The sequence below is a fragment of the Juglans regia genome, chromosome 15, assembly GCF_001411555.2.
Source record: "Juglans regia cultivar Chandler chromosome 15, Walnut 2.0, whole genome shotgun sequence".
NCBI lineage: Eukaryota > Viridiplantae > Streptophyta > Magnoliopsida > Fagales > Juglandaceae > Juglans > Juglans regia.
The window spans coordinates 5,260,874-5,405,052 of NC_049915.1; the positions used below are offsets into that span (position 1 = coordinate 5,260,874).

The 144,179-nt window shown below is 35.8% G+C and overlaps 11 protein-coding genes, 1 long non-coding RNA gene and 1 pseudogene across 21 annotated transcripts in view; 7 read left to right on the plus strand and 6 right to left on the minus strand.

The window, feature by feature from the left end:
- The first annotated feature begins 7,608 nt into the window (after positions 1-7,608).
- On the plus strand, positions 7,609-10,683 carry LOC109018741 (triacylglycerol lipase OBL1-like). Its single transcript, XM_019000919.2, has 5 exons — positions 7,609-8,010; positions 8,133-8,329; positions 8,438-8,471; positions 9,167-9,783; positions 10,210-10,683. The coding sequence occupies exons 1-5, from the start codon at positions 7,665-7,667 to the stop codon at positions 10,507-10,509; spliced, it is 1,494 nt and encodes a 497-aa protein (XP_018856464.1). The 5' UTR covers positions 7,609-7,664; the 3' UTR covers positions 10,510-10,683.
- A 9,636-nt stretch (positions 10,684-20,319) lies between these two features.
- LOC118344740 lies at positions 20,320-21,187 on the minus strand. The gene is made up of 2 exons (XR_004798491.1): positions 21,148-21,187; positions 20,320-20,653 (listed from the first exon to the last, which is right to left on the minus strand). It is a non-coding gene; the product is annotated as an uncharacterized LOC118344740 (long non-coding RNA).
- A 12,869-nt stretch (positions 21,188-34,056) lies between these two features.
- Positions 34,057-36,874, plus strand: LOC108979546 (triacylglycerol lipase OBL1-like). Its single transcript, XM_018950240.2, has 5 exons — positions 34,057-34,366; positions 34,489-34,685; positions 34,797-34,830; positions 35,532-36,148; positions 36,575-36,874. Exons 1-5 carry the CDS (start codon positions 34,057-34,059, stop codon positions 36,872-36,874), a joined length of 1,458 nt encoding a protein of 485 aa, XP_018805785.2.
- A 2,956-nt stretch (positions 36,875-39,830) lies between these two features.
- LOC108979549 lies at positions 39,831-47,958 on the plus strand (annotated as a pseudogene).
- Positions 47,959-51,956: 3,998 nt separating this feature from the next.
- LOC108979560 lies at positions 51,957-57,229 on the minus strand. The gene is made up of 8 exons (XM_018950263.2): positions 56,814-57,229; positions 56,526-56,646; positions 56,358-56,444; positions 55,587-56,249; positions 54,859-55,210; positions 53,621-53,702; positions 52,780-53,031; positions 51,957-52,288 (listed from the first exon to the last, which is right to left on the minus strand). The coding sequence occupies exons 1-7, from the start codon at positions 57,012-57,014 to the stop codon at positions 52,825-52,827; spliced, it is 1,713 nt and encodes a 570-aa protein (XP_018805808.1). The 5' UTR covers positions 57,015-57,229; the 3' UTR covers positions 51,957-52,288; positions 52,780-52,824.
- Positions 57,230-63,173: 5,944 nt separating this feature from the next.
- LOC108979557 lies at positions 63,174-74,110 on the minus strand. Of its 7 annotated transcripts, none has more exons than XM_035686106.1 (12): positions 73,828-74,110; positions 73,683-73,734; positions 73,475-73,532; positions 73,269-73,354; positions 69,714-70,801; positions 69,398-69,586; positions 69,111-69,280; positions 67,837-68,068; positions 66,164-66,299; positions 64,306-64,400; positions 64,096-64,219; positions 63,174-63,450 (listed from the first exon to the last, which is right to left on the minus strand). In XM_035686106.1, the coding sequence occupies exons 1-12, from the start codon at positions 73,908-73,910 to the stop codon at positions 63,367-63,369; spliced, it is 2,397 nt and encodes a 798-aa protein (XP_035541999.1). In that variant the 5' UTR covers positions 73,911-74,110; the 3' UTR covers positions 63,174-63,366. The 7 variants fall into 7 exon arrangements, with proteins under 7 accessions (XP_035541999.1, XP_018805804.1, XP_035541997.1 ...); XM_018950259.2 differs by having other exon boundaries at positions 69,111-69,319; XM_035686104.1 differs by having other exon boundaries at positions 69,714-70,804.
- A 2,246-nt stretch (positions 74,111-76,356) lies between these two features.
- LOC108979555 (THO complex subunit 5B) lies at positions 76,357-85,138 on the plus strand. Its single transcript, XM_018950256.2, has 5 exons — positions 76,357-76,589; positions 79,498-79,788; positions 81,075-81,411; positions 84,255-84,592; positions 84,688-85,138. Exons 1-5 carry the CDS (start codon positions 76,371-76,373, stop codon positions 84,949-84,951), a joined length of 1,449 nt encoding a protein of 482 aa, XP_018805801.1. The 5' UTR covers positions 76,357-76,370; the 3' UTR covers positions 84,952-85,138.
- Positions 85,139-86,844: 1,706 nt separating this feature from the next.
- On the minus strand, positions 86,845-92,788 carry LOC118343674 (ABSCISIC ACID-INSENSITIVE 5-like protein 5). The gene is made up of 4 exons (XM_018950246.2): positions 91,237-92,788; positions 90,975-91,046; positions 90,822-90,851; positions 86,845-87,543 (listed from the first exon to the last, which is right to left on the minus strand). Exons 1-4 carry the CDS (start codon positions 92,332-92,334, stop codon positions 87,469-87,471), a joined length of 1,275 nt encoding a protein of 424 aa, XP_018805791.1. The 5' UTR covers positions 92,335-92,788; the 3' UTR covers positions 86,845-87,468.
- A 5,495-nt stretch (positions 92,789-98,283) lies between these two features.
- LOC108979552 (ABSCISIC ACID-INSENSITIVE 5-like protein 5) lies at positions 98,284-102,253 on the minus strand. 3 transcript variants are annotated; one of them, XM_018950247.2, is made up of 4 exons: positions 100,721-102,253; positions 100,166-100,237; positions 100,005-100,034; positions 98,284-98,558 (listed from the first exon to the last, which is right to left on the minus strand). In XM_018950247.2, the coding sequence occupies exons 1-4, from the start codon at positions 101,807-101,809 to the stop codon at positions 98,484-98,486; spliced, it is 1,266 nt and encodes a 421-aa protein (XP_018805792.1). In that variant the 5' UTR covers positions 101,810-102,253; the 3' UTR covers positions 98,284-98,483. The 3 variants fall into 3 exon arrangements, with proteins under 3 accessions (XP_018805792.1, XP_035541774.1, XP_018805795.1); XM_035685881.1 differs by lacking the exon at positions 98,284-98,558 and adding an exon at positions 98,565-99,595 and having other exon boundaries at positions 100,721-102,251; XM_018950250.2 differs by lacking the exon at positions 98,284-98,558 and adding an exon at positions 98,565-99,609 and having other exon boundaries at positions 100,721-102,250.
- A 6,613-nt stretch (positions 102,254-108,866) lies between these two features.
- Positions 108,867-109,433, minus strand: LOC108979548 (uncharacterized mitochondrial protein AtMg00810-like). Its single transcript, XM_018950243.1, has one exon. The coding sequence runs from the start codon at positions 109,431-109,433 to the stop codon at positions 108,867-108,869; it is 567 nt and encodes a 188-aa protein (XP_018805788.1).
- Positions 109,434-116,996: 7,563 nt separating this feature from the next.
- Positions 116,997-121,174, plus strand: LOC108979550 (glutamate receptor 2.5-like). Its single transcript, XM_018950244.2, has 5 exons — positions 116,997-117,240; positions 118,151-119,472; positions 119,705-120,002; positions 120,293-120,690; positions 120,809-121,174. Exons 1-5 carry the CDS (start codon positions 116,997-116,999, stop codon positions 121,172-121,174), a joined length of 2,628 nt encoding a protein of 875 aa, XP_018805789.2.
- A 13,029-nt stretch (positions 121,175-134,203) lies between these two features.
- Positions 134,204-141,778, plus strand: LOC108979556 (serine/threonine-protein kinase tricorner-like). The gene is made up of 12 exons (XM_018950257.2): positions 134,204-134,689; positions 134,946-135,120; positions 135,542-135,625; positions 136,161-136,402; positions 137,339-137,570; positions 137,748-137,912; positions 137,991-138,122; positions 138,459-138,572; positions 139,824-139,871; positions 140,584-140,662; positions 141,002-141,058; positions 141,354-141,778. The coding sequence occupies exons 1-12, from the start codon at positions 134,502-134,504 to the stop codon at positions 141,413-141,415; spliced, it is 1,578 nt and encodes a 525-aa protein (XP_018805802.1). The 5' UTR covers positions 134,204-134,501; the 3' UTR covers positions 141,416-141,778.
- Positions 141,779-143,748: 1,970 nt separating this feature from the next.
- The window catches only part of LOC108979561 (cold-regulated protein 27), a 5,044-nt gene continuing 4,613 nt past the window's right edge, over positions 143,749-144,179 (plus strand). Inside the window, exon 1 of one of the 2 annotated variants that reach the window (XM_018950265.2) lies at positions 143,749-143,962. In XM_018950265.2, the coding sequence (XP_018805810.1) occupies positions 143,876-143,962 (87 nt within the window). In that variant the 5' untranslated portion in view covers positions 143,749-143,875. The remainder of the gene's footprint in view (positions 143,963-144,179) is intronic. The other variant, XM_018950264.2, reaches the window with a different exon arrangement.

The following is a 144,179-nucleotide window of genomic DNA, read 5'->3' on the forward strand; positions in this document are numbered from 1 at the left end:
CCTCCTTATCACCTAAGATTAATATATAACATGTTAATCACCTGCTTGTGTAAACAAGCTCCATATTCCGATACCAACATTCTCTTAACCCAGCTAGCATGACTCTTCATGCTATCCATCCCTCTTGACAGTTCATCCCAACACTTAACACGACATGACACAATTCATAACTACACTTTATGTCACGTCACATAGCTCGAGACTACTCCCAAGCTACACCATGACCTTGTCACATCACTTGGCATCCCAAAACGTCACTTCTACGCCAACTCCTCACTCATCACAAGTACGGTTCCTAGCGTGCCCTTACCACATCCTGGCATCCTGTCACATTCTCGCTACATCACTCTTACACCATTCTGTCACTTTATCTGTACAACAGCCATAACATTGCTTCACTGGGACTACATGTCACATCACAATTATTCCGGGACACTGTTCCACAGTTCCTAATACTATTCATCACGCTCTACGCTCCTCAACTATGCAACCATCCTTATCTTCGCGACACACCACAAGGCGTATCACTACACCACATGGAGTACACTCCACGTGTACTCCCTTCACATTACACTACGCCACATTACCACAACGGCACACACGCCATACGGTGCATTGCCTCACCACATGGAGTAAACGAAGTCGGAGGCGAACAAACATTGGCTTGAGAATGCTATGTCCAAGAATTGAAGACAAGGACACCAACAGCATGTATAACAGGCAATCCAAAGGGGCGCCCACCACTCGTAAGTGAAGAACCAGACATAGAAGCTAGGAATGAGAAAGATTTGATGCAAGCTAATGCGAATGAGCCTTTAGAGATAGTGTAGTTGCACCCAAACTCCCCAACCGCCACAACAAGGGTCAGTACGAACCTCCCAGCAGAGTATCGAGAAACCAGAAGCTATGAGATGCTATGAGAAGTCTAATCAACTTTCACCAACCAATTAACTAAAACATCAAGTAAAAGGAACTGACATCCAGTCTTTGACTCAATCGGTCCTTCACGCTGACAATTACATTCAAGAATGATGTTAAACTAACGAAGTTTAAATGACAAGTAAATCCTAATTCTAGATAAATGTTAAAATTTGAATATTACAAATCAGATATGGTCATTTAAATGATATTATTGTAGATGGTGTGTTCTATATATATATTGCTTGAGAATAGAATAACTCAATTAATTTAACATCAAGAGAGGTCGGAGGTTTCGAATTAACTTTCCAAAATTACTTTTAGCTAACAGTACCGAGGGTTCAGATTATTAACCAATTTTGATACTATAGACTATATTATATAAACCATGTTATAATAGGAATCCCATGATTTTAAATCATTTGATCAATATTACACTTTTAGTTTTATTATGGGATTATCAGCTTTCTTCTATACTTTTGACCCTATATTAGATGCTAATCATGTGAACAATATGTTAAAAGTTTGGAATTTTTAGGAGAAAATTTCGTAGATATGAAGCATTTGATCTTTACGCAAAGAAACAGGGCTAAACGAGTCATGTGGAGTGTTTTCATGGTAGGTGTGGGCGGCATGCATTCATGATGTACTCACTCGATCTCCTAAAAACACAAATTAAAACAAACTCTATAAATGTCAATGAACAATAAGACCCTATCTATCAAGTTTGGAAAATAAGAGTCGAGAGTAAGGGTTTTTTTGGACATACACAGAATTCTCAAAACTTCTCGTAATTTCATTCCCAAATATTACTAATACACAAAACACATTTCAATTTTAATTTTTCAACTTTTTCATCTAATTATTGCCTAATCATTACTTAATCATTATTCAAACACAAAAATCAATATAATTTTTACAAACTTCAAAACAAAACATAAAAAGCAATACAACTTTTAGAAACTTTAAAACAAAAATATTAATATTCAAACAATTTTTTAATTTTATAGCATTTTTATTCAATTTTTTTTCTCTTATTTCCTAAAATCAAATAAAATATTTTCACTCAAACTATTTCACTGCTATTCATAAAATATGTAAAGAGATGTACAAAATTACTCTAAGAGTTTTATTTGTAATTTTGTTCCCTTTCTTGCTCATGCTTTATTCGTTGATGTGCTTTGGCGTCATTGTGTAGACAACTTGAACATAAGACACATTTATACTTGAATTCATTTGTTATCATCAAAATTTATATGTAGATATATAATTAATTGAAGCTTTAAACCCTGGGTTCAACAATATTATTTGTGTATATATATATATATATATGCGCGTTTAAGTTTTTCATACATATGAAGCACGTTTTTAAATCTCCATGCATGTACCTAACAATTTAAGGTTGATCAGTTCATTTCAGTTGAATTATTGGATTGTTACTTTCTTGACAACGTGCTGATCTGCTTTTAGAAAGTCAAAACCAACGTGCGTACGCAATAAAAAACGAGTACTTCTGGTAACTTTCTTGTTTGATCATCTCAGACCTTCAAAGTCAGTCAATTCTCTAATCCTAGGTGATTATAGGATATGATGAAGGAGAAATATAAGATTGAAATTTATGGAATTTAGTTGAATTGAAAAATGTTTAGTACGTAACAGTTTTAATATAATAATTAAGAAAATATATCCTTAAAATTAATTTATGTTTTAACATATAAAAAAATCGAAGTTCTAGCAATTTTTTTTTCTCAAATTTTTTGTGGCTTGATCGAGCTTCTTGATTGGATTTGTTTTAATTAAGGATTTTGGATTTTAATTTGTTAGAATTATAAAATAGGTGTCACGACAATTAAGTTTTGAAAGACTTGGAGGATAATTAATTTAAAAAATTCTATTTTCAATTCTTTGTGTAGATCTATACACCAAATAAAATACTTACCTGATATAATTTGATTTTGAAGATCATAAATATTAAAATTTATATATTACAAATGATCAGATCCGGTCATTTAAATGATATTGTAGATATGTGTTCTACATATATATATACTACTTGGAAATAGAATAATTCAAATAATTTAAGATCAAGAGAGGTTGGAAGTTCCCACCTTTCCATTTACTTTTAGCTAACAGTGCTCGCGAGGGTTCAAATTATTAATCAATTTTGATATTAGTATAGACTATATTATATAAACCATGTTATAATTGGAAAATATCCCATGATTTTAAATCATTTAATCGATATTACACTATTTTAGTTTTATTAATTATCGGGTTTTCAGCTTTCTTCTAAATATACTTTTGACCCTATATTAGATGCTAATGTGATCAATATGTTAAAAGTTTGGAATTTTAACAAGAAAATTTCGTAGATGAAGCATTTCTCTACGGAATGAAATTAGGCTGAACGTGCCACGTGGGCGGCATCATGCATGATGTACTCACTCGATCCCCTGAAAACACAAAACTCATGATTTTCTTGAAAAGTTAGAAAAACGTGATGTTCTCCTGCAGGGACGGAACTAGAATTTGGCATGTAATAGATATTTAAAATAGTAAATTGTGTCACCGATATTTAACATTAACTATATAAGGTTGTTCTCTAAAGACAAATTAAATTATTAAAACCACCCATTAAACCTCTCATTTGAGCTCCATCGGACTCAAGTGAACGATAAAAATTAAGATAAAAATAGTCATGTAAGATTTTTTGAACAAATGATAAAAATTAAGTAAACAAAGATAAACTTTTTTGTTGAATCTAAGATTGAATATTGTAAAATCTCTACAATATAGATAGAAATAGCTATGTGAGATTTGTTGCATTCAATTGTTGTTGTTAACTCGATTGTAGTATATAGCAGAGTGTGCACATGTTATATAATTTTTTGAAAAAATTGACTAAATATGAAATTTTCATAAAAAATAATAATTTAATAATGGATACCGCCCTCTTTCAAAATGATTGTATGGTACTTACAGATTCTACGATTGTATCTAATATTACTCTTTTCTCAAATTAATGTATAAACTTCCCATTGGGTGAACTCCTCTTCCGTTCAGATGCTTTGAGAATTCTAATCAACTTTCACCAACCAATTAACTAAAACATCAAGTAAAAGGAACTGGCATCCAGTCTTTGACTCAATCGGTCCTTCATGCAGACATTTACATTCATGAATGATGTTAAAGTAACGAAGTTTAAATGACATGCAAATCCTAATTCTAGATAAATGTTAAAATTTGAATATTACAAATCAAATCTAGTCATTTAAATGATATTATTGTAGATGATATATTCTACATATATGTCGCTTGAGAATAGACTAATCAATTAATTTAGGATCAAGAGAGGTCGGAGGTTTCCAATTAACTTTCCAATATTACTTTTAGCTAACAATACCGAGGGTTCAAATTATTAATCAATTTTGATACTATAGACTATATTGTATAAATCATGTTATAATTGGAATCCCATGATTTTAAATCATTTGATTGATATTACACTTTTTGTTTTATTACCGGATTATCAGCTTTCTTCTATGCTTTTGACCCTATATTAGATGCTAATCATGTGATCAATATGTTAAAAGTTTGGAATTTTAAGGAGAAAATTTTATAGATATGAAACATTTCTTTACGCAAGGAAACTGGGCTGAACGAGTCATGTGGAGGGTTTTCATGGTAGGTGTGGGCGGCATGCATGCATGATGTACTCACTCGATCTCCTAAAAACACAAAACACATTTTGTTGGACCAAAAACTCTATAAACGTGAATGAACAATAAGACCCTATCTATAAACTTTGGAAAATAAGAGTCGAGAGTAAGAGTTTCTTTGGACATACACAGAATTCTCAAAACTTCTCGTAATTCCATTCCCAAATATTATTAACATAGAAAACACATTTCAATTTTAATTTTTTAACTTTTTCATCTAATCATTACATAATCATTATTCAAATCCAAAAATCAATATAATTTTTACAAACTTCAAAACAAAATTATTAATATTCAAACAATTTTTTAACTTTATAGTATTCTTATTGAATTTTTTCTCTTATTTCCTAAAATTAAAAAAAATATTTTCACTCAAACTATTTCACTACTATTCATAAAATTTTAAAGCACTAAGAGTTTTGTTTATTGATTAATATGGAATTGCCTTAAACAAATCAGATGTACAAAATTACTCTAAGAGTTTTATTTGTAAGCTTGTTCCCTTTCTTGCTCTTGCTTTATTCGTTGATGAGCTTTGGCGTTATTGTGTAGACAACTTGAACTTGAGACTCATTTATGCTTAAATTCATTTGTTATCATTAAAATATATAATTATATGAAGCTTGAAAACTTGGGTTCAACAATATTATATGTATATATGTGCGTTTAAGTTTCTCATACATATGAAGAACGTTTTTAAAGCACCATGCATGTACCTAACAATTTAAGGTTGATCAGTTCATTTCAGTTGAATTATTGGATTGTAACTTTCTTGACAACGTTTTGATCTGCTTTTAGAAAGTCAAAACCAACGTGCGTACGCAATGAATTAAAAATTGTGTACTTGATCTGATACCTTTCTTGTTTGATCATCTCAGACCTTCAATGTCAGTCAATTCTCTAATCCTAGGTGATTATAGGATATGTTGAAGGAGAAATATAAGATTGAAATTTATGGAATTTAGTTGAATTGAAAAATGTTTAGTAACAGTTTTAACATAATAATTAAAAAAATATCCTTAAAATTTCTGTTTTTACATATAAAAAAATCAACTGATATGAAGTTCTTGCAATTTTTTTTCTCAAATTTTTTGTGGCTTGATCGAGATTCTTGATTGGATTTGTTTTAATTAAGGATTTGGGATTTGAATTTGTGAGAATTATAAAATAGGTTTCACGACATTTAAATTTTGAAAGACTCGGAGGATAATTAATTTAAAAAATTTTATTTTCATATCTTTGTGTAGATCTGTATACCAAATAAAATACTTACCTAACATAATTTGATTTTGAAGATCATAAAAATTAAAATTTAAATATTAGAAATTAGATCCGGTCATTTAAATGATATTGTAGATTATGTGTTCTACGTATATACTGTCTGGGAATAGAATAATTCAATTAATTTAAGATCAATAGAGGTTGGAAGTTTTCATCTATCCATTACTTTTAGCTAATAGTACTCGTGAGGGTTCAAATTATTAATCAATTTTGATATTAGTATAGACTATATTATATAAACCATGTTATACTTTGAATATATCCCATGATTTTAAATCATTTAATCGATATTACACTATTTTAGTTTTATTATGGGGTTATCAGCTTTCTTCTATTTATACTTTTGACCCTATATTAGATGCAGCTAATGTGATCAATATGGTAAAAGTTCAGAATTTTAACGAGAGAATCTCGTAGATGAAGCATTTCCTTGCGGAAAGAAACTGGGCTGAACGAGCCACGTGGGCGGCATCATGCACGATGTACTCACTCGATCTCCTAAAAACACAGAACACGTGATTTTCTTGAAAAGTCAGAAAAAAGTGATGTTATCCTGCAAGGGCGGAACTAGGATATAGCATGTAACCGATATTAAAGTAGTAAAGTGTATCGTCAATATTTAATATTAATTAGTTATTTAAGAATAAATTAAATTATTAAAGTCACTCATTTAAATCTCTTACTTGAGTTACATCAAACTCAAATGAACGGTAAGATTTAAAATAGAATAACCATGTAAGATCTTTTGAAACAAATGATAAAAATTAAATAAATAAAGATAAATTTTTTTATTGAATCTAAGATTGAATATTGTAAAGTCTTTACAATATAAATAGAAATAATTATATGCAGAGATTTGTTGCATTCACTCCTAATTATTAACTCGAGGTAGTATATATGTACTTATTAACAAAATTAATCCAAACAAACTATTTAGTGGAAAACTTGAAAGGAAATTAAGTGTAAATAAATAGGAAAAATAAAATTGTAAATTTACTAAATAGCTTATAAGAAGTGACCAATGCCTCCTATGCGATGTAAAAAAAAAAAAAAAAGTGAGATTTTATTAATAACAAAAAATAGGTATAAGTATGAAAAAATTATTAAAAAATTAAAAGAAACCAAGGCAACTAAGTACAAAATGAAATTTTTAAAAATTTTTGTGGAGTTATCTTTGTATTAGGATATTTCTTAAAAAACCATATATTAAAATATCTTTTTGGAAAATTTTGGAGACACGGTGGTTTTTGAAAAAAAACCACCGCCCCAGTTCCCATGGTTTCTCTTGAGAGAAATATATTTATAGTAGTAGAATGTGCACGTGTTATATAAATTTTTTTAAAAAATTAAATAAATATAGAATTTACATACAAATGATAATAATTTAATAATAAATATCGTACTTTTTCAAAATAATAATACAGTACTTAGGGATTTTATGACTATATTTAATATTATTCTTTTAGCAAATTAATGTATAACTGAGATGGCAACTTCCCATTGGGTGTACTCGTGTAAAGCTAGCTACGCCTAGCCCTTACATCACGGCAACGACGGACACTTTCTTTTTCTCAATCTTCGTATGTTCACGCGGCTGAAGCGATCCTCCATTTTAGGAACCATTAGAAAAAAATCAACAAGTAAGACACGGTCGCCAAAGTGGGTCCCCGCGCGTGCCGTCGTCTCTTTCTTCTTGCCATCGTCGGAGACAAAGTCTCCCCAATAAATTCTTATATATATATATGTATGTATGTATATCATCTTCTTCATTGCTTCGGAGTCATGGCGCCAAACGAGAGACAATTCTGTGACCATTTTCTGCTGCTTAAGCCAGAAGAGGCGAGCTTCTATGATCTTGTTCGCTTTCTCCTTTTCTCCGACTACTCAGAAACAAGTGGATTCCTCGACTTCACGGAATCTCTAGAGGCAGATTTTTGGCGCCGATGGTACATCTTCAACTCCCTTCTCGTGCAGAAACTACTCCTTCTCTATGGAAAACCTCTGGTTCTGATAGGGAATATGCTGGAGCTGTGGCTGAATCTTCTCTTAAGAAACGGAGGATTTCTCAAGCTGTTTTTTAAGTTCTTTACAGGTTTTAATTTTACATTATTCTTTTCCTATTTTATATAGTTCTATGAATCATTAATGGATTAAACAGTACTACTGATTTGCTAAATTCCTGAAACTGATCATGGGTTGGATTAATTTATGCAGGAGAGGTGGTGCTGCCTGATCCATCATCGGCAACGTTCACATCTGTGGTGGGATGTCTTGATGGAAGAGTGGAGTTAGACAAAAGCATTAGACAAGATGATCACATAAAATATAATGCTTCGCTTGCAATGATGGCTTCCAAATTGTCATACGAAAATGCAGAATTTGTTCATACCATAATCAGAGATCACTGGAACGTACGTATAATATTATATTAATATGAAAAAATATACATATGTTTAAGTTAATTTCTCCTTATATGATGATGATGATTCTCTCTCTCTCTCTCTCCAATTTTTGCTCAGATGGAATACTTAGGGTTCTACAACTTCTGGAATGGTACGTATCTGGTACACTATGCCTTCTCATTCTGTTTCACTCTAAATTCCTGCCCGTTTCAGCCCGTTTCATCCATTCCGGCCATTTTTCAAGCCCTATTCCGTTTCAGACTGTTTTAATGGCTGTTTTGTAAACCTTATGCTTGGATGTCAATTTTGTAAATTTTAAATCTAAAAAGTATTTAATTAACTCAAGAATATAAAATGCATTTATATAATTTTAATTTTTTTTATTTTAAATATGTCCTCTCATTCTCTTTTTTTTTTTAAATATCATTATTTTTAAAAAATTCTCTGTTCTTTTTTTTTTCATTTTTTTTTTGTCTCAATTAAAGTTTATGACTTTTTCAACATATATCGATTTTATAAATCGTCAATTCTTCCACATATATACACACATGCGTGATATACACTTACATATACATGTATTTATTTTATTAGTTGATAGTTTATGTATACATATAAATATTCTGTTCCAATACTTAAACCGTAATGATCATTGAAACGAAATTTAAAATATTGCAGTTGCACACCCTAGGACTGTATCTAGCATTACTCATTTTCGCCCTATGATTGTATCTAGCATTACTAATTTAAACCGGAATACATTAGTTTTGATGCAATAATACAATAGTATTTCTCTTCTTTTTGGGGAATTTAGAAAACGTACAGGTCTAAAAATAAAATGGTTGACAGATTTTCGAGGACAACCTTCAACTCAAACTATCATGTTCCAAGATACAAAGAATAACCCTAACCTAATCGTGGTTGGGTTTAGTGGCACCCATCCATTCGATCCAATTGCAATTGGGATAGATGTGGACTTGTCATGGATTGAGCTTGAAGGCGTGGGAAAGGCCCATAGTGGCTTTATGAAAGCTCTAGGCTTGCAGAAGGACAAAGGCTGGCCAAAAGAAATAGAGAAAAGAAGTGATCCCCAACAACAATTTGCTTACTATGAAATAAGAAGCAAGCTAAGAGAAATATTGCAGAAGAACGAGAGCGCTAAATTCATAATAACAGGACACAGCTTGGGTGGGGCATTGGCAATTCTGTTTGTGACCATTCTAGCCATGCATGAGGAGGCATGGTTGTTAGAAAAGTTGGAGGGAGTGTATACATTTGGGCAACCAAGGGTTGGCAACAAGCAGTTCGGGGATTACATGAATCAAAAGTTGAATGAGAATAATGTGAGGTATCTGAGATATGTTTACTGCAATGACTTGGTGCCTAGGGTCCCTTATGACGATGACAGTATATTCTTTGAGCACTTCTCTCCTGTCCTCTACTACAATGTGTACTACAACGAAAAGGTCAGTATTAGTACTATCACTTTCTTAATCATATTTAACTCTTTGAAATAGTCACATTATCCTTTGCCACTAGTAACCGAAAAAGTTTATATTCAAAATTACTATAGAATCAATTGTGCATCGTGCAGGTGCACAACTAATCATATATATAATATTTAACCATTTTTTTCTATTAAATAGTTGAGACTTTCACACATATCGTTTACCGAAATATGAAAAGTTAGTAAAAGTGAATGTGCTAAAGTGATAACATCTTAAACATTTAGTATGAAAGTAATTGGGAATGTAATTACAAAATAAGGTAGCATACTTAGGAATTCTAGGAGATCATTATCTCTTTCACTCTCTTTCAAGCATATAAAAAAGTAAAATTTTAGATGTGGAACAATAGAACTAACAAACTGCATCCTTAATTTTGGAATCCAGGTTTTATGGGAGGAGCCAAATAAGAACTACTTCTCACTATTATGGGTAATACCTAAGTACCTAAATGCAGTTTTGGAGCTGATCCGAAGTTTCATAATCCCATATATCAAAGGTTCAGACTACAAAGAAAGTTGGTTGATGAAAATGTTTAGAGTGTTCGGATTGATAATTCCCGGATTAGCAGCACATAGTCCTCAAGATTATGTTAACGTCACTCGATTGGGATCCTTACCTTTAGACCTCCAGAACTCACATGGGCATAGAAATTCTAAAGTTGGTTTACCAAAGAAATCCCAATAGCTTATATAAAGGCTTTCGAGTTTCTTTGAGGGCAACCAGCAACTCTTTTCACGATTTAAATTGTAATGTCATTTTCTTTTTTCCACTTTGTTTAGAGAGACAAGAAATACATCTATCAAAATAATTGACTTGTGAACTATATATTTTCCTTTAGGAGCATTTCATGAATCAAGATCAAGCATTATATATAGTCACCATGTCTATAACTTGCAAGAATTGTATTATAGATCACAGACGAATCATTGTACTTATAACTCAAGAAATATAAGGCCAAGCAGTGGGTGTAACGCCCCGATCCTGAAGGTCCGGAGTGTTAATTCTTAATACCTAAAATTAGGTTAAATAATACTACTATAAAATCCAGAAAAATCCCATAAAATATTAATCCATTTAATCAATCCAAATATCTAAGTTCTTCCACGGGGACAATAAAGAAAATCTCAATAACATAAATTAAAAACTCTCCAAAATTCGAAATTATCCTTCACTCATCAAATCAAAATACCCAAAAAATAAAATATGTTTACTAACTACGACTCTCAAATAAGAACTTGTACCCTCAGACACTTATTCCACTTCGATCATCACACCTTGCTAAAACTTCCTACTCTTGTTCTCCAGCTGAACCATCAAAATTATCTGAAAAATATATGGAGATAAGATGTGAGTTATCAACAACTCAATAAGCAGAGAACATATATCAGTGTGTAAACATGAGCATTTACAGAAATCAGAATGCAGAACAAAACATTTTCATTTTCAGAGTGCGGAAGCAAAACATGTTATCAAAATATTTGAGTGGAGATTTAGGAATAATTTCATTCAAAAATATTCTTTGGCATAGCATAAATGATCATCATCATCATCAGAACATCATATCAGAACAGAGGCCATGTATAACCCCGTGGTAGGGTTGTGCATCTGCAGATAGCCAAGCAGAACATAAATCACTCTGTCACCAAGGAGTGCACTCAAAACAGAGACCACAACTATAACCCGTGGCAGGGCCATATCCACTATTATTACCCGTGGTTGGGCCGTAACCACTATTATTACACATGGTTGGTCGTATCCACAATTATAACTCATGGTTGGGTCGTATCCACTATTGTAACCCGTGGTAGGTCGTATGCCACTATTATCACCCGTGGCAAGGCCGTAACTGAATAGAGCGGAAACAGAATCAAATTCAGAATCAGAAAGTCATGCCAAAGATTTTCAGAAATCACGTTTTATCCAAACAGAGTACAGAACAAAATCTTCAAAACAGAACAAAATCATATCACAACATAATTTATGCACAAATTTCATATTCGCTCTCTTTTTCAAAATTCAGAAACAGAATGTCAAAAATAAGCTCATGTCTACACCAGTCATGATAGAAAATACTTTCTTCTTAAACAGAATCTTATGGGTAATGCAGAACAAATAACTGAGGTAGTTCAAATGTCTTTTCAAAATCAAATATGTATATTTTTCAGAAATAACATCAACTCATTTTATTTTAATGCAAAGTCTAGCATAGGAACCCAGCTTACATGGACTTAGCTTTTTCGAAATTTCCTTCAAAATGTCGAACAATAATTAATCGTCATCTATAAAATAATCACATAATTCTCGTAAATTTCCAATTAATCTTATATTTCGATATTTAATCCTAAGCTTCTAAAATAACCTATTTAATTCTTCAAAACCTAAAATTCTCATCAGTCCCAAACTATCCTCATTCTCTAAATTTCCTTAATATCAATCAACATTTAAGATAAGCACTAGTAAAAATTTCATAAAAAAATAGCTTTAATCATAATTTAAATGTTCAAAATAAAATTACACACTTACTATAAAAATAATTTGCTACAAATAGTACAAAATAAACATCCTATTTATTATTGAAAACAATTTATAAAGTTTAATACTAGGTAATATAATTATCCCAGAATATTTTAGAATAAACCATAACTATTTTTAAATAGACTAAATCATATCTAAAGTGTAAAAAAAACAACATTACACCAATATTATTTGCTCTTAAAAATAAATCTTTACTTAAATAATATGTTAAAATACTTAAGTGATTTTCTGTAATCCTAATTATATAAGAGTATACTAATACGTAATAAAAGTTTAAAAGCCCATTAATATAACATGTAGTAAAGGTTATTACGGTAATTTCATTTAATTCTTTGAAAACTAACAAAAAAACCTACGTAAATCAACATAACATGCACAGCAGGGCTTACTCACGAAGGAAATCAAGCGGCAGCGTAAGACGTAGGCGAGGGGCTAGGCAGACGACGGTGATCTCGGCGGAGCACTGGATGTGAGAGAGAGAGAGAGAGAGAGAGAGAGAGAGAGAGAGAGAGAGAGAGAGAGAGACCAACGAATGAGGAAAAAAAATGAAAGACATAGAGTAAGCCGAGAGAGTGACACAAAGGTGCTGTCGAAGGTTTACCAAAAGGGACGCAGCGGAAAAAGGAGTAGCGTGGAGTGACCGTCGGAGTTCTCTGTACCGGTGGTAACGACGTGGATACGCTGGCACCGTGTGTGGTGGCTTTGAATGACAAGTGCACCGGGTTGGGTTGCTCTGTTTTTGGTGGCTAAAACAAGGGAGTTTTCGGTTCACTATGTAGGTGGTCGTCCTCGACAATAAGGTGGAGCTGCGATCCGCGGAGTTGCAGTGTGCCCGGGTTGCGTCGATTTCGTATGGGAGCAGCGTGTATTCTGGACGGTGCAATGGCTAGGTTGAAGAAGCTAGCAGTGGCTGAAACTTGGTGGAGGGTTGACGGAGGCTGAGTCGGAGTGTGTCAATAGTGGCGGTCTGGTTTATGGGTGCAAAGTTGACGAGCGTTGAGCCGAGAACGTGGAGAGGCAGTGAACGAAAGGGAGTTATGCTTGGGTTGTGCCGCAGTGCACGGCTGTTGATGGGCGTTTCCTGGACGTGGAGGCAGTGGCTGTTCCACGGTGGTCCCGTGGTTGACAATAGGAAAACTAGCTGCTATGCTTCATGCGGTGGTGATAACGGCACTGAAGTTGGATGGTGGAAGGGGCATACAACGCACTGACGTGGTTACTATCCCCATGGCAGTGCATGTACTTTGTGGTTTAGTGTTGTTCTGCCGTGGGGTTCATGGTTTGCCAAAGGCTGGGTGGTGAGGCTACCACATGGTGGTTTAAGTTGTGCAAAGAGGAGCCGTGGTTGCTGTTTGTGTGGGGTGGAGAGGCTAGCGGCTTGAGCAGAAATATTTCTATTACTTGAAGCAAGTGATGTCGAGAGGTGGTATGGGAGAGATGCAGAGCGGCAATCCTAGATTTGATGGGTGAGCTTCTATGTGAGATTTTTATAAGGAAAAGCTAGTAAACCCTAGAGAAGAAAATGTGCATGACGTGAAGACGTGATTTTCATGGGTTCAGATCTTTGATCTCACGGCTTGGTGTTTGGGCATGCAAAAATTTGGGCTTTCTCTAAGAATTTTAGGCCCGAAGTCTATTTTAAAAAAAAAAACAAATAGGCTTTTCGTACATAAAAATCCATAATTTTTTAAAATAACTTCGCACTGGGCCCTGGTGTTACAGTGGGTCACCCAAACTTCCATACCTTACCTGCCCAATACTCCAAGTGAATTAATTATTAATTTAACTTTTCAAAAAGCAGGTGGGTGGCTGGGGGTATCCTACCAGCCCGCCCGCCCTACAAGAATATAAACAAAAAAATCTACATGTTTTTTCCCTTACCCTCATTTTCCCCTTCTAGTTACATCCTTCATTTCCTCCCTTTTATTCTTCATGCCTCTCTCTCCTTTTCTAAATCTCTTCTTCTTCATCTCATCCTTCTCATCATCTTCTACTTAATCTTCATGCATAGACCCAAGTCATGACGACATGAGTGTACATTGAGATCCATGGCATGACCATGAGCTTTACAAAGACCTACTACACAGCATGATGTTTAGCCTCAATAGAGTGCTAGAGACCCTTGCCCACCACTGTGGGTATCCCCATGCAGATCTAGGCTCATGATCGAGATTGTGAATTTAATATTTTATCTATGAGCAAGTGGGTTTTAATGATTAATATATTATGGCTTTTTTAATTATGTAATGGCCTAGAAGCTTAGAAGGGTTTCAATATTTGCAAGAGAGGTTTTAGATTGGTTTCATTAATAGAAATTGGATGGTGGGATGGGAAGTACATCCACTCAATCAATGGGGGCAAGTAGGCATGAGGTCAAGCTAGGATTTGCTTCATTGTCCAAATTACGTTTTTAGCAAAGATAGATACAATATTAGTCAAGTGTACTAACACTTATCACATTAAATTATATTGAGAGCGATATATTATTCCAAAGGAACAAGTTTTTCCCTCGTATCTTTTTTCTTTTGTTATAAGCAATATCAAATTAACTAACATTAAATGTACAATAGGAATGGGCAAGAGACATTAACAAATGCCTCAAAACAAACGTTATAGTGCATGAAGTCGAAAAACGAGGGGAAATGGAACTAAATGGTCAATTCGCAATTGTGGAAAAGGCTGGCTTGCTATTTTTAGTAATTTCTTTAAATATTTTTGGGTTGGATGGAAAATCTTTTTTTATGGGCCGAGAAAATTTGTGGAACAATTATAAGTGTGTATATATATATATATATATATATATTAATGGATGAGTCGAGGCCCAAAACTCAGGGAAGAGCCCATTTATTATTTTCTTTTTGTTCACTACGAAACATGGGCCAAATATTTGAAATGGGCCAAAAGCCCAAGCCCATGAGATCTTGTATTGGCCCCCAACGGCATGCATGTCCGTTCCTTCTACATGCATGTTTCTTCCTCACTTTTCTTTTTCTCTAGGGTTTCCAATCATCTATATATATACATGTATAACCTCTCTTGCATGTAGAAATTCCCCCAAGCCGCATCTTCTCCATAAATTTACCATCAAGCACTCCACAACTACACCACCCTCGGCCTCCACATTCCCTCTCCACGTTTCTACGTCCATGAAGAGCCCATCAAACACAGCAACAACTAGCAACCATTGCCCCTACACCCTCGTCTTCTTCCTCTAGAGCCTCGGGCTACCACCACACACTTTTTTTTTTCCACACAAGATTTCCTCCCCAAGCCACTTAGCCTACACGATTTCGTTCCCCAGGCCACGACCAAAACACGAGCAGGAACACTGGAAACCGCTCCCACTCCCTATGTCATGAACCACCCTGGAAACTGAACCCATGCACCCAAACCAACCTTCCCGCACCACCTTAAGGGACGTCCACTTCCAAGAACCACTACGCCGCAGCAACCCACACACCCATTTCACCAACAGCCCACTCAGTTGCACCTCTATAGCCCACCTCTCCTCCACATCGTGAGCCCTCCCTCCACTCAGAACCACAATGGAAACAACCGAGTTGCAGCCTTGGATCACGTCATTAGCATCGCTGCACCAGACCACCGTGAACCACCCGTCTCCATTCACTACCCAACCACTAGTTAGCCACCATGCTACTCCTTCCACTGAGACAAGATATACCTTGTTCTCATGCACCCAAAATAGAGCATCGTGCCTTTCTGTCTAACATAGCTCCTCCGCAAGCTACTCAGCCCCTCCGTCCATGGTTGCACCACCATGCAAGACCTTCATCCCTCTCGGTAAGCCCACTCTAAACCCACCCACTGTCACTTTTCATCCCTCTCCTTCACACATTGCTCTCTCTCTCTCTCTCTCTCTCTCTCTCCACCACGATCACCACTGCCCACCGCACCCCAGCGCCGTCGTGCCTCCTTCCCTTAAAGGTACATTACAACCTAAAAGCTCTTTTGGGATGAAAAGTTTAATCCAAAAAGACTAGATTTTTGTCCCAAAATATATTTTGAGACAAAAATAAAGCGTCTCAAGATCGCTCAATATCACTATCCCAAAAGGTATTTTGGGACAAAAATCACGACTTCATCCCAAAAATCATCTTTTGGGATGAAATTTTGTTGGAATATTTTATCACGTTCGAACAAAATTTTTATTCTAGGACGATTGAATTTCGTCTCAGGAAGTCATTCGAAAGTCCAAAAAACAGTTTGAACAATATGTCTGTTCGAAGGGGTACTTAAACCATAATGATCACCGAAACGAAATATAAAATATTGCAGTTGCACACCCTAGAACTATATCTAGCATTACTCATTCTCAATTTTACACGGGCGCGCTTCATTTGAGTTGAGAACAAGGTTGTTAAGTATGTTATTACATAAATCCTTATTCATCTAATTTTAAATTGGATCTAAGATTTCTGCCCATTTCTAAAAACGAAGAAATACTATTTTCTAAAATAATCAATGATGGATCATTTCACCAATCTTGCACCATTAAGGAGTCCATTCGTTTTATTTATCCTATTCTTTTAAATTTCATTTAAGGCTTTTCAGGTTGATCATAATGACACTCAAGATTCTCATTACATGCTAAGAAAACATGAGAAGATTCTTTAAGATTATGCAGTCAAGGAATCACTTGCCCTTTCTCCCTCGAAGTAAGTTTATGAGTTGCATGAGCCAATTGGTAAAATTAGTTGGAAAACAAGTTTTGGGAAATTAGAAAATACTTTGTACTAAGTGAATAGAAATCCTCTCCAATTATAGAGAGAATTAGATACATCATGTGAGTTTTACAACATTTAATGTTATTCATATATGATTTTTGGACAACATGGACCCCACATAGGCATTTAATATTGTGTCTATTTCCTTATCCGATGGACTCTCTAATTCGATCAAACAATTGAAAAATATCTCAACTAGTATTATAAGTATGCTTTCTATTGCCTCCCCATGTGAAACGTAGAGCTCAAACTTGAAATTTTGTACTTAAATTATGTGTTTTGGGACAATCAAATAACAACTATGACAAACTTATTGCCTAATTTAAACCGAAAAACATTAGTTTTGATGCAATAATACAATAGTATTTCTCTTCTTTTTGGGAAATTTAGAAAACATATAGGTCTAAAAATAAAATGGTTGATAGATTTTCGAGGACGACCTTCAACTCAAGCTATCATGTTCCAAGATACAAAGAATAACCCTAACCTAATTGTGGTTGGGTTTAGGGGCACTGATCCATTTGATCCAATTGCAATTGGGATAGATGTGGACTTATCATGGATTGAGCTTGAAGGCGTGGGAAACGCCCATAGTGGCTTTATGACTGCTCTAGGCTTGCAGATGGACAAAGGCTGGCCAAAAGAAATAGAGAAAGGAAGTGATCCTATAACGCTCGATCCTATATTTTTAGAGATAAATTACGGATAATTTTATTAGGCTCAATAAATGAGCAAAAGCTCATAAAAGAGTTTATTGAATAGTTATCGTTTATTTAAACCTTGACTTAAGGCTCCTTTTTTTTATTTTATTTTTAAAAAAAAAACTCCAAACGCCTTAGTGTTAGACTCCAAACACTATTAACATTCTAGATTCATCTTCATAATAAAACCCCTAACTGATTTTCCTCCCTGAATTTCAAGCCATGCACGTCTCTCTCCGTTAGTCACACATGCATGTCACTACATCTATTTAGAGACTTCATGCACAGCCTTGCACATACTGCCTTTCATGCATCCTAGGGTTTTCAGAATCGAAACCAGCCCCTCTCGTCCTGAGACCATCACGTCCACCATGAATACCAAAAATAGCCATGTTTTCTACTCAATCCTCCACCGACCACTACAAGAGTCAGATCACCTCACTGCAGCCACAGAACCTGCCGACAAGGCTATCTGTTTCGGTTTAAATCGGTTTTCAAAATATGAAAATTAGTACAAAACTGGCTTATGACCGATTTCAATTCTTAAGAACCGGTACCAGACTGAACCCACTAGTTCAAATCAGTCCAATTCAACCAGTTTTCCATTTTTTTTTACACCCCGAGTCTCGACTTATTAGCCATTTTCGTTGTGTTGTGTACTATAAATTTTACCCTATAATCTTTACAAATTCATGTCTTATTTTGTTTTACCTAGACAATCTTTTTAGGAGATATCAGGTCTAGCAGTTGGAAGTTTGAACCCCTAACCATGGATAGTATCGGGAACCATTGATTTTGTCATTCGGAAAGGCCATTGATTACAAACCCATAAGTCACAAGAAAAAGAGAAGGTTTGACTTCTCTCTAGAAAAAAACTCATCCTTATCTCCATGATAGCCTTCGCCGGAGAGGAGGGTGAAAGTCAGGACTCTACCCTCCTTTCCATTTCCTTGTGTTGTTCCTTTCCATTTCCGCTACCTAGGTGTGAATATGCTTTCATGGTGGTTTTTTTTTCCTCTTCCTTCTACCATTTCAGTTTTTCTCAGATCTATCACACTCCGACCACCATCAGTCAACATGTGCCCCACCACACCACTCCTTAGTCGCCAATCTACCAAGACAACCCGGAATCGCACCAAAAAGGTCGATGCGTGGCCCCCACGCAAGGCTTGTTTCCATGCGTGAGCTCCACAAACCGCCTCATCCCGACACCTCGACAGACAACACGCACGGTACCAGTGGATCCCCCACCTCTCGATCTTTCAGATCGGACCCACCTCACCTCCAAACCACTGATGTGTGGCCCACACGCGGCAATACAGAGGCACGAGAAGACTGTTGTTTTGCCGCAGATCTATCATCCTGATATCGATTTTCCTACTATATTATCACTTTTCCTAAACGATTATCTTGAAAAATGGACTAAGGGTCTCTCTAAAAACTATCTCAAGACAACAGACTGCAGTGCACCCGTTTACACTGCCTCCAGCGGTAGCTTACCAATAGACTGTCTTTTACGACAAAGAGTAAGGATAGGGACCAAGAAATTAGTACCAGAACCCTTTTTTTCACCACATTTGCATTGTGGTTATTGTAATGAGGTATTTGTTGGAGATCCCCACCCCCTCATCATCTATCATTTTTCTAATATTAATGAAGTTCACTTGCTTGCTTAGGACAAAAAAAAAAAAAAGTAACTAATAAAACGTGAAGGAAAAAACTACTTTACCTCCCAATTTGACCGCTCAAGTTAACCACTTGAAAAAAATTTTATTATTATTATTTTTTTTCACTTAGTGATTAAGGAAGTAATTTTAAATATATTGGTGTATTTTTTTAAAAAAAAATTATTTAAATATATTAAAAAAATGTGAATAGAAAAATGAATTTAAAAAAAATGTAAAAGTAAGTAGCAGTCAAAGTGAGCGAGCTACTTTTGGACGACAGAGTAGCCCAACTCAAACGTTAAAACCAAAAAGCTAGTCAAAAGTAATTTTTAAGACATTAGTGATATATCAATCTCTCTAATTGAAAGCACCAAATAATGGGGATGAGAACCACCCAAATGGGGTGGCTTGAGTGGCCCAGCAACTCAAGGAGTGAACGGATCACAAAATGGGGTTAAATGGGCAATCACTTCTTTCCTTTTTGGTTTTTTTTTTTTTTTTCCTGCATTATAATCACATCAGCATAGTTGGGACCAAATTACATAATCTCAAATCGAAGAAAAGTAAGAAAGTACACAAAGGCAACATTGCCCTTTTTTTATACAAAAATAAAAGGTCCATTAATGACTCATTCGTTTTTACAAATAAGATGAATTAAGATAATGATTAAAATTTAAATAAAATATTATTAAAATATATTTTTTTAATATTATTTTTATTTTAAATTTTAAAAAAGTAAAATTATTTATTTAATTTGTATGAAAATTTAAAAAAATTATAATGATGAGATGAGTGACTTGAAATGAATTGTAAAAACAAACAATACCTAAATCTTAGCATTTGGAGGAACTTCGAAAACTAATGTATAGATCTTAATAATGCAACATCTCCATTTGTCCCACAAGCTATCAAGGTGAAAGGGGAACCCCCAAAAGGAATAATCTAAGGTTGATTTATTTACATACATTACATATATGTGTTCCTAACCATTGAATCCACAAGAATACTGCAATTGGAATCTCAAATCTTATCAGGAACCTTGGTGGAAGAACTGGTGCTTTAGTGCACAACAAATACTAAGCTGACACCAAATCAGTGTCAAAATAATACTGTTTTTTTGCTCTGCTGTACAGCATCAATCATGTACTTGCCCCCCCCTCATTTCCCATTCAACTCTAATCTGATAAAAAATAGAACATAAGTTGGAGAGCATAGGACAATCAATGTACAGGAACAATTTTCCATTCATATAAAATAGTGTAACATCAAATAGCAGTCTTTTCTGCAAGATTATTCCCAATGAGTTATAACTCAAGACACATTCCATACTGTTGAACCCATTATTGGTGAATTTGGAGAATGAAGTTGTGCATTCAAATGCTCCTACTTTCAATTGCAATGTTCAGATGCATTTCAAATAACAAAGCTACAGAAAAGTAATAAGGGATGTAATAAGCACCCTCCACTAACTATTGAATCTGTGGTTATCAGTTTTACACTGATGAATAAAAGTAAAGCTAAGTAATCATCTAGCTCATTTTCAGCTTTTTTGGTAGTATAGATATGTCTTTGAAGAGTATTCCATGGAAGAAACTCCAGCAGAAAGGACGTCTCTGACATGAGAAATTTAATAGGGATCAAAATATGAACCAGTGAGTTCTACAGAGAAGGTACCTGCTATTATTGGTCAATCGTAATAATAGATGGTTGGATGAGGCCTTAGAAAGAATGGCAGGTGAAACAACCACTCAAGGAGCCTATCTGACGGGTTCTGCGGAATGACAGAGCCTTATGGGAAGTCCTAGTAACTTGATTGGCCAACACTGAGCTCCTCATAAGGATTTAACAAGTCCTAGTTCCTTTTTTTATTTCACTATACTTGGATAAATTAATAAAAAGTATTCAACATACTATGGTACAAGTTTAACAAGAAGGGCTACATAAGGATTTCTTGTTAGAGGATCTCATAATATTCCATGACCCCATTAAGGTGTCATCATATTGTAGTTAAATGTCCCAACAGAATGAAGGAAATTTAAATAATAAAGTAATCAAATATTCATACCTGGAAATGCTCTTTATATCCAAAATGGAAGGTTGAGTACCCACACCTTTCTTTTTCCAATCATCAACGTTAGCTGAGCTCTTCCCTGGGAGCCGAGCTCTATGTTTCTTAGACCACCTAGTCACAATGACACGTTCATCTACCACAACATCCCTAACTTCCATTTTAGATGATGGTTGGCTATGCAGCTGCACAATAGGTGGGGAGGAGGGAGTGGAAGCAGAGAAAGAAAGCCTCCTACGTGGAGATGAGTGACTGCTACCATCATCTGGGTTGCCATGTCCCTTCTGGAAACACCCAAGGATATGTCGGTGCCTGCATCCTTGAGCCTATTGAGCTTTTCATATGTGTTTTTGAAATAGGGGAAACAAGTCAAGATCAGATATGTGAAAATACATCATGCCCCGTGGAGGAGACATTTAGACCCCAGGGCTTTGAGCCCATCTCTAAGGCCAAGCACATCCATAAGTTCAAGAAGACTTATTGATGGCTTTAGGCTAAAAGCCCCGTAGACAAATGGCTCACAACCACAATTACGAGATAAGATAACTCTGAAGAACTAGGGAAGAGGCCTAGGACTGAATATAAAAATCTTGAGTGAGATAACTCCTACAAAACAGCAGACATCTTCTATAGTTAAACAATGGATCACAAAAGATAAGCACACGGGACTAGTAACAAGAGTTAATCGCCATCATGCCACATCCTTCTATAAATAATTCGATAAAGGTAAGAAACAGATTCATTCTATTTACACTTATTCTTACACTATTACTTAAATATCGGAATTTAAATAGGGCAACCAGGGCCATTCCATCATCGTCACAGGGTTATCCATACGGTTGGCAGTGTGAAACACGTCATTTACAGTGGCACCATCTGTGGGATTTTTGCAGACTTCAACGTGATTTTTACATGCCAATCGTCACGCGATCACAAGTTGACCGAGATCCAGGACCAAGCATAGAGGCAGAAGGAAGGTTAGCAGAAGTGGAGGAAAGGTTGAAACAAGTGATGACGGTTGTTGAACAATAGCAAAAGGAAAACGAGGAATTAAAACAACAGAGGGACAATCCTCATGTCTAGAACGGGCAACCTGAAGGAGATGCATACAGTGCAGGCGGGGGGAGGGGGTTAATAGTGAAGAAATAGAGAAGAAAAAGATGCACGACAAATTACACAGTTTGGTGGACAAGTACGAGGAGATGGCAAAGAGGATGGCGAATAGGTCTAATGATCTCATTGATCACCTCGAGAATTTAAAAGCACACATGACTCTCCACGGCTTCCCAGGGGAGGTGGCTTGCTGCGCCTTCCCATTGACACTAAAGAGAATAGTGCGGGGATGGTTCGGAACCCTTCGTCCCGGATCAATTGGTAGCTTTGAGGAGCTTACTAAGCAGTTCTTATGCAGTTTATGGCAAGCAAGAGACGTCGCAAACCGGCGGCCTACCTATTAACCATAAAGCAGAAGGAATGAGAGAACCTGAAGACCTACCTGACACGCTTCAATAAAGAAAGGCTCACCACGAATGAACAAGATGAAAAAATTATATTAGCTGCACTGTTGGGAGGAATTATGCCCCGAAGCCCGTTCATGGCTGAGTTGGCCAGATGGACTCCGTCTACATTAAGAAAGTTCATGGACAAAGCGAACGACTTCATCATTGCAAAGGATACCTTGCAAGCCTTACTTGAACCGCAAAAGCAAGAGGCAAAATCGGAGAGCAAAAACCAAAACGGTGCTAAAGACAAAGACAGAAATACGAACGAATGAAGCAACCATGATGGCACGCTAGACTAATACACCAGCCACCAAGACAAGGGCGCCGATTGGTACACAACAACCATAACGTACAGGAAAATCGTAAAGACTCAAGGAAGGAAGAATTCTAGCCTAGAAAAGACCAACGTTATTTCACTTACCACTAAAGCTACTCCCGTTCGACTGAGGATTGCATCACTCTAAAGAGACAGATCGAGGAAATGACTATAAGCAAGGAACTGGAAAAAATGACGACCGACTACATCAAACCACATAGGGAGGAAAATCTTGAGAGACGAGGCAAAAGCCCCAAGCGCAAAAATTGGAAGAGTAGAGAAGGAATAATTCCCCATGACCCAGGAAGAACCAAGAACAAGCCCCTAGGAGAAATCCGCACCATAGCAGACAGATTCACTAGGGGCAGTGCCACAACGTCTAGCAAAAAAGCCCGCGCCCACAAGGCAAGATATCACGAGATATATATGTCAGATAGGCCATACAAGTATCAAAGGCCAGAAACAACGCCGACCATCTCATTTGGAGACGAAGATTGTGAGGGGGTCATGTACCCTTATGACAACGCCATAGTCGTAACATTGATGGTAGCCAACTACACAACTAGACGTATCCTAGTCGATAATGGGTGCTCTGCTAACATCCTCTTCTGGGACTCATTTACTAGAATGGGAGTCAGCACCGACAGGTTGTGACCATCTCCTTCACCATTGAAGGGATTTTCGGGAGAAGCCGTCCAACCAATCGACGCCATCGCACTCCCAGTAACAGCAGGGCCAAGCACCCACTCGGTCACCACCATGATGGATTTCATGGTGGTAAAACCCCGTCGTCCTACAAAGCTATAATAAGGCGCCCGACCCTCAATAAACTCAAGGCGGTTACTTCTACATATCACTTCAAAGTGAAATTCCCAATAGAAGCAGGTGTCAGTGATTGAGCTACATTATTGCATATTTTATACATTTAAAATCAATACATTTTTAATTGTTTTATTATTTTATTATTCGTTTTAGATTAAAAAAATGATTAAAATGCATAAATCCAAGTTGTGATTTAAATTGATTAATAGCATATTTATGCTTGATTTTAATACTTGTGATTTAATAATGTTTCATCATATGCACAACACACTTTTAATATGTTAAACAACTTTTCTTTTTATCTTTAATTATTTATTTATTTTATTTTCTTTGTCTAGTTTTATTTTTTTATTTAATTAATTAATTATTTTGTTTGTCTAGTTTTATGTTTTATTTATTTATTTATTTATTTTGTTTTTTTTTTTTTGGGTTTTACAGCCCCTTAAAACGACATGTCGTTTATCTATACTGAATGCAATCTGGCCTCCTAAACAACTTGTCATTTTTCTAAAACAAAAAAACGACCTATCGTTTATCTCTACCGAATGAATTCTCTTCTCCTAAATGACATGTTGTTTTGGCCATAGACGAAAACGACATGTGGCCAAAACAACATGTCGTTTTGAACAACATGTCGTTTTGGTCGTCTTCAACCTTCAGCACCGTGAACCACTCCTTCACACATCCTTTCGCCACCAGCTGCACTTCTACCCATGCACCACATCTTCCACGTTGCACCTCTGCATGCACCACTCACTGCTGCTACTACCTACCACCCTTCACTACAGCCATCAAGTACCACCTCTGAAGCTCCATGCATGCACCTCTTCAGTAACACCCTATTCTTGTGGTGAAACTTTTTAGAAAATGAGAAGAGAATTACAAATCCTTTTAAAACTTTTTACTTCCATACCCAAGGTGCAAGACTCTACGTTATAAAATAAAACATGCTTTGATAATAAAAGTGGTTTATTGTGGAAAACATCAAACTTAAAACAAAAATGCCTCTCATACATTTAAAACTCTTATGCCTAGACTTTCGTGCTCTTTCCCTTGAGCCATGTCTGTCCTGACGCGTTCTGCTCATTTAGTTCCTATGGGAGAGGGGCATACATAAAAACTAAAATGAATCAAATATTCAGTAAGCATTACTTCATACAGCAAGAATATACTAACATAGGTTTTCAGTAATGCATTCATCACTCCATACGTACTTTACGTACATAAGACATACATTCTTTTCAAAACATCATTGGGGTGTTTTTCTTAAAAAGGAGTTTTCTTTTCGTAAAACATTTCTCCTGTCAATGCCTTCATTTCTTAAAGAATTTGAGCATATATACATTCTCTTATCACTTTCTTTTGGCCTGTACACACTGTTACACCCGTTTGTGAGGTTGGTACACACTATTACGCCCCTTGTGTGAGGGTTAGCGGTCTTCTTTTGGACTTGAATTACTTCCATTGCCACAGGTTGGGAATCCCTTTCAGTTAGGAGACAGCATTGGGTGCACTACCAATACTATTTACCCGGCATTGCAATCTGCCTAGTCCTTTGGTACTTCATTCTTTCAGTCATGGCTGTTACGTATTTTCATACATTAAAACATTCATTCATTTCAGTCTTTTCCTTTTCATTCATTTCTTTCAGTCATTTCTTTTCAATCCTTTCAGTTAACAGTTCATTCATGGAAAAACTTCATTTAAAGGCATGAGTTTAAACATCATCTTTCAATGCATCATTTAAAGCATCAGTTCATAGGGACGTTTAAAATACTTTCTTCGCATTATTTAAAGCCTAGCTTAAAGCAAAAGGCATAAGCCTCACTTCTCATTTCATGAAAATACATACAATACATACTACATATAGTCATCCATTTACATGCATACACTTAATACTTGGATTGCATAAAAAGGGGCTGCCAAGAAGGGTCATTATATACATATACCTTTGAATACTAAGCTTAATTTCATAAAACGTCATTCATGTCATTTCGTAAAGCATCGTAAAGGAAAAGCATTTCATTTTCATTTCATATCATTTTAGAAAACTCTAGAAGAGTATGAACATAATACTTACCTAAATTCCATGCTAGTCTCATATCATGCAGTCCATTCATGTGCGTGTCAGATGGCAACCTACATGCTTACACATAACCTTAGTGTCATTCTTTATCTAGTGCATAAGCAACTAAACTTAGAAGACATAAACTACACTTCACTTGGACTTTCCTCACTGAGACACACTCTCCTTCTATCCCTGTCTTCTATATTTTCCTTTATCACGTTTCCTCTTTCTAGGACCTTCTTTAAGTCACATTTTCCAAACTCAACGTTCTACTTCGAGTGCTTAACCACTAGAGTGAATCTCATGATTCACCTTAGGGTTAAGATACTACGCCCTTCATCTTATTCTTCTTATTAACCTCATCCTGATGCATGACTCAGGCCGACTAGGTCACGCATCTCAATCCTAGATAATACATACATCACTTCCTATATTTGAACCTACGCTTCCTCATCGTAATCATTATCCTCATCCATGCATATCACATTACTATAAGCCAACTCTGAGGCTTAAACATCATGTATCTATGCTTAGGACAGATTACCCATTACATATGGTAAAACATTCGGCACATATGACTCACCAGATTATACATGTACCATACCTCCTTATCACCTAAGATCAACATATAACATGTTAATCACCTTCTTGTGTAAATAAGCTCCATATTCCGATACAAACATTCTCTTAACCCGGCTAGCATGACTCTTCATGCTACCCGTCCCTCTTGACAGTTCATCCCAACACTTAACATGACATGACACAATTCACAACTACATTTTATGTCACGTCACATAGCTCGAGACTACTCCCAAGCAACACCATGACCTTGTCACGTCACCTGGCATCCCGAAACGTCACTTCTACGCCAACTCCTCACTCATCACAAGTACAGTTCCTCACGTGCTCTTGCCACATCCTAGCATCCTGTCACATTCTCATTACATCACTCTTACACCATTCTGTCACTTTTTACGTACAACAGCCATAACACTGCTTCACAATGACACCCGTCACTTGGACTACTGGTCACATCACAACTATTTCGAGACACTGTTCCACAGTTCCTGACACTATTTATTACAATCTACGCTCCTCAACTATGCAACCATCCTTATCTTCATGACACACCACACGGCGTATCACTACACCACATGGAGTACACTCCATATGTACTCCCTTCACATTACACTACACCACATTACCACTATGGCACACACGCCATACGGTGCATTGCCTCACCACATGGAGTGAATTTCACATATACTCCCTTCACATCACATTAGACCACGAGAGTACACTCTACGTGTACTCTTCCCATTCCACACAACGACATGAGAGTACACTTCATGTGTACTCCTCACATCCACACTACGTCACTCAGAGTACACTCTACGTGTACTCTTCCCAATCCACACCACGCCACATCACCATTACAGCATATACTTCCCAACTACACCCAACACTTCACGTACACAGTACATCACATCACCACACTACACAGCAAACTCCATAAATACTACGTCACTCAGGGGCCTGGGTTTTAATCCTAATCCTTTAATTCAGGGGTCTTCAAAACGATCTAACGGTGGGCTTTAAATACTGATTTGAAAACGTTCAAATATTAACATAATTGAAAACACTGAGAGGAATTAAGATAGAATATTATATCATAAACTTAAACTCAACTTTAGTTTATAAAATAATATTCTTTTATCATTAAATAAATGATGAAGTTTTGTTTAATATCTTTAAGAGAATAATATCATCTAATTAATTAGAGTTCTCAACATAATTTAAGTCTCATAATATTTTAAATAACTAAAATCATGTTGATAAAATGATTTTTATACAATTATAATATTTTTGGAGCTCCTCAAAAATATTATAATTGTCTTACTTAAAATCAGGCTTGGTTAAATAACACTGGAAATACCCCATATAAATATTTTCAGGGCATTTAAAATATTCGAGAGCTTTAAAACATTGAGCTTGCTTTAAAAATCACCTGCAAAATTTAAAACACAACTTCAATATTTAAAACGGGTAGATGAGACTTGTGGCCAATTGAGTGGGAAATGAGCTGGTTGTTACATCTTCTTCCTAATTTATTCTTCATTTTCACTCTTCAGTCAACGAAGTCGGAGGCGAACAAACATTGGCTCGAGAATGCTATGTCCAAGAATTGAAGACAGGGATGTCAACAGCATGCATAACAGGCAATCCAAAGGGGCGCCCACCACTCGTAAGTGAAGAACCAGACATAGAAGCTAGGAATGAGAAAGATTTGATGCAAGCTAATGCGAATGAGCCTTTAGAGATAGTGCAGTTGCACCCAAACCCCCCAACCGCCACAACAAGGGTCGGTACGAACCTCCCAGCAGAGTATCGAGAAGCCAGAAGCTATGAGATGTTATGAGAATTCTAATCGACTTTCACCAACCAATTAACTAAAACATCAAGTAAAAGGAACTGACATCCAGTCTTTGACTCAATCGGTCCTTCACGCTGACAATTACATTCATGAATGATGTTAAACTAACGAAGTTTAAATGACATGCAAATCCTAATTCTAGATAAATGTTAAAATTTGAATATTACAAATCAGATCTGGTCATTTAAATGATATTATTGGAGATGGTGTGTTCTACATATATACTACTTGAGAATAGAATAATTCAATTAATTTAAGATCAAGAGAGGTCGGAGGTTTCGAATTAACTTTCCAAAATTACTTTTAGCTAACAGTACCGAGGGTTCAGATTATTAATCAATTTTGATACTATAGACTATATTATATAAACCATGTTATAATAGGAATCCCATGATTTTAAATCATTTGATCGATATTACACTTTGAGTTTTATTATGGGATTATCAGCTTTCTTCTATACTTTTGACCCAATATTAGATGCTAATCATGTGAACAATATGTTAAAAGTTTGGAATTTTCAGGAGAAAATTTCGTAGATATGAAGCATTTCTTTACGCAAAGAAACAGGGCTAAACGAGTCATGTCGAGTGTTTTCATGGTAGGTGTGGGCGGCATCCATGCATGATGTACTCACTCGATCTCCTAAAAACACAAATTAAAACACATTTTCTTGAACTAAAAACTCTATAAATGTCAATGAACAATAAGACCCTATCTATAAAGTTTGGAAAATAAGAGTCGAGAGTAAGGGTTTTTTTGGACATACACAGAATTCTCAAAACTTCTCGTAATTTCATTCCCAAATATTACTAATACACAAAACACATTTCAATTTTAATTTTTCAACTTTTTCATTTAATTATTACCTAATCATTACTTAATCATTATTCAAACACAAAAATCAATATAATTTTTACAAACTTCAAAACAAAACATAAAAAGCAATACAACTTTTACAAACTTCAAAACAAAAATATTAATATTCAAACAATTTTTTAATTTTATAGCATTTTTATTCAATTTTTTCTCTCTTATTTCCTAAAATCAAATAAAATAATTTCACTCAAACTATTTCACTACTATTCATAAAATATGTAAAGAGATGTACAAAATTACTCTAAGAGTTTTATTTGTAAGCTTGTTCCCTTTCTTGGCGCTCATGCTTTATTCGTTGATGTGCTTTGGCGTCATTGTGTAGACTCATTTATGCTTGAATTCATTTGTTATCATCAAAATTCATATGTAGATATATAATTATATGAATCTTTAAACCTTGGGTTCAACAATATTATTTGTATATATATATGCGCGTTTAAGTTTTTCATACATATGAAGCACGTTTTTAAATCTCCATGCATGTACCTAACAATTTAAGGTTGATCAGTTCATTTCAGTTGAATTATTGGATTGTTACTTTCTTGACAACGTGCTGATCTGCTTTTAGAAAGTCAAAACCAACGTGCGTACGCAATAAAAAACGAGTACTTCTGGTAACTTTCTTGTTTGATCATCTCAGACCTTCAATGTCAGTCAATTCTCTAATCCTAGGTGATTATAGGATATGTTGAAGGAGAAATATAAGATTGAAATTTATGGAATTTAGTTGAATTGAAAAATGTTTAGTACGTAACAGTTTTAATATAATAATTAAGAAAATATATCCTTAAAATTTATGTTTTAACAAATAAAAAAATCGAAGTTCTAGCAATTTTTTTTTTCTCAAATTTTTTGTGGCTTGATCGAGCTTCTTGATTGGATTTGTTTTAATTAAGGATTTGGGATTTTAATTTGTTAGAATTATAAAATAGGTGTCACGACAATTAAGTTTTGAAAGACTTGGAGGATAATTAATTTAAAAAATTCTATTTTCAATTCTTTGTGTAGATCTATGCACCAAATAAAATACTTACCTAACATAATTTGATTTTGAAGATAATAAATATTAAAATTTAAATATTACAAATGATCAGATCTGGTCATTTAAATGATATTGTAGATATGTGTTCTACATATTTATATATATATATATATATATATATATATATATTTATATACTGCTTGGAAATAGAATAATTCAAATAATTTAAGATCAAAAGAGGTTGGAAGTTCCCACCTTTCCATTACTTTTAGCTATCAGTGCTCGCGAGGGTTTAAATTATTAATCAATTTTGATATTAGTATAGACTATATTATATAAACTATGTTATAATTGGAATATATCCCATGATTTTAAATCATTTAATCAATATTACACTATTTTAGTTTTACTAATTATTGGGTTATCAGCTGAACGAGTCATGTGGAGGGTTTTCATCGTAGGTGTGGGCGGCATGCATGCATGACGTACTCAGTCGATCTCCTAAAAACTCAAAACACATTTTCTTGGACCAAAAACTCTATAAACGTGAATGAACAATAAGACCCTATCTATAAACTTTGGAAAATAAGAGTAGAGAGTAAGGGTTTCTTTGGACATACATAGAATTCTCAAAATTTCTCGTAATTTCATTCCCAAATATTACTAACACAGAAAACACATTTCAATTTTAATTTTTTAATTTTTTCATCTAATTATTACTTAATCATTATTCAAACCCAAAAAATCAATATAATTTTTACAAACTTCAAAACAAAACATAAAAAGCAATACAACTTTTACAAACTTCAAAACAAAATTACTAATATTCAAACAATTTTTTAACTTTATAGTATTCTTATTCAATTTTTTCTCTCTTATTTCCTAAAATCAAAAAAAGAATTTCACTCAAACTATTTCACCACTATTCATAAAATTTTGAAGCACTAAGAGTTTTGTTTATTAATTAATATGGAATTGCCTTAAACAAATCAGATGTACAAAATTACTCTAAGAGCTTTATTTGTAAGCTTGTTCTCTTTTTTGCTCTTGCTTTATTCGTTGATGTGCTTAGGCGTCATTGTGTAGACAACTTAAACTTGAGATTCATTTATACTTGAATTCTTTGTTATCATCAAAATTCATATGTAAATATATAATTATATGAAGTTTGAAAACTTGGGTTAAACAGTATTATATGTATATATGTGCGTTTAAGTTTTTCATACATATGAAGCACGTTTTTAAAGCACCATGCATGTACCCAACAATTAATTAAGGTTGATCCGTTCATTTCAGTTGAATTATTGGATTGTTACTTTCTTGACAACGTTTTGATCTGCTTTTAGAAAGTCAAAACCAACTTGCGTACGCAATTAAAAATGAGTACTTCTGATACCTTTCTTGTTTGATCATCTCAGACCTTCAATGTCAGTCAATTCTCTAATCCTAGGTGATTATAGGATATGTTGAAGGAGAAATATAAGATTGAAATTTATGGAATTTAGTTGAATTGAAAAATGTTTAGTAACATTTTAACATAATAATTAAAAAAAAAATATCCTTAAAATTTATGTTTTTGCATTTAAAAAAATCGAAGTACTTGAAAAAAAAATTTTTTCTCAAATTTTTTGTGGCTTGATCGAGCTTCTTGATTGGATTTGTTTTAATTGAGGATTTGGGATTTGAATTTGTTAGAATTATAAAATAGGTGTCACGACAATTAAGTTTTAAAAGACACGGAGGATAATTAATTTAAGAAATTCTATTTTCAATTCTTTGTGTAGATTTGTATACCAAATAAAATACTTACCTAACATAATTTGCAACTAAAAATCATAAATATTAAAATTTAAATATTACAAATTAGATCCGGTCATTTAAATGATATTGTAGATTATGTGTTCTACGTATATACTGTTTGAGAATAGAATAATTCAATTAATTTAAGATCAAGAGAGGTTGAAAGTTTTCACCTATCTATTACTTTTAGCTTATACTACTCGTGAGGGTTCAAATTATTAATCAATTTTGATATTAGTATAGACTATATTATATAAACCATGTTATAATTGGAATATATCCCATGATTTTAAATCATTTAATCGATATTACACTATTTTAGTTTTATTAATTATCGGGTTATCAGCTTTCTTCTATTTATACTTTTGACCCTATATTAGATGCTAAAAGTTTGGAATTTTAACGAGAAAATTTCGTACATGAAGCATTTCTTCACGGAATGAAACAGGGCTGAACGAGCCACGTGGGCGGCATCCTGCATGATGTACTCGGTCTCCTAAAAACACAAAACACATGATTTTCTTGAAAAGTCATAAAAACGTGATGTTCTTCTGCAGGGACGAAATTAAGATAAAGTAAATATGTCATTGATATTTAACATTAATTATATAAGATTGTTATTAAAAGATAAATTAAATTATTAAAGCCACTCATTAAATCTCTCACTTGAGTTTCATCGGACTCAAGTGAACGATAAAAATTAAGATAAAATAGTTATTTAAGATTTTTTGAAACAAATGATAAAAATTAAGTAAATAAAAATAAACTTTTTTGTTGAATGTAAGGATCAATTGAATATTGTAAAGTCTCTACAATATAAATAGAAATAGTTATATGAGATTTGATGCATTCACTCTTAGTTATTAACTTGATTGTAGTATATATTTACTTACTGATCGCAAAATTAATCCAAACAAGCTAGCTAGCATGGAAGACTTGAAAGGAAATTAAGTGTAAATAAATAAGTAAAATGAGGTTGTAAATTTGCCAAATAGCTTATAATTAAAAAGAAACCAATGCCTCTTATGAGATGTAAAAACAAAATGTGAGATTTTATTAATGACAAAAATAGGTGTATGTATGAAAAAATTATTAAAAAACTAAAAGAAACCTAGACAACTAAATACTAAATAGAGATTTTTGAAAATGTTTTTTTCTTTTTTTTTGGGGAGGGATTATCTTTATAATAGAATATCTTTAAGAAAACTATATATTAAAGCATATTTTTGAATTTCTTTTATTTTTGGGGGGTTCCCATCAAACTAGGTCCATCCCAGTTCTCATGGTTTTTCTAGAGAAAAATATATTTACAGTAGTAGAATGTATATGTACTGTTATATAACTTTTTAAAAAAATTTAGTAAATATGGAATCAACATAAACAATAATAATTTAATAATAGATACCATTTTTATTTAAAATGATTATACGATATTTACAAATTCTACGACTATAACTAATATTGCTTTTTTCTCAAACTAATGTATTACTACGTCACGGCGACGACGGATACTTTTCTTTTTCTCAATCTTCGTATGTTCAAGCTGCTGGAGCGATCCTCCATTTTTGGAACCCATTAGAAAAAAAATCAAGAAGTGGGTCCCCCCGCGTGCCGTCGTCTCATTCTTCTTGTCATCGTAGGAGACAAAGTCTCCCCAATAAATTCTTATATATATATGTATGTATGTATATCATCTTCTTCATTGCTTCGGAGTCATGGCGCCAAACGAGAGACAATTCAGTAACCATTTTCTGCTGCTTAAGCCAGAAGAGGCGAGCTTCTATGATCTTGTTCGCTTTCTCCTTTTCTCCGACTACTCAGAAACAAGTGGATTCCTCGACTTCACGGAATCTCTAGAGGCAGATTTTTGGCGCCGATGGTACATCTTCAACTCCCTTCTCGTGCAGAAACTACTCCTTCTCTATGGAAAACCTCTGGTTCTGATAGGGAATATGCTGGAGCTGTGGCTGAATCTTCTCTTAAGAAACGGAGGATTTCTCAAGCTGTTTTTTAAGTTCTTTACAGGTTTTAATTTTACATTATTCTTTTCCCATTTTTTATAGTTATATGAATCATTAATGGATTAAACAGTACTACTGATTTGCTAAATTCCTGAAACTGATCATGGGTTGGATTAATTTATGCAGGAAAGGTGGTGCTGCCTGATCCATCATCGGCAACGTTCACATCTGTGGTGGGATGTCTTGATGGAAGAGTGGAGTTAGACAAAAGCATTAGACAAGATGATCACATAAAATATAATGCTTCGCTTGCAATGATGGCTTCCAAATTGTCATACGAAAATGCAGAATTTGTTCATACCATAATCAGAGATCACTGGAACGTACGTATAATATTATATTAATATGAAAAAATATACATCTGTTTAAGTTAATTTCTCCTTATATGATGACGACTCTCTCTCTCTCTCTCTATCTCTCCAATTTTTGCTCAGATGGAATACTTAGGGTTCTACAACTTCTGGAACGGTACGTATCTGGTACACTATGCCTTCTCATTCTGTTTCACTCTAAATTCCTGCCCGTTTTAGTCCGTTTCATCCATTCCGGCCATTTTTCGGGCCCTATTCCGTTTCAGACTATTTTAATGGCAATTTTGTAAATCTTATGCTTGGATGTCAGTTTTGTAAATTTTAAATCTAAAAGGTATTTAATTAACTCTAGAATATAAAATGCATTTATATAATTTTAATCTTTTTTACTTTAAATATGTCCTCTCATTCTCTTTTTTTTTTTTTAATATCATTATTTTAAAAAAATTCTCTATTCTTTTTTTTTTCATTGTTTTTTCTGTCTCAACTAAAGTTTATGATTTTTTCAACATATATCGACTTTATAAATCATCAATTCTTCCACATATATACACACATGCGTGATATACACTTACATATACATGTATTTATTTTATTAGTTGATAGTTTATGTATACATATAAATATTATGTGCCAATACTTAAACCGTAATGATCATCGAAACGAAATTTAAAATATTGTAATTGCACACCTTAGGACTGTATCTAGCATTACTCATTTTCACCCTATGACTGTCTGTATCTAGCATTACTAATTTAAACCGGAATACATTAGTTTTGATGCAATAATACAATAGTATTTCTCTTCTTTTTGGGAAATTTAGAAAACATACAGGTCTAAAAATAAAATGGTTGACAGATTTTCGAGGACAACCTTCAACTCAAACTATCATGTTCCAAGATACAAAGAATAACCCTAACCTAATCGTGGTTGGGTTTAGTGGCACCCATCCATTCGATCCAATTGCAATTGGGATAGATGTGGACTTGTCGTGGATTGAGCTTGAAGGCGTGGGAAACGCCCATAGTGGCTTTATGAAAGCTCTAGGCTTGCAGAAGGACAAAGGCTGGCCAAAAGAAATAGAGAAAAGAAGTGATCCCCAGCAACAATTTGCTTACTATGAAATAAGAAGCAAGCTAAGAGAAATATTGCAGAAGAACGAGAGTGCTAAATTCATAATAACAGGACACAGCTTGGGTGGGGCATTGGCGATTCTGTTTGTGACCACTCTAGCCATGCATGAGGAGGCATGGTTGTTAGAAAAGTTGGAGGGAGTGTATACATTCGGGCAACCAAGGGTTGGCAACAAGCAGTTTGGGGATTACATGAAGGAAAAGTTGAACGAGAATGATGTGAGGTATCTGAGATATGTTTACTGCAATGACTTGGTGCCTAGGGTCCCTTATGACGATGACAGTATATTCTTTGAGCACTTCTCTCCCGTCCTCTACTACAATGTGTACTACAACGAAAAGGTCAGTATTAGTACTATCTCTTTCTTGATCATATTTAACTCTTTGAAATAGTCACATTATCCTTTGCAACTAGTAACCGAAAAAGTTTATATTCAAAATTACTATAGAATCAATTGTGCATCGTGCAGGTGCACAACTAATCATATATATAATATTTAACCATTTTTTTCAATTAAATAGTTTAGACTTTCACACATATCGTTTACCGAAATATGAAAAGTTAGTAAAAGTATATGTGCTAATGTGATAACATCTTAAACATTTAGTTTGAAAGTAATTGGGAATGTAATTACAAAATAAGGTAGCATACTTAGGAATTCTAGGAGATCATTATCTCTTTCACTCTCTTTCAAGCATATAAAAAAATAAAATTTTAGATGTGGAACAATAGCACTAACAAATTGCATCCTTAATTTTGGAATCCAGGTTTTATGGGAGGAGCCAAATAAGAACTACTTCTCACTATTATGGGTAATACCTAAGTACCTAAATGCAGTTTTGGAGCTGATCCGAAGTTTCATAATCCCATATATCAAAGGTTCAGACTACAAAGAAAATTGGTTGATGAAAATGTTTAGAGTGTTCGGATTGATAATTCCCGGATTAGCAGCACATTGTCCTCAAGATTATGTTAACGTCACTCGATTGGGATCCTTACCTTTAGACCTCCAGAACTCACTTGGGCATAGAAATTCTAAAGTTGGTTTACCAAAGAAATCACAATAGCTTATATAAAGGCTTTAGGATTTCTTTAAGGGCAACCAACAACTCTTTTTACGATTTAAATTGTAATGTCATTTTCTTTTTTCCACTTTGTTTAGAGAGACAAGAAATACATCTATCAAAATAATTGACTTGTGAACTATATATTTTCCTTTAGGAGCATTTCATGAATCAAGATCAAGCATTATATATAGTCACCATGTCTATAACTTGCAAGAATTGTATTATAGATCACAGACGAATCATTGTACTTATAACTCAAGCAATATAAGGCCAAGCAGTGGGTGTAACACCCCGATCCCGAAGGTCCGGAGAGTTAACTCTTAATACCTAAAATTAACTTAAATAATACTACAATAAAATCCAGAAAAATCCCATAAAATATTAATCAATTTAATCAATCTAAATATCTAAGTTCCTCCATGGGGACAATAAAGAAAATCTCAATAACATAAATTAAAAACTCTCCAAAACTTTAAATTATCCTTCACTCATCAAATCAAAATACCCGAAAAATAAAATCTGTTTACTAACTACGACTCTCAAATAAGCACTTGTACCATCAGGCACTTATTCCACTTCGATCATAACACCTTACTAAAACTTCCTACTCTTGTTCTCCAGCTGAACCATCAAAATTATCTGAAAAATATATGAAGATAAGGGGTGAGTTATCAACAAATCAGTAAGCAGAGAACATATATCAGTGTGTAAACATGAGCATTTACAAAAATCAGAATGCAGAACAAAACATTTTCATTTTCAAAGTGCGGAAGCAAAACATGTTATCAAAATATCAGAGCGAAGATTTTGAAATAATTTCATCCAAAAATATTCTTTGGCATAGCATAAATGGTCATCATCATCATCAGAACATCATATCAGAACAGAGGCCATGTATAACCCCAGTGGTAGGGTTGTGCATCTACGGATAGTCAAGCAGAACATAAATCACTCTGTCACCAAGGTGTGCACTCAAAACAGAGACCACTACTATAACCCGTGGCAGGGTCATATCCACTATTATTACCCATGGTTGGGCCGTATCCACTATTATTACCCATGGTTGGGTCATATCCACTATTATAACCCGTGATTGAGTTGTATCCATTATTATAACCCGTGGTTGAGCCGTATGTCACTATTATCACCCGTGGCAGCACCGTAACTGAACAGAGCGGAAACAGAATCAAATTCAGAATCAAAGAGTCATGCCAAAGATTTTCAGAAATCACGTCTTATCCAAACAAAGTACTGAACAAAATCTTCAGAACAGAACAAAATCATATCACAACATAATTTATGCACAAATTTCATATTCGCTCTCTTTTTCAAAGTTCAGAAACAGAATGTTAAAAATAAGCTCATGTCTACACCAGTCATGATAGAAAATACTTTCTTCTTAAACAGAATCTCATGGGTAATGCGGAACAAATAACTGAGGTACTTCAAATTTCTTTTCAAAATCAAATATGTATATTTTCTAAAAATAACCTCAACTCATTTTATTTTAATGTGAAGTCTAGCATAGGAATCCCGCTTACCTGGACTTAGCTTTTTCAAAATTTCCTTCAAAATTTCGAACAATAATTAATCGTCACCTATAAAATAATCACGTAATTCTCGTAAATTTCCAATTAATCTCATGTTTCGATATTTAATCCTAAGCTTCTAAAATAACATATTTAATTCTTCAAAACCTAAAATTCTCATCATTCCCAAACTATCCTCATTCTCTAAATTTCCTTAATATCAATCAACATTTAAGATAAGCACTAGTAAAAATTTCATAAAAAAATAGCTTTAATCATAATTTAAATGTTCAAAATAGAATTACACACTTACTATAAAAATAATTTGCTACAAATAGTAGAAAATAAACATCCTATTTATTATTGAAAACAATTTATAAAGTTTAATACTAGAGAATATAATTATCCCAGAATATTTTAGAATAAACCATAACTATTTTTAAATAGACTAAATCATATCTAAAGTGTAAAAAAAATAACATTACACCAATATTATTTGCTCTTAAAAAGAAATCTTTACTTAAATAATATGTTAAAATACTTAAGTGATTTTCTGTAATCCTAATTATATAAGAGTGTACTAATACATAATAAAAGTTTAAAAGCTCATTAATATAACATGTAGTAAAGGGTATTACGGTAATTTCATTTAATTCTTTGAAAACTAACAAAAAAACCTACGTAAATCAACATAACATGCATGACAGGGCTTACTCATGGAGGAAATCAAGCAGCAGCGTAAGACGTAGGCGGGGCTAGGAAGACGACGGTGATCTCGGCGGAGCACTGGACGAGAGAGAGAGAGAGACCAATGAATGAGGAAAAAAAATGAAAGACATAGAGTAAGCCGAGAGAGTGACACAAAGGTGTTGTCGGTGGTTTACCGAAAGGGACGCAGCGGAAAAAGGAGTGGCGTGGAGTGACCGTCGGAGTTTTCTGTGCATGTGGTAACGACGTGGAAGCGCTGGCACCGTGTGTGGTGGCTTCGAACGACAAGTGCACTGGGTTGGGTTGCTCTGTTTTTGGTGGCTAAAACAGGGGAGTTTTCGGTTCACTATGTAGGTGGTCGTCCTCGACAATAAGGTGATGGTGCAGTGATATACGGCAGAGGAGCGGGAGCTCCAGTGATGGCCAAGTGGAGATGGCGCACGGCGAAGTGGAGCTACAATCCGTGGAGTTGCAGTGTGCCCGGGGTTGCGTCGATTTCGTATAGGAGCAGCGTGTATTCTGGACGATGCAACGGCTGGGTTAAAGAGGCTAGCAGTGGCTGAAACTTGGTGGAGGGTTGACGGAGGCTGAGCCGGAGTGTGTCAAAAGTGGTGTTCTAGTTTATAGGTGCAAAGTTGACGAGCGTTGAGCCGAGAACGTGGAGAGGCAGTGAACGAAAGGGCGTTATGCTTGGGTTATGCTGCGGTGCACTGCTGTTGATGGGCGTTTCCTGGACGTGGAGGCAGTGGCTGTTCCATGGTGGTCTCGTGGTTGACAATAGGAACACTGGCTGCTGGGCTTCACGCAGTGGTGATGATGGCACTGAAGTTGGACGGTGGGAGGGGCATGCAACGCACCGATGTGGTTACTATCCCCATGGCAGTGCACGTACTTTGTGGTTTAGTGTTGTTCTGCCGTGGGATTCATGGTTTGCCAAAGGTTGGGTGGTGGGGCTAGGTGGTTTATGTTGTGCAAAGAGGAGCCGTGGTTGCTGTTTGTGTGGGGAGGAGAGGCTAGCGGCTTGGGTAGAAATATTTCTGTTACTTGAAGCAAGTGATGTCGAGAGGTGGTATGGGAGAGATGCAGAGCGGCAATCCTAGATTTGATGGGTGAGCTTCTATGTGAAAAGGTAGTAAACCCTAGAGAAGAAAATGTGCATGACGTGAAGATGTGAATGTCATGGGGTTCTGATCTTTGATCTCACGGCATGGTGTTTGGGCATGCAAAAATTTGGGCTTTCTCTAAGTGTTTTAGGCCCGAACTCTATTTAAAAAAAAATCAAATAGGCTTTTCGTACATAAAAATCATAATTTTTTAAAACAACTTCACACTGGGCCCCGGTGTTACAGTAGGTCACCCAAACTTCCATCCCTTACCTGCCCAATAGGCTAAGTGAATGAATTATTAATTTAACTTTTCAAAAAGCAGGTGGGTGGCTGGGGGTATCCTACCTGCCCGCCAGCCCTACAAGAATATAAACAAAAAAATCTACATGTTTTTTCCCTTACCCTCATTTTCCCCTTCTAGTTACATCCTTCATTTCCTCCCTTTTATTCTTCATGCCTCTCTCTCCTTTTCTAAATCTCTTCTTTTTCATCTCATCCTTCTCATCATCTTCTACTTATTCTTCATGCATAGACCCAATTCATGACGACATGAGTGTACATTGAGATCCATGGCATGACCATGAGCTTTACAAAGACCTACTACACAGCATGATGTTTAGCCTCAACAAAGTGATAGAGACCCTTGGCCACCACTGTGGGTATCCCCATGTAGAGGCTCATGATCGAGATTGTGAATTTAATCTTTAATCTATGAGCAAGTGGGTTTTAATGATTAATATATTATGGCTTTTTTAATTATGTAATGGCCTGGAAGCTTAGAAGGGTTTGAATGTTTGCAAGAGAGGTTTTAGATTGGTTTCATTAATAGAAATTGGATGGTGGGATGGGAAGTACATCCGCTCAATCAATGGGGGCAAGTAGGCATGAGGTCAAGCTAGGATTTGCTTCATTGTCCAAATTGTGTTTTTAGCAAAGATAGATACAATATTAGTCAAGTGTACTAACACTTATCACATTAAATTATATTGAGAGCGATATATTATTCCAAAGGAACAAATTTTTCCCTCGTATCTTTTTTCTTTTGTTATAAGCAATATCAAATTAACTAACATTAAATGTACAATAGGAATGGGCAAGAGACATTAACAAATGCCTCAAAACAAACGTTATAGTGCATGAAATCGAAAAACAAGGGGAAATGGAACTAAATGGTTAATTCGCAATCGTGGAAAAGGCTGGCTTGCTATTTTTAGTAATTTCTTTAAATATTTTTGGGTTGGATGGAAAATATTTTTTTATGGGCCGAGAAAATTTGTGGAACAATTATAAGTATATATATATATTTATGGATGAGTCGAGGCCCAAAACTCAAGGCAGAGCCCATTTATTATTTTCTTTTTGTTCACTACGAAACATGGGCCAAAAGCCCAAACCCATGAGATCTTGTATTGGCCCCCAACGGCATGCATGTCCATTCCTTCTGCATGCATGTTTCTTCCTCACTTTTTTTTCTCTAGGGTTTCCAGTCATCTATATATATACATGTATAACCTCTCTTGCACGTAGAAATTCCCCCAAGCCGCATCTTCTCCATAAATTTACCATCAAGCACCCCACAACTACACCACCCTCGGCCTCCACATTCCCTCTCCACTTTTCTACGTCCATGAAGAGCCCATCAAACACGGCAACAATTAGCAACCGTTGCCCCTACACCCTTGTCTTCTTCCTCTAGAGCCTAGGGCTATCGCCACACTTTTTTTTTTCCACACAAGATTTCCTCCCCAAGCCACTTAGCCTACACGATTTAGCTCCCCAGGCCACGAACAAAACACAAGCAGAAACACTGGAAACCACTCCCATTCCCTCTGTCGTGAACCACCCTGGAAACTGAACCCATGCACCCAGACCAACCTTCCTGCACCACCTTAAGGAACCTCCACTACCAAGAACCACCACGCTGCAGCAACCCACACACCCACATCACCAACAGCCCACTCAGTTGCACCTCTGTAGCCCACCTCCACATCGTGAGTCCTCCCTCCACTCAGAACCACCATGGAAACAACCGAGTTGCAGCCTTGGATCACGTCATTAGCATCGCTGCACCAGACCACCGTGAACCACACGTCTCCGTTCACTACCCAACCACTAGTTAGCCACCATGCTACTCCTTCCACTGAGACAAGATATACCTTGTTCTCATACACCCAAAACAGAGCATCGTGCCTTTTTGTCTAACATAGCTCCTCCGCAAGCTACTCAGCCCCTCTGTCCATGGTTGCACCACCATGCAAGACCTCCATCCCTCTCTGTAAGCCCATGCTAAACCCCCCCACCGTCACTTTTCATCCCTCTCCCTCACACATTGCTCTCTCTCTCTCTCATCACTCACTCACTCACTCACTCACTCACTCTCTCTCTCTCTCTCTCTCTCTCTCTCTCTCTCTCTCTCTCTCTCTCTCTCTCCCCACCGCAATCACCACTGCCCACCGCACCCCAGCGCCGTCGCGCCTCCTTCCCTTAAAGGTACATTACAACAGATAAGCTCTTTTGGGATGAAAAGTTTAATCCAAAAAGATTGGGGTTTTGTCCCAAAATATATTTTGAGACGAAAATAAAGCGTCTCAAGGTCGTCCCAATATCACTATCCCAAAAGGTATTTTGGGACAAAAATCATGACTTCATCCCAAAAATCATCTTTTGGGACGAAATTTTGCTGGACCATTTGATCACGTTCGAACAAAATTTTTATTCTAGGATGATTGAATTTCGTCTCAGGAAGTCATTCGTAAGTCCAAAAAATCGTTTGAACAATATGTCTGTTCGAATGGGTACTTAAACCAAAATGATCACCGAAACGAAATATAAAATATTGCAATTACACACCCTAGAACTGTATCTAGCATTACTCATTTTAAATTTTATACGGGCGCGCTTCATTTGAGTTGTGAACAAGGTTGTTAAGTATATTATTACATAAATCCTTATTCATCTAATTTTAAATTGGATCTAAGAGTTCTGCCCATTTCTAAAAACGAAGAAATACTATTTTCTAAAATAATCAATGATGGATCATTTCACCAATCTTGCACCATTAAGGAGTCCATTCGTTTTATTTATCCTATTCTTTTAAATTTCATTTAAGGCCTTTCAGGTTGATCATAATGACATTCAAGATTCTCATTACATGCTAAGAAAACATGAGAAGATTCTTTAAGATTATGCAGCCAAGGAATCACTTGCACTTTCTCCCTCGAAGTAAGTTTATGAGTTGCATGAGCCAATTGGTAAAATTAGTTGGAAAACAAGTTTTGGGAAATTAGAAAATACTTTGTACTAAGTGAATAGAAATCCTTTCCAATTATAGAGAGAATTAGATACATCATGTGAGTTTTACAACATTTAATGTTATTCATATATGATTTTTGGACAACATGGACCCCACATAGGCATTTAATATTGTGTCTATTTCCTTATGCGATGGACTCTCTAATTCGATCAAACAATTGAAAAATATCTCAACTAGTATTATAAGTATGCTTTCTATTGCCTCCCCATGTGAAACGTAGAGCTCAAACTTGAAATTTTGTGCTTAAATTATGTGTTTTGAGACAATCAAATAACAACTGTGACAAACTTATTGCCTAATTTAAACCGGAAAACATTAGTTTTGATGCAATAATACAATAGTATTTCTCTTCTTTTTGGGAAATTTAGAAAACATATAGGTCTAAAAATAAAATGGTTGATAGATTTTTGAGGACGACCTTCAACTCAAGCTATCATGTTCCAAGATACAAAGAATAACCCTAACCTAAATGTGGTTGGGTTTAGGGGCACTGATCCATTTGATCCAATTGCAAATGGGATAGATGTGGACTTGTCGTGGATTGAGCTTGAAGGCATGGGAAAGGCCCGTAGTGGCTTTATGAATGCTCTAGGCTTGCAGATGGACAAAGGCTGGCCAAAAGAAATAGAGAAAGGAAGTGATCCTGTAACGACTCGATCCTATATTTTTAGGGATAAATTACGAATAATTTTATTAGGCTCAATAAATGAGCTAAAGCTCATAAAAGAGTTTATTGAATAGTTATTGTTTATTTAAACCTAGACTTAAGGCTCCTTTTTTATTTTTTATTTAAAAAAAAAAAACTCCAAACGCCTTATTGTTAGACTCCAAACACTATTAACATTCTAGATTCATCTTCATAATAAAACCCCTAACTGATTTTCCTCCCTGAATTTCAAGCCATGCACGTCTCTCTCCGTTAGTCACACATGCATGTCACTACATCTATTTATAGACTTCATGCACAGCCTTGCACATACTGCCTTTCATGCATCCTAGGGTTTTCAGAATCGAAACCAACCCCTCTCGTCCCGAGACCATCACGTCCACCATGAATACCAAAAATAGCCATGTTTTCTACTCAATCCTCCACCGACCACTACAAGAGTTAGATCACCTCACTGCAGCCATAGAACCTGCCGACCAGGCACCTCCCTCCGCCTCGTACAATTTTGGTAAGCCCACGACCGTCGTCCACTCCTCTCTATTTGATTGTTTTGGCTTGATAGAAAACTCTTTCTCGCTCCCTGTGTCACACCACCGTATTTTAGAGGATCCTCTATCTGCCCCACCGTGACTACCAACCAACCACCCAGACCTCACCATCAAAGTCAGCCGCGAACCCATGTCAAAAAACAACACAGAAATGCAGCCTCACCAAAGCTGAAGGACCTCTATTTTGCTCCATTAAAACAGAGCAATTTCGGAGCCCACCGTAGAGCCAAGTCTCCACCTTGTCAACCGTCACTCCTTGCTGAAAACGACCACACCACATGGCCACAAATCTGTTACTCTACGCCCCCAACCACCACACGTAAGTCCATCTCCCTCACGCCGTGATTCTCACTCTCTGTTCTCCCTCTATCACTCACGGCATGTAGTTTCTCTTGTAATCTCTCTCTCACTCTCTGTCTCTCTCTCTCCCATAACTCTCTCACACTCTCAATTGCATAGTCGCCCACTCACCGGAGTTGCCACCGTGCCCAACCACGAGCTGCTGCTAGTTGTTGATCATGGTAAGCCACTGCCACTACCTCTCGAGTAAGGCCATTCCGTAAGATTTTATCACTAATATTAGGAAGTGTGTTATGGTAAATTACAAGAGTACCCCTGCTCAATTAGTGTTGATAGAAGGGTCTATTTATTAGTGTGATGGGTTCCTAAAGTAAAAACCAAGAGAAAATAGATGTTGGACGCCAAGAAGTTTTTTAGTATTATTTCTCAGTGAAATGTCAATGGTAGAAATCGGGATAAATATGATACTTGGGCTTGATAGTATTTTTTTAAAGTTAATCATCTGATAAATTGTGAAATTATGCGAAAGGTCAAATAATTAGAGAGTGGCGATATTTTAGAGTTTTTAAGGATTTTAGGTTTAGAAATATAGATTATTTTAGTAGTTTAGATTTTAAATAAAATCACATGTTTAACTCGAAATTTATGCAAATTATGTATTTATTTTATAGGCAACCGATTACGTGCCGAAAATAGTGGATTAGTGTTGCAAGGTAAGTAGTATGATCATACTTTACATGTATGTACGGTAAACATGTCTTTCATAAAAAAAATTTGCATGTATACGCTTCATTGGAAGTCCCTTTTTACGTACCCAGTCATGATATATTTATGAAAATCTATGATTTTATATGAAGATTTATGCATTAAATGATTTATGAAAATCCACGATTTTATGTGAAGATTGATGCATTAAATTCATGATTTTATAAAAGAAGTTATGCATTAAAAGATTTATGAAAAGTCATGATTTTATTTGAGGAAACATGTATCACGATATTTATGAAAAAAATACGATTTCGTTTGAAATCTATAATATGATATGACAAGATATGATAAAGTATGCATGCGATTTCTTTTGAAATCTATGATATGACAAGTATGCAAGTATGATTATGATGAATTATGAATGATAAGATATGTAACGGCGTATGTTATGATACGTAGACGGTACCTATGTTATGGGCATATTGCATTGTCAGGTCATATATGCTGGTAGTGCACCCAGTATGGATTCCTTATATATGGATTCCACAACCCGTGGCCACTGGTGGAATCAGAATCAACTTAGATTCACTAACCCTATCTCATGGGAGTCAACAGTGGGTAACGGCCTATGATAAGTGAAAGATAAGTTCATGTTAATGTTATTTACGTATGTATTCATGAGTATGCACATTTTTTTAAGAAACTTTATGTTTATTATGTTTACTATATGATGTGTCGCTTATTAAGTATTCGACTCATTTTTTTCGTATATTTTTATGTTTTTAAATCATTCAGGTGATGACATTTATGGGGATGAGACTGCAGAACAGAACTTGACCTAGGGAGCGAGGTAGAGGCCTAGAAAATTTATGCTTTGATTAGTTTTATGATTTAAGGTTTAAATAAATTATTTTGATAAGCACATGAGACTTCTGTATTTATTAAAATAAGTGCTTCCACAGATTCTATTTTGGATTTTAAGTATTTATTAAAGTTTGTTTTATTTATGAAAATCTTTCGTATCTGGTGTGTTGTTAAAACGAAAAGTTTTTAGTCAAGTTTAGTAGCACACTGGCTCCCCAAAAATTTTAAAATGTCTTTATTGGGAAGTGGGGTGTTACAGATCCCCAACAACAATTTGCTTACTATGAAGTAAGAAGCAAGCTAAAAGAAATGCTGTAGAAGAACGAGAGAGCTAAATTCATATTAACAGGACACAACTTGGGTGGGGCATTGGCAATTCTGTTTGTGACCATTCTAGCCATGCATGAGGAGGCATGGTTGTTAGATAAGTTGGAGGGAGTGTATACATTTGGACAACCAAGGGTTGGCAACAAGCAATTTGGGGAATACATGAAAGAAAAGTTGACTGAGAATGACGTGAGGAATCTGAGATATGTTTACTGCAATGACGTGGTGCCTAGGGTCCCTTACGAAGATGACAGTATATTCTTTGAGCACTTCTCTCCCATCCTCTACTAGAGTGTGTACTACAATGGGAAGGTCAATATTAGTACTCTCTCTTTCTTGATCATATATAACTCTTTGAAATAGTCACATTATCCTTTGCAACTAGTAACTGAAAAAAGATTATATTCAAAATTACTATAGAATCAATTGTGCATCGTGCAGGTGCACAATTAATCATATATATAATATTTAACCATTTTTTCAATTAAATAGTTGAGACTTTCTCACATATCGTTTACCGAAATATGAAAAGTTAGTTAAAGTAAATGTGCTAATGTGATAACATCTTAAACATTTAGTTTGAAAGTAATTGGGATTGTAATTACAAAATAAGGTAGCATACTTAGGAATTCTAGTAGTCATTGTCTCTTTCACTCTCTTTCAAGCATATAAAACAATAAAATTTTAGATATAGAACAATAGCACTAACACACTATATCCTTAATGTTGGAATCCAGGTTTCATGGGAGGAGCCAAATAAGAACTACTTCTCACTATTATGGGTAATACCTAAGTACCTAAATGCAGTTTTGGAGCTGATCTGAAGTTTCAGACTACAAAGAAAGTCGGTTGATGAAAATGTATAGAGTGTTCGGATTGATAATTCCCGGATTAGTAGCACATAGTTCTCAAGATTATGTTAACGTCACCCGATTGGGATCCTTACCTATAGACCTCCAGAACTCACTTGGGCATAGAAATTCTAAAGTTGGTTTACCAAAGAAATCACATTAACTTATATAAAGGCTTTGAGGTTTCTTTGAGGACAACTAATAACTGTTTTTAAGGATTTAAATTGCAATGTCATTTTTTTTTTTCCATTCGGCTTAGAGAGACAATAAATGCATTTATTGGGATAATTGACTTGTAAACTAAATATTTTCCTTTAGGAGCATTTCATGAATCAAGATCGGGCATTATATATATATATAGTCACCATGTTAACTTTTCAAAAAGTAGTTGGTTGAGTAGGATACTCACCCGCCCACCCTACAATAATATAAACAGAAAACTCCACATGTTTTTTCTCTTACCCTCATTTTTCCCACCTAGTTACATCCTTCTTTTCTTCTTTATGCCTCTCTCACCATTTCTAAATCTCTTCTTCTTCATCTCGTCCTTCTCATCATCTTTTACTTATTCTTCATGCATAGACCCAAGGCATGACAACATGAGTCTACATTGAGATCCATGGCGTGGCCATAAGCTCTACAACGACCTATTGCACAGCATGATGTTGAGCCTCAATAGAGTGCTAGCGACCCATGGACATAACTGTGGGAATCCCCATGCAGAGGCTAATCATGATCAAGATTGTGAATTTAATCTTTTATCTATGAGAAAGTGGGTTTAATGATTTGGTTATTATGACTTTTTGAATTATGTAATGGCCTGGAAGCTTGGAAGGGTTTGAATGTTTGCAAGCGAGACTTTAGATTGGTTTTATTGATAGAAATCGGATGGTGGGATGGGAAGTACATCCGCCCGATCAATGGGGGCAAGTAGGCATGAGGTTAGGCGAGGATTTGCTTCATTGTCCAAATTGTGTTTTAGCAAAGATAGATACAATATTAGTCAAGTGTACTAACACTTATCATATTAGATTATATTGAGAAAGATATATTATTCCAAAGGAACAAATTCTTCCCTTGTATTTTTTTTCTTTTGTTATGAGCAATATCAAATTAACTAACATTAAATATACATTAGGAACAGGCAAGAGACCTTAACAAATACCTCAAAACAAACATTATACTGCATGAAATTGAAAAACAAAGGGGAAATGGAACTAAATGGTCAATTTGCAATTGAGGAAAAGGCTGGCTTGAAGGTGATAATGAGTTGGGGTGTAACCAGTCCAGTTTGGTCTAGGTTTGGACAGGTTTTGGAACCGAAATAGTATACACCAGTTTTGAAAATTTAAGAACCAATGCGGATCGATTCATCATCAAAATTGGAACTTTCGATTTTTCAGACATTGTGTGAGGTGAGAATGTTTGGAGGGATAAATGGAAGTGGGTGGTTGTTTAAGGGGAAAGAAGCTGACAACATTTGGTGGACACACGTGTTTGAGCCAGCGCATGTGGCTGTGTGTGCATAAGCATCGATAGATGACATTAGAAGGGAGGTGGAGCGTGAGATCCACATGCATCGGAAGCGAGATGTGTAGATGACGTGACTCGCACATTATTTGGATGCACAGTCACCATATGCGTGGTGGCTTATGGTGCAGTAGATCACAAACTAAAGCTAAATGCATAAGAACAAAACAACTAATGTCACTAGTTGTTAATTTCTCCCTTGTATTGAGCGCCTATTTCCACCCTATATCTCGACTAGGGGTATAACTAGTCCAGTTTTAAACAAATTTTAAAACCAAATCAGTATTCACCAATTTTGAACCGATACGAACTAGCTCTTTATCAAAGTCAAGACTTTTGATTTTTCTCAATTTCGGTCTAGTCCGATTTTTCCGGTTTACCTTTTACACGTTTGGTACTACATAAGTTTAATATTATAATTTTTTCAACACTAAACTTATTGCTAGAATTTAGTTTTTATCATTAACAATTACTAATTCATTAATGTCTAATTATACTAGTATAGTATAAGTAGTGTCTAACTTAAATAAAATATTATATTAATTTTATGTTATAAGATTAATAGACTTGAATAATAAGATTAAATTTTTATATTATATTAATTAGAAATTTAGCTTATAGTATAATATAAAAATTTTAATATATATATATCGATCTGGTTCGGTTTAAATCGGTTTTCAAAATATGAAAATTAGTACAAAACTGGCTTATGACCGATTTCAATTCTTAAGAACTGGTACCAGACCGAACCCACTAGTTCAGTTCAGTCCAATTCAACCAGTTTTCCATTTTTTTTTACACCCCTAATCTCGACTTATTAGCCATTTTCGTTGTGTTGCGTACTATAAATTTTACCCTATAATCTTTACAAATTCATGTCTTATTTTGTTTTACCTAGACAATCTTTTTAAGGGATATCAGGTCTAGCAGTTGGAAGTTTGAACCCCTAACCATGGATAGTATCAGGAACCATTGATTTTGTCATTCGGAAAGGCCATTGATTACAAACCCATAAGTCACTAGAAAAAGAGAAGGTTTGACTTCTCTCTAGAAAAAACTCATCCTTATCTCCATGATAGCCTTCACCGGAGAGGAGGGTGAAAGCCACGACTCTACCCTCCTCTCCATTTCCTTCTGTTGTTCCTTTCCATTTCCGCTACCTAGGTGTGAATATGCTTTCATGGTGGTTTTTTTTTCCTCTTCCTTCTACCATTTCAGTTTTTCTCAGATCTATCACACTCCGACCACCATCAATCAACACGCACCCCACCACACCACTCCTTAGTCGCCAATCTACCAAGACAACTCGGAATCGCGCCACATAGGTCAATGCGTGGACTCCACACACCGCCTCATCCCGACACCTCCACCGATGACACGCACGATACCAATGGATCCCCCACCTCTCAATCTTTCAGATCGGACCCACCTCACCTCCAAACCACTTACGCGTGGCCCACACGCACCAATACAGAGGCACGGGAAGATTTTTGTTCTACCGCAGATCTATCATTCTGATATCAATTTTCCTATTATATTATCACTTTTCCTAAACGATTATATTGAAAAATGGACTAAGGGTCTCTCTAAAAAATATCTCAAGACAATAGACTGCAGTGCACCCGCTTACACTACCTCCAGCAATAGCTTACCAACAGACTGTCTTTTACGACAGAGTAAGGATAGGGACCAAGAAATTAGTACCATAACCCTTTTTTTTTTTCCTTTTTTTCACCAACTTTGCATTGTGGTTATTGTAATGAGGTATTTGTTGGAGATCCCCACCCCCTCATCATGTATCATTTTTCTAATATTAATGATGTTCACTTGCTTGCTTAAAACAAAAAAAAAAAGTAACTAATAAAACGTTAAGGAAAAAACTACTTTACCTCCCAATTTGACCGCTCAAGTTAACCGCTTGACAAAAATTTTATTATTATTATTTTTTTTCACTTAGTGATTAAGAAAGTAATTTTAAATATATTGGTGTATTTTTTAAAAAAAATTATTTAAATATATTAAAAAAATGTGAATAGAAAAATGAATTTAAAAAAAATGTAAAAGTAAGTAGCGGTCAAAGTGAGCGGGCTATTTTAGACGACAGAGTAGCCCAACTCAAACGTTAAAACCAAAAAGCTAGTCAAAAGTAATTTTTAAGACATTAGTGATATATCAATCTCTCTAATTGAAAGCACCAAATAATGGGGATGAGAACCACCCAAATGGGGTGGCTTGAGTGGCCCAGCAACTCAAGGAGTGAACGGATCACAAAATGGGGTTAAATGGGCAATCACTTCTTTCCTTTTTGGTTTTTTTTTTTTTTTTCCTGCATTATAATCACATCAGCATAGTTGGGACCAAATTACATAATCTCAAATCGAAGAAAAGTAAGAAAGTACACAAAGGCAACATTGCCCTTTTTTTACAAATAAGATGAATTAAGATAATGATTAAAATTTAAATAAAATATTATTAAAATATATTTTTTTAATATTATTTTTATTTTAAAATTTTAAAAAATAAAAGTATTTATTTAATTTGTATGAAAATTTAAAAAAATTATAATGATGAGATGAGATGACTTGAAATGAATTGTAAAAACAAACAATACCTAAATCTTAGCATTTGGAGGAACTTCGAAAACTAATGTATAGATCTTAATAATGCAACATCTCCATTTGTCCCACAAGCTATCAAGGTGAAAGGGGAAGCCCCAAAAGGAATAATCTAAGGTTGATTGATTTACATACATTACATATGTGTTCCTAACCATGGAATCCACAAGAATACAGTAATTGGAATCTCAAATCTTATCAGGAACCTTGGTGGAAGAACTGGTGCTTTAGTGCACAACAAATACTAAGCTGACACCAAATCAGTGTCAAAATAATACTGTTTTTTTGCTCTGCTGTACAGCATCAATCATGTACTTGCCCCCCCCTCATTTCCCATTCAACTCTAATCTGATAAAAAATAGAACATAAGTTGGAGAGCATAGGACAATCAATGTACAGGAACAATTTTCCATTCATATAAAATAGTGTAACATCAAATAGCAGTCTTTTCTGCAAGATTATTCCCAATGAGTTATAACTCAAGACACATTCCATACTGTTGAACCCATTATTGGTGAATTTGGAGAATGAAGTTGTGCATTCAAATGCTCCTACTTTCAATTGCAATGTTCAGATGCATTTCAAATAACAAAGCTACAGAAAAGTAATAAGGGATGTAATAAGCACCCTCCACTAACTAGTGAATCTGTGGTGATCAGTTTTACACTGATGAATAAAAGTAAAGTAATCATGTAGCTCAATTTGCAGCTTTTATGGTAGTATAGATATGTCTTCTGAAAAGTATTCCATGGAAGAAACTCCATCAGAAAGGACGTGTCTGATATGAGAAATTTAATAGGGATCAAAATATGAACCAGATAATTCTACAGAGAAGGTACCTGCTATTATTGGTCAATTGTAATAATAGATGATTGGATGAGGCCTTAGAAAGCATGGCAGGTGAAACAACCACTCAAGGAGCCTATCTGACGGTTTCTGCAGAATGAGAGAGCCTTATGGGAAGTCCTAGTAACTTGATTGGCCTGACTGGCCAACACTGAGCTCCTCATAACTTGAGCTCTCTTCTGAGCTGATCTCAGCTTGTTCATTATCTTATCCATGGATGACGATCTCTTCTTTTCCAGCTTCATCTGAAAGAAATGTCTATGTAAGGGCCATAGAACCAAATTTCCCTTTTGCAGAACATAAACACATAGTGCATGCTTGACAAGATTGCTGGAGAGAGAGAGAGAGAGATTCTTAACTACCACTACCACTTTTCCTTTGGCCCATACATCCATTGGGGCCATGGGCTCAAATTCTCGTGAAAAAATAACTTACTCATGTTTAGGAAAATGCACTTTCTATAATCCTATTTCCTGTAATTTACAGTCCAAAGGCTGGGCAGAATACTTCCTGTAATGACCCAATCTCCAGCTAATGGCCCCAAAATACTCTTGCACAATTTCACATTTCAACTAAGTTGTTAAAAAACCAAAAAGAGAACAGTAAACCAAAACGAAAGATAATAATTTGGCTAACCTAAAGCTCACACTTTTGATATCTTGGGACTAACACCAACCATGCTAGATTAGACCAGAGTGACAAATAAATATAGAATCTAGTCACATTGGAGAAAAAAAAAAAGGAAACATATCTCACCACAGAGGGCTGGTTATTAAGTGAATGTTTCAAAAAATATAAAACGATGCATTAAGACACATATCATTAGGAAATAACCTCCAGCTTTCGTATTGCTGCCTCAGCTTTTGCCTTCTGCAGGTTCTCCCATGCCGTGATTTTGGCTTCCTCTCTTTTTGACCTGGAAAAAGTCAAAAGATGTAGGCTCATTGACATAGAATAGATATGTTTCTGCATTCATTTCATGGCTGGCACAAAGTGGGATTTATCTTCTGATCTCATAATACGGCCAAGCACTAATAACTAAGAATTATAAATACTGGAATTTGTAGCCTAAATATCTTCGGGCAGTAAAAGCGCTTTCTTTTATATATTTATTCTACATTGGATGCTGGTATCATAGTCAAACAGGAAAATGGGGTGTTCAACTCGGAAAAAAAAAAAAAAAAAGAGTCTAGCACCAGACAAAAAGTGGCATGAATTCCTTGATATTCACTAAACTAACCAACCAACAGCCATTGAACTGACTTACATTTGGAAAACTTGTTTGAGTTCAAAGGTAACAATTCAACTCATTAAGATAATAAAATCACCAATATGAATCCGTGCTCCACTTAATTTATGCAGTTAACAGCTGAAGCTCAGATGATTAAGAAAAATGCTATTCACAAGCTTTTTAATCAATGTCCTTTCATTATCCTATGATATAACATCGAAATGACTTGAAAACTGTGTCACTTTCTAACTTATCGGCCAATTATTTGATGCCACATCACATTAAGGGATGGTGAAAGGATGATGGTTAAAAGGCTAATGAATATCATTTCTCGGATGATTATCAACTATTGTCTTCCCAACTGTTTCCTTAGTAAGATCTATCCAAAAGTTTACAATACCACAGGGTTGCAACATCAAACACCCACCATTTTACTCCACCACACACCGATTAACAATGAACTATGGTGTACAATATTAACAAGAAGGGCAACTTAAGGATTTCTTTTTAAAGAATCTCATCATGTTTGAAAAACCATTTTGACGTCTCCGAAATCTTTTCTTAAGGCTCTCTAAATGTGCATTTGCTCCCATCAAATGCAAAGAGGTGGATTCTGAACCACATTTTGCTCCCCCACCTTTTTTTTATCTCACTATACATGGATAAACAGAAAGTATTCAATGTACTATGGCACAAGTTTAACAAGAAGGGCAACATAAGGAATTCTTGTTAGAGGATCTCATAATATTCCATGACCCCATTAAGGTGTCATCATATTGTAGTTAAATGTCCCAACAGAAATGAAGGAAATTTAAATAATAAAGTAGTCAAATATTCATACCTGGAAATGCTCTTTATATCCAAAATGGAAGGTTGAGTACCCACACCTTTCTTTTTCCAGTCATCAACATTAGATGAGCTCTTCCCAGGGAGCCGAGCTCTATCTTTTTTGGACCACCTAGTCACAGTGACACGTTCATCTACCACGACATCCCTAACTTCCATTTTAGATGATGGTTGGCTATGCAACTGCACAATAGGTGGGGAGGAGAGAGTGGAGGCAGAGAAAGAAAGCCTCCTGTGTGGAGATGAGTGACTGCTACTCTGCGGACTCATCTGGGTTGCCATATCCCTTCTTGAAACACCCAAGGATATGTCAGTGCCTGCATCCTTGAGCCTATCGAGCTTTTCATCTGTGTTTGAAACAGGGGAAACAGGTCAAGATCAGATATGTGAAAATACATCATGCCTCGCATTTTCATAGAAGATGGGTCTTACCAGATAAGGAGAGGTTTAAGCTTAACAATTTAAAATCCAGTACTATTACCCACATTTAACTCCTCTTCTATTCAGATGCCATGAGAATTCTAATCAACTTTCACCAACCAATTAATTAAAACATCAAGTAAAAGGAACTGACATCCAGTCTTTGACTCGATCAGTCCTTCAAGCTGACAATTACATTCATGAATGATGTTAAACTAACTAAGTTTAAATGACATGCAAATCCTAATTCTAATCGATACTAATCAAAGAAAGTGAAGCTTAAAGGAGCTAATTTAGTAGTACCTTGTAATCCAGGCAATGATGACTGGCTCAACATCTCAGAGTAGCCGTGCACACTAACGGAACGTGCAATGCAAGGCTCTGTTACCCCAGGAAACACTCCAGCATTACCATTAGAGTGTATCGCCAATCCGTCCGCTGCTATCACACTGGCCGAAAACGGAGAAGCCGCAACATTACCCCCATAGAACATCGGCGTAGCCGGAGAATACATCGAGTAATACGCAATCCCAGGCGGGCCGAGTGGACCACTCTTAGACTTGGGCCGCCTCTGCGGTGGCTGAAACGAAGGCCTTGCAACACCGTCTCCCGAAACCGGACTGAAAATCCACCTTTCTGCGTCCTCCCATTTCGAAGGTAACGTCGACCTTCCATTGTTGTAAGGCAGCAATGCCGCATGCCTCCGGTTAGCACTTGTATGTGAAGGAACTCGCTCCGAGCTCCAACCCTTTTGCATTCCGATGCTCGCCTGCCGATAATTCGGTGTCCCGGGACTCGGAAACGTACCACACTTGCGAGACGCAACCACCGAGCTTTTCTTCAAGGTTGCCAGCCGCGGCGAGGAGGAGTAAGCGGCGGTAACATTGTTCAGATCCAACGAAGCGGGTCTTCGTCTATCTAGCTTCTCGGCTAGAGATTCAGATCTAGATCTCCGATCCTGGCATTCTTTATAGAGCCAAAAAACCAAAAGGAAGTCAAATAAATCAAATGCTTTCTCATAAACTAAGCAAAAGCACAAGCTTCTAGTTCGGTTTGTGAAGGTAAGGGGGGTACCTTTGAGAGCTAGAGAGAAGGAGCTTCTTGCAGAATCAAGAGGCGGACTTTCGTCTTCAAAATCTGCGTCGCTGTCTTCCTTTTCGACTGCGTATAAATCCAAGGAAACAGTGAGTGTGCGTCTCGGTCACTGAAATTTGAAACTTACGTAAGGGAATTAAATACTACCTTTGGCTTTTTCTCCTTTTCTAAAGAAACGACTGTGCTTCTTGTTGTGTCCTGTGCGTTTGTTTGGATCTGGATCACTCGAGCTCTCGTGGCGATCGCCATGGTCGGGTCCTACCAAATGCTGCATCAAATCAAGGATTTTAAACCGTACTGACACGAATTTATCCACTTGAATTAGGAGAGTTCATGCAGAAAACAAAAAAAAGAGTAGTATTGGATAAAAAACGCGCAATGCAAGTCAACCAAATGAATTGCAGAACCAAGCTCATAGAGGGGACTGGGATTTACAAGGGAGATTTCAGAAGGGACGGAGTCGTGGTCGTGGGCGTCGGAAGCAAAAGAGCAGCGGTCGACGCTGGCTGAAGCAGAGGAGAAGAGGCTGCAGAAGTTGGATTCGAGGGTGAAGATGACGGAATCAGGGCTAGCTTCGCGGCCTCTCAAGCCGGCACCTGTCGACGATGTCCGCTCCTGAAACCCCACCTCCGGCATGGTCAAGTGAATGGCTTCTTCGCATCACTTTCACACGGACATGCGACCTGCATACACAGAGAGAGATAGAGAGAGAGAGAATCCGAGTGTCTGTGAGAGAGGGAATTCAATAGAACTGTCACATGTATGTCAGAGTCATAAACGTTCTAAATTTAAAATTCTGCTTAGAATACAAAAGTTGTTTGTGTGGCGAGAAACAAAAAGAAAATGCTGTCCATGACTTTATAAATTTATGAAGAAAACTTTGTAAGTCCTGCCTTTGAATTCATAATTTTGATTTTGATTACAGTTAAAAGTTAGGTTGAAATTCGAGTAAAAGAATAAGAATGTAATACTCCTACCTGATTGATAGTGAATAAAATGTATTTAATGATATTTTATTTTGAAGTAATGCTAAATATAATTTTAGAAAATATAAATTTTATAAACTTTTTTTGAAAAAAAAAAAATTAAGTTTATTATTAAAAAACATAATTTTTTTCACAATGTAGATATCAAATTTATCTAATTTTTTAAAGGAAATATACGAAATTTGTACAGTTTAAAATTACAAATATCATTTCTCTTTTAGATAAGTATTTGTATGATTTGGACATTCATTAAATCTGGACATTGAGGAAATCATGATGATCATTTATTTTTAGAAATTATTTTAACTCATTTCATTTCATTTAAGGGTGTGTTTGGATGTTAGAGTGAGTTGAGTTGAGATGATAAAATATTGTTAGAATATTATTTTTTAATATTATTATTATTTTGAGATTTGAAAAAGTTGAATTGTTTATTATATTTTATGTTGAGATTTGAAAAAATTGTAATGATGAGTTGAGATGAGTTTGTGATATTCTAATAATTATAATTTTATCAAATTTCTAAATAAAATATAATAAATAATTTAACTTTTTCAAATTTTAAAATACAAATATTATTTATAAATTATATTCTAATAAGATTTTTATTAAATTTTTATTTTAATTTATTTTATCTCAACTCACTATTTAAATTAAATCATAAAATAATTCAAATAGGGAATTATAAAGACTTTTTATCTATAGTAAGATGGGTGAGATTCTTTAAATTTTGCAAAAGCTTCTTGATTGAATTTTGAAGAAACATTTTTTCAAAGATCTCAATCCCAATGAATACCTCTTTCGGCTTTCCCATCATGAATTCCGGGTTTTGTGTTGGCATAAAGTCTCTTTTCATCTGTTCAAAGTTGAGGAAGGAAGAAGGCTTAGTGGACGAAAGAAAAGACAACGTTTTTGGCAAGTTTTAATAATGAAAGCTGTGTCTTTTAATCGAAGTGTTGAGGTTAGTGGGCGGTTTGTTTCTTTTAATTATCAGTGGGCGGTTTGTTTCTTTTGACGATTGACGATGAAAGCTCTGCTTGGTTTGTTTTTACTGATAAGATAAGATGAAATAAGATGAGTTGAGATAAAAATTAAAAATTAAATAAAATATTATTAAAATATATTTTTTTAATATTATTATTATCTTAAGATTTAAAAATATTGAATTGTTCATTTAATTTTATGTGAGATTTTAAAAAAATTATAATAATTAAATGATATGAGATGAGATATTTTGTGAAAATAAACAACGCTTAGAAAGTTATAATAATAATTCATGTTTATTCCTCATTTTCTTTTTGTTTTATTAGTAACATTATAAGTGATCGTTACGCAGTTCAGATAAGATGAGATATTTTGAATAGTAATGAGATTTTTGAATTAAAATTAGATGTGATGGTTGTAAAAAAATGTATATTTGGATAATGAAATGAAATGAGATAAGATGAGATATTTTATAAAAATAAGTGTGTTTGTATAGTAAGATGAGATAATATGATTTTAACTTTTTAGAGATTTGATAAAATAGTGGGTCCCACCAATTATTGAAAAATATTTTTAATTATTGGGTGAAAAGTATTATGAATATATTAAAAATAAGTAATATCTATTGTTAATTTAAAAACTCAAAAATATTTGAACTTTCTCAAAATATACTTTTTGTAGTTGAACATGATTATTTCAATATTCCAAAATATGAACACATTTTTTTGTTAAACGAAATTAGTCTAACTATGACCTATTTATTATACTATATTTTATAAAATTTGAAATATATTTCTTTAATATATGGTAGTTAGCGGTATTGTAGATGTAGATTAAACTTTGTAGCAGATCAACTATAGCGTTATTGTAGCGATGGTTAAAAAATCAGAGATAAGATAAAATTTTGTATTCTGCCGTTTGGATAGACAGATGAAAGATGAAGTACAACTCAAATGAGATAGTTTGTATCTCATATGGGCATCCAAACCGGGCCTAGTTATAAAATCTCACAAATTAGTGTTCTTTACTCCTTATTTATATCATTTCTTGTTGGATGGCTCTTCGGTTGGGGCTTAGAAAGTAATACAACAAATGTTTATACTTATTTTATAACACATTTTTATTAATTAACTAAAATTTCATATCATTTTATTAAAAATAATCTTAATATTATATAGTTATTCTCTATTTGAAATAGAGTTGTAAAGTAATTATAAAAGAGTTATAAATTATATTATGAGTTTTAAAATGAGATTGACGCGAAAGATTCGCACAAGTTCTCTCTAAGTCTATACAAATTTCGAAAAACTAAACAAAATATCTAACAAAATCATTGTATATGCAACTTACATATCTTTGAAATGTATTTCTGTCCTTAAGACATTTACTAATTCGGCAATAATAATTTTTATTTTATATTTTCTTATCATCACACTTATTAATGTAACAATTTTAAATAGTTGTCTATATAAGTGGTCGTAATATATAAAATTATTAATAAATATAATTAAAATGATAAAATTTAAGACAAAAAATAGAAACCAATATCTTAACTAATACCAATTATGCCATGGGCCAACAACCCTCACTCATTGTACCTTCATTGACAAACTGATTTCTACCCATAAATAATGTTCAACTAGTTTGGATGGTCAAATTATTTCATCTCGTCTCATCATTATAATTTTTTAAAAAATTTCACATAAAATATAATGAACAATTCAACTTTTTCAAATCTCAAAATAATAATAATATTAAAAAATTATATTCTAATTATATTTTATTTAATTTTCAACTTTCATATAATATTGTCTCATTTCATTTCTCTATCTAAACGAGACTAAGTTAAAAGAACCTTAGGGAACTCTTTGTTTTTTGTTTTTTTTTTTATATTTTTGGCACATTGTTTATGTCCGAATTGTGACCATATCTTTCTTTTTTCTCTTCCTGTCAATTATAAGACCAATTATTAGGTAATCTACCATAGACAAAATCCCATATAATCAAAATTATTTATTTATTTATTTTTATTAATTTTGAAATATAAATATTAGGGATGTGCAGAAAAGGTTCAGACTCGGTCCGTCTGCGAGACCCAACTCAACCCGACCCGAGAAAACGGGTTGAAGTAACTTGCGGGTCGAATCTGCTGAAACCGTCTACACCGTTCTCACTCCGCTGAAATGAAGAGCTTCTCTCTGCTTTCTTCTTCTTTGAATATGGGGTTTGTGGGTGGTTCTGAATGCATATGAGGGACCAAAATCTTTCGCTGATGAAGATTTGTTCACTCTTTGGCAGACCTCTTCGTCTTCGTCTCTCTTCATGGTAGTGGTTGACACACTCTCGCTCTCACTGTAAACCTTGGAAACCTCAAAGATCTCGTTGTCGGTAGTGGTATTTACCGGCGAGGGAAACTTGTCGATCTTGTTCTTGTTGTCTTCGTCGTCTCTGTCTCCATCATTATCTTCGACTCTAGAATGGCAGACATGATATTGGTTAGCCTTTGGCCAATCATAGCTGCAGGCTTGGGCTCACAGTCGTTTACTGATGCTCAAAAATTGAAGCATCTTGGAATAAAGGGTTCGTGCTCAGGGAAACGATAAAAATGGTTCCCATCTTCAAAATCATTTTCCCTACATAAATAAGTATCGATAATGAAAACAATGCCAGAAAAAAACGTAAACTATAATACTTGTTTTTACTCAATGCAAATATTCTTACCCAAACATGTGATTGATGAAATGTTTTTTGGCCAGCTGCTTTCCAATGTCAACAGCCTGCATTTGGGTCATATATAGAGGCTTAGTAGCAGTAGATTGGAAACCTAGAGGTTGAGGAGGCTTGGGCTTTGGGGTTTCGGAGAGTACCTCCTTGTGTTAGAAGGCTCAAGCCATGAGAAGGGTGCACGGTAGAAGAAAAAGGAACAAGCTTTAGACTATCCATCCTCTTCTTCCTTAATTTCACAGTCCATTTACAGTCATCCATATGTACAAAGCATCAGATCTCGGTCTTGGTGGTTGAGTTCCCACCAAAGAATGTTGATGCTTTAGTGAATCATCAACCCATTGAAGATTTTTTGACAAAAACCTGTTCGGAACAGCACCAACCTAAGCCATTACTAGTTTGAGCTCAACAATAGGACATAAAAAATTAACCCAGAAGTTGCAGATACAGAGGATGACATTGTCTGCCTGATTCGTCATCATCGAGGGCAAGGGCGTTTTGTTCTGCAGCTGATTTGCAATTTTGCCTCCGTATGCTTCCAATCTTGGGTCAAGTTGGTCCAGACCGATTTGGTTTGTTCTTGAACCGGGTCGGGTCAGTTCGGACCCAAATACAAGCCGGGTTGCAGCAACATTAAATATTGTAATAGAAAAGAGTAGCAAATAATTTATATTTCAAAAGTACCTGATAATTACTCATCCTATATAGCGATCATAATCTGTAATTCCATTTCAACCTAATTTGTTCTTGAAAAAACTTGATTTTTAGAAGAAAATATAATTTACAAAAAAAAAATCAAAATTAATTTACCAAGAGAGTGATGAGAGAGATTCCAAGATAACCCCCAAATTGCATCAATATGAAAAATAATTTCTCCATGTATATTTTGACTTGAAACAAATAGCCAAATTTTTTAAGACCGGAACAGAACGCTCCTCGAAAAAGCTTAGATGTTTTTTCTTCCCTACTTTATTTTTATTTTGGCCTAGTTTTCATGATTTTCTTGTTTCCTTTTTTCTAATTCATAACTTGTGATTGAGCGAGCCACCTTCCTCAAGTGAGTTATAGATGACCGCGTACTCTCTTATATACTCAATTGTTTTCTTGGACAATGCCTTATTACTTGGTTTTAGGGGATGCTCAAGAAATGAGATAAGAATTGTAGTGAAATAATTTACTAATAATAGTAAAATGATTTGAATTAAAATATTTTATGAAATTTTGAAAAAGAAGAGAGAAGAAATTGAATAAAAATATTATAAAATTAAAATATTATTAGAATATAACTTTTTAATATTATATTTACTTTAGGATTTGAAAAAATTAAATTATTTTTTATATTTTATTTGAAAATTCGGAAAAGTTGTAATGATTAATTTGAAAAAATTATAATGATTAGTTTGAATGTGTTTATGGTTGAATAATGTTTGAGAAGTAAATGAGATGAAAAACATTACCAAACATCCCTTACAAATCTATGAAAAATACTTTAACCACAAAAGAATTACATAAAAGTAAACCCACAAACAAATGAGGCACGTCATTTTTACTTGCAAAAAAAAAAAAAAACTCCTCCTAAGTCTATTTTATTTTGTCTTCCATACAGTAAGAAAAGGTTAAGGCCACAAAAACACAAACCCTTAAAACAAAATTGTTTCCCTAAGCTTGAACAAATACTATCTGGATCTTGCTATACATCAATCACTATTTATCCCTACGGCTACACCCCACATCTGACAATTTTTTTTTTTTTTTTACATAGGATGTGGGATGTGGGATAGTGACTGATCATGAGAAGAATTATTCAATATTGTAATCTCATCCTACTTCTATCCCATTATACTGATGCAGCCTTTCAACCTGTTAATCTTAGATTAAGACCAGGCTTCTGTTTTTAAATAAAAAGTCAACTGCAGAAGAAAAGCCACTGCCAAATTCCACCAGTTGTTGAACTAACCACTGCTAATATTCTACCCAATAACAATGCAAGCCTAAGCATTTTTTTTTTTTTTATAAGTAACAATGCAAGCCTAAGCTCAATGGATTGGAATTTGGTTCTGAAAATAAAAACACATTTTTCCACAGTTTGATCATAAGTTTACAAGAAAAGCACATACTTCAATTAACTACAGTTGATATCGTAAAAATCTATACAAGATTGGCTAATCCTGCACCCATTTAACAACTAAAATGCCCAAACATAGATGGTCCACAGAATAACTTACGAAACTGTACAATACTCAATGGCCGCAACTACTTCATCGTCTTAACTATCTACTCTCCCCAGCCGTGAATCAGGCTGATTCATTATCAACTGCTGGAGCATTGAAGTAAGCAGTTATTGCCTTCAACTTTCCATTTAAATGATTCTTCTCAACCTGAAACCATGGACACCAGCTTTAGCAAAAAAGTTACTAAAACCAAATGAAGAATAGGGCACACAATTGCCTCGTTTGTTTTCACATATGAGATGAGATGATATGAATTGAGATAAAAGTTAAAAATTGAATAAAATATTGTTAGAATATATTTTTTTAATATTATTATTGTTTTGGGATTTGAAAAAGTTGAATTGTTTATTTTATTTTGTATGAGAATTTGGAAAAATTGTAATGATGAGATCAGATGAGATGTGTTGTAAAAGCAAACAAGTTAATGTTTATAGCATGAGAAAGACATAATTCTTGAACTGAGAATATTAACAAACCAAACAACGAACACAAAGCCAAAATTTAATAGTATCCAATCTCTCAGAAAGAGTGGGGCCAGACTGTTAAAAGATGCAACAGTAAATTCTTTCATGATTTTACTGCACAATTGCTACTCAAACATTCATTGTCATCACAAGAGCTAAAGGAAAATGAGTTTCAACTTTTAAATTTATCATCAGGTTAATGCAAATTCGGCCCAATGATCATTATTTACACTAGCTGACGTCTACACTAGGAGGAAAGATTGCACTAGAGTCTAAGATAACCTTACAAGAGAAAAGCGCAGTGACTAATCTAAGTTGAGAGAAGTACCTCTACTGCCCATGGAGGATGAGCCGATAAACACAACTCTGCTAATTGGTTGATATCAACATTTCTTGGGAGAAACATAACAAGCCTGGAAGCAATTTTCTTTGCAGTGTTAAAGAGAGAATATCTGCATGAGTACATATTAGAGCAGCATGAAGTTAACAGCAGCCTTCATGTTAGTGTAATTCCGACTAAAAGAAAAAAAAAACTCACCCATCACGTGGCTTTAGCATTGTCTTGATATCATATGTCTTCACTTTAGCATAATCAGGTCCCCCCCAAGGAGGTGATAGAAAAACTGTGTCCGCCTGAAGTACCATGTCATGAGTGCTGAAAACAATTAGAATATTGCAACCATCTCAATCATATGCATGCATTATAGAGCATACAAGTAGATGTTTTGCATTTCAGAAGAGTATGACAAGTCCATTCCGATACCAATTGGTGGTATTAAAAGTTCATCACACAAAACAGCAGAACTGCTTCAAACTTAATAACCTGTAACATTATTATCTTAAAGGCTGCTCCTCAACGTCCTCTAAATTCGACCATTCCTTAGGCGCTAGTTCTTCACTTTTAAACTCCATTCCATCTATATGAAACCGTACAATTACATTTTTTTTTTGGGTGACGAAACCATTCCATAAACCACAGTAATGATAATCTAACTTCAAAACCACTCCTACCCAATGATACATAATAACTTATAAAAAAAAAAAAAAATACTTATCAAAAAATAACCATAGAACTGTCCTTGAGAATAAAAAATGGTATCCTAACTTATACCGTTATTTTCTCCAAATTAAAATTTATGGTTAAAAATAATGGAGAGAATAAACCAATCAAAACTCAGTATTTCAGCACTATAATATGTACACCATATTCTGGGGGATGAATCCTATAAATACAAGGGCATTTGGCTTCATATTTCGTCACTGTTATATGTACAACATATTCTATTTACTCATTTTCACTATTTTCACCAGATTTCTCAAACATATAATCGTTCTTAGTAATTAATACATTGCACTTTGTATTTTCATTAGCAAAAACAGTTTCTCCTTTTTTCATTTTGTATTTGTACTGTTTTTATTTTTAAGCTGTCTAGGCCATTGAATAAAAGTAAAATTTACGTAATGATATGCATTTCTGTCTTGAAAGTTTTGATCTTTTTCTTTTAATATTTTATATTTTCCAGGTATAAAAATTTAAACGATAAAAAAAATTTCAATCTCAAAGAGATAAAAAGAGCAAGATTTAAATTGTAAGGCATTCATGAATGAAGTTTGGGTTAAATTTAGTGGGGTTTGGTTCCTTTTACAGTTTGGCAATTTAAATTGCTACCTCAGCCAAAAAATTAACAGCAACCATGTAGAGAATAAATATTTTAGTATATTAAATCAAAGAGAACATCTGCACTATATCTCTCTTAGTTCCTTCAGAATTATTTTGTCATTTCCTTGTAATGCCTCAAAATTGTGACTATTCCATGATAGTTCATGCAGTTTTCATTTAAAAGTTAAGGGGCACCACAAACTCTTGATCAATTAGGAGAAAACACTCCCCATAGGGCAAAACTGATAACATCATTAACATGGGGGGTCAGGAGGGCAATCCCCCATGCAACTTCCACAAAAAACATCAGACACTGTTAAAGGTCGGAAAATTACATTTTGATTTGCATGTTCGATTAAGATCAGAGTGTCAAAATTGATGAAAAATAGCACATGTAGCAATCTTTTTTTTTTTATTGGCACCAGCTATCTGAGAACAAAGTTCTGACTAATCCAGGGGTGCACAAGCCCTAGGCAAGGAGTTTCCTGCAAGGGTAAGTTCCCTAGACCTGGAGGGAGCATACCACCAAGACCAAGGTCATTACCACTTGAGCTAACCCCTAGTAATTTTAACGGTCAGATCTTAACCAAGCATGCAAATTGCCATATTTTAGTACTTCAGAGTGTCAATTGCCAGCTTTGGTAGTTAGTTTGGGGTGCAAATTGAAAAATGGTGGTAGTTCACTGGTGCAAAATAGTATATCCCCTAAATGTTAATATATTAAAAGCTTTAATACCTTTAACTTTGGTGCCAAACTGAAAAAGTCACCCTTTATGAAATCTATGTGGTCGTTAACTCCATAGATAGCAGCATTATGATGTGCATAATCAATCTTCTTTTCGTCAATATCAACTGCAGTTACATGTTTGCTCCTGAAAAATGATAAATAAGAGTAAGCATAAATAAATGTTTTTAAAATGCAAAGCAGAAGATAAGAAAATATGTGCCATGAATTTCCACCCTATCCCCGTTCGTATAATGAATAAAACTATAGGAAATATGAAACCTGAATCCATCCAGGGTAAATAGATAAATATCCACAGGTACTTGCAATCAGTAACCTGGGTAAAGATCAAACAGTATAGTTTCAAACTTCAACAGGAACCCCGGGTTAAAAAAATAAGTATAATAATCATTCCACATCTAAGAAAGACGTCATGTTTTATTTTTTCATTTATTTGTCAGCATCACTTCTATCCACTTGAAACAATTGGTGGGCCCTTCAACCAGAGTAAATGATGGCAACACAATTGCTGGTTCAGTACTCTTCAATGGCTGTCTTCAATTGGAAGTGGAGTTTACATGCCCAGTTGTATGCTTTTAAAAAAGTTGGTGCAAACAAACTGCATTGGAGCGAATCCAAGTGAGGACTGTTTGAAATTCAGTCATTTCATAATGCATTAGTCCCCTACAATAACATCTCCTTCCCATGGAGGACCATTTGAAGGAGTAAGGCTCCCTTGAGAGCAGCTTTCTTTGTCTGGATGGTTGTACTGGGACAGATCCTTAACCCAATTTGAGGAAATGACATTTTGTGGTCATTTAATGGTGTTATATGTGCAAGTAGAATGGGGAACCAGAGGATCATCTCATACTTCACTGCAAGGTAGCCAGCCCTTTGTGGCAAACAGTGCTTTAGCCCATTTGGGCTAATATGATGCCTAAATGGGTTGGGGATCTGTCAGCATTTGGTGTTGGAAAGGGCGGTTTGAAAGTCCGCAAAAGCCGTTGCAGCAAGAAAACGAATGCAAATGATAGAATTGATATATTAGCGTGGAACACCCAAGGCTTTATTCTTTGATTCACTTTACCATTGGATGGCAGCCCACCCATGTCTTCCTAACTTTAGTTTCCAGAATTCTTTTGATCTCTTTTCCCTCTCTCATTAGGTGAGTTTGAACTTGAAGTATACTCCCTGTGTATCTTACCACTGCTAAAATGCCAGGACTATCATTAGATGTACACATCTTTGAGGGTAATGAACATTATAATATTGATCTCACAGGCAGTGGAGCCTCCCCTGCTGTTCAGCTGCAGTTTTGAACCTAAATTTTAATTTTATTGTTCACTAAGGTCAAAATCCAATCCAAATTAAGCAGGATGCATATGCAGGTACTGCAGTGGAAGTCGATTCAGATCTCAATTCAATCCTAAGTTTCGACTTATGACCGGTTCATCAGTCCTATTTATGATCCCAATTTTACACCTTTTGCCACACCCAAAGTCTTGGAAATTTAGATTTAGATATCAATTAAGGAAAAAATTTATTATCGTTGACATGTGATTAGGAAATTCGAGGGGAGGTCAAGATTGTTTGATGACAACACCAGATGGAGAATTCATTGACAAATTTCATCATAAAAGATTCAAAAGTAAGAAATTACAAAGTGGAGTCAGAATAATACTAACCTTAGAGCAAATTGTATAGCATTCCCGCCAACCCCGGTAAAACAGTCAACTACGATGCCGCTGCCACAACGGGATGCATGATGTCTAGCTATAGACTCTGGAGTGACAGAAAACCATCCCTCTTCATCCATTTTTATACCATTATCAAATTTAGAGAAGAGCAGGTATCTCTGGCACCAGTATTTGCTAATATTAGCAGAACATTCTCTGAGAATTCCTTCAAACTCAAGTTCTGCAGTATGCAAATGGTTTACCACAATTTAACCAGTGTAATGACATTTCAGAGTATCAGAAACTATTGCAGGCAGTAACGGCACAACACAGTTAATTATCTGGGCAAAAAGAATAGGATACTAAACATAAAAATAAAAAATAAAAAGCATAAGCGTACCCTCTATTTTGGTAGGTTTGGCTATGAGCAAGTGTCCAACCCATCTTTAATTAGTTTGACCAAAAAACATCATCTACATTATGATATGGAATTAACTCTTTATTTATTTTTTAAAAAAAGGAAATATATTTTGCTTTCTGAAACTCTCTCGATCAACTTTAAGTTTTTACACCTAAGATAGACTTGAATCGAGAGAAAGTTCTGTTTTTTTCTCTCATTTCTAGAATAACTTGTTGCTGCAGTCCTTCAAGTTATAATGGATATCAGAGGATAATAAATTATCTCTATAGCCCTCATCACTTCCATGCATCAGTTCACACTGCAAATCAAAAGGCTTCGATTGTTGTGTAAAAAAAAAAACACATGTTCATATTAAATTGAGTTGCAATAGTAAAATTGTAAATTTCTCTTTCTTGCTTCAAATATTAAAGTAGAGTGATCAAGATCATTAGAATCTACATGTACATTCTGGTCAAGATGTCTGAGTTCTCTCTTCTTTTTTTTTTTTTTGCCATTGAGATTAAAAGTATTAAGGTTAAAAGTAACACAATCAACATTAGGTGGAATAACACAAAATCATGCCAATCCAAGGGTGAATTTGACAAAAGAAAAGAACAATATGAAAAGGATGATTCGCCCCCGCCTACAACATTTCTTCATAAAGAAAAATTAAAATTTGAAAATTGACAAACAAATACAGGGAGCAAAGGGTGCCAGCTAGCTTGGTGAAGTATCATGGTCTCGTACAAAAGACAAAGTAAACGCCTTCACCAGAAATGTTCTGTTTAAGAAATGGGAGAGGGCTACCTTCCCTTTGTAGGTCATAGGACCAAGCAACCTCAACAGAACCATAGAGAGAGAGAGAGGGAGTTAAGTCACGAACCTTCATTGTCATTGGAGGATGTTCTCTGTCTTTGTGTTCTTCTCACTTTCTTTTTTTGTTTTTTCCTAATATGGTCACGACAGGTATCTATCTTATCTGTTAATGTATCCACATTTCCCAAAGTTATATCACTACACTCAGAAACTGCCTCAGTATGTGTCTTGGTCAACCTGCAATAAAGACAAGATGTCAGAGGCCCAAGTGGACCTCTTTTTAAATAAAGGCCGAATCAGACACAAACTTATTTTGATGATTTAACACAATAATAATACACTTTTATATTCTACCTGCTGGTATCTAGAACTTGAGAGGCTTCATCATCTTCATAACTTGCATCGCAAGAGATGATTTTACTAGGTCTATCAAGAAGAGCAACATAATCGAGTTCATTGGGTCTATCAGCATATGTCTGTTGCAACTCACAACTGCAGACCTCATCATTAACTGGTGGCTTGATTTTAATTCCTGAACTGCAACTAAAATTGGATAAAATCCAAGTTCAGGGTCATCTAAAATGGAACTTCATAAAAACATAAATATAAAAATGATCAAAGTAGGAAAACAGGCAGCCAGGTACATACAAACAAAGGGAAGACAGACTACCTGTTAGTCTCTGGTATCAAGCAAAATGTTCTTTCATTAGTGCAACTTATATTGATCTCAAAAATTGCATCTGCATGCTCAAGACTGCTCGCTGAAGTTACAGCCACACCAGACAAAGAGTTGTCTGCACCAAGTTCGATCCCAACTGAGAGCTCATCAGGTGGCCAATTCCCAAGTTTATCATTATTCTTGTGTTCGTGAGACGACTCAACTCTAGTTTGCAAATTATACACATGACTTGCGTCTTCAGCAGGGCTAACATCCAGTTTTGTTACCTCGGCAGTCACTTCATTCGACTCATTATTAACGTCACCATATGCCAAATATTCCAGGCCCTCAGGCGGGTGCCATGTAGAAGCATGTGTTTTGATATTGTAAAAATAGTTTCTATTGTACAAAGTGTCCCAATACACCATCCAGTAACCATGATCATCATTGCAGTTCAAGCTATCAGTTCCATCCTCCTCTAGCATTTTTGGAACAGGAGTACATGCAAATGAATCAGGAAGATATGGTTGCCCATTGCTGTTATTGTTTGAATCATCCACTTTTTCTTTATCATGGTAAGCAGCCGATAACCTTTCTATATATTCATAATCCAGTAATCTTCCATTATATTCTTTCTTATCGTTGTCAAAGCTAGCATCTGTCAAATAGCTCCCCCTAGAAAGTACCTTATCCAAGTTAATCAAATTAGCTGAATTTTTCATGTCATCCTTGAACAGTATAGAACTGGGTACAGAGCCACAATCCAAGCCATCATCGGGCAAAATGTTGGATATTCCCTCAAAAACTTGTTCCTTATCATTGTCACAAGTGATCCTAGTTGAACTTGCTGAATTATCTCCTTCATCAGAGGGCCAATGGGATATTTTGACATCCACTGCAACATCATAATTAGATGATTCACTTTGCCCCAGCATTGTCATGGAACATAAAGAACTGCTTGTATTATCATGAAAAATAGTAGGAGATACAATCTCCCCCTCACTCACTTTGCATATTTCAATTGCTCCATCCACAATATTTGTATGACTGTTTGACTGCTTCATGCGTGTACCCTTTCTTTTGCCTTTACCCATTCCTGTCTTCTTTCACATAAAACAAAAAATAGGTTCATTATCACAAACAGGAATAATAGCAGCAAGAATTATAGAGAAAAGCGTGAAAGTGCAAAGTAAGAGTGATGAGGGCAGCCTCCAACAACTCCTGGATTGACCACGAGCAAGTCCTTTTGCTTCATTTTGATACTCAAAATGTTAGTGACATGGATATAGTAATCTGATTAGGAATCTAAAAGCCGAAATAGCTTTTGAATTCTTTTGGTATAAAATATTTTTTTTTTATAAGTAAAAATATTATATATATATATCAAAAGGAGTAACCAAGTACACTGAATGTATACAAGAGAACACCTTGTCCATAATAGAAAACCCCTAATAACCCAAAATACACCAAACCCAACCACAACCCCAACCGCTTGCTTCACGTAGAACTAAAACTCTACCCAAAAACCCCCCCCCCACCCCAACCCTTGTTTTCCCGTCTTCACAATGCCCTCCCTTTGGACTTCCCTCTAGATGAGCTATCACCCTTAGCATCGTAGTTAATTCCCGAAAAAAGACGCTATAACTCCCTACTTTTCTTGAAACTTGATTTGGTTTCAAGCGCATGGCTTGCCTCGATCGCAGTAATTAGTTCTTTAAATTGGTCTTCACATCCTCCATGTGAAATTCCCATGAACTGCTGAATCTCATTAACTTTAAGCAGAATCCAATCTGCTATTGGAGGAAGAGAGACCAGGGGATCCACAAGGCATTCCTTTACACAAGGCACCAACGCCAAATCCATATTCAAATCATGTACCACCTCAGCAACTCCATTGGTTCTCTCCAATGGTATGACATCAAGTCCCTTCACCTCTAGTGACCCTTTATGTGCAACTTCAGCGGGTCCCTTCACCAATGGTATGACACCATTTTCCTTCAACTCCGACGAGGGAGCCATAGTTTCTTCGAATACAAAAGTCACTTGAGGCGAATGACATTCCATTGCAGATGTCTCTAAGCCGATAGTCGACGTAGAACCCACTTCAAATAACCCAGACTTCCTTTTGACCCGCCATACTCTTCTAGATCTGGGTATAGGAATAGGGCCGGATCTGATTTTTCATTTTCCTTTATCTGAGTTTAAAGGATTCGGGCCTATCTTAGTCTTGTTCCTTACAACCCTGTTGCCTCCAGTTGAAAGCAGGTCTATTTTTGTAGACAAAAAAGCTATCGCTACCTTCAATTCAATAAGTTGGGTTTCCATCTCCTTGAAGGAATTATGCATCGCAACAAGCTGGATCTGATTATCAATCCCCTCACTATGAACCCCCGAAGCATGACCGGTCTTCAAAGCTACCGCATATGATCGCCTCGCCACTATGGATGTACTTGGGTCTTTATGATTCACCTCCAAGTTGATGTTCTCATTCTTCTTTTGGATTTCCTTCTTTGACCCATCAGCAAAAAGCATATCCGCAGCTCTGCGCAATTCCATAGCAAATTTCTCCCAACCCAGACCTTCATACCCTTCGGGAATGACTACAACACTCCGCCGGCCTCCTCCACCATATTCGGTGACCATTAGAAACCTACCTTGTTGGAGCATCATTGAGCCATGAATGTTCTGTTTCCTTTGCACAAGTGTTTTCTGAAATCCAAATTTCTCCTTGCTTGTAATATTGCTTCCACCGTATCCATCAGCCATTCTATACCATTACGATCCATCACTACAAATCTCCAAACCCTTCTACTCCTCTCCGCGATTTTTAAGGAAGACCTCCATGTTTCTGGCAAAAGCTCGAAAGCCTTCAATTCCACCCAAAAGTGCACCATCTGACCCATCCTAACATCAAACCTATGACTTTAGCTGCAGGGGCAAATGTCTTCATTCTGTCAAGAATGCACGAAAGAGGAACATAAGCCCCTACCTGAGTTAAAGAAGAAAACAGAGTTGCCGAATGATGACCGATGCCGGAGGCCCTCAATGTGGTCGCCAGAGTCCGTCGAAACAATCTGTCGAAACAGTCCTTCGAAAACAGCAGAAAACTCCCAGTCGCCAGAGAATGACCGATGTCGGAGGCCCCACAACTAAGTCACTTGGGTCTGTCGTTCAGGTCTGTGGCAGTGTCAAAGAGCATGGCGACAATTTGACACCTCTAACGAAGAAGAAAAGTGAAAGAGCCAGATCACCGGCAAGGACTGATGCCAGACGGCCCGCAGCGAGGACGCTTGGGCGGGGTGTGTGTCTCCGTCGATCGTGGGTGGTGGTGGGGGTGGGTGGTGGGGTGGGGGTGGCGGCGGGATAGGTGGGTTAGGGTTTCTCTCGGCTCACTGTTCACTCACGGGTCTTCGATACTTTGATTGATCCTCAAAACTTGGTATAAAATATGAAATGCAACTATCGTCGCTCTACCATTAGCCAAATCTTTATCACCTCTTTGGCTAGGGGGCAAAGAGGGCATCGATTGTAATAGGCATTGACTACTAAAACATAGAGGGAACCTACCTCTTTGTTTGTGTGGAAGGAAAGAGGAAGCCCCAATGCATTCATCTGTTCGGTGAGCTCCATTTCTTCAGGTAAAGGGCTATAATCTGAACAAGCAACAACAAAAATAAACAGGAAAAAGGAATTTAATTCAACATGAACATTTAGTACAGAAATAATTCAAAATTAAAAGAAAAAATGCGAGAGAGAGAGAGAGATGTACTTGCCTCTGGTTGAAGAAAGAATATTTGAGCCATTATCATCCTTATCGTCTTCAGCTGATTTCTGCTCATTCAATGAAAAGCAATATAATTTAAATTATAAAAACGAAAAAAATACTATAAATTCAAAAGACGTGTGGTTCTAACTTCAAACCAGATATTCCAAGTGCAGTAAAACACAATCGGAGACGGAATAAAGAAAACAGATACTTACAGAGCGTCCGGAGAAGGATGAACATTCAGGTGTCTCGGCCGAACCATCGTCCCTGCAAAAACAAACAAAAAAATGAACAAGAGTGTGAAATTCCACATCCGAAGTCTATTATGATTTTTAACATAAAACAGAGAGAGAGAGAGACCAAAGGTAGACATGGGTGAGCTTGAAGAGAGAGCCGAGAGCTCTGATGGCAGAGCCTTGGGGTTGGGGTTCGACGACGCCCATTTGTTTTGGACTGAAAAATCTTTGAAACAGACTTGACTAGAGTTGATCAGATTACAGCGACACCTTTTATACCCTATGCACTCGCTCCTGTTTTCTTGCGACTGTGACCTTTAAAACACAACCATTCTCTTTGCTTTGCTAAAACGGCCAACCACAACGTTGTTGAGCTAATTTTGTTTCCGGAAAAATTCGATCGAAGCCGGGGGTATCTACTAGACTACTACTACATGGGATGCGTGTCGCAGGCTTTTATAGTCAAAAGGCAAAAGCTACTCTTTATGGGCTACTGCCTTTTTTTTTTTTTTTTTTTTTTCTCTTAATAATTAAGTATTTTTTAATAATATTATAAATTTTTTAAAAAAAATATATTTAAAAATATTAAAAAAATACATGTAAAAAAATAAATAAATTAGCAAGAGCCTCCGGTGGTGGTTTTAGAACCACTTTGATTAAAGAAAAATAATACATGCAACCGAGAGAGGCAACCGCGTGGGAACCGTTGCCCCCGTGGAAAATGAAACAGAGCCCTTTTTTCTTTCTTCCGTGTTTTTACTTTTCTGCATTTTCAACTTTCGCATTTACATTGTTGTAAGTCTCATCTTTTCTCAATAACTTTATTGACACTCACTGGTTCCGGCTTCCTTCACAGAGTCAATGTATCCTTCACTCGCCCATTCTCCATTTTTAATGATAAATTTGGTTTAATCCTCAACGTCGACGGCTTTTCCCCACCATCATTGTTATTGAACAAATTCGGTTTCTTCATGATAACGTTGGCTTGGTTTTCTGTATCTTTGGTGTCTCATCATCAGCTTTCAGAGTGAATCCTTTCTTGGGCACACGTCGAACCAAGTTCAAACCATCCAACGAACTTGATGACTTCACTTCCTTCGACCTATCAAAAAGAACCTCCTTTGTTTCCACAAACTTACATTTTCTCTTGTAAAAGTTTTTTCAATTTCAAGATACAAAGCATCTGGGTTCGCTTTTATACCCGTTATCGAAAAAGTTTTTCTCAATTTAAAGTTCTCGCCGAGCAAGTGACCAAACTTGAGCTCCATCTAATCCCATTGGTTGAGCTAGGGAGGATCTCCATCTTTAGAAGCGAAAACAATGAATCTATTACCTTATTGTTCTTCTTCCTTGAGTGCATGAGAACAACAAATGAGGGCAAGTTTAGCTTGTGAAGAAGGAGCTGGTGTTGGCGACGTTGCCTGCACAACTAAGAGAAATTAGACTGCCCATTTTGTCATCAGAGTTTGGGGATTGCGTGAGAGAATTAGAATGGTTCAGGAGGGGGTGCCTTCCACGAAATTTCCCTTCGTTTTTCTCATGTTTCAGTCGATTTTTTTTTTTATATATCTCGACTGACGTGATCAGCCGATTCCCCGGGGTTCTCCACCCTGGTTGCATGTAGCAAAGTTGCTAGTTAAAATACACAACCGACATGCTTTATCCAATCATTCCAATTTTCTCCTCATTTTTATTAATGAGTACTACCGCATCCACAAATGAATTACACAAAATAATTCTATAAACTGACATTTCATCTTATATATTAGATTTATTTTATAATAAAAATAACTTTACAATTTGACGAAGCACATCAAACTTCATTTTTTAATTTTGTAAAACAACTAAGCAATTTAAAAAATAAAAGATTTACTATTTCAATTTTTATTTGGTCTATTAAAACTATAAATGAATCAGTCTGTTCGAGAGCTCGTCCAACACTTGTTTAGTTAAACTCGAATCAAACTTGATTCGTGAGAAAAAACCTCAATTGTAAAAATAAATACTCGTTCGATTAGTAAATGATACATATCTAATTAAATTTGACTCGACTCAACTCGATTTAACTCGACTAAGATTAGTTAAGATTCGCTTATTTTTGCCTGACTCGACTTGTTACTTGATTCAATTAAATTTTGTTCATACATCTATAAATAGATGTATATAAATACACTTATGTGTGTGTATATATATATATATAATATTTTTAAAAAATAAAAATAAAAATTCTAAAAATATTATATTTAAATAATTTTTAAAATTTTCAATTCACTCTCACAAAACTTAATAAAAAATATATATTTTTGAAAAAAAATTATTGAAATATCATTACCTTCCGAAACTCAATTAAAAATACATGGCTCTTTTTTTTTAAAAATAAAATTCTTCATTAACCAAACATGCAAAATAATTATTTTGGGTTTACCATTTTTTCAGATTTTCTCATAATATTTTTTTAACTTCAGTCCAAAGGTTTTCTTAATCTTAAAATTTTTCTATTATTACATTTTCATTGAATCATTTTTGTTGAGATTTAAGTTCAAACTAAAAATTAAAATAACAAAATAAAATAAAATAAATTATTCCATTTGACTTCTAACCGGTGTCGTTTAGATTAATTTTTGTGCAGACGAAGGACGCAGTGGAAAAGAGAAGAAGAGGGAGGAAATGGACGAAGGGATGATGGAGGAGGGGGCGATGGTGGTGGACGAGGGAGATGCGCAGCGCAGGACGGGGAGCACGGAGCATGAAATTCTGCAAGGGAGCAGGGCCGCGGTAGAGGAGATCATGGCCAAGATGCTCTCCATCAAGACACAAGGCCACCCAAAATCTCTACTCAGGGAGCTCGTCACTCAAATGTTCCTTCATTTCATCACCCTCCGCCAGGTCCCTTCCTTTCTCCTTTCACTTTCTCTCTCGCTCGCTCGCTAGGGTTTATGATTTATTATAATAAAAATTTTAAATTTAATTAAGTACACAGTGTTACCAGGATAAAATGTAATTTCTCTTGCCTATGTGTCAGTTGATATTTTTTATGAGTTCATAAATCGTTGTTGGTATGTGTGTGCGTGTCTTAAACAATCCCGAAAGAAATGAAAATGGTTCAAAGTGCACAGGAAATTCTTTTGTAGCTGTAGTTTCTGTGCTTCCTTTTTTTTTTATATAGTTTAAATTTTATTTCTGAATTAGAACTGATTTTGATGCTAGCATTGGTAAGCCCAAATGGTATTACCAAGAACTCATAATGGCCTTCATGAGTTCTAAATGCTGTCTTATGAATATCCCCCTCCTTTACACGAATCTTATGATATCCAGCCCTTAAATCCAACTTCGAAAAAATATGAGCTCCAAATAGTTCATCAAGAAGTTCATCAATGACAGGTATTGGAAATTTATCTTTGATGGTTTCTTTGTTAAGGGCTCTATAGTCAATACACATACGCCAAGTTCCATCAGCTTTCTTAACCAATAACACATGGTGAAGAAAATGGACTTTGGTTTGGTCTTACTACACCAGTTTGCAACAAATTATGGACAATTTTCTCTATCTCAGATTTCTGGTAATGAGGATACCTATAAGGTCAAACTGAAACAGGAGAAGCCCCATCCTTCAGGTTGATTGAGTGATCAAAATCTCTTCTTGGTGGCAATCCAACAGGTTCAGCAAAAACATCCTTGAATTCCTTAAGCAACTTGGCCATTGGTCCTTTAGAACAAACTTCATTCTTCTGTTGCTCCACAGACATTAACTGTAACAACCATGCTTGTTGACTTATAAAATCTGATTTAATTGCCATAGTTCCTAACAACATATGAACACTGGCAGAATTCAACCCTTGCAACTTAATCATTTGACGATTCCACTCAAAACTCATTGACATATCAATAAAGTTCCACGTAATGGAGCCTAAAGTTTTTAACCACTGAACTCCAAGAACTATATCCCCAAGGTTAATACATGAAAAGGCACATAAAACTTTGAACCTTGAATCTTGATTAATTCTTCACCCCTTCCTTGGCTCAAAATCTTATCACCATTGGCCACCCTTACTTGCAAACTGTAGTCTTTTCTGACATTCAACTTAGCTTCTTAGACCACCAAAGGATCCAAAAAGTTATGTGTGCTTCCAAAATCAATAAGAATTTCGACAGAACAAGGGCCAATATTACCATGCAGCCTCATAGCATTTCCATTACTGCACCCAGAAATGGCATTAACAAAAACTTCTAAAGACCCATCACTATCACCACAGACCTCCACCTCCTCCATGATCACAGATTCTTTCAAGAACAAGTTGGGAACTATCACCCTTAGCTTGGATCAAATAAACTTTGGGATTCTTGCACACGTGACTAGGATTCCATTTTTCTTCACAATGATAACAGAAGCCTTTCTTCCTCTTTTCATCCATTTGTGAAGAAAAAACTCTCCTTGTTGGCATCCCATTCTTCTGAAACTTGGAACTCTCATCCACAGTTTCCCCATGACTCTTAACAGGCAATGCTATATTATTTCTCCAAGACCTCCTTAATGCCAAAATATATTCCTCCTGAATCTTAGCAAGACCAAAGGCAGCATTAAGATTTATTGGATTAAGCATTTTTACAGGAAGTCTAACTTCATCTTTAAGACCACTCATAAAATAGCTTAGTTTATTCTTTTCTGACAAACCGTTCAGTCTATTGGACAAGGCTTCAAACTGTGCTCTGTAGATAGCCACAGAAGACACTTGTTTCAATCTTGTTAAGGCCTCCATAGGATCATCATAGGCTGTAGTACCAAACCTGACGAGCAAGGCTTTTACAAAGGATTCACACATTGTAAAAATACCTCCATCCACTGCATCTTGGTACCATACGAAGGCCTCACCCTCCATATGATATGAAGCCATTAAAAGTCTCTGATTCATCGAAACTTGATGATATTCAAAGTATTGTGTTACTTTAAAGATCCATGCTCCTGGATTAGAGCCATCAAAATGAGGAAATTCGAGTCTAATACCCCTTGGAAACCTCTCCTCTTGATTCAAACGTCTACCAAACGAACTTTCTTCATGATTCTCCTGCCTGCGAGAATTTACTTGCTAAAACTCAACCAACGACTTCAACATATCAGACAATTGATCGAGCCTTCCATGAATGCTATTAATAGCATGGTTGTGGTCCTCTAATTGCTTCAAAACAGCTTCCTGTTGAGCCTTCGAAGCAGCTGCGCGCGTGCTTTCAGCCATGGATCGCCAATCTGATACCAATTGTTAAGTGCCTTCTTCCTTCAAACCCGAGAAAGTGCAGAACATAAAATGCTAATAAAGCTAATCAAGAAGTAAGGAAGAAAGAACCAAGAATCTACTTCAATTCCTAGAAGAGATTTTCGAGCAATCTCCAAGCTCCTTACAATTCAGACTCAACTAGTTCTTCGATGCCTTTCTGCATACCCAAACCTTCCTTTTATAGAACAAATTCATGATCTAACGAACTAACAGAATCTAACTAACTCTAACTTCTGTTACAACAAGAAAGATAAAACGATGTCGCCTTATTAACAAAAACGCACCGTTTAACTAAAGTCTTATTCTTTACATGAATTCAAACGCATCGTTTCATTAATTCCCTAAACGCCCCGTTTGATCTGGTAGTTAATTCCATTGCTTGCATACTTTGATCTTTATATGTCTACTTCCCATTTCTTCCACCATCATTTCTTCACCCAGAACACACTTCACACATAGTTAAAAAATGAAAAAATTGTTGAATTGTGGTTGTAAAAATGATTGTTTACATTGTTCTCTCACAGGTGAACCGTTCCATCTTGCTAGAAGAAGATCATGCAAAAGCTGAGACAGAGCACGCGAAGGCACCGGTGGACTTCGCAACACTTCAGCTTCACAATTTGACGTATGAAAGAAACCGCTACGTTAAAGCAATCAAGGCTTGCAAAGATTTCAGGTCAAAATATCCTAATATTGAAATGGTATCCGAGGAAGATTTTATCCGTGATGCACCTGAAGACATTAAAACCACGGCATTTTCCAATGACAGTGCGCACGATCTGATGATGAAAAGGCTCCATTTTGAGCTATTTCAGGTGTCTACACATTGTCTTTGGTCGCTGTTGCCAAGAATATGATATATTTTTGCACTGCAACAATATGCCATTAGGGTACTCAGTGATTGAGTTAGGAATCGTTGAAAAGTTGGTATTTAATATTTGGAAGTGATTTTGACCATTGCATACAATATCTTTGTAGGAATAAAAAAATGGCCATAGCTTTACGAGAATATAGTTTTTTCTGTATTTTAGCATTAATATAGGTTTTGTGGTACAGTGGTGTACCACAAAATCTATGCTATACATTATTATTATTATACTAATTTTTTATGCTTTATGCTTGAACTCAGTTTTGCACTTTCTTGAAGGGCACTACATAGTGACTAGAAGCTGGAAGCCCATTAAGCATTGTTTAAAGGATCATTTCCCTTTCTTCTTTTAGTCAATGTTAGGAAATTATATGAAGGAGCTTGAAGTGCCATCAAGTGGTCATAGTACGATGTGGGTCCCACTTGAATATCATCTTCACCTGAAGGCTAGTTGGTACTAAAAGTGTGGCTCTCTATTGCTCAATTTACTTATTGAAAGACATGGGGCTTGATGGGATAGTAATGAGTCTTTGAAGTTTTTCACTTCAACTCTTTTCTGCACTTCCTTGATGTTGGCAACATTTATATGTGACTTCAAATGTTCACCTTGTGATGTCTTGTTCCCTTCTAAATGGCTTATGGAGCACTTCTACTGCAACTTTTATCTAGCTTTTCCAAATTTAATTCTGGATGTAGAAGCTTTGGGTTTTAGCATGATGCTACTTGCTCATATCATGAATGTATCTTAAAATAAGTATAGAATTACTCATGTACCTTATTATGTGAAGACTTTAGCAAATAAATTTTGCAAAATCGTCCATCCAGAGTGATGACTTATACTAGTATGTGTAGATATAAGTGGATTTTCATACCAAGACACATACCCTTGAGCCTGAACTACCGTGAATGTAAACATATTTGAGATTCCAAGGCTCTGAACAGCTGTGAACGTAAGCATATTTGATATTCCAAGGCTGCAGTAAGGTTACATGGATATATAGCCAATAATGTGATATTTATAGAAATTCTCCTTTTTACTGCATGCATGATACATTTCATCCATCGTATAATCAAAGTCACTTATTTTCCTGCTTGATTTGGCAATTTGATTTCCTTCACTCCAATATAAGCCAAGTTTATCACAATAATTCTATTTTTGATTCTTCTGCTCTCTGTTCTTGTACCCAATACTGTCCCCTTTTTAATTTGTTGAGTATGGTTTTATCTTATTAGCGGAAAGAGCTATGCAAACTTCACAAGAAGCTGGAATCACAGAAGAAAAGACTCTTGGATACAACTGCAAACCAAAAGAAATTTATGTCAAGTCTACCATCGCACCTTAAGTCCCTTAAGAAAGCATCCGTGCCGATACAGAACCAGTTAGGGGTTCTGCATACCAAGAAACTAAAGCAACACCATTTGGCAGAGTTGCTTCCACCTCCTCTCTATGTGATTTATTCTGAGTTCTTGGCACAGAAGGAAGCATTTGGTGAAAATATTGACTTGGAGATAGAAGGAAGTGTGAAGGATGCTCAATCTTTTGCCCACCAGCAAGCAAATAAGGACACTGGTATGCTCTGTAACTACTTGGTGGAATATTTATAATTTTATAAATTGTTTTCTGGTGTGGACAACCTATACTATTGATATTCATGGTTGAATTTTTTTATTTTGGGATTTATGCAAGTATAATATATAAAGACGTTATATATATGCAAGTATATTATATGCTTTCTCATATCATCAGAGGTCAAAGATTTTCGGCCCATTAGTCTTGTGAGTGGGGTGTATAAGATCATCTCTTAGGTGCTTGCAAACCGATTAGGGGAGCTGTTGGGGAAGATTATAACAAAACTCCAAAACGCATTTATAAGAGGAAGTCAAATCCTAGATTCCGTCCTCATTGCCAATGAGTGTCTAGATAGCAGACAAAAATCTAGTAACCCGAGTATCCTATGTAAGTTAGATATGAAGAAAGCCTATGATCATTTTAATTGGGATTTTCTACTCTACTTGCTTGGGAGGTGTGGTTTTGGAGAGAAATGGTGCTCGTGGATTAGATGGTGCATATCAACAGCGAGATTCTCTGTGCTAGTAAATGGTAGTCCAATTGGCTTCTTCAAAAATTCTCGAGGTCTGAGACAAGGGGATCAACTGTCCCCACTCCTCTTTGTCATTGTTATTGAGGCACTAAGCAGAATGACTTCAGCGTTGGTTTGCAATGGTTGCATGGCTAGATTCTTGGTTGGTGAACCCACTAGGGGTACTAACATTTCTCATTTGTTATTTGCAGATAATACGCTTGTATTCTGTGAGGCAAAACAAAACCAATTGTGGGCACTGAGGGCACTCCTACTCTATTTTGAAGCGTCATCGAGTTTGAAAGCGAACCTTGACAAATCAGAATTTGTGTTAGTTGGTAATGTTCATAATATCCAACAACTGGCTAACACTCTAGGATGCAAGGTGTCTGCCCTACCTATGAATTACCTGGGTTTACCGTTGGGGGCTGCTTCAAGGACTATAACAATATGGGATACAGTGATCGAGAAGATCAAACATAGATTGGTTGGTTGGAAGTGACGGTATTTGTCAAAAGGTGGCAGGATCACTTTAATCAAAAGTACTCTCTCTAATCTACCAACGTATTTTTTTATCTCTATTTCTAATTCCCACAAGTGCAGCGATCCGGATTGAGAAGCTGTACATGGACTTCCTTTGGAGGGGAATGGGGGATGACTTTAAATTCCATCTAGTCAAATGGGCTAAGGTATGTTCCCCACATCCTTTTGGAGGGTTGGGTATTAGAAATCTAAAGATTTTCAATAGGGCATTACTTGAGAAATGGTTGTGGCGATATAATACAGAACCAGAAGCTCTATGGAAGTCGGTGATTGATTGTAAATATGAAAGTGTGTGGGGGGTTGGTGTAGTAGAGAGGTAAATGGGCCTCACAGAGTGGGGATTTGGAAGCATTTTTTTTTATGGACACCGGGTGTCCAGGAACAGTGTCCCAACTAATCCCAGGGATACACAAGCCCTCTGCAAGGAATTTTTCACAAGTGCACCATGGGTAATTCAAGAAAAAAATCCTCCAGTCTGATAACCCCTAGAGATTGTTTGCACCCAGGGGAATTTGATCCTTAGACCTGGGAGGAGCATACCCTTAAACCCAAGACATTTACCACTTGAGCCAACCCCTAGAGGTTGGATTTGGAAGCATATTAGTCAAGGATGGGGAGTGCTCTCTCGTCATACTAAACTTGTGTTGGGAGATGGTTCTAGAATAAAATTCTGGAGCGACATATGATGTGGAAATAATACACTAAAAGATTTATTCCCCTCAGTATGCAGAATTACATGTGAAAAAGATGTTTCAGTGGCTGATTTTATAGTGATAGTTGGGGATCAAATATAGTGGAACATCATTTTTAGTAAGGCGGCCCAAGACTGGGAAGTTGGTAGTTTTGAGTTCTTTCGAATTTTGTATTCTATGAGACCGAGCATCCAAGGAAATGATAAGCTGTGGTGGGTATCTGCAGGTAAAGGCACATTCTCGATTCGATCATTTTATGAGTCTCTCACATAGGTGCAAAACACTCAGTTTTCATGGAAGAGGATTTGGCGTAATAAGGCACCTCCCAAAGCAACTTTCTTTGCATAGGCAGCTTCACTGTGAAGACGTGAGGTGATCATAATAGACTGGTGATGCATGTGCAAGAAGAGCGGTAAAACTGTGGATCATCTTTTATTGCATTGTTATGTTGTTAGAGCGTTATGGGTTGAGCTGTTTAGCATATTAGAGTTAGCGTGGGTTATGCCCACCATAGTAGAGATGCTTTTGGCTTGTTGGACAAATCTAGGAGGTATTCCACAAATCAAAGCAATATGGAAGATGGTTCCTAGTGTATTCTATGGTGCTTATGGCATGAGCGAAATGACAGGACGTCCGAAGACAAGGAGCGATCATTTGAGGATTTTAGATCTTTTTTGTTAGAACGTTATTCCTATGGGCCATAGCTATAGATTTTAATGGTCTAGACTTGCATGATTTTCTTGTTTCCTTTTCTTCATCCTAGATAGGTGTTTCTTCTTGTATACCACCATCTTGTGTACTTGGGCTATGCCTATTCTATTAATACAATCGTTTACTTATAAAAAAAAATATATTATATGCTTTCTCATATATATACAGTATATATATGCTTTCTTATAGTTGCTTTTCATTTGAATTCCTAGATAATAATAATATATGATCTGGCTTTCCTTTTTATGGAAACTAAAAGCATGCATTGGTTCTACGTCTATGATCTCTCTCTCATATATATATATATATATTAGTACATTTCGTTGACCTCCTGCCCCTTATGAGAAAAGAAGGGAAACGAATGCTGATGTGGCTTAGTGGTTCAGGCATATCTACCAATGTAGAGAGTATTAGATTGGATGATGATGCACCAGATGAGGAAGATGATGGCCAGAGGAGGAGAAAGCGGCCAAAGGGGGTTCCGAGCAAGGAGAACCTTGATCAGGAGGGATTATATCAAGTTCACCCACTTAGGACAATCATTCATATTTATGATGATGAGGTGTCTGATCCGAAGTCTGCAAAACTTATCAATCTGAAGTTTGAATACTTGTTAAAGTTGAATGTTGTATGTGTCGGGATTGAAGGGTCCCACGATGGAGCTGAGAATAGCATGTTATGCAACTTATTCCCCGATGACACTGGCGTTGAACTTCCTCACCAGGTCTGGAAGTTTTGTTCTGTCTTCTTTTTTTCCCTCTCATTTTCCCATTCCATTTTGGATTTTTGTAGTGATGACATTTGTTCTGGACGGTGCAGTCAGCCAAGCTCTCTGTTGGTGATGCCCTCTCATTTGACAAAAGGATAACATCGCGGCCGTATAAATGGGCCCAGCATTTGGCAGGAATTGACTTTTTGCCAGAGGTGTCTCCATTGCTTACTACCCATGGAACTCCAAGTGGTGAAACAGCTAAAAGTGATGCTGTTATATCTGGTCTTTCTCTGTATCGCCAGCAGACTCGCATCCAGACAGTTGTGCAAAGAATTCGTTCCTTGAAAAAGGCTCAGCCGGCTCTTATTTGAATTGCTACTTTGCATCTTTGGAATCCTGGATCATCAAAGGGCAAACTATAAATCAGTAGGAGAGTGTGGTCAGATATGAATTTTAGAATTATTGTTTTCGTTCACTTTTGTTGAGCCTCTTGGCATTCTTTATGATATATAGTGGCTAATATTTTTGGTTATTTAAGGAAATTCATTCTTCTCTGCATAATTATGACTTGTATTTTCTAAAAAAAGGAACTTTTTTAACATGGGTTACCTATTTTTAGGCTGCGTTTGGTTGCATGACTCAGTTGAGTTCAGTCTAATTTTAAGTTAAATCTAACATCCAAATATTCAACTCCTAAATTGTTAAATTTATCTCAACTCAAAACTTTCTTACCCGTGAGATTCGTATCTTTTTTTAACTTAACACATTTTTATACGGGGAATCTACAACTTTTTTTAACTTTTCATAAAAAGTATTAAATTCATCTTAATATTCAAATACATCTTAAATTTAATTTAAATGAATTTTATATAATTTTCTCTACTATTCAATTCATTATTATTCATAAAAAAAAAAAAAAAAAAAAAACTGAGCTAACTCAGCGCATCGTCCGCAGCCTTAACCTTGACCATTCAAGGCAACTGACTTTAACTTCAAAAAGCCTAGCAAGTCCAATCTCCAGATTGAGAAACCTGGTGACGATATGGATCTGATGGGCCTGCAAATATATTGAGCCTGAGTCAGAAAATACTGCTACCCAATAACTTAACCCCGTCTTTTTGTCCTCAACTGCTAAGAGATGGGAGAGAAAGATTCCAGTATCGATGACGGACGCATCAAGTTGGCAATCACTCCTTATTCTACACTGTAAGATGACGGTATTGCTTGTCTTTCTTCTCCTATTTAGTTCTCTACCAGTTATGTCTTATATGTTTGCTAACCTCTTTACGAACGAAGTGAGACTATTACAGTCGGATAGAAGCACTTTCTTTGTGTCTATGAGATAGATAGGTGAAAGGTGGTGGGTAGATTGTGGGGTCGTGGAATCTTGTCTTGTTTTAAGCAGGAAAATGGATTCTGACCAGACAATTGGGAAGTTAGAAGCCAAGGTAAATTTCACCTATTTTCTTTTATGATGGCAGATCGAGATCAACATGGAATTTCCTCTAAGGCCTCCACATTTTGCTTTTGTCTTTACACCAACTCTTCTGCGAAAAATAATTCTGAAAACTGATGGTGCACGGTAAGTATAATGAAATTTGTGCCATTCAAGCCGAGGTAACCGATTTTCGTCACGGAAATTGCTTTCTTTCTTTACATAAAGAGAAATAATATTTACAATCTTAGAGTGTGCAAGTTTCACATATTCTATTTGAAAAAAGTAATAAATCTAAGATCTATATAAAAAAATTATTTTTTTAATAGTAGACCTCATTTCTTTTCAAATGGAGGGCGCGAGACTTGCAAAATCTCATCTTAAAACTGTGTCTAACATTACTCATTATAATAGAAAATTGCTTGAACAAAAACTTCTCAAGCACACCATACACATCCTAAATGAAGATCATCATCGTCTTCAACAGGCGAGGAATCGTCACCACCATCAAGCTTCCCATATCCTGACAATTGGTTTTTGCACTTCCGACTCCAATGATATATTCAGTAAATCTCACCACTTCTATAAACAGCCACTAAAAATTTTCATATCCTCGTGCACTTGAAAGAACCAGCCAGGAGTTAAGCCTTTGGCAATCGAAAGGAAGGAAAAGATTAGAAATCCATTGCGTAGAACCAGTTCGGTACTAAAATCATTTAGATGACCGGTATTCCTAAGGTCTCAATTGGAGTAAAATATAACATATGAATTAGCTCATAAAAAAAAAAAAAAAAAAAAAAAAGGGACAAATCCATGCAAAACGATGATCTGATTTTTAACCCTGCTAAACTTATGGACTACATAGTACAAAGATCAATGTCCAGACAGACATTGACCAATCTATAGCATTATATGTAACATTTGATTTATGAATTTGATTGCTTTTGATATCCTAGACTCTAATGTCACTTCCATCTCAATGATGTGATACCATCCATAACTTTTGAATCAGTTCAAGAAAAAGATTAACCGGTTAATGAGCATCGTCACAACACATAGTAGAAGGCCAGTGAGACATGAGCATAACTTAAGTAAGTAATGCTAAATACAATTCTAGAGTATGCAAGTCTCGTTCAGTCTTGTTGAAAAAAAAAAAGAAGAAGAAGAAGAAAGGGATACACCCGAAACCCACATGAAAAAGCATTTTCATAAGTGACCCTACTTTATTTTCAAAAAAGATTGTCCGAGACTTGTACACTCACAGACTATATTGAACATTACTCACTGCATATACATTGCTTCTTTCTCCATACTTAAATCCTTTTTGGAAGAAAAGCAAAGGACGAAGAAACCCTCATATTCTCAATTTACAGAACACGGGCTCGCCTTTAATATGTACAGCCACCTGCGCCATACATAATGTTTGCACATAATTGACAATCACAGTCTTGCTTCACCAAGGACTAGTCTGTGTTCGTCTCAAGCATTGTTTCTTAACTCCTCGTTGTAGATTCATGATCTCCACGACCTGCAAATATTATTCAGCCAAAAGCTTCAAAAACAGTATATATATCACTACAACATAAATGACTTTTTGTGACGGCCTGGCAATTGTGACGGTTTCCAAACCGTCACAAAAAGTATTTTCTATGACACGTCACTAAAGACAGCCCTAGAAATTGCATTACGTTCGAACGTATATATATTCACGTTCGAACGGGCCCTAGACATTCGAACATTGATGCTACTTACATGCGAACGTGAGAATTTTTTGAGCCAACGTTCGAACATTAATTGATTTAATATTAAAATTGGATATTTCAAATAAAAAAAGATTGAGAATTGAAATGCAATGCAGTGATTTAATATTAAAGTTGGATAAGCTAACATTAAAAAAGATTGAGAATTGAAATTCAAAAACAATAGATATATTAAATAATATTATTCATTACATATATATCATATTTTGTAATCAACACGATAAAAGTGAAAAATATTATCCATTCACTGTGCGATACATGGAAAATTATTAAGTTTTGTAATTCTATTATATTCCTCTTACCACTCTCATAGTCATAACAAGTTAGTCATATTTGGATTTAGACCACTACAGCTCAAAAAAAAAAGAAAACCAGAAAGTCAAAGCTGCAAGCTATGCAAAGAAAGTGGACACAAAAACGACAAATTGAGATGTTAGGCTTAGCACTGAAGTCTCAATTGCCACAGCCTTTCGTACAAAAGATATGACTACCAATTCCACCAACATTGCTCATCTCTAAGAGGGAAACCGGTATTGAAACTTTTCACAACTACCAATCAGATGAGTTTTCAAGATAAAGCCGCATCATTGTTTAGAGTAGCATCAATGACTTCATAGATGATAGTCGGTTCTCTCTCTCTCTCTCCAAGATGAGAACGAAACAAAAAATGAAGTCTTAAGGCCTAAGGCTTGTTTATGTTAACAGATGATATGCGATGAGTTGAGATAAAAGTTGAATGAAATATCGTTAAAATATATTTTTTAATATTATTTTTATTTTGAGATTTGAAAAAGTTGAATTATTTATTTTATTTTGTATGAGAATTTAAAAAAGTTATAATGATAAGATGAAAATAATTGCGAAAACAAACTAGGCCTTATAGAAAGACCAAGATCTGTAGGGAAATAAGCAAAAGTTAGATATTTTCAATTAAGCCTGGAAACTGAATGACTTGGAAACTGATCAGCCTGGAAACCGATCGTTGTTTAAGGAAATAAATTAATGCTAAGATTATTATCCATTTGTTTTAATAACATTTAATAACATGGAAACCCAATAGTAATAACATGGAAACTGAACAGTTTTAAGGTAAATTTAAACTTGAGAAAATAAATAGCAGTAGCTGACAAGAAGTGCAATAGACAGGAAGTACAAGAGACGGATAGTAAAGTGAAATAAAGGGTGGAAGTGTAAACTTGTTTCACAAAGAGGATGCTTCAGCCACTATCCACTCTCACATCCCATACCTATAGCATTTTCATAAGGTGTAAGGGTGTTTTTCATAGGGTGTAAGGGTGTGGGGTGTGGGGTGGTGAATAGTGACTGATGAGAAGAATTTTTCTGTATAGACGCCTTACAATCCAATAGATTTTATATAAAACAATTCTATCATGCAGCCAATAATCTTCCTAAGAAGACACATTAGCATACCAACTAATGAAAATCAGAACACAAAAAAGTTGAGAACTTGAGCTGATGAACCACTATTAATTTCAATTCTCATAATAGGACCAGAAAATATTTTGATGTGCAAGTGAAGCCTTATTTTGCTTTACCAGCTGGAAATCGTTTGGAAGTTTTGCAAGGATTTCAAGACAGTTCTCTCATCAATCGGCAGGGACTTTAAGAAGACTTGTGTTTTTATGGAAGAACATAGTAATGAAAATACAAGATTTCTCTTCCTTTCTTCAAAGATCTTACAAAAAAAAAAAATTTTAGAAACTGACGCGACTTGATATAGTGCATTAGATTATAAAATACATTTTGTTGTAAAGTAGATTTAACATATCATTTTAAGCCACATCAACGTGTAAACTTAGTCTTATAAAGGACCTATGTAGACCTAGCACTTATCTTCTTCAATATCATATAAATGGTGCCACAGAACTCATTGCGACTGCAAACACACCAAGGTTTCATAGTTTGGTAGAGAAAGACATGATGGCCCAAAAAAGGTAAAAAATAACCAAAAATAGAAAAATTCTCTAATAAACACACATCAAGGATATCATATTGAACTAAAATCTATAGTGTCTCTATATAATTTCCAATAATCATTAACAGGCCTAATCCTCTCTAATCGATTCATGTATTCCGGTATTTAAAAGCTTATTTATCATTGGCGAATTCAATCATGTTACCTCCATCCTGAATCTGGCTGTAAACTGGTTGATTGAGTGAAGAACTTGCTAAATATATGAGAGTTCTTACAAAACTCGCTCATCTTTTAGTTGCTAATTACTTCTCTTTTTCCCTAGCTGGTCTCTAGCAGAATTATGACCAAAATTAACAATGAAATTAAGTTGTTTGAGCTGGTTCCATAATGAGCAAGTAGAGTAGCGGCTGCAGAGTAGCAGCAATTTTTTTGGAGTTGGAAGTGCCACAAGGATGGGACAAAGGGCCAAAAGAACCAACCACTAGGGACAATGGAATTAGTTATGAAAACCTAATTTTTGAAAAAAAATCATTGTGATTTGATATGGGAAGGTAAATGTCCTCAAACAGATGATATCAGATCGACACAATGACTCTTGAGCAGCCAAGAAAAATGAGAACACAACCATTTGTTGGTAAAGTTGAGTTATCAGCATCATTTCTCTCTTTGAAGAAAAAATGTTTTATCAACAATGAGGTAAAAAAAAATGGAACTAAACCCAATTGGAGTTCTCCACAATTCATCCTCTGGTGTTTTCCTGCTTCATGGTTTATCTTTATATTTTTGGCTGCAAATGAATATCTAAAACTCTTCAATCCATCTGATCAAAGAAAAAAAAACTCTTTAATCCACCTATGAACTACATTTTAAAATAACATAGTTTACCAGCTTATGCAAAACACAGATTTCTCAGTCTAACAACTAGATTGATTGTATAAATTGATTCGATTCAAAAACGAAAAAAAGAAAAGCATGATTTTATAATTGATCAGTCATGGGACATTTGTAATGACCCTAGCAAGATTTTGCTTTCTCCCAATTAGCCAGTATATTTTTATATCTTGTCAATCAAGGTGGGGCTAAGAAAAATAAGTAAAATCTCAAAAGTACCTGATTCTTTTGCATTTCCGTAATTTCTTCCTGCAGCAACAACCAAAGGAGACCTCAATGAGAATTTACACCAAGAAGGCAAGTTTAGTGCAGCTAATAGATTCATGTGTGTTTCACCTCCACCTAAATTCAATCGGCTACAACTGAGAATACCTGTTTTTTCCGCAATTCTTCATTCTCCTCCTTTAACTTTGCAACTTCAGCTTCCAATTCCATGGTATAAGCCTAGAAGAAGCATAATAGACAATATTAGAGAAAATTACAAGCAAGCATTACAGAGATTCAATACTAGAATACCATCAATTTTCGTTTTTACTTTATGTTATTCTTATCACTGGTTATAAAAGATCGCTATCACATTACCAATATACATAAAGATAGCAGAAGAAAATCAGCATATCAAACACAAAATCACCTGCTTTCGAGCTCGAGACCTCGCAGCAGACTCTCGATTCTTAATCATTCTCCTCTGCCTCCTTTCAACCACCTTCTCCACAGCCCCATTAGACCTCCTCCCCCTTATACCACCATTAAACATATAAGGAACCGGCGACACTGATGATGTATCCCCATTACTCTTCCCAATCCCATCCGACGACAGCTGGTTCGCGGGCGACCTCGTCGCAGCACTAAGAGCTCCGGCTCCTAAACCAACAGTCCCCATCCCTCCACCCTGAACCTGAACCAACCCACTACTAAAACTTTGATCGCTTATCCCCACAATTCCGGCCCTCATTCCTGGACTGCCCAGCTGAGGCATCGGATTTGTTGCATAGGCCACCGTAGCCGGCTTAGGAAAAATCTGAGGTTGCTGCTGCTGCTGCTGAGGCCTCGATAATTGCATCTGATCCGTTCTAACACCATTCACATTCAGTGGCAAATTCGAAGATTGAATAGAAAATTGATTATCACTACTCTCTGGAATCCTATTCCCCATCAATCCCGTAACCACACCAGTCGGCTGAAACCCAATTCCTAAACCGCTATTGCCAAAGAATCCTGGGGTACTAGGCTTGGCACCCAGTTGGGTGTCCTCTCTCACTACCCCAGCTCTTACGAGGAACTCCTCCAAAGTCATCTCCCCTAAAGTCTGCTGCCTCTGCGGCACGCTTGAGCTTCCATTTCCAGTCACATCATCCTTGGATATATATCTCCAGACCTCGTCCACGGTCTTCTGGCTCAGCGTCCTTGGTAGAGTCAGCGAGCCCTGCCTCTGTAAGTACCCAGCACCCGCAGGAGGGCCGCTGGCCCCTTCTGGTGCGGTACTTGTGGAGAAGTTGGCCGTGGTTTGGGTCTCCTCGGCACTCCAAATGTTCTTGAGTAGCTCGTCCATGTTCATGGATCCGAAGTCCTTGCCTAGGCTGCCCCCCATGGTGTTCTGCAACTCGTCGAAGGTCAACGCGTAGATCGACTGCTGCCGGGCTAACGGAAAGTTTTCCGGCGGCCTTCCGTTTCCGTGTGGCTCGCCTGGTGGGTCGGTCCCAAAGTTCTTGAAGTTCAAATTGGTCGCCATTTTTTTTTTCCAGAAACCCGAATGAAACACAGTACTAAGAGCAAGCTAAACCGACTCGCCGCTGAGGATCCTATATAGACTTGGAAAGAAAATATTCAATCCTAGAGAGTGAGAAAGACTTGGTTCAAACAGCACAACATTGTTATTATCAACAAAACCACAGTGATTTTACGACCAGAAAGCTCACAAACACCATCCGAGGTTTCAACCAGCCAACACACACAGTCGTTGGGTTCAAATCCCCAATCATAACCAATATCAAACTGCTGGAGAGAGAGAGAGAGAGAGAGAGAGAGACAGAGAATCCAAAACCAGTTGCCTGAAATCACCGCAATAGACCCAACACTATTACAAAGCACATAACTTCAAATGACTGCCAGACGGCCAAACACAAAAGCTCGAGCAACGGTGATGATGCTCATAGACATTTCCAAAACTGACCATTCTTGACAGATCCAAATTTAGAAATTAATATAAGAAAAATTTTATGCATAAGCTTCATATTTTGTACATTATTTAAAAAATATATAATTTTAATTTTTTATTCTCATATTTTATAAAAATATAAAATATGAGAATAAAAAATTAAAATTATATATTTTATGAAGCTCATGTATTGTAAAATTCTTAATATAAACCTTCACAATACTTTTTTACATTTTTCTAACATAATATATATATATATATATATAAAATATAAAAAAATGATATTTAAAATTTTAAAATAAAAAATGTATTACTCATTAATTATTTTCATACACTTTTAACAGAGTCATAGAATGTTTTTTATAACATTTTTTATTTGATGTAGAGTTGAAAATGATGAATAATAATTGATAAAAATAATTTTTTTTAAAATAGATAAATCTCGTAAATTTTATTTAAAAATAGATAAATTAAGATTTTATATAAAAAAAAATTATTATTTTAATATTAAATTTGGACAAAATTATATGTACGTTTAATAATTAATATTTCTGTTTGTCGTTACTTCGTTCGTCACTTTGTCTGGTAAATAAGTAAAAATAAATAAATAAATTTTTGTGGTTCACGTGCAATGGGCTCCGCAGTTCCGCCAAGTGTCTCCTTTTCCTTTACTCTTTTCAGACACTGGATAGTGGAGACCCTGCCGTCCATTTAAAAATCACTGAATATATTATTATTATTATATTAATTAATAATAATGGGTAGGCGAGCTGGTATGGGATCGTGGACCAATGGCTAGGAGCTATGAAGGTTTGATGTGACGTCCAGCCAATCAGATTCGGCGAGTTGGGATAATCCTGATCGTCCAGTCTTACATGATGGACGTTGGATAGGACGTCCTTGGGTTGTATATTATATTTCACAGTGAAAAATTATATTTTCAATCGTGAAAAGTGTGCAGCGTTTTATAATTTTTTTAAAAAAATAAAAAAATATAAAATTTATATAATAAATAATATATTTTATTATTTTTTAAAAACATTACACGATTTTTATCCAATCCACGACCATAACCAACGTTACACTCATCCACTTCATAGTTTGTAGTTAATCTAAAATTTTTAATTTTGATAAGTCTCCCTTTAAATTCTCAAAAGAAATTGACATAAATACCATAATAAAAATTCATAAATTCGAAAAAACACTTAAAAATATTAAATAGAATTATAAAAAGTACAAAAAATTGAAAATACATAATTCCAAAAATAAAATTAAAAACATAAAATACTTTTTAATTTTATAAGTATCGTGAAACAAAAGAGAAGTAACAAAAGAATAAAAAGATTGTAATATAAATTTAGCTCTCAATGATCCCAATATCATTTATTTCTAATTTCTTGTGTTAAACAAATAATTTTCTAGGCACCTTTTTATAGTCATAAGAGGATAAAAAAAATGAAAAAAATGATACATCAAGTAATCTAAGAGTTGATATATAAATAGGGAATAATTCTAAGATGCAGAATCTAAATGATCATCCACCAAGTTGCATTTACAACAATAAGAGTATTTCTCTAATATTAATTATTTTCCTAAGCATATATTAACAATAGTTTTTTGTTTTTAATTTTTAATTTTAAAGTTTGTAATAAATAAATTTTCCTTTTTAAAGAAAAAGTTAGGTTTATGCCGCTCTTTTTTTTCATGTATAATTTTATTAATAGTAATATTCTGTGGATTCTATTGAGATGTATTTGAATGTAAATAGATTGAAATACATATTTAAATATATTAATTAAATTGAAATAAGTTTAATTTTTTATAAAAAAAATTAATTAATAATTAAATTGAGAAGAGTTCATCAATCAAATACGGAATAGATGCTCTTCAAACACAAGATGAGAATGGTGAGCTCTTAAGATTGTTGACAAAGATGGCATGATATGCGGCACAATGTTAAGTTGTCATGTCTTAATCAAGTCATAGAAATTATCAAATTTTAGATGACAATTTGACAATTTTTAAACGATTCATTATGATATGTATAACTTTTTATACAATAATATATTAAATTGAAATATTTTTTATAAAAATATCATTCATTTAGAATGTAATTGTAAAAATAATTATATATATATATATCATTTTTCCAATGCAAATCGATGCTAGGTAGGAGAGGGTAGACGAAATGTAATTCGAAGTTTTTTCAGAAAGATAAGTCATGTTTGGAAAAGTGAGATAAGTTGAAAATATCTCATTTTGTCTCAAAATTTATCATATTTTATTTCATAAATATTACTCAAGCACGAAAATATTTTTTAATTTTAAAATTTTTTAATTTTTACATCTAATCATTATTCAATTATTATAATTTTTTTAAATTTTTAAACAAAACATAAAAAATATAATTTTTTTAAATTTTAAAATAAAAATAATATTAACTTTATAATATTTTATCGAGTTATGTTATATATATTTATTTTTGTGTACTCTACTGATGTGATTATCTAAAAAAATTAATTTATATTAAAAAAATAATACAACTAATCACATTAATAAAATACATAAAGAGTACGTAAAAATAACTGCACATATAACTTTTAATATTTTTATTTAATTTTTTATATTTTATTTTTTAAAATCTAATAAAACATCTTGATTTAAATTATTTTACTATCTTTTATAAATTATTTTATTATTATTTATAAAATTTTTATCTTGTCTTATCACTTAAAAAAATAAAATAAAATAAAACAAGCCAGCTGGAGAGGACATTTTCGTCAGTAAAAAAGGACGGCGGCGGCTTGTCTTTGTTGCACGTGAAAATAATGAACCAGACAGTACAAACGACAGGATCTTTCAGCCTACGACCGCAGGATTGACGACACACGAATCCACGATTTGAGCAACTGCTTCTAGTTGACGAAAATGCCCTAACCAACAATTGGTATACAAAGTCATGGGAACCGACAAAACACATCATATTAAAGTCGAGAATGCATTTAATGATGCAGTTTTATCATAACTTTTCGAACCATATCAATTGAATGGTAGCGACTAGCGAGAGGTCTATCTTTTATTTTATTTGAATTAATTATTATATACTCAATATAAATTAGGATCGGTTAAGGAGTGCCTAAAATAATTATTTCTTTAGCTTTTTATTTATTATTTTAACTTTTTCAAAGAAAAATATCCTACCTCAATTATATTTATAAATCATCACTTTTGACGGAAGAATATCCTATACAAAGAATTATAAGGAAAATGATTTTGGGCTCGTTTAGATACTAAAATATCACAGAATATATATGAATATTAGTAAAATGATTTGTAAATAGTTTAAATTAAAATATTTTATTGAGTTTTAAAAAATAAAAGAGAAAAAGTTAAATAAAATATTATAAATGTTAAAAATTATTCGAAACTTTTTTTAATATAATTTTTGTTTTAAAAATTAAAAAAATTGTATTATTTTTATTTTTGAGTTTAAGAAAATTGTAATGATTAAATAAAAATTTTAAATATTTAAAATTAAAAAATATTTAATATTTAAGTGATATTTAAAAAATAAATATCTAAAAATATCTAAAAATATTTATGTACTCAAAGAAGACCTTATACCCTTCCCTCCCGATACAAGTTGCCACGAGGGAGACTTGCTTTAAGAGGAACTTGTCCAAATCCAAAACATGTACATTTTTATTTTGGAAAATGATTCTCTTACAACTTTTCTATTTTACAACTCAATGTGAAATTAAGAGTAGTTTTGTAAATTTGATTTTTTTTAATGAAGTGGCACGATTGCATCGGTTAATTATAAAATGAGTCGTAAAGTAATTGTAAAAAAGTTGTCGGTATATCATTACTCAAATTGAAATTTTATAAAAATAAACTTATATATCGGACATGATTTGATATGATACGTCAGATTGTAAAACTTCTTTTATTATAAAATAGATTTAACATATTATACGAAACTACATCAATTTATAAATTTATTTTTATAAAATCTCTTTATAATTATAGTATTTTTACTTTCCTAAATATAGAATATGTTTGGAACATAAAAATTACAAGAAGCCTCTATCTGCACGTGTTTTACTATAAAAAGGAGACATTTCTTTTGCACCATCGTGAACCCTATGATATGTCCTGGTAGACCAAGGCATGGAGAATTGGTGACTTCCTCTTAAGGCATTTAGTTATAATAGGATATCACCTCATGGGAGAGGAAATTCAATTTATGAAGTCACACTTGAAATTATAGATAATAAAGGCTTTTTTTTTGCAATTTTATATAAAAATATTATTATAAACTCGACTACTGATTCAAAAGTTATATATCTGTCAAATATTAATTTGGTTAAATCTTTAACTCTTAGAATTATAATATTTTCCTTAACACTTTCAAACTTGATGTACACGACAAGAGATTACTCCATCCATATTGACTCATTGGTGATCATTTTCTCTTTTGTCAGTTTATTTCATTTATCAGTATTAAATGACTTAGAATCAAGTTCATACAAGATATCAAGACATCTCATCTATATAACTAAAGGATAATGATAAGTTTACTTTCCTTCTATTACCCTTTTACTACTCTATAATGTATTTGATTTTTTTATTATTTTCATTTAGGTATTTTTTTAATATCTTTAATCATTAAGAAAAAATTAAAAAAATATACAACTTCACTAATAATCACTTTCTTAACCCTTAAGTAAAAAATCTTTTTAAAAAAATAAAAAGAAAAATAAATTATCCATAACCAAACTAGGTGTTAGACAATTTGGACCATTGAGCGACTCCTGACAACATCAACCAGACCTTTCACCTAAGGAATCTTGTCCTGTCCGGTCCCCCTCTCTGCCCAACTGAGGGAAAGGACCAAAGAATTCATCCAAATGGAGAAATTAAAAAAAAAAAAAAAAAAAAGAGCCAAAGATCCACAAACCATTAAAGAAAATCCCAAAGAACTCACAAACTTACAGCCAACACACATGATTGCAGAGAAATAGACAGTAAATCAACAATTGTGTGCAAAAATGAACACCAAACTTCAAAATGGACATCAACTTGGGTGGGTGGAGGTTATTTTTCACCCTCCAATAACACATTTCTTATATGAATGATGAAATCAAGAAAAAAACATTATCCAACAGGTGAGAAATCTGTTGCTCAGAACCAAACTAGCTACTAAAATCAGTTAGATTACCGGTATTCCGAATGTCTAGTATCACCAATTGCAGTAAAAAATAACATATCAACTAAAATTGAGGCATTTGCAGATCACTCAAATTAAATACAGATCAGCTCAAAAATAAATAAACACAAATCCAGGATGGTCTGATCTTACCCCTATTAAACTTATGGAATACAAACAGAATGTCCAATGGTAATTGACCAATCCATTGTGCTGATATAACGCTATCCGCTATCCGCAACCCTTAGATCAGCTCTTGTTTTTTCCAATAAAATGAATGGTTAATGAGCAATGCCACATCACACAATAAGACGGGAATAAGATACGAGCAAAATATATTAGCATAACTCTGTATATAGATTGCTACTTTGCTATACCTACTCATGTTTAGGCTTATCTAGCACACCAAAACCCTCATATTCTCAATTTACAGAACACATGTTCGCCTTTAATATGTACAAGCCACCTTCCATACATAATGTTTAACCATAATTGACAAATGTATTCTTGCACTTTACCATGGACCAGTCTGTGTTCTTCTCAAGCATTGTTTCTTAACTCCTCGTTGGAGATTCATGATCTCCACAACCTGAAATATTACCGAAATCCAAAATTAAACTTCAAAAAAATTTCATAAAGTCATTTTTTGTTGTTGTTGTTGTTGCAATCAATCAATTAAAAATCCTTGAAGTGGCTATGTCATTATAGATGTGGATAGAGAGGGAGGGAGATTCAGTGACTATGTGTCTTGACAATATGTTTTACACACTACAATCCAGTAGATTTTCAATAAAAAAATTCTATCATGCAGTTAATAATCTTCCAAAGAAGATACAATAAAATAACAACTGAAAACTTGGCCCAGCATCCTTATAATTTGAAAAGGTTTTGATGTAATGTCGCACGCAAATATGATAGATGAAAGTAAGTTGTTTGAGATTGTTCCATAATGAGCAACCAAGACTAGTGGCTGCAGAGTTGAAATTTATTTGGAGTTGGAAGTTCCACAAGGATGGGACAAAAGGCCAAAAGAACCAACCACTAGAGACAATGGTATTAGTTATGAAAACTTAATTATTTGGGAAAAATCATTGTGATTTGACATGGGAAGGTAAATGTCCTCAAACAGATGATATCAGACTGATGCAAAGACTCTCGAGCAACAAAGAAAAATGAGAAACGACCATTTGTTGGTAAAGTTGAGTTATCAGCATCATTTCTATCTCTTTGAAGAAAAAATATTTTATCAGCAATGAGGTCAATGAATATGGTACTAAACCCAACGGGAAGTCTCCACAATTCATCCTCTAGTGTTTTCCTGCTTCATGGTTTATCTTTTATTTTCCATGCCAATGAATGCCTAAAAACCAGAAACGAGGAACGGAACCAAATGCTTCACCCATTGACCGGCAAAAATAGTGAGAAAACCCCCATTTCTCTAGCAAATAATGAACAACATTGAATTAGCACATCAGACTTCCCTATCCACTTGAGGGAAGGAGTGAATCCTGGCTTCTTTGAACAGCAATTTAATCTTCCTATGAACTATTTTAAAATAACAAAGTCTCTCAATAGCCAACTTGAAGCTTTTCCATCTTTTATCTTTTCCTTCTCGTAGGTTTCATCCTAAAAAGGCCCAACTGCACAAGTTAACAGATTGTATGGGAGATATACAAGGCTAATCAGTAAATAAACATCGAAGGGGGTGCACTCTACAATCTGTATTTTCCTTAGTGATTTTGAACCTCCATAGTCCAAGTATCCTATTCATACTTCTTGATCATTATCTAGAGATGGCAGTCACGGTCAGGAAAAGTTTATTGGCTTATGCAAAACACAGTTTTCTCAGTCTAATTAATCATACAAATTGACTCGATTCACAAACGGAAAAATGATTAGCACGATTTCATCATTGATTGGTCACGGGAGATTTGTAATGACCCTAGAATGATTGTGATTTTCCCAATTAGCCAGTATAGATTTATATCTTTTCAATCATGATGGGTGAAGGAAAATAAAGAAAATCCCGAAGTACCTGATTCTTTTGCATTTCCGTAATTTCTTCCTGCAGCAATCAAAGGACAGTCAATGAGAATTTACACCAAGGCAGCAAGAATGGAAGTATAGTGCAGCTAATAGATTCATGTATGCGTTCACCACCTTCACCTCAATTGCATCTCTTAGAACTGAAAGTACCTGTTTTTTCCGCAATTCTTCGTTCTCCTCCTTTAACTTTGCAACTTCAGCTTCCAATTCCATGGTATAGGCCTAGAAGAAGCACAATAGACAATATTAGAGTAAATCGCAAGAATTACACAGATTCAATACCACAATATCATTAGGTTTCCTTTTCCCTTTATGTTATTTTTCTAACAGCATTAAGGACACTGGTTAGTTATCAGAACTTTTATCACTGGTTATCAGGGCGCTATCACATTACCATTCTGCTGCACAATCTTTGATAGAGGTTTTAAGTACAACAAGTTAAATAAATGATGAAAGGAAAAACTCAATGGCTAGAAAAAACTAGGAAGCAACGAGAAGATGAGAAACGTTATATTCCTTTGAGGTGACATGGGACAGTGTTCTGTATAGAACTACAGAAAAGAAAAAGAGAAAAAAAAAAACCTGTTACCACTGTTTTTGTACTTATAAACTGCATCAAAGTTCACGCACTCATTTTACATGAATCCTGAAACCCATATACGTAAAGAAAGCAGAAGAAAATGAACACATCAAACAAAAAGTCACCTGCTTTCGAGCTCGAGACCTCGCAGCTGACTCCCTATTCTTAATCATTCTCCTCTGCCTCCTTTCAACTACCTTCTCCACAGCCCCATTAGACCTCCTCCCCCTTAAACCACCATTAAACATATAAGGAACCGGCGACACTGACGACGTATCACCGTTACTCTTCCCTATCCCATCTGATGACAGCTGGTTCGCCGGCGACCCTGTCGCAGCACTAAGAGCTCCGGCTCCTAACCCAACAGTTCCCATCCCTCCACCCTGAACCAACCCACTACTCAAACTTTGATCGCTTATCCCCACAATTCCTGCTCTCATTCCTGGACTGCCCAGCTGAGGCATCTGATTTGTTGCATAGGCCACCGTAACCGGCTTAGGAAAAATCTGGGGCTGCTGCTGCTGCTGAGGCCGCGACAACTGCATCTGATCCGATCGGACACCATTCACATTCAGTGGCAAATTCGAAGAGTGAATAGAAAATTGATTATCACTACTCTCTGGAATCCGATTTCCAATCAATCCCGCAACCCCACCAGTCTGCTGAAACCCAATTCCTAAACCACTATTGCCAAAGAACCCTGGGGTACTAGGCTTGGCACCCAGTTGGATGTCCTCTCTCACAACCCCAGCTCTGAGCAGGAACTCCTCCAAAGTCATCTCCCCTAAAGTCTGCTGCCTCTGGGGCACACTTGAGCTTCCATTTCCAGTCACATGATCCTTGGATATATCTCTCCACACCTCATCCACAGTCTTCTGGCTCAGCGTCCGGGGCAGCGTCAGCGAACCCTGCCTCTGTAAGTGCCCAGCGCCAGCAGGTGGGCCTCCGGTACCTTCTGGTGCGGTAGCTGCGGAGAAGTTGGCCATGGTTTGGGTCTCCTCGGCGCTCCAAATGTTCTTGAGTAGCTCGTCCATGTTCATGGAACCAAAGTCCTTGCCTACGCTGCCCCCCATGGTGTTCTGCAACTCGTCAAAGGTCAACGAGTAGATCGACTGCTGCCGCGTTAACGGAAAGTTTTCCGGCGGCCTTCCGTGTTCGTTAGGCTCACCTGGTGGGTCTGTCCCGAAGTTCCTAAAGTTGAAATTGTTCGCCATTTGTTTGCCAAAAACCTGAATGAAACACAGTACTCAGAGCAAGCTAAGCCGATTCACCCCTGGCAATCCTATATAGACTTGGAAAGAAAATATTCAATCCCAGAGAGTGAGAAGGATTCGGTTCAAACAACGCAATATCATCCGAGGAGGTTTCAACCAACCAACACACCCAGAGCAATTGGGTTCAAATCACCAAACCATAAACAATATCAAACCGGCTGGAGAGAGAGAGAGAGAGATCAGACAGAGAGACAGAGAGACAGAGAGAATCCAAAACCAGTTGCCTGAAATCACCGCAAAACACCCAAAACTATTTCAAAGCACATAACTTCAAATAACTACCAGACGACCAAACTAAAAAAGTCGAGCAAGGGTGATGAAGCTCATAAAAATTCTTGGAAAATCCGAACTCGGAAAAGAACATAAATATTTGGAAATAAATTTTAGATAATTTATATATATATATATATATATATATTTATAGACATCATTATTATTTTATTCCCGGTTTCTAGTTGCTTCGTGGTTTCGCCAAGTGTCTCACCTCTACCTCCTCCCTTTGCTATTTTCAGATACTGGGTAGTTGTCCTCTGCCCTTCATTTATAAAATACAGAATATATTATATAATTATATATTAATAATAATAATTGGAAGGTAGGCAAGCTGGTATTGGAGACGTGGACCAGTTGCTAGAGGTTAGGAGGAGTTTGATGTGACGTCCAGCCAATCAGATTTGGCAAGGTGGGATAATCCTGATCGTCCATTCGTACTTGGTTAATTTTCGGATAGGACGTCGTTCCTTTTTTTTTTTTTTTAAATGATCTTGTATAATTCCAACAGTTTCTTACGATGAGTCATACTTTTTTTTTTTTTTTTTTTTCTATTACTAAAATTTTAAGGAATAATTTTTTATTTTTTAAAAGAATAGCATTAAAACGTGTTAATAATTTAAGGGTGATTTCAAATTAAATGGTAATTTTAAAGGATTTGTGTATTTTACTTTTAGCCCGTTATTCTTGTATTCAATCATGTGTCCAATCACTCCGTCTCTTTCTTTTGTTTCCATTTTACAAATGATTGTAATATGTTCTATGTTCATATTTTGAAAGAAATCTTCAACCTATGGCCTCATCTCCCAATTGTTCAAAAATAATTTCTTTTTTATTTTTAATGGATCCCGGGCAATTTTTTTTATTCCATTTTTATATCTTTAAATATATTTTTTTTTAAATTCATAATATAATTAAAAAATACCTTTTTAATCACTAAAAAAAAATTTATCAAGACCCAACTATCTGGAGAATAGCTTTCTCTAAAATTGTGTACAATAATAAATTAATAGTAAAATAAATTTTAATATTATAAAATTACCTTCTATTTTATGTACAATAGTAAATTAATAGTAAAATAATTATAAAATTATCATTTACCATATCAATTAAGAGAAGAGACATATATACTCCTCGACATATTTTAGATTTCACTACATTACTCATGTGAAAAGGTCTATACAAATAATGTTAAATATAAATTTCGTATAATTCATTTAAAAAAGTGAGTAAATATATAATTTATATGAAAAAAAAAATAATTTTTTAATAATAAATTTTATTTTTTTAAAAAAAATTGTATTTCACTGCTATTTACTGTTTACTTTTTTTGTTAGGAGAAACAAAAAGTTATTTAAAAAAAAAAAAAAAAAAAAAAAGGACTAAAACAACTCAGCTAAAGCGGACAATTTTGTCCATGAAAATCTGACGGCGCTTATTTTCTTGCACGTGAAAATAAGGGACCAGACAGGACAAGCGGCCAGATCTTTCCGCCTACGACTGGCGGAGCGACGACCCGCGATTTGAGCAGCCGGATCTATTTGACAAAAATGCCCTAACAGTTGCTCGTGATCATCACGGATTCACACTAATTGAATGGTAGCGACTAGTGAGAGCTCTATCTTTTTATTTTATTTGAATTTAATAATCAATAATATATATTTATTCGATATAAAAAATAGGAACCCTTAGAAGTATCTATTCCGTATGTTTATTCTATATTTTATTTTTTAATGATAAAGATTTCCGAATAGAAAATGTTATATACACAAAATCATTTTTATAACTTTGTTTTAATTTAGAATATTTTTATAAAATAATTTATAAAAATAATATTATTAATATATAAATACTCTCAATTTAAAATATAGTTATATATATAGAATCATAAAAAGAATTACATGTGTATCATTATTCTTAAAAAAAATTAAAATGTTAACTTTTGACAAAAATATCATTCTATCTGATCTCTAGAGTTCGGTGTAAATAAAAAAAAAAAAAATTATATTATTAAGTTACAAAATAATATAAGGGATAAAAAACTAAAAAAAATTAAAAACCTAAAAGTGGAAAAATTTGAGAAAAAAAAATCCAAAATTTTCATATAACTTAATTTCCTTTCAAACTTCCATAAATCAAAGGACTTCCTTTTATTTTGTATTTTTATATTGAATGAGGCTCCGTTTGGATACAAAAAATGTTTCATCTCATCTGATCATTATAATTTTTTTAAAGTTTCATATAAAATATAATAAACAACTCAATATTTTTAAATCTCAAAATAATAATAATAATATTAAAAAATAATGTAAAAATAAAATTTTACTCAACTTTCATATCAACTTATTTCATTTTAACTGAATATTCAAACCGAACTTGAGAGTCTAGTACGTATCGTGTAATTTCAACTTGTTTGATACTCTATATTAAGCGATAATGATGGTTAGTATATGAAATCGCACGTTATTTGCAAACGAGAATTTATTACTCTTTATATCAAATAAAAATCTAACTTTGATTCAACAAGCTCATAAAAAGTTTTTAGTCAAAATATTAATTATCTTGTATATTTCATCCACCTTTGAATTATCAAACTCAAGAATATTTTGGGTCAAGATAATAATAATAATAATAAAAATAATAATAATAATAATAATAACCACGTTGGATAATTAAAGAAAGAGGATGAGAACGATGAGGTGGGTTTGCGTGTGGCTAAGGCCATCTTGGAAACAGACAAAAAAACATGACTTTCGCTTTCGCTTTCCTGGCGTGAAGAAAGAGCACTGTACTGAACTGTTTGGGTAAGTAAGAGTGAAATTGTCCGCAAAAGTGTGCATGAATTTCCAAAACTGGGCATCTCTTTGTTTCAAAGATTTAGGCCATCATTTCATGTAGCTTTGGGCTTCCGACAATCCCTGATTGGAAGTCAAGTAAATCCACGTTAAGTTGGAACAACAACATGTGCAATCCAAACCCTTTTTTTTTTTAAAACTAATTAATTTATTTATTTTTAAACTTCATTTTACATGTAGAAAACGTTTTTATAAAGTTTGTGCTTGAGAGATTTCATAAAAATAAATACACAAATTGATATAATTTTAATAAAAATAATCAAATTATAAATTTATTTTTATAAAATTTTTTTATGACTAAAATATTTTTCTATGGCTAGTGGCGAACCCATGTTAATTATACTTAGAGGGCATCCCCCCAAAAAAACATTTTGAAAACATAAAATATCTCTTAAATTTTGTTTAATTTCTATATATTATCTTATTTCAAAGATGTAGCCTTTCTAAAATTAAAATTAAAATTAAGGAGAAATAGTAAATTTATTCATATAGATCCCAAATTTTTTTATTATGTAATTTAGACTTCTTAACATAGAATCCAAAATAAAAATATAAGAAAAACTATTTAAGATTGATGATATATATAAAAAATAATTTGTTATTATGTTTTTATAATTTTTCAACCTCTTTTTAATTTACATTAGAAAAGTTTGTCCTTCTCGACACAATTACTGGTTCGGCCACCGTCGAAGTCACCTACGGAGGAAAAAGTGTATCATTGGGTCCTACCGGCCTTGGACCTCGATCAGTAGTTATTTTTATTAATTATTATTTTTTAATAATACCCTATCCTTAATGGTTATCAATGAGGAAACTATTGGTCTATTTCGTACGGAAAATCTATCAAAATTTATAATTATATGCCCCAATTACATCATTGAGCTTTCCTTAAATCTATCAAAATTATAAATATTCTTAGATTCATGATGAGTATAGAGAGTCATGAACAATGGTTCCTTAATTGGAATCAATTGGACCTTAATAAAATCAATTTGTCTTCATGGAGGCTTCTCTCTTTCTCATCAAACTCCTTGGCTTGAGCTAAGTTCTCATTCCCTAGCTAGCTAGCTAGCTCCTTGGATGAAGCAAGGAAGGAGTTCTCTCATCACCCATGACCCACTTTAGTTGATGACCTTTGCCCACCTTCTCTCTCTTTCTTTCCTAGCTACCACCTAAGAGAGATCCCCAACTTAGTCCCATGCAGTACAATGCTCCTCCACTACTCTTCAGTCTTACTCGTCACCTCTTCCCAACTCTCATGTTCGAGATCATTGACTCATGGACCTCACATAACAGTAGTACTATTGGTGTGAATGCATGGCATTTCTTCTCCTCTTTCTTTTATTGGGAGTTCTATACTTCTTCTACCGACAACATGAGATCGATTGAAAACCACAATCACCTCACTTTACTTAATATGTGATCTTACACTATTAATTCCTATGGTGAGCTTCTAATTCATTAGCAAGCATAGTGGAAGATACACGACAACTCAATTGTTAGCAAAATGATCATAAATACTTTAAATATATACAAAGGAACGATATAAAAGTAAACTCACAAAAAGATGTGATTTGATATGATACGTAAGATTGTAAAATTACGTTTATCCTGAAGTAGCTATAATGAACCACACAAAAGCATGTCAATTTGTAAGTTCACATTTATATAATTCTTTTGTAGCCGTAGTACTTCTCAAACAAAATCGCCATAGGCCAATGAAAACCTTTTTCTTTATCTTAGACCAAGAATATGGTACCAATTAAGCTAACCTATTGTTGCCAAAGGTCTATGACCAGATTGACATAACAACCAATCTCTAAAATGGAAGTCTGGAGTTCGAAAACCCCCTCCCCAAATAATAATGATAATAAAAAAGCTAAGCTCCTGTTAACATCATTTTCCATTAAACCACCATTTTTGTTTTATTTGTATTGTAACTTTTCCTAATGGTTTTTTGTTAGTTGTAGGGTCTGCTGAACTCCTAGTTTTTGTATATGAAAATGATTTTATGTTATTTAAGTTTGTTCCTTCAATTTGATCGCTGATATATTTTATTTTATTTTTTAATATTATTTTTTAAACTAATGATTAAGAATGTTTGAAAAAAAAATAGAAAAATGCAATTTGAGTGGTATAGTACCACCAGAGGCCTAGCTTTTGTATATTGGCAATATCCTATATAACTCGTGTCACTGATCACACAACCAAAAGAGGTGTCCATGAACTCCATGGTTCACAGCCAACGAGTCTCACGACCAATTATTTTCCACACCTTCCAATTTGTCCACGTTTTATTGTATCTAAGTTGTGAACATGATCAACCATCGTCATTCGTGTATTTTCTTTTTCTCTTTTCGTATCTAAGTTGTTTAGATTGAGATATGAGATGATTTTAGATGACTTAAATGAAAAATTATCAGAATATTATTTATTAATATTATTATTATTTTGAGATTTAAAAAATTTGAATTATTTATTATATTTTGTGTGTAAATTTGAGAAGATTGTAAAGATAAAATGAGATGAGATGAGATGAGTTGAAATCAATTCTCTCAATCCAAATGGGGTACTTTTGTAAATAATTTATGAATAATAGTCTATTATTTGTATATAATAGTAAACTATTTATGATAGTAATGAAATCGTCTGAGATGGTCTCAGTAGGCAAACACAGCCTTAAAATATTTCAAAATCTTGTAAAGGATTGTGAAATAATTTGTGAATAGTATTGAAATAGTTTGAATTAAGCCGTTTAATTGGATTTTAAGAAAAAAGAGAGAAAATGTTGAATAAAAATATTATAAAGTCAAAAAATTATTTGAATATAATTTTTGTTTTGAAATTTTAAAAAAAAATTATTATTATTTGTGTTTTATTTAGAAGTTTAGAAAAATTGTATTAAAAATTGTATTTGAATAATGATTAATATGTAATCATGATTAGATAAAAATATTAAAAATTTGAAAAAAAAAATTTGTATTTGAGAATAAAATTATGAGCATATCTGAGAAATTAAATCTCATTACCCAAACAAGGCATTTGCCATATGTATATAAACGATTTTTTTAAAAATGATTTTTCACGAGCTTTGTGCTGGTTTTTAATTAAGGATATATAAATTGAAAGTTGAGGTCGATCATTCTGATCAATTGTATGCATTCATTATAAGAAAGTGCTTATTAATTTGTAGTCAATTATTTGTAATGAAAATGATAATTTCTTGTAAAAATGAATCTATTTTCGTCACACTAATTAATTATTTTTATCGTAAATAATTCTTTACAAATATTCAATTTTCTTTTAGTGTTATTTTTATAATTCCCTAGCCACAAAGAAAATCCATCGTCTATTAATTCCTCCAATTCTTAAGAAAAGCAGATGCGGCTTTAAAAACTTTAATAGTGCATGCAGTACTTCTTTCTTGGTAAGTAATGAGATTTGCAGTTCAAAGACATCGAAATTATAATGCCTTGTAACATCCAGATTGAGAGAGAGTTTGATGAAAACCACCACATTTGTAAAGTGGTGAGTATTTTTCTATTTATATTGAATTACAAATTGTATGAAATAATTACATATCAATTGGAGGACAAATATTAGAAAGTATATACAAAAGAATCTCCTAAAATTAGAGATCAGTTATGTCACATATGACAAACCTTAGATTAAGGCAAAGTATCATCAATACCCCCCCTTCTCCCGAGCAAGCTGAGTGTCAGATTGTAACGAATGTGAAGCTTGGATCGGAAAAATTCAAGAAAAGGTCAAAGAACACTTTTTTGTGAAGATGTCGGCAACCTGTAGGTGAGAGAGCACATATTGCGTGTGAAGTTTGCCAGCAACAACAAATTCCTGAAGGAAATGATTGTCTAATTCAACATACTAGGCCCACTTGTGAGAAAATGGGCTGAGCTAAAAAAAAATAGCACTTTTGTTATTGCATAAGGAAGAGGCCGTTGTGGAATGGGAACTTGGAGGTCACGAAGGAGATGCATAAGCCAAAGAAGTTCGACTGCAGTGTGCGCAAGAGCATGATATTCAGATTCACAGTTGGAACGAGATACGGTAGGTTGCTTCTTAGCACTCCAAGAAACCAAATTGTCGCTAAGATAAATAGAGTAGCCAGAGGTAGAACGACGAGTGTTGAAACAACCTGCCCAGTTAGCATCAGAGTAAGCAACTAGAGCACCAGGAGTAGCAAATGGGCGAAATGTAAGGCCAAAATGGAGGTTGCCCTTGACATAACAAAAAATACGCTCAATAACAAGAAAATGATCTTCAGTTGGAGCATGCAGAAATTGGCTGACAGAGTTGACAGCATGAGCAATGTCGAGGCACGTGATGGTCAAGTATTGGAGTGCGCCAACAATAGACCTGTAAAGAGTGGAATCCGAAAATAGAGGAACATCAGCAGACAAGTGCTGGGAAACAACCATGGGAGTATGGACATGTTTGCTGTCAAGTAACTGAGCTCGGGTAAGAATATCTCATGCATATTTCAGCTGACTGATAAAAAAACCATATGCAGTTGGCGAAGCTTCAAGGCCAAGAAAGTAACTGAGAGGACCCAAATCCTTAGTAGAGATCTCAGAATTGAGTTTACAAGTAAAGCTGTTAAGAAGAGATGAGTTGTTGCTAGTAAAAATAATGTCATCAACATAAAGAAGCAAATAGATAATGTCAGTCTACTTATGAAAGACAAATAGAGAAGTGTTAGCACGACTGCAAGAGAAACCAAATTGAATGAGAAAAGAGTTGAAGCACTGAAACCAGGCACGAGGAGCTTGCTTGAGACCATAGAGAGCTTTCTTCAACTAACATACATGATTAGGGAGGTGAGGATCAATGTACCCAGGAGGCTGTTCCATATAAACATTTTTAGTGAGTACCATTGAGGAACGCATTCTTGACATCAAATTGACGAAGAGGCCATTTGTTGGTCACAACAATAGAAAGCACAACATGAACAGCGGTAGCCATTATAATATGACTAAAAGTGTCAATGTAGTTAAGACCAGAGACCTGTGTATAGCCCTTGGCAAAAAGGCAGGCTTTGAGACGTTCAATGGATCCATCAGGTAGATATTTGGTCCGGAACACCCATTTGGAGCCCACAATGTTGGTGTTTGCAGGTCAAGGGACCAAAATCCAAGTGCGATTATTTTGCAGGGCTTGAACTTCTTCATCCATTGCGGCAAGCCAAACATGATTTTTAGCAGCATATTTGAATCCTTTAGGCTCAGTAGAGACAAAAAGAGCAGAAAGAAGTCCAAAGGAATCCAAGACACCAAGGTTCGCCGAATTACGAGTTTTGAAAATACCAGTTTTAGCTCGTGTGAGCATAGGGTGAGAAAAGGGAGAAGGGTCTGAATGGAAAAGACTGGGTTCCAAAAAGTTGGAAAAATGTAGAGAGGAAAGAGGCCCTAAGAGGTATCGATGAAAGGGAAATGATTTTCATCAAATTGAGCATATCGGGTGATATATAGCGGAGAGGTGATGGGATCAAGGCAATGAAACTCTTTATAAGAGGAACTGTAACCCAAAATAATTCAGGGAATATTGCGAGGAGAAATTTGTTAGGCATATAATCATGCAAACAAAGATAAACATGACAACTAAAGGGATGAAAATTTTCATAATTCGGAGAGGAACCATATAAAAGTTCAAATGGTGACTTACCTCCAAGAAGTGGTGCGGGCAAACGGTTGATGATGTAATCTACAGTGTTGAAGGCATCAACCTAGAAGCGAGGAGAAAGGTGTGGAAAAGAAGGGCCAAGTCGGTCTCAATCACATGGTGGTGCTTTCATTCAGCGCGACCATTTTGGGCTAGTGTATATGAACATGAAAGTTGATGGTGAATGCCAGAGGTACGAAGATGAGCTTTGAATTAATTGCTAGTAAATTCGGCCCCATCATCACTTTGAAAAATCTTGATATGAGTAGAATATTGATTTTTCATCAATTTTTTAAATTGAGGGAAAACATTATAAAAGTCAGATTTGAATTTCATAGGATAAAACCAAGTGAACCGTAAATAATCATCAATGAAGAGAACGTAATAGGCGAATCCCAAATTTGATTTGATGTGGGAAGAGCCCCATATGTCGCAATTAATAAGATCTAACACATGAGACGACCTATGTTAGTTATGTGAATAAGGCAAATGATGATTTTTCGCAAGTTGACATGTACTACACAATATTGGAGAGGGTAATAAAGATGTAAGATAAAGATGTCATTTTTTATTTAAATAAGAAATAACAGAATGATTCACATGTCCAAAATGAGCATGCCATAAATTATATGAAGCATGTAGAGATTTTTTCTTAAGGACAAAGATAAAAGCGGAGTTGCCACGCTCTAGCATGTATAAGCCTCTATCTCTCTTATTGGTTGCCACCACCCTTCCTGTTTGATGATTCTGAACAGTGAGAAGATTATTAGTAAATGTAACGGATAAAGAAAAATTAGATGCTAATTTACTAATTGAAAGAAGATTTTTGGTGAGGTGACGAACAACCAAGACATCTAATAAATGAATATTTGGGGTAGGAGAGAGGATACCAGTATGTGTAATGGGTAGAGAGGCACCATTCCCCACAATTACCGAGTCCTTACCCGTATATTGACTCGACTGGTCCAAAATGGATGGGTCAGTGGACATATGGGCCGAAGCCCCAGTATCCAAGAACCAATTAGAGGCCTCAAGTTCACTTAGAGAGCATGAACCAGTGAAGGCCTCGGCAAATGAGCACTGGACAGCGTGCATACCGCTAGTTGCACCGATTGGCCAAGTGACCATCCATTCGACAAATTTGGCAACGGGGAGGGTGGCACCCTTGACCAGAGTGGGAGCGGCCTCTGTTTGAAGAAGTGGCCATGACCATTGGTTTCGCTATGCAAGTTGTAGGAGAAGTTCCTTTGGTTCGACTGTAACACCCCGTATTTTAGTGTATTTTTACTGAAGGATTATTTTTATTTATTCAAAAATTTATTCTCTTGTTTTAAAAATTGGTTGGATTTTTTAGTGAGTTTAATTTTATGATTTTAATTTGGTGAAAATTATTTTTATGTGATTTCTTAATATTTATTTATTGTTATTCATTTAAATTACTTTTCATATTTAATTAATTACTGTGAGATTTAATTATTTCAATTTGACTTTACCATTACGTTTAAATTATTTTATTTGACTTGAGGTTTTGAAATCGTTTCCGTTGGATCATTTTTGTGACCCAAGTTATGAGGATTGTACCTCATTTCTTTTCCCTCTATTTTTCTTTTCCTCATTTTCTTTTCTCTTTCTTTTCTTTTCCTCCTTATTTCTTCTTCTTCCCGCGCGAGCTGCCTCCCTCTCTCTCTCCCGTGTGTCCGTCGTTCACCCTCAACCCACCGCCGTCGCACCGCCGTGGCCTGCACCGTCCAGCCCAGCAGCTCCCCCATCGGCCGGCGACCACCCCCCATCAATTCCAGCCTCCCTTGAGTCGCCGTGAGCCTCTACGCACGGCTTGAAGCCGCGGCATTCTTTCAGCCGCTGCGCCGCCGTCGCACCACCATTGGTCACCATCTTCATACCACTTCATCCTCGACCTCTTGGCAATCCATTGGACCCAACCCCACCTCCGATTCGCCACCGGTGAAGCTCCACCATCCACATTTCCGATTTGGGTATTTTGGTCTTCTACCGCCCATTGCACCGCCACCCACGGCCAACCTTCACCACCACTAGCTTCACCGACTTCCCTAGGCCCTACTCTATCAATTTTAGGTCTTCGTTTGTCTTCGTTGAAAAGTGGGTATCTGTGACCCACGGCCACAGTGTATTTTACACTGTCTTGCAGCTGTTTTTCCACTTCTTGCAGTTTCGTGATCCTCCAGAAATTGTTATATAGCACTGTAAGTATTTTTCAAAGAATTCTTGTGAATTTAATGTATTTTTGTACTAACACATTTCACTGTATTTAAAATGTTAATTGATTTTGCCGGACTGAGTTCGAGAAGTACGGGGGTCGGATGGATTGGTGATTGGAGTTGTTTGGTTGGATTTGTTTGGGTTGGTTATTGATGGTTGTGGATTAGAGTTGGTACATGTACATTTCATAATTTCATGCATGATCATGTTTGTAAAGGAAACTGGATTTTCGTGTATTGCATTCATGTTCATGTGTTCATTGAAAACTGGGTTTTCATGTGAAATGATTTGTTGGGCGCGTGTGTATCACGAACCCCAAGCCGAGATGGGGTATTATCTCGGTGGAGCTCCTCTGGTCACTCGGGAGCGTAATATACTGAGTGACGTCCCCTGGATTGTCGCTGGGCGACAATGGGATCGGACGAGAGATTCGTGCCGACTCCGTGGTCCTTCTGCTGGCGGGGACTAGAGGATGCTTAGCTACGTAAGCGCTGGGCGTGGAACTGGGCATCGCTCGTTGTGTAGTGGATGTTTTCCCACGTACGTGTAGGGCGCGGAAGTGGGCATCGCTACGAAGCCAGGGTGTGTGGATGACCCATAAGGGAGATCATGGTGCATACATTAAAAATGGATTATTTTCTGGGAAAATAGCGTGTGTTGGATTTTGTGTAAGCCATTTTCTGGAAAAATGTTTTACGGATTATTTTGGGCCAATTGGGATTTTGGCGTGTGTTGGAAAATTATCATTTTCGAAAAAAATGACGTTTTGAGGAAAATGCATATTTTATCATATGCATGCATGTTGGTTGCATTAAATGCATTTTTATTCCTGAGGATTGTTTGGATTATACTTACCTGCGGTACCATTTTGTGGTAACGCAGATTTATGCAGATGAGGAGGATGAGGGCGAGCCTGAGGAGACGGCTCCGCCCGAGGAGTGATCTGGGATCACTCGCTTGGTTATTTGAATTTACTGTATTGTATTTTAATTATGGATGACTGTATAACTACTATTTAAACTTTACTGATGTTTTGATTGTAAATAAATTCTGGTACTTAGTTGACTATCCGCTGCATTATTTTTTTTGTACACCGTTGCATGTACACACACAATGGCACTTCGTTGGGATGCGTGACCGTGTTGTCACCATCCTGGCGTCTCGATCCCCGTATTTTTATATAAGGGGAATTGGGGGCATCACATCGACAGCTCGGGACCACGATTTGTGGCGGTGAATGCCTCAATAGGAGGAGTAGAAGTCTCAAGGGACTTTTGAAAAATCTCAAAGCTCTCAGCTTTGGAGACCAAATCGGTAAAACAAGGGAGAGACGTAAGGGCCATTTGCGCGGTGGAGAAGCTCGAGAAGTCGTAGCTAAGGCTGCGGAGGAACCAATGCATCTTATCGATGCTGTCAACAGGCCGACCAATTGCATGGAGTTGGTCATAGAGGGCCTTGAAGGCTCGAGCATAGGCAGCAACAGAATGTGTGCCGCGCTTCATCAACTGGAGATCGTCGTTGAGGTGGAGTTCGCGGTCCTTCGAATGGTGGCTGAACGTGTTCTCCAAGGCGAAACAAACCTCGCGTGCGGTGGACAAGCCAATGACCTCAGCCATGGCCTCCTCGATGAGAGAAGAAAGCATTTGGCTGAGGAGGCATTGGTCAGCAGCTTTCCACACCAAGTGTTTGTCATTTGGCGTGTGAGAGTCGGCATGTTCAAACTGAGGTGGCGGTACAATGGTTCCATCAACATAGCCCAATAATTCTTGGGAGAGGGAGTTGGCTCTTCCATAAGAGATGGTTGGTGGAAGAAAGATTGATGGTGACCATGTGAATCAAGGTGTTGAAAGAGAGAAGGGTGGGGGAGGATTCGGTAGCCATCGGGAGGGAGGATGAAGGGATCGAATAAGGGATGCTAATCTAGTTCGGCTTGTGATACCACGAGAGAATTTGATGAAAACCACCACATTTATAAAGTGGTGAGTATTTTCCATTTATAATGAATTACAAATTGCATGAAATAATTACATATCAATTGGAGGACAAATAAATAAAAGTACATACAAAAGAATCTCCTAAAATTAGAAGTCATTTATATCACATAGGACAAGCCTTAGATTAAGGCAAAATATCCTCAACACAAATAATAAGAAAACTCAGCTATATATAATCCACATGAACATGGAGTTGAAGTACAGAGATGCATTAATTAATGAAGATCTTTAACATGAGGACCAATATTTTACTGTCCAATAAATCAAGGATCGAGGTACCCTGGCCTTCTACTACTTGGTTTTGCAGATTTTCTGTTAACCATGCATGCCATCCCCATAATGTGAAAAACCAGAATGCAGTAGTACTTGGCCTTAAAACTATGTATACATAATAGATAATTATATTCATTGCAAAACCTCGTTAATAAGCATTAAAAGTGTCACTATCTCTCGATAAGATAAACCCCATCTTCCCATGCATGTTTCGAGTATTGAATGGATTATCGTGATAGTTAAGAATATGATATAAATAATTAAATTTATATTTTTTATTAATTTATATTTTTAAAATAAATAATAATTCTATATGATATCAGAATAAAAATTTTAAATTCGAATCTTAATTTTACACTCTATTTTATTTAATTAAATAATTAGTACACCGTTTGAAAACTCTCACAAAACCTGATTAACTAAATTCTGCCACTTGGAAAATAGCTTTGCATTGAGTTCACTGCAGGTATTAATTATTTAGAGAAATGTTTAGCCAAAAAAATTTATAAAAACGAAATCATTGATCCCTTTTTTAAGTTTCAAGTGATAAAATTATAATGTCATCCGAGCAATTAAGCCTTGTTATAACATTAATCGGAGGATAAGGCCCTCGATCACCCTCCTCGAGCTTCCGACCAAGTCCATTATTCTTTACATCATAAACGACCTTGAAAATTTGACTTGAAATATATATTGTCTGATTTTCTGACCATGCTTAAATTATTCAAGAAAATTACGAGGAAGGTAAGCCACATGTTAGTTATAAAAGTCATGATGTTGAGTTCATTGTCAGCCATGCATAGTCATGTATGTGATTCACCTTTCTCATAAATAATGATAATTAAAGGTAGATATATATTAGTGTATATGAGATAACACATTTCTTAGAAAGAAGAAATTCTTACTTTTTAAATATTTTAATAAGATTTTAATTATATATATTATTGACTAGTTCTTTTAAAATATAGGTCGTATAGCTTGAACCTTCTATTGAGGTGTTACAATAATATTGTACCTATGATATTATATTTTATATTTCACATACCAAAACAAAATATATAATTCTAATGTTATATATTATTGAAGGGAAATTGGGGAGAAATAGTCTTTGGTATTATATCTAGATTCGTCTCATGTTATTTTAAATTTGTTTTTTTTTGTTTTTCAAAGTTTCAATCAACAAAAGAGGGAACGGAAAATACACCAGAAGTCCATGATAAGCAAAGCTCAGTTGACTTTGGAAAATTATGGAGGAATTGGTAAGCAAACGAAGGAGGAATACAACTGGAATAAGAAAAAAAATCTACACAATGTTGTACTATTCACACGTCCTTTTCACACCACATTTTTTTAAATTTTTATTATTTTTTTTATCAAATATTTAATATATGAATAATGAATAAAAAAATTGAATTAGTTTAAAAAAAATAAACTCAAAAAAAAGTTTAAAAAAATATTAAAAAATTAAAAATTTTTAAAAAAATATGGTAGGTAGAGGTTGAAAAGGTTGAATAGCATTACTCTTAAAATAATATCATGAAATTGATAAGATTAGTTTGAGATTCCAAATAAGATTCTAATTTCCCACAATTGGTTGCATGCTTTCCTTTATATATATATATATATATATATATTGATCTCCTATCTCTTTCTCAAAGTCAAGTCATTCTCCATCTTTGGCCAGTCAAATAATATTTCATCTCACCCATTAACAGCTAGCGCTTCTCCACGCCAGAAGATCAAGATCACAACGCACAGATAGCTGCAAATATGTCTCGTGGTGGTGATCTTTCTTTCTTCTTAGTTCTGTTGCTATTAATGGCGGTGGCATCAAAATCTTTTGCCCGTGAAGGAGAGAAGAACATGAACTGTCCAATGAGAAAAGCAGCAGTACCGCCTGTTAATGCAGGTGCTGTTTTGTATTATGATTCTCGTATGGGTAAGGAACAGAAAGTAGCCATGGATATGGCAGCCAGAGATTTGCATCGCTTGAATTGTTCTATGCAGCTGGTTTTGCACCTTAAAGATTCTCATGGTAATTCAGCTCGGGCAACTTCTACTGGTAAACTTTCAACCTTCTCCGAGATATAATATGTATATTACATATATATATTATATATTATTGGGCACAAATTAAGCTGGTCTGTGTGTCCTGCCACATGACACAAAACATGATATAAACAACTTGTTATGTTGGTTTTATTTTTTTATTTTCCTACCAATTTAATGTACCATTAATGTTGTTTTATTTTAACTTTTGATACTGCATGGTCTAGATCTTGTGCCACTAGATTACATGCGACTACGTACTTTTGATGTCAATGCTCCCCGAAAAATCTTTTGATTTTGGACATCATGCATATCAATTTATGAACCTAGCTAGCTAGAAACTACCATATTTGCATGCAATATCATTAATCCACCTTACGTACGTACGTTATCTTCATATGACATGGATAGAGGATATTTTCTGGATTCAATTGCTGAAGAGATCATAGGATCAGCTAATAAGTCATGGGACGTACATGCATTAATCTCAGAAGCTTAGCATATTTATAAGCTTTGATTCTTCTCTATTCAAATAAGGCGTGGCCTGCAACAAAAGTGTCGAGAACTTGATAAAAGAAAGATAGAAAAACTGAAAAACCGAAAACTAGAAAACAGAGAGAAAGAAGATGAAAAACTATCTTATCTTGTATTGAATGAACTGAATTGAATTGATACAAGTGCTTTACATGTACTTATATAGAAATGAAACTAGTAACAGAAAATAACTGTCAACTGTCAAGGCTCATTGTCTATTTTGCCCTTTTCATATTTTTACTTTAATTCCATATCTTCTATTTTTGAGGCTATACTCCAACAAAAAGTTTAGAATTTTTACAATTCTGGTGGTGATCAAGTCCAATTGATCATGATCATGATTTACATGATCCAGCTACTCTGAAAACTTTTGATAATTTTCTTTGCAGCAATCCATCTCATTGACACCAAAAGAGTGCAAGCTGTCATCGGAACACTGACGATTCAGGAAGCTGCTCTAATCTCCGATAATAGTAAAAGCTTCAAGGATCAAGTACGTATCCCCATCCCCATCATTTCCCTAGCCTCACCTGCTATCGTCCCATCATTGATACCAATTCAACCGTTCTTTTTCATTCAAATGGCTAGCGATGTCACCCTCCACATGAAGTGTATTGCCGCCATTATAGGCCACTTTAGGTGGCGAAAGGTGAACACAATTTACGAAAAGATCAACAACAACAACGGGTTTTCTGCTGAACTAGAGACATTAACCCTCCTTTCTGATTCACTTCATGTTGTGGATTCAGCAATTGAATACCACTCAACTTTACCTTCCCTATCCTCTCTGCCAGACCGGAAAGCAGCCATTGAGAAAGAGCTGATGAAGCTACGCAGTTTGAGCAATAGGGTTTTCATACTTTTGCAGTCTTCTTTAGAGTCAGCTATTTTGCTTTTTGAGAAGGCAAATCAAATGGGTATGATGGAAAAAGGCTACGTGTGGATCGTAACTGATGAGATTGCAAGCCTTCTTGATTCTGTGGATTCTTCTGTTACCTATAACATGCAAGGACTAATTGGTTTTAAAACCAGCTTTGTTTCTTCCAGTGAAACTTTCAAGCAGTTTAAAACGAAATTCCGAAAGAAGTTCGGATCAGAGTACCCTGAAGAAGAGAATGCTAACCCAAGCATTTTTGCACTCCGAGCTTATGATGCAACTTTGGCCATTGCTCAAGCCATTAACAAAATACAAGGAAGGGTTACCCCGAAAAAATTATCTCAACAAATCATGCTCAGCAACTTTGAAGGTCTAAGTGGAAAGATAAACTTCAAGAACGGTACATTGTCACAAGTGCCAGTCTTTCGGATCATTAATGTGGTTGGCAAAAGCTACAAGGAGATAGCATTCTGGTCACCAGAATTCAATTTCTTAGAGAACTTCACCCAGTATGATAACTTGAAGGTAACAATTGGTAATGGTTCATCAGGACTTTTGGGCCCAATATTTTGGCCAGGTGGCCTGCAAACAGTTCCAAAGGGATGGACTTACAGTGGTGAGGAGAAAGCATTGAGGATAGGGGTTCCTGCCAAGGGTACATTCAATCAGTTTGTGAAAGTGACTTGTGAACAGGACCAGAACAGAACATTCGTCTCCGGTTTTTCCATTGATGTGTTTGAAGCAGTTGTAAAGCGCCTTCCTTATCATTTGCCTTATGTCTTGGTTCCATTCTATGGATCATATGATGAAATGGTGGAACAGGTCTACTACAAGGTAGGTTTTAATTTGTTTAAACTATCAAAACCAATTTTAAGTTTATAGTACAATAATTAAACCAGAAGGAAAAAGAAAAGCATGTTTTTCTGCAATGATTATTCAGTATTAATGGTATCATGTTAAACATGTTGATATTATTCATGACTAATGTTATGGCACTTTTATTAATTGTATTACAGAAATAATTAATACGTGCATGATCAATGATCAATATGTAAAACAATATTAGGGCCTGGATGCAGCAGTTGGTGATACAGAAATAATGGCAGATCGGTTTCGATATGCTGAATTTACACAGCCATACGTTGAATCTGGACTTGTGATGGTAGTCAAAGTAAAACCAGATAAGCTGAAAGAGGAATGGTTGTTCATCAAAGTCTTCACAAAAAGAATGTGGCTAATGATAGTGGTGATGCACCTCTTCATAGGGTTCGTCGTTTGGTTAATTGAACATGCTGGTAATCCTGAATTTGAGGGCTTCGGAACTATGCTTTGGTTTTCAGTTACTGTCCTATTCTTTCTTCAAAGTAAGTCTCCAGTACCCAACATATTTAAGCATCAGTATAAACTGAATCACAAACAATCCTTAAGGTTTTCTTTTGGAGAAATACTTTAATCACAAAAAATAGATTGATCATGTTGTACCTTAGATTGTAAAATTACTATTTTTATTATAAAATAAATTTAATGTATCGTAACGTGAATTTGTGGCTTTACTTTTCAGGGGTCGAATTCTCTTTCTGTCAATACAAGACATGATATTTAGTACTGTATTTGATGCTATTTATGTTGTCTCCCTTCATTTTATAATCTGCAGGAGAACCAATTAAGAACAGTTTGTCTCGTTTTGTGCTGGCACCATGGTTTTTTGTCATACTTATTGTCTCGGCTAGTTTTACAGCAAGCCTCACTTCCAAAATGACTGTCGCTAGGTTTAAACCGTCTGTCCCTGACATTGTGACACTTCAGAAAACACATGCAGCAGTTGCGTGTAATGGAAACTCTTTCATTGTAAGATACCTGATAAATGTGTTGAACTTTAAGCCAGAGAATATAAGGGGAGTTCATTCGATAAGCGAATACCCTGAAGCCTTTGAGAGAGAGGAAATTGCAGCAGCTTTCTTCGTTGTCCCACACGCCAAAGTCTTCCTCGCAAAATACTGCAAGGGCTACACCATAGCAGGACCCACTTTCAGTCTTGGAGGTTTTGGGTTTGTAAGCAGTCACAGATCTCCTTTTTTATGGTCTTCTTTGTATCTGTTTAATACTGATCTTAATTTCCTTCAAAGCTGATATTTTGTTTTTGCATTTTTTGCTCCCCATTTCATCTCAGGCTTTCCCAAAGGGTTCTCCTCTGGTTACAGACATTTCAAAAGGAATCCTTGAAGTGAAACAAAGTGGAGAAATGAAACGGCTAGAAAAATTCTTGCTTTCCTCTAATAATTGCTCCTCTTCGGCCAACTTATACGATGATCTAGAACTAGGTCCCGAGCCTTTCTACATCCTGTTCTTGATTTCAGGTGGGATTTCTGCATTTGCATTCGTACTTACCATAGTGCGTCTAGCTCAAAAAGGTCAACTGAAGATGACCTTCATGCCAGCTGGAATGGTAGATGGCAGCAGAGTTTGGATGTGGGCAATAATATTTCTTGCTCGAATCTACGTAAACTTTCCATTTCCATACAGAATAAGGATCTAAGGCATCCCAGAAGCACAAGACTCCCGAAAATTTAGCTCGACAAGATGGAGATGATCAAAAACCATCCGAGTGCTGCGTGTATATACAAAGATGTAACAATCCAATCCAATAATTTTAAGGTAGAAATATTGATAATTTTTATTAAATCTAAATTATATTTAATGGGTTATATTAGATAAGCCCATGAGCAATAAATTATTGAAATTGATTATGAGTTTTTAATTAGGTTCGATAATTAGATTAAATCTTATTTATTATTTATTAAATGAATTAGACTCATTTTAGAATTTAAAGATTGACCATTAGAAATTTACTTTAATTTAAAATATCACTGATTGAAGTCCCCTATACAGCCCTAGTCACTGTCAATTCTACATTGAATGAACTACTAGATCATGTTTTTAAATTCAAACTATCTTCTCGAATGATTGTGACCAAGTCCAACTCGAACTCGTTGGTACCCTCTCCCAAATATCTCTATAAATATCTCATTTTCGTGTGTTATTTGAAAAAAAATCATAAACCCCTATAAGTGTAGCGGCCGAACTTGAGATACTCAGTCGAGTATCGTGATTGATTTTGTGTCGAAAATTTTAAGAAGTAACACTACAAGATAAGTAGCTTGATCATAAATTAAGATTATTAAAGTCAGTTCTTTGCAGGAAGCCATTGTTTACGTACCATGCATGTCATGATATTTGCAAGCATGTCATTTATCATGTTTCCTTCTGCATATTATAGTTATATATGTATTATGCATCTCACATTGCATAAAACATGGAAGCTTTCATAAGATCAAGTGTAAGATAAACTCAGAATAGTTAATTAGATAACTATTTAGATGCATGGTACCAATGCAGTTTCAGGGTAGATGTGCAAGCCATGGACTCAAGCGTGGTCCACCATAATATGCTAGAATACTATCAGTGGCTTCCCTTACGGCCACAGGATAGAGCCCGTGCATAGCCTTGCATAGGGCTGAGCTCCGACGAAGTCGGAGTGGAATTTTTACTTTGACTCTGAACGGAATCGGAGTCCGAGCTCCGATCGACCATCTATTGGGCTAAATGAATGCCCTTTTTTGACTTTTGAGCTCACCAAACCCAAAGTCCAAACCTGTAAAAAAAATACTGAAAAGATTAAAAAAAAAAAAAAAAAGAGCTTAAATGCAATAATTTAAAAACTAAATAACATATATGATGTACCCATAAGTTATAACAGTCTCATTTATAACATAATAATAACATTGACTTAGCCTTGAAAGATAATTTCATAAATATTAAACATGGATTTCACTAAAATCCCAATGGTCCATTGGTCATGCTTGAAATAAAGATAGAAAGTTACAATCAATAAATAAAAAAAAATTGATGATAAAAAATTGAACAAGGTAAAAGTAGAATTTGATTCTTACCAAGAAAATGGGGTTCTCTCAACTCCATCTCAAATCTCAAGGGGCGTTCGTCTCAGACTCTCAGTCATTGGCAATTATGTTAGGGTTCGCAATTAGGTCTATAAAATTATAAAAAGTAGAAGTTAGAAACATTAAAAATAATTAAATAATCATTTAAAAGTATATAAAGTTACCTTATTCAAGCCTATAGCTCTCGGTATCAACGCCAATAATATCTAGTCCAATGAGCGTTTCACTTATCCAATTCTGTGTGCAAACGAGGGCCTCCACGGTTGACGGTGACAATGAACTCCAATAAGCATCCAACATGCGACCTCTAGTGCTAAATGCTAACTCTGAAGCAACCGTAGTGACAGGAATGACTAGCACATCTCAGGCTATACAGGAAATGACTGGATACTTGGTGGAATTAACCTTCTACCAGGTTAATAACTGAAATATAGTACTAGGTGTCTCAACAGCTTCCATAAAATATAGTTCAACCTCAGATGTACACTGCATAATATTCCTCGTGGCAATGAGTTGATGATACTGCTGCATAATACGATGGCCTGTAACCCTACGGATGGGTCTATATCATCTAAGGAAGCTGTCGACTCCGTCGGCCTCGAATGTGAGGAGCTACCAGCTGCGGATAAAGGCTGACAACTATTGTTGTAATGACTATATAGGTCATCAATATCACTTTTTAGTACTCTAATAAACTCTGCAACCTTCACTGCTCCGAGGACGGAATTTATCCAAAATTCTAGAACGGCCAATTTATATCGAGGGTCAAGGATCACAGCCACAAATAGTAATCTATTTATCTTCTCAATATTCTCCCAATATTTATCATATTTGGTCTTCATTCTAGTAGCCATAGCAGATAACAATCGACCCCCTAGAGTTAGCACAATATTTTTCAAGTGGAACTGAAGCTCCGAGAGCTTGTTAAAGTACAAGTTCGCAATCGTATATTTGGATCTAGATATCTGCATGATTATGTCATAAAAGTTTTTAAAAAATTGAACAAAGTACCTCACACTAGTCCAATCATGTGCGTCCGGTGCACCGAACCCCTGTCCTGCAGGCTCAAAGAAAGCATACCTCAGGCCCCCATTCTCGACCTCCATCCGCTCGAACGCTCTTTGGTACTTCTGTGCCACATCCAATATCATGTATGTAGAGTTCCATCGAGTCGAAAAGTCCAAGCACAACATTTTAAAATATTCAATCTGAAGATCTTCTGCTATTGCCTTAAAGAACTATGCATGCTCTAAATGCTCTTACTTGAGAGATCAATACTGTGTTGTTCCAATATTGGATTAAATAAGCAACAATGACCTCCAAACTAAAAGGGCGTAGTCGTCTTTTCATATGAATTGTTTCTTTGGCTAATATGTACGTAGTAGCTGTTGGCCTTTGATTTCTGCATGGTGTGCAGTACCACTCATTTACTATCCAGATTTTTCCTTCTAATTTTCCCACATGAATTTCTGTATATATAATACCATGAATTAATGCATATAAAAGTTGAGTGATTTATTTATTCTTCTTCTTCTTCTTCTTCTTCTTCTATTTGTTAAGCACCAGGTTTCTAGAAAGTAGAACCTATTAATCTTGCCCTGGCTAGAATAATATATATATATATATAGCCAATATTATAGCTAGGCTTTGGACAAAAAGAGTTGCAACTTGCAAACCAAGTGGTCCTTATATATCTCATAGTAAGTAGTTGTAACTAATAGAATAAAATATAGTTTTCTGAAATCAATCACATCACTGTGGTATTTGTTAATTACTCCAAGTTACTTATGAGAAAAATTATTAATTAGATCTATTTATGTCATATATGATCAGTCGATATTACTGATAAAAAAAAATATATATATGATCAGTCGACATCATATCGTGCTGCTATTTATGTAAGGCATTTTAGTTGGTTTGTGCTGTAGTCATCTGTCTTCCAATGCTATTTTGAATATTGCCTACAGTTCCTAGTTTGGCCCAATGAGCTGGTGACATGGGTTTTGTTTTACTTGTTTCTAGTTTCTTTTTTTGCTTTACATATATCTTTTCCGTTTTAATTTTTTCCAATTCTTCATAAGATTTTCCAATTCTTGTCTGGCTTTTCTGGTATTCATAACATATATCTTTTTTGTTTTTATTTTTTTCAATTTAAAACCTAGGATCATTCAAACTAAAGTTTGGTAAAACTGAAAATTGGCAGCTGGACATGGACAGAATACTCCTATATAGTATATGGTATATACATATGACAATCAAATCCAAGCCATTGGCAGCAAAAACAAAGAAATAAAACACAAATCATCCATAAAATCTTATACACATTTTATCAAATACATTACATGCATATTGGTTTGCACAGTTCGTTACCATCAACAATATTCAATTTTTGTTACATTTCCTTACAACAAATAACTTCACAAGAATTACAACAATTAATTCCAAAACAACTAATCCTAGGCAACCCAACAACATGGAAAAAAAACATAAAATTAAATAAATTTTAGTGCTCAAAATCATAAACTTGTCAGAGGCTATGAAGGCTGGCCTGAGAAGTGAAGGAGAACATAGTGTTGTACACTACGGAGGCGCAAAGAGAAATGGCGCCAACAGAGAGGGAACGAGGTGGCGAGGTTCACTGGTTCAGACATCAGAGAAAAGAAAAAGGAGAAGGAAGAAGGGAATGGGGTCCTGCGTTTTGGACTCCCTGTGTGATGAAATGACGCCGTTTAATATTTTTTTAAAAATCAGATGTTTTACATCTGGATTCAAGAAGCTCCGAACTCCGACTCCGACTCCCTACTCGGAGCTACTCCGAACTCCGACTCCGATTTCCCACCACTCCGACTCTGTCGGAGTCGGAATCAAAACGGAAGTCGGGCAGAGTTGGAATTTTTGAAAGTTTGCTCAGCCCTAGCCTTGTACACATGGTTAAGTATGTTGGCCAGTCAGACCAGTCAGACAAATCAGACCAATCAGCTAATTCAGATAAATCAATCATGCATAGCATAAGCATCAGTATGATCTGTCATGATTTAAGCTAATCAACATAAAATATTTTATGAAAATATTATGTCAAATATGTTTACGTTATGATGATTTTCTTACTGAGTTATCGACTCATTTTAGTTTTTTTTTTTTTATATTTTTAAACCACCACATGTCAGAATATTTGTGAAGGTAGAACTGCAGGATTTGACTTAGTCTAGGGAGACGTGACAATGACCTAGATCATATACATAGATTTTAAGTTTTGATTTTTATGGTACATATTTTGAGAAATTTTAATAAATGCTGCCGCGTACTCTCATTCATGATTTAAGTATTTTAATTCTAAACAACTCTATTTATTATAAGGAATGTTTGTACCAAACACTTCCTTTAGAATACAAGAAAATATTTTTAAGTCAAGGTTTAGTAATAGCACTCTGGCTTCCTCGAGAATTTCTAAATAATGTGACTTTATTATTAACCGTAGGGAGCATAGTGTTACACAAATTTCCCACCACTAACTTAGAGCATGTTTACCAGTATGTAATGATTGTCATGTACAGAGGCAGATTAATATATATATTCATTTGGAGAGAAATGTGATTTGTGATACAATTCAAAAGGAAATCTTTGTATTTAATGCTGAACTTTTAATACATGTCTGTGATATCTTTATAAGCCAGGGAGAAATGCAGAATTTCTTATGTAACTTGAAGGGTTCAGTTGAGAGGGATAGATATATATAATATGAGTTGGCTATGCAGTATTTTTATTTAACTGTTGAAGCAATTTCCTACTTTTCTTGAATTTGGTGAATAACCAACAAGAGAAGAAAAGTTTGAGGTTTGGAAGTCTCCAATTCTTAAGTAAGATTGGGTACCATATGAATGTAGGAATATATAGAGAGTACCAGTTGTATATGTGGATCTATTTATAGATGATGAGAACCCGGTATGGCATTGCCCATCTGAGTGCATGATTTCTGGGACCTGACACAGTAACCCTCAGGAGTTTGATTTGACCACTAATTGGGTCAATTTGGCGTGCATATCTTGTTCGGATTTTCTTTTGAGTCAGTTGATGAGCACGAGGAAACTGTTCAACAATGATTTCAAATAAAATATAATTTAAGACGATCTAGTGCACTTCGACTTGCCCAGCTCTCAATTGTTTTAATGTGAGCCTGGCATGATTGAGTCTTTAATCGCCCACGTTTGTTATCTTGCCATCCTGATGGGCTTAGGCCCAACACTCATGAAAATATGAACGGGGTCTTTTTCCAAAAGATGACATGAAAATATTTTTCAAAATATTTTACAAATACTCGTACCAAGATTATTAGAAAAAGGAAAATTATAGATACATAATCTTTTTTATAATTTTTTAAATAATAATTGAGAATGAGGGTTTACTTTCCCACATGGGATGTGTGCGGTTTGGTTCCCCTCAAGGTCTAAACTGGCCAGTAGATAGTCCAGTACATAACCAATGAAGGAAATCAAATTGGGTTGGGCCGGAGAGGGCCAGTCAGATACGGTGATTGGTCACGTCACCTGCTAAGACCACAACCCACACTGCCAGACAATAAGCACGCCGCATTAAATGATCTGGGAAGCCAGTACGCAACGACAGAGCCGGACGTCCACTCACCTCTGTGGCCAAGGTAGTGCACGTGCCTCCCACCCCTTACTTGCCACAAGGGACATATTGAAGACCCACACATACTACGGCAAGGCGACGATTGACATGACAGAGGGAAACCTACCACCAGTACAATGTCCTGCACACCCTTGCACAATCTGCTAGGAGTGGGTGGGGACCACCATGATCGAGTATATAAACAAGTCCCAAGCTCAGGTAGATCTCTTTGAACACTTTTCTCCTTACATTCCCACACAAAGAGATAATTCTGACTTAGGCATCGGAGGTGTCCGTCACCACTCCAAGCCCTCATTTCCTTGGGTTTTGCAGGTCGAAGAGAGGAATCCCTGATTTGCCCAGTCTACAAAACACGTCATCAACAATGGTGTCGTCTATGGGATTTGCAGATTAGTGTGTCATCTCCATCTCTACTAGCCTTGCCTCCATGCTTCGGTCCGGTGCTTGTTTACCAAGACTAGTCGAGATGGAGATGACATATAAAGGCTAGTCGAGAGAAGGAGAGTCGACAACAACCTGTTTACTATATAAGTTGAGCATTCAGAGGAGCTGAGGCGAGATACCCACGAATGGACTTGATGGCTTTCGCCCTGGTGATTGCTGCCAGGTGGCTGAGGCCTTGCATCCAAGCTCACTCTGTGAAAGTGCTCACAGACACCCCTTAATAAGACCATGCAAAGATCGGACACCTCGGGCCATCTATTGAACTAGGCCGTCGAACTAAGCGAGTTCGACATTGAGTACTCCCCTCACACAGTGATAAAAGGGTAGGTGTTGACAGACTTTGTGGTTGAGTTCACTGACTTTCCCGAAGAAGTGTCGATAGCGCGAAAGCCCTGGCAAGTCTACGTCGATGAATCGTCTAGCGGGGTTGGGGAGGGGGTGTTGGGGTGCACATCGTCACGGGAGCCGATAAAAGAACACAACGATGCAATCCAGCTCGCCTTTAAGATGACCAACAATGAAGCTTAGTATGAGGCACTACTAGCCAAACTGGCGATAACTTGAGCATTGGGAGCGACATAAGTGAAAGTTAGGGCATACTCCCAAGTAGTCGTTAGCTAGATGCGGGGCGAGTTCGCAACCACAAGTGAAAAACTAAAAAAATAGCTTTAGTTAGTGGGAGAGGAGCACAACTTCTTTCGCTACTTCTACATCCAACATATATCTACAGGAGAGAATCAGGTGGAAGATAAGCTGGCACGAACGACCTCAGGACAAGAAGATTCGCTCCTACCAAAAACATGGTAACTTGGACAGTGGACTTCCCGACCACAAGGATTGAGGTCTCGATCATTTGTCCCGAAGCACCAGAGTTGACATCAGATGTGATGAAATACCTTAACTCCAACGAGTTGCTGAGTGATGGGGAAGAAGCTTGGAAGGTCAGAAATAGAGCAGCACACGTCACAATAATAAAGGGGGTTCTGTACAAAAGGAGCTTTTCCAAACCACTCTTGAGATGTGTCTCACAAGTTGAGGTCCAGTATATACTGTGCGAGGTACATGAATGAATCTGCCGCAGCCACTTGGGAGGCAGAGCGCTACTAGTGAAAGTAATGAGGGCAAGGTACTACTGGCCCCATGCCCTCAGAGACGCTGAAGAGTTCGTAAGAAGATGCTCGAAGTGTTAGGTACATGCACCAGTCTTGCATTACCTGCCAGAGAAGCTAACGTTAATCATGTCCCCTTGGCCATTTGTACAGTGGGGATTGGATCTAGTCGGACCGCTTCCTCCAGGCAAAGGGAGAGTAAGATTTGTAGTTGTCACAGTCGACTACTTTACCAAATAGGGAGAAGTGGAACCTCTAGCAACTATTTGCTGCTATCACAAGGTTCCTATGGAAGTTCGTGGTCAGCCGCTTTAGCTTCCCTCAAAGTATCATATCGTATAATGACTGAAAATTTGAATCCTCCCATTACCAAGAGTTGTGTGCGAAACTCGGAATCAAGTTCAAGTACCTTTCACGGGGCCATCCATAATCCAACAAACAAGTTGAGGCGACCAATAAAACCCTAGTGGGAATCCTAAAGCAAAAGCTAACGAACTAGAAGGGAAGATGGGCTGAGGAGATGCCAGGGGTCCTGTGGGCATACTAAAAGATCGACAGAACTCCAACAGGAGAAACATCGTTTGCATTAATTTACAACGGCAAACACTTTGACCCGGACGTCGTTATACAAATGGAAGTAGGGATGCCCTACCGAGTGCAGCACTTTGACCCGGATGCCAAAGACGAAAGACTAAAAGAACAATTGGACTTACTAGAAGAAAGAAGACAGGGGGTCGAGATGCAGACGGTGAGCAACAAGAGGAAAGCTGAGTGGTATTTCAACAGGCGGGTTAGACACGGATCCTTCAAGGTGGGCAATTTGGTGTTGAAGCAAATTGGGGTCACGACAAAAGAAGATAAGAAGTTGGGACCACGCTTGGAGGGACCTTACGTAGTAATAACTATCAATAGGCCAGGGTCGTACTGCCTAAAAGACGACAAAGGGAAAGAGCTCCCCCACCCATGAAATGTCGAGCACTGAAGAAGTATTTCCCCTAAGATTGTAACTCACCAATGTATATGTAAATGCCAAAATTATGGAAATAAATGCGTATTCCTCTCAAGATATCTCCCTCAAGCAAAACAACCAAGTCGAGTCCTTTGATTCGCCTCGAAGTCAAGCCAGACACAAGTAGGACTTGCCCACATGGCCTGCTGGACACAAGTCTCTTGACTTGCTAACCTTTGTGCAACCAAACCGAGTCTCTTGACTCACTACGAAGTTAGGTCGGGCACAAGTCACAGGACTTGCCCAGACTTGCGGAGGATCTGAAGGTTGCGGGACTGGACCACGTTACATGCTCAAACCGCTCAAACTCCAAGGCTTTGATTTTGACGTCATGCCTCTTGATGGCTTCCCTCTTACTCTGCATCGTCTTGGTCAGCTCAGTGTACCTGCTCGTCGTCCATTTGTTCTGTCAAATATCAATGTTGTGTTGCTCGACCAATTGTGCCTTGTCTTCACAGAAGGAATCAAGAGAGCCCCTGGCCTCATCCAGCTATCCTTTGTGTTTGTCCAGCTCGTTCCAGAACTAGTCTCTTTCCACTTCCTAAAGCTTGGCCTCTAGGCAAGAAGGTCCCACCTCATCCCAAGACTTGGACAAGTCTTCTATAAGGAAGGCCACCTCCTAACAGGCCTTGGCTAGCTTGCGTTTTTGACGTTGTAGGTGGTCTGCAGCTCGACGGCATTCTCCACCACATTGTCCTTCTCCTGGACAGCCTTCTCCACATCCTCGAAGGGAACTGTCGACGTAAAGGCCCCTCTCGGGGCAGGCTTAAGGAAAGCCTTAATGAAGGCCATCCGAAAGCTGATTGGTGGCGTGGTTACTTGAGTCGTGGACGCCTAAGCAGTCAGCAAGGTGGGAATATATGGGGTCGCGACCTGGCTAGAGGATAGGCCCGCCACAGTCCTACTACTCGACACCTTTGAAGCCTCCCTCCCCATTGTCAAAGACACCCCGGCGGCATCGCGGTCGACACGAGGCCTCTTCCCCAATCACTAGCTAAAGATGAGCTAGAAGACCTCTTTTGACCATGGGAAGCAGAGGGAACTCAAGAAGCATCGACCCAGGACATAAGAACGGTTTTGGGTGGAGAGGTGGCAACGGATGTTGGAGTCGATCAACACGGCGTTTGAAATCAAGTTGTCAAGATGGGCCTTTGCCCAAGACAGGATGACCTCCAACTTGGCCTCCTCCCGTTCGGATAGAAAAATGGGGATGGACTTGTCGTCCGACATGGTTCCCCAAACAACTTGGACTGGAAACTCCTGGTGGATAGCCTCCCCCTTAGGATATTCCCAGCCCGAGCCCAACACCAAAAAGAACCACCTAGTCCAATCCTTGATATGAGAAAAGCACTTCTCAAGGCCCGTGATCCTCTTTCGGCTATGGGCCTTGAAACTACATAGATGGCCAACAAGGCACAACACCCTGTACACGAAAAGGAACTTCCTCATGGTTAGATCGGGATACTCCTCAGTCTCGGGGCTCAACACGAAAAGGAACCACCCTGTGCTCGCGACCAAGAGCCGCCATGCATTCGGATGGAGTTGAACAGGCACCAAACTAAGCTAGTTCAAAACATTGCAAATAGGGCATCAGAATGTTAGCTGAAGCCCAATCGCAAACATTAGGGGGAAGAGGGCCACCTTTGTCACCAGGCTAGCATCATCGACAACCGCAGCACGGTGGCTTGGAGCCTCCAAAACAACCGAGTCGGGAATGCAAAACGTTCCTCGTAGCTCACGAAGGTCAACGGTAGAGGCTATCGACTCCCATTTATGGCCCTTGAAGAACATCAACTTCTCTTTAGAGGTAGGTTTCACCACACCTTCAGAACCACCAGAAGTCCCCTCAGGGCACAGAGAGTGATTCTTCTTGGAACTAGGGTGAGGAACGTTCTTGGGAGCCATTTTGAAATAAGTCTAGAGTAAAGATTGAAAATAGATGGCGAAGAAGAAGGCACGAGAAGCAAGAAGGTGATGGGAGGCTCGAGTAGGAAACAAAAGGAAGTAAAAAAATGAAGGGGAAAACGAGGTTTAAATAGAAGCTTATGCCAGTTGAACTACCTTACGATGAAGTGACAGGCATCGCAACAAACGAAGTGTTAGGAGCAAATCTCGAAACCCACGCTACGTGTAATGATGGCAAAGATAAACTGTCGCACACCCTCCCTGAGCAAGGAAAGGAGAGGATTGCGTGTGTTGAAGTCATGAGCCAACCAAGATCACGTAGAGGCTAAATCACCTCTTCACGCATGGCAACGTGGGCACAATCCAGTGTAAAGTAAGTCGTGACGAACAGTTTTTGAATTCACACTGCACGTGCGCGATGGGAATTCGTGGGGTATTGAGAATGAGGATTTACTTTCCCACTTGGGTGCGTGGGGTTTGGTTCCCCTCAAGGCCCAAATCGGCCAATAGATAGTCCAATACATAACCAATGAAGGAAAGAGGATTGGGCTGGGCTCGAGAGGGACCGTCAGATATGGTGACTGGTCACGTCACTTGCTCAGACCACATCCCACACCGTCGAACAACGAGCACACCACATTAAATGATTTGAGAAGCCAGCACGCAACAATAGAGTCGGACATCCACTCACTTCTGTGGCCAAAGTAGTGCATGTGCCTCCCATCCCTTACCTGACACAAGGGACAGACTAAAGACCCACACATAATACGATAGGGCGACGATTAACATGACAGGGGGAAGCCTACCACCAGTACAATGTCACGCACACCCCTGCATGATCTGCTAGCAGTGGGTGGGGACTACCATGATGCTTTGTTTTGCTTTTAGGTGCCGATTTAGATAGTGAGTTGTGATAAAAGTTAAAAATTAAATAAAATATTGTTAGAATATTATTTTTTAATATTATTTTGTTTTGAGATTTGAAAAAGTTGAATTGTTTATTATATTTTACGTGAAAATTTAGAAAAGTTGTAATCATGATATGAGATAAAACACTTATTGTATCTCATAAATCGGGTCTTAGTCAAACTCTCAAAAGAAATGAAGAATATTGACTCTTTCATTGCTTGTGGAACTGTAACTACTTGAATATTTTGAAGGGAAATTATTCCTAGCATTCTAGACCATGTAGTAGTAAGATTTTGATTCATTCTAACCTACCCTGTTTATGGTTTTGTTCCTTGTAATCCACCATTGGTAAAACCCCACAATTATCCGTGCATTGTACTCCGAGCTCTTGGCATTGAGAAAGAGAGAAGATATATAGAAGAAAAGAAAAAAAAAAAGGTGGTGAAAGAATAATATAGATGAAATGGATAAATATTTTACTCATATATTATTATTTAATAAACAATAATATAGATGCAAATGTTTTACAATTTCTACATATTGCTTTCAAAAATATTATTATGTTTTGAATTGATGAGATGTGATGAGTTATTGGTTTGAAATGATTTGAGTTAAGACTTTTATAGAGTTTCGAAAAATGAGAGATAAAATATTGAATAAAAAAAGTTATAAAGTTAAAAACAGGATTAGAATATAATTTTTTAATATAATTTTTTGTTTTGAGATTTGAAAAAATTAAATTATTTTTTATATTTTATTTGGAAGTTTAGGAAAATTATAATAATTAAGTAATGCTTAGATAAAAAAATTAAAAATTAAAAAATATTTGTATTTGAATTATATTTGAATGTTAAGATGAGATATGATATGATGTGATGATTTCAAAAGTTTGTAAAACCAAACCAAGGCTTAATGGGTTAAAATACAATTAAATACATAAAAAATAATATTTTATTAAGAAATTATTTTAAAAAATATTATAAAATTATAAGACACATTTTATCATAAAATAAATAAACAATTATATACGTATAACTCTTTTTTACAATTTTTATACAATTATATGTTAATACGAGAATATTTATATAAATTGATGATAATTTTATAAAGTTATTTTATAAAAATATCTTTTATTTAAAAATTATAAAAAATGATGAATTTTCAAAATAAATATCATATCGTATAATTGAGCGGGTGGACCAAATGACGAGGTGGTCCAGATCCGAACATCGTCTGCAGAAGCATTCCACGATCCACGGTCGTGGGTCGTGACTCGTGAATCCCACGTTTCGGTGTCCGCTAATTGACCAGATACCACGGAAAGCGCATGCAAGTGACCGTCAGATTAAACAACTAGGCAGCATCACACCGCACCCAGACTCCCTGGATCCACTGCGGCCAATTGGAGAAGCACGAAATCCCATTCTCCTCCTCCGCGCGTACATAACACCGCCCAGTCATGAACCCACAATTTCCGACGTGGAAGATAGAAGTTTCCTTACCCTTACTCCCTACCTTTTCGTACGCACCGCACGCCCACGCTAGCTGGCTTATATAGTTATATATATATCTCCGCCGACACCAGCGTAAGCCCAGACCCACCTACTCCTTACAAAACTGTTTGAAAACTCTGCATCCCAGAACAATGGCTTCGATTGCACTCCATTGCCCGCGAAGCTAACAACAGCTACTACTGCGACTGCGACAGCGGAAAAGGAGATCATTGCCAGTTCATATCCTTCTGTGTGTCATTTTCACAAACAATTTGCGTCCCCTATATATCTCAGTCGGATCTGTATGCTCTTTGCAAATAAAAGGTCTCTCTTTTAACGAAGTGCCTCTCTGACTGGGTCTTTTGAGGCTCATAGATTGATTCGAATGGACGGTGCTGATGGGACGGTGAGACTGGGGGCTCTCAACATGAAGTCCGATCGGGTCCGCTTAGACTCAGGTCCAGATGTCTCCGTTTCGTCGCCCGTTACTAGGCAGAAATCCGCTGCTGCCAAGCAGTTCATAGAGAATCATTACAAGAACTATCTTCAAGGATTGCAAGATCGCAAAGACAGGTCCAGTTCTTTAATACATGATTTTCCTTCAGGTTGAGAATTTTGTCCCCTAACACATGAAGCAGTTCACTTACTTTCTATTTTTTTTTTTTTTAAAAAAAAGCAAGGAAAAAAAATTCATTAATTCTTTTTCAATAAAATATATGAATCTGACTTTGACATAATATTAGCATAATTTACTTATCCTAGAAAATGGCAGAGGACTATTTCTTCTTTTCAAATATATGGTAGTTTGTTTCATATTACTTTGTTGCAGACGTCGAGCACTTCAAAGGAGAGCACAAGAAGCTCAGGTATCTGTTGAGGAAGAAGAAGAGATGCTGAGGAATTTGGAGCGAAGAGAAACTGAATACATGAGGTTTCAGAGACGCAAAGTGGGAATAGATGACTTTGAGCAATTAACCGTAATTGGTAAAGGTGCATTTGGTGAGGTATATTTTTTTCTTGGTCATTTGATGAGGCATGTGAGAATATTATACTAAGGAAATCACTGGCGGTTTCTCAGGTTTTCCTTTTTACTGTGTGATGGAGCATATTTTAAAGTATTACATTTGCACGGTATATGTTTGCTTTTATCTCGGACACCCGGTGCTAATAAAAAAGTATTGCTTTTAAATACTGAGTAACTCTTTGTTCCGTGCAAATGTAATACTTTAAAATATTAAAAAACCCAGATCAATTGTAATTTACTTGCCTCGTGGGGGGCAGTGTCAGTTGTTGCTTTGTGAAGGCCAATAACGTAGCTTAACACAAGTCATAAAAGTTCCCTTGCAGTACAGAATGTAGATATAGGTTATATATTTAACTTGTAGGTAGCATCACACTAACACATTATGTCTCCAATAAATCCAGGTCAGGCTATGCCGTGCTAAAGATACGGGTGATATTTTTGCTATGAAGAAATTGAAGAAATCAGAGATGCTTAGCCGTGGACAGGTGAAGCAATATCTTAGATGACAGTATTATCAAATTCAAAGAATAAATGGATGCTTTTATTGGGGCACTCTTTGTTTTCTTCATGGTTGTAAAAGAATTAATGCTATAAGTGCTGCTGTAGATGATTTATTCATAATTGTCTGTGAATGTTCTGTTCTTAACATTACATTTATATCATTTCAGCTATGTTTATTTATATTTATCAGCATGCCTAAACAGTCTATTGGAAGTTACCTTCACTGGGGTGTGCGTGCGACTATGGAAAGGGGGAGTGGTTAATTTATTGCCTTAAAATTTAAAACAAGGTATAAAGTAGATTGAAAACAGAATGCTAAATGAGGTTTAAAAACTAGAATTCTGATGAAACCTTTGATATACTTGAAAAAAAGAAGTTGCATAGAGCAATTCGTTGAGATTAATTACAAATACACTATCTGATTATTTAATGTGATGTATCTAGAATTGAGTTCCTCTTTGTGTACGCTTTGCGCGTCAGGTTATGTTATTAATTGTTCTACTTCCTTCCTTAATATAGGTTGAGCATGTTCGATCTGAGAGGAACTTGCTTGCAGAGGTTGATAGTCGGTGCATTGTAAAACTCTTTTATTCTTTTCAAGATTCTGATTTCTTATACCTTATCATGGAGTATTTACCTGGTGGGGATATTATGACATTACTGATGAGGGAAGATATTCTTTCTGAAGATGTTGCACGCTTTTACATAGCAGAGAGCATTCTAGCTATCCACTCAATTCATCAGCACAAATATATACATAGGTATTATATTTATCAATTCATACTCTTTCTTTCTTCACTATTACATCCATTTTATTAGATTTGTGCATGCATACGTTAGAATGAAGCTAAATTCATAGGCCGGGCTTCACTGGTACTCCCATTCTGAAAGTAGGATGTGGTGCAATCTACAGGCTTGTGAGGACCTATAGAAAGATATTACAAATTAAACACAGGCTATGCCTAGCTTGGGCTGAGCACAAGTTTCACTTCAAAGTTGGAATTTTGGTCAAGGATAGTCTCAGTAGGCTGCAAATTTGTCACAAGTAGTGCTAGGCTGAGAACCTGAGATCATATCCATCTTGAGACTGGCCCAGTATCCTAATCTTTGCAATTAGACATTGTAATTTATCTTTTTGGCTACCATGGATATAAAACTCAAAAAAGAAAAAAAAAATCGATATGATTGTTTAACTTTATGATATATCGATTAATATTTACTGCACTGGATTTGGTTTCATGCTCATTTAGAACTTGATATCCCCCATCCAAGATCTGCCACTTGCTGATTTAAAGTTTTGAATATGCAATACTTGCTGCTGTTCTCTTTCCGATCTTGACTGACTGACCAAGTTTAGATATTCCTAAAATATATGATATACTGTTTCAATGGCTACTAGGATGGTCTCTTTCCATTTTGTCATTTTCAATCACCCGATAATAAGTTACAACATCTTATATTTTTTATGCCTGCCATTAGTTGTATTGCTTTTCCCTTGGCTGAAGACTCGAGTTGGACAGGAAAAGAACTTTTATGAAACTGAAGTCCTTCTCACTCTCTTTCAACTTCCATGAATTTGATTCAGAGATTAATGGGAAATTTAGCTATACGTTCTTACACGTATATATACATGTATCTCGTTGTTTTCAAGTAAAACATTTAAGCTTATGCTTACTATTGTGGTTTACTGCTTGTAGGGACATAAAACCAGATAACCTGATCCTGGATAAGAATGGCCATTTGAAGCTTTCAGATTTTGGCTTGTGCAAGCCTCTGGATGATAAGTATTCAACAATATTACTGGAAGATGAGGATTTTACCACCCAGGAATCCACAGCTGAGACTGAAGGACATTCTGGCTATGATAGAGCACCTTGGTTGATGCCAAAGGAGCAATTACAACGATGGAAACGTAATCGTCGTGCATTAGTATTTATCTGAACTCTCTCTCTCTCTCTCTCTCTGAATTCTCTGGTGAATTCTAGTCATATCTTGTGTGCAATGTTGAGCATAGCACCAATTTTCACACTGTTCAATTTTCTTTGTCCTACTTCTTGAGCGGTATTTCTACACATTTCTGTTATTGATTACAGCTATGTTCTATAGGCTTATTCAACTGTTGGAACTCTTGATTATATGGCACCGGAGATTTTGCTCAAGAAGGGGTATGGAATGGAGTGTGATTGGTGGTCGCTGGGAGCAATCATGTATGAGATGCTTATTGGCTATCCTCCCTTCTGTTCTGATGATCCAAGGATCACATGCCGAAAGGTAATACTAATTTGTGGTTCTTGCCCTTAATTATGATTTATATTTCCTAATAGACAACAATTTTCTGTCTTGCACCAGATAATCAATTGGAAAACGTGCTTGAAATTCCCTGAGGAACCAAAAATATCGGAGGAGGCCAAGGATCTGATATGTCATTTATTATGTGATGTGGAAACAAGGCTGGGTACCCAAGGAGTGGAAGAAGTAAAGGTAACCACCTGTCCAAGGAAAAAGCAACGTTCTTAAGCATAAGATTAAACTTTAAAATGGTCCAATTGTCCATTTGTATGATAGTTTGATACGGGAAATGAATCAGAAGTTAAATGTTGGTCTTCCAAATAGTCCATTCGTAAAATGGGCACACCCTGCAGTCATTCTTAGCATCTTAGAAAAACTTTATTGAATCACATTTTAGTAGACTTTCAAAATCTGATGAGCATATTTATACTTCTATACTTTTTAGTAAAGATTTCTTCTTTATAAAAATATTTATACTTCTATATTTTGATGCGTTATTGTTTTTATATAAGTTTGGTGTTTTTGCAGGCACATTCATGGTTCGGATGCATTCAGTGGGACATGCTGTATGAAATGGAAGCTGCATATAAACCTATTGTAAAGGGAGACTTGGACACTCAGAATTTTGAGAAGTTTCCTGATGTGAGTATGCTGAGATGGATTCCTTGTTTCATACTTGGGCATTTGCCTACTCATTTGATCAATAAAAATTTGTTTACCGATAAAAAAAAAAATAGTTCCTTTGTTTCTTTTAGTCTTATTACATTGGCGAGATGAAAATAAGAGTTAAATTCACCATTTCCCTTTGTGGTTTGACGGGGTTCTACTGAGACACCTTGGGTTTTCAACCTTTCTTAACATAGACCTTGTATTTTCTAATTGCTCTAAATAAGTCCTATCCATATATTGGTAACAACTGTTACCATCATGTATTATTGACCAATGAAGTTGTTCTGCATGTTAGAATATATACATCTTCTCTGTGCCATTATTATATGTTACTAACAATTTAATGATAAGAATGAATATAGAAATAAAATTAGAGGGTTAGAGAGAGAGAGAGAGAGAGAGAGAGAGAGAGAGAGAGAGAGAGAGAGAGAGGGAAATCAGTGGCTGCTCGGACTTCCAGAAATGAGGGGCATAAGTATGTCCCAACGACCAAACTTGACGGCCTTGTGATGAATGGGCAGAGCTACCACCACTCTCTGGGACAACCAACTCAGCTCCAACCTCAAGGACAACAAGGTTATGAATTTCATGTTAATCCAGAAGCAAAGCTGAGCCAGCCAGCAGATCTGCTGGGATTGATGTAGATGTGGACATTGTGGTCCAAGATTGGCCAAAACATGTAGATTGTGGTCCATGTTCCCTCTGGAGTGTCTAATGCCCACTGACAACCTTATGGAATGTTTTAGAACATGAAAAGGGAAAACAGATTGCCATGGAAATTGGGGAAGTCCACTGGTGTCAGGAATCATGTAATAGGAAAGTAGGTTTAAGGGCATAGGAAGAAACATTTTGGGCCTGTACGCCTAGTACCTTTGTATAGCATTCAATGAAAACCAATCTCACACCATTTAAACAGGAACTGCAACAAGGACAATGTGAAGACTATAAAGAAGAAACAACTTCATTATGGATGCTGGAGTCGTGCTTTTCAAACTAGTAATTCTTTCCCAGTTGTTAAAATTAGTGTTTCATTATTTTATTTCTTTACAACTATTGATGTTAAACCAATAGTAGATATAAATAGACCCATTGAGAAAAAATAGTATTTTCTTTTCATCTCTTGTTTTCTCTTTCTGATTTTTTTATGCTTTCATGTTTGGGGGGGGGGGGGTGTGTTTTAGAAAACACGTTTCTGATAAGCCTTTGTTTTTTCTGCTTTTATAGGTGGAAGGTCCACCATCAACAATACCAACAGTGGGACCCTGGCGGAAGGTACAGACTCAGTACTTTCTCCATTTTTGAAATGTATTTTTAAAGCTTCTGCTATGTCTCTGCTAAATTAGTCTCTGCTATGTCTTTTCTATTGTTTTTTTGTATAAAGTTTTTAAAGATGTTTTTGATGAACTGCTAAATGCTGGTGTTGAATATATCATGTAATGTGCATATTAATGACATTCTTCTCGTTTAATGGCTAGTTGTTATCCACTTGACCAAAAAGAGAAAGAAAAAGCCAGTTGTCCTCCAGTTCTTGTTTCAGTGAAATGTTAAATTACTGTTATATCAAACACCAATTGGACTGCTTACAAAGCAAATTTTCATATCTATGTGGAGCTTGGAGATTGTTTAATTTGCCGAGGGCCTATGTACCCCCAGGATTAGTCGGGACTTTGTTCTCAGACACCCGGTGCCAATAAAAAAAAATGTATAATAATACTTTAGATCTATAATTTTTGTTTGGAAGGAGGTTGAGATAGGGGTAAATTGTGCTGAAGACTTGTACCTTTTTCCTTGTGTTGTGTGATAAACAGCTATCCCCATGATCAATTAATTTGCTCCATTCATCATCATTTTAATTTCTAATATATTTGTCATTTTTCCTCATTTTTCTTAAATTATTTATGGTGATCGCTATGCAGAATATCAGCTTTTGCTCTGCATTTGACACCAATTCCTAAACTAGGTTTTGCACATTTGATTGTTGCAGATGTTGACATCAAAAGATACAAACTTCATTGGATTTACTTTCAAGAAGTCAGATGTCCTTAAATCACTTGAAGATTCAGGTATGCTACTATTATCATTTCGTTAGCTTCATGTGTCAGAACTAAAAGTCATAATTTTCTACAATCTCTATGCTTGGACGCTACTCACAACAGCTCCCAATTCTCCAGCCTGTTAGACTATAAGAATTTTACCGTTTTTCTTTTTCATGCTAGTTGGATGTATGTTTTTGTATATTTCCTGTGTGCTTGAGTTGGGACTCTTTGCGCTCAATAAAATTTGCATTACTTGCATGTCTCAATACTTCAGAAATTGAGCTCCCTATGATCACTTTTTTTCTACTGTTCTGTGTTACTTATAAATAGTTGGGCCAGACTCACCAATTCTGGAGTGGATTGCAGGTACAGATATGGGTTCAAATGGATCATCGAAGGCCCCATCACTAATTTCCTTGTTAGGTATGATTAATCTTTTCTTGTTTGATAATGAGATCTGTTTGATATCAAGGTGAAGTAAAAATAACAATATCCCACAATTAGCAATTGCAGCCTATCAACTGATTCCGATTACTTTCTGCTTTCTCATGACCGAGCAGAACAAAAACTCACATGCTAGATTAGACATCCTAGAATTGCATTTACACTGGAGCACTGCTGACTACATAATTCTTTTCCCTTTTGTTAATTTATAACAATTAAAATGCTTAGTGGGTAGCTTAATTATCACTTTATTTTTCTTTCGTATCCATTGTAGGTCGGATCGACTTGCAAGGAACTGTGATACCAGAGGGGGAGCAGAAGCACGAGGAAACTTGAATTAACATCGTTTTGTTGTGCTTCAATTCGATCAGGTATTATTATTCTCTTCACAAACAAAGAAGAAGCTACTACTAGAGACTGGTTTCGGTTAGAATAGCTAGGTGAAAGAATGAATAAGCTCATGATCTTGAGCACAATTTTTGTTTATACAATCACAGAATGTATGGGTGATACTGTAAAAGCCAATATCAGTTCTAAATGTCTTCCCCAAGACCAAAAAACTAAATTGTACCTTAAATAGTTCTGTGTCTATCCAATGTAACATAGCCATCAGCTCGTTCAATTTTGTTTGTGGAAGTGGATATATGTCTGTAAATTATACGATTTTTTCAATGAATGCTTTGGATGTTATTATGTGCACTCTTCTCGTGATCAATATAATTTCCCTTAGCACTTAGATCATGGTAGGAAATATTCATATCAGGTTGTGTGCAATGAGTCCAATGTCAGAGGTGCGATTTAAGTAGGAAGTCATGGCGGTAGTTTGCTGTGCTAGGTTCCATGGGTGAGTCCTAAGGGTTCTGTCGTGTGGTGGTTCTCCGTCATAAAAAGAAAAATATCCATATCAAGTTTGAAATGAATTACGATCTCTAATTGTCAGATGTAATTGGATGGTCTAATGCAAAAGAGATAACCACAATACTAGATGCTTATGTGGGATCTACGCTATTAAAAAAAAGCAATGCTTTAGTTACAAAGAATTTTCACAAACTGACGGGTCTTGATATGATATGTTAAATTATAAAATTATTTTTATTATAAAATAGATCTAACGTATTATATAGAGTTATGTCAGTTTGTAGATATAATTTTATAAAATCTCTACTTAATACTTCCTTCAGAAGAGTTTCACTCACAACGTCAAATATTGAATCTCTTACTAACTAAATTAAAAAGAGATTAAAAAACTAAAAAATTCTAAATGAAAGCGACTTTGCGCACCCAGTGTGCACCCGTCAGGCATGGGACCCACAAAGTGAAAACTGATTTCATCTTTCCACCCTTGGCAGCATCTGAAACCTTGAATTCTTTGCCCCATGAATTTTCAACTTCAATTCAAGTACATTCTTGGTGGAAAAATGATAAACAAACGACATTTTTCATAATATATTATACAACTATATTTTAAAATGAAAGATAATTTAATAAAATACTTTATAAAAATAACATTATTTTATAAACATATACTTACTTTAAAATATATGTTGTGAAATATATTGTGTGGTTATTATTACTCTTCCTGATTAGCATGTACTCACTCATGTTCATATTATTTTCATTCTCAACAGAATCATAAATCAACCCAAAATCAATTGATTTTCCACCTCCAAAACAAAGATCGAATTTGGGTCTCTTCTTTTTATTACCTGTGACTTTTTTCTTAGACGATACTTGAAGATTTGTTGGTTTAAATTTTTCCATTCCGCGATTTCTTTTCCAGAAGCTTGTTTTTCTTTTTCTCAATGGATTGGAATCACGTGCTTGAGGAGCTTCTGGGAATAGGTGCAAATAGGCCTAAAAAATCAAAGGCAACTTACCGATCCTTTGTCATTTTTTTTTTCCAATAGAAGACTCAGCTCGCCTGGATGGAGTCAAGGACTCAAGTTGCCATTAATTCTTAAATATTGCCATTAATGTCTTCTTCTCTTCTAATTTCGTGTTTTGTTTTTATTTTTTTTAATATAATAAGAGCGCATTGGTACACAATTGGTATCCAAAACTACTTGTAAGTAAAGGAACTGTTAAAAAAATAGATTAGGACTAGTTTGGATAATAGAGTATTATGAGAATATTTTAGTATTATTTATTAATATTTAATATTTTATCATTATATTTTTTTTACTATTTATAAAATATATGACATCACCTTCCTACCAAACGTAACCTAAATCTCAAGTTTTACACTAACCCTTTATTCCTATTCTACTACATATTAAACGTTTCGAACTGTCTCTTCATTTGCTGTACTAATAATTGATACTAGAATAAATCATATACACGTGTCAATTTAATCAAAGGAAGGCAGGCCAATCCAATCTCGTTAACAACCTCAACGGCATCAGCAAATAGTCTTGCGGGATAAAGCAGCAAGGAATATGTCGTGGGCCCACCCACGTGGCACTTACGAAAAAGAGAGATTTCGATACAAAAATATCTGGTTTGTTCAAATATTAAAAAAATCAAATAATAATAAAAAAAGTTAAGAACTAAAATATCTCGCAACCGGCGCTGTCGAGCTAATCAGCACTGACGTGGCAACCCGATGGCCCATGAAACGTGAAAAAGCGAGCGACAACTGTAACGTTATTTTTGTCTTTTCGCATCGATACAACACACCCGCCGCCTCGTCCTCCTCCTCCTCCTCCATATTGATTCCTTAATTGCCCTTTATTTGTCTTTCTTCTTCTTCTTCTTCTTCTTCTCGCTCAATTATTTTGGAGCTTTTTCATCGTAAAGATGGGGGATTTCGGACCAAGAGCTGCACCGACTTCTTCTACAGTATCTAACGATGGGTCCTGCGAGACCAAGGAGCCTTCCAGCTTGGTATTTTTCTCTTTTTTTTTTTTGGCCTTTATCATTAGAGATTCTTTTCAATCCGGATTAGGCGTAAAGCTTTTCTTTTTCCTTCTCGGGATTTGTTTGCTTTTATTCCATGTTGTCTCTTCTTTAGGCGCGTGATGGGTTTTACCGATGATTCATTGATTTGGGGTTCATGGGAAGATTAAACTGGGTCTTGTACGTTTAAAAACTTTCGGTTTGA

What these genes read in the sequence shown, in the direction of transcription:
- LOC109018741 (XM_019000919.2), top strand. Translation starts at nt 7,665, where the DNA reads ATGTATGTATATCATCTTCTTCATTGCTTCGGAGTCATGGCGCCAAAC. An exon ending in GTTCTACAACTTCTGGAATG is followed by an intron (nt 8,472 to 9,166) that starts GTACGTATCTGG and finishes AATGGTTGACAG; the next exon opens with ATTTTCGAGGACAACCTTCA. An exon ending in ATGTGTACTACAACGAAAAG is followed by an intron (nt 9,784 to 10,209) that starts GTCAGTATTAGT and finishes TTTGGAATCCAG; the next exon opens with GTTTTATGGGAGGAGCCAAA.
- LOC108979546 (XM_018950240.2), top strand. Translation starts at nt 34,057, where the DNA reads ATGGCGCCAAACGAGAGACAATTCAGTAACCATTTTCTGCTGCTTAAG. An exon ending in GTTTTTTAAGTTCTTTACAG is followed by an intron (nt 34,367 to 34,488) that starts GTTTTAATTTTA and finishes TAATTTATGCAG; the next exon opens with GAAAGGTGGTGCTGCCTGAT. An exon ending in GTTCTACAACTTCTGGAACG is followed by an intron (nt 34,831 to 35,531) that starts GTACGTATCTGG and finishes AATGGTTGACAG; the next exon opens with ATTTTCGAGGACAACCTTCA.
- LOC108979560 (XM_018950263.2), bottom strand. Translation starts at nt 57,014, where the DNA reads ATGCCGGAGGTGGGGTTTCAGGAGCGGACATCGTCGACAGGTGCCGGC. An exon ending in AAAAGGAGAAAAAGCCAAAG is followed by an intron (nt 56,445 to 56,525) that starts GTAGTATTTAAT and finishes ATTTATACGCAG; the next exon opens with TCGAAAAGGAAGACAGCGAC. An exon ending in GATATAAAGAGCATTTCCAG is followed by an intron (nt 53,703 to 54,858) that starts GTATGAATATTT and finishes GACTTTTTCCAG; the next exon opens with GTCAAAAAGAGAGGAAGCCA.
- LOC108979557 (XM_018950258.2), bottom strand. Translation starts at nt 73,910, where the DNA reads ATGGGCGTCGTCGAACCCCAACCCCAAGGCTCTGCCATCAGAGCTCTC. An exon ending in GTTTGGCACCAAAGTTAAAG is followed by an intron (nt 64,401 to 66,163) that starts GTATTAAAGCTT and finishes ATGGTACTTCAG; the next exon opens with GCGGACACAGTTTTTCTATC. An exon ending in ATCCTCCATGGGCAGTAGAG is followed by an intron (nt 63,451 to 64,095) that starts GTACTTCTCTCA and finishes CCATGGTTTCAG; the next exon opens with GTTGAGAAGAATCATTTAAA.
- LOC108979555 (XM_018950256.2), top strand. Translation starts at nt 76,371, where the DNA reads ATGGACGAAGGGATGATGGAGGAGGGGGCGATGGTGGTGGACGAGGGA. An exon ending in ATTTCATCACCCTCCGCCAG is followed by an intron (nt 76,590 to 79,497) that starts GTCCCTTCCTTT and finishes GTTCTCTCACAG; the next exon opens with GTGAACCGTTCCATCTTGCT. An exon ending in GCAAGCAAATAAGGACACTG is followed by an intron (nt 81,412 to 84,254) that starts GTATGCTCTGTA and finishes TTAGTGGTTCAG; the next exon opens with GCATATCTACCAATGTAGAG.
- LOC118343674 (XM_018950246.2), bottom strand. Translation starts at nt 92,334, where the DNA reads ATGGCGACCAATTTGAACTTCAAGAACTTTGGGACCGACCCACCAGGC. An exon ending in GGTCTCGAGCTCGAAAGCAG is followed by an intron (nt 91,047 to 91,236) that starts GTGATTTTGTGT and finishes TGCTTCTTCTAG; the next exon opens with GCTTATACCATGGAATTGGA. An exon ending in CGGAAATGCAAAAGAATCAG is followed by an intron (nt 87,544 to 90,821) that starts GTACTTTTGAGA and finishes TAATATTTGCAG; the next exon opens with GTCGTGGAGATCATGAATCT.
- LOC108979552 (XM_035685881.1), bottom strand. Translation starts at nt 101,809, where the DNA reads ATGGCGAACAATTTCAACTTTAGGAACTTCGGGACAGACCCACCAGGT. An exon ending in GGTCTCGAGCTCGAAAGCAG is followed by an intron (nt 100,238 to 100,720) that starts GTGACTTTTTGT and finishes TGCTTCTTCTAG; the next exon opens with GCCTATACCATGGAATTGGA. An exon ending in AAGAATTGCGGAAAAAACAG is followed by an intron (nt 100,035 to 100,165) that starts GTACTTTCAGTT and finishes TGATTGCTGCAG; the next exon opens with GAAGAAATTACGGAAATGCA.
- LOC108979548 (XM_018950243.1), bottom strand. Translation starts at nt 109,433, where the DNA reads ATGGTTGTTTCCCAGCACTTGTCTGCTGATGTTCCTCTATTTTCGGAT.
- LOC108979550 (XM_018950244.2), top strand. Translation starts at nt 116,997, where the DNA reads ATGGCGGTGGCATCAAAATCTTTTGCCCGTGAAGGAGAGAAGAACATG. An exon ending in AGCTCGGGCAACTTCTACTG is followed by an intron (nt 117,241 to 118,150) that starts GTAAACTTTCAA and finishes TTTTCTTTGCAG; the next exon opens with CAATCCATCTCATTGACACC. An exon ending in TGTCCTATTCTTTCTTCAAA is followed by an intron (nt 120,003 to 120,292) that starts GTAAGTCTCCAG and finishes TATAATCTGCAG; the next exon opens with GAGAACCAATTAAGAACAGT.
- LOC108979556 (XM_018950257.2), top strand. Translation starts at nt 134,502, where the DNA reads ATGGACGGTGCTGATGGGACGGTGAGACTGGGGGCTCTCAACATGAAG. An exon ending in GTAAAGGTGCATTTGGTGAG is followed by an intron (nt 135,121 to 135,541) that starts GTATATTTTTTT and finishes CAATAAATCCAG; the next exon opens with GTCAGGCTATGCCGTGCTAA. An exon ending in ATCACTAATTTCCTTGTTAG is followed by an intron (nt 141,059 to 141,353) that starts GTATGATTAATC and finishes TATCCATTGTAG; the next exon opens with GTCGGATCGACTTGCAAGGA.